General features: G+C 35.6%; 1 pseudogene; it reads left to right on the forward strand.

The window, feature by feature from the left end:
- Window positions 1-21329: 21329 nt before the first annotated feature.
- On the forward strand, window positions 21330-112994 carry LOC110223546 (protein PBDC1-like; annotated as a pseudogene).
- The last annotated feature ends 31185 nt before the right edge of the window (window positions 112995-144179 follow it).

Raw genomic sequence — 144179 nt, forward strand, 5'->3', positions numbered from 1 at the left:
CCTTGTATTGCTTCTCCTGACCACCATGTGAATGCTTGCCCTGTGTGATTTCTCCATAAAATAGTCTTTTTGGCAAGTGTACATTTTTCATTTGAACAACATGGCCAGTCCATCACAGTTGTGCTCTCTGAATCTGGATTTGAATACTTGGCAGTTTAATTCAAGAAAGGATTTCATGTCTGGTATATTATCCTACCAGGTGATCTTCAGAATCTTCCTAAGACAATTCAAATGGAAGCAATTCAGCTTCCTTGTGTGAGGCTGGTGTACTCTCCAGTTTTCATAGGCATTCAGCAACAAGGTCAGCACAATAGCTCTGTAGACCTTCAGTTTGGTAGTCAGTCTAATACCTCTTCTCTCCCATATTTTCCCATGGAGAAACACCGAGCTAGCTTTGGCAATGCATGCATCAACCTCATTTTCAATGTGGACATCCCTGGAAAGTACATTACCAAAGTATATAAACTTATCCACAACATTGAAAACTTCTCCATTGGCTGTACCTGATGGTTCCATATATGAATGGTGTGGTGCTGGCTAATGAAGCACCTGTGTTTTCTTGGTATTGTTACACTAAAATTAGCACAAGCAGCAGAGAATCAATCCATAATTTGTTGCATCCCAGCTTCAGAGGCTGCATGGAGGATACAATCATCTGCAAACAGAAAATCATGCACAATACTTCCTCCACTTTGGTCTTCTCTTGTAGCCTTTTCAAGTTGAAGAATTTACCATCATTGCAGTAGGTAACCTTGATGCCGTGGTAATCCTCATTGAAAGCATTTGATAACATGGTTGAAAACATCATGCTACAAAGGATGGGAGCAAGCACATAGCCTTGTTTCACTCCATTGGTGCCTGGAAAAGCATGAGAGCATTGTCTATTATCCAGAACTATTACCCAGATGGCAAGCATGCCATCGTGAAATTGATGTAAAACACTGATGAATTTCTCTAGGCAACCAAATTTTACATAATTTTCCATAAGCCCTCATGACTGATAATTTTAAAGGCCTTGGTCAGATCTACAAATGTGTACATACCTCTCTTCTGATCCTGGCATTTCTCCTGGAGTTGTTGGCAGCAAACACCATACAGACTATTCCTTGGCCCTTTCTGAAGCTACACTGGCTCTCAGGTAGATGACCATCTTCCAGGTGAAGGATCAGCCCATTATGAGGACTCTGGCAAGAATCTTGCCAGCAATAACTAAGAGGGAGACCCACCTGTGATTGTCACAGGACAATCTATTTCCTTTACCTTTGTAGAAAAGGACAATGGAGGCCAAGTATTCAAATCCAGATTCAGAGAGCACAACTGTGATGGACTGGCCGTGTTGTTCAAATGAAAAATGTACACTTGCCTTGAACTCTTAGGGGACAACCACTTATTGCCATATGACCTGGAAAATTTCAGTCAGCTTTTACATGAGCAATGGATCCCCTGTCTTGTAAATCTGATCTGAAATAGAATCAGCACTGGGTGCTTTGCCTCAGGAAAGTTGCCTAATGGCATTCAAAACCTCTTCTTCAGTTGTAATTTCAGCTAGGGAGAGATTGACTTCAATCTGAGGTAAAGGGTCAATGGTCTCAGCATTGACTGATGATGATCTCTTGAGAACCCTGTGGAAGCGTTCAGCCCATCTCTCTAAGAGAGATATATCATGTCACTTATCAATGTGGCTCCATCAGCACTGAGTAGCTGAGATGCACTATAGGTCTTTGGTCCATAAATAGCCTTCAGGGCATCATAAAAAGATTGTTACTATCAACATAAAACTGAATTTCTTCTGCCTTCTTACTAAACCATGAATTCTGCATCTCTCTAAGCCTTGCTTGAACTTTACTTTAGATGGAATTAAATGCTGCCTTCTTAGAGATGGAAGAACTATCCTGCTGGCAAACCCTGTGAAGTTCTTGTTTTTCATTTAGCAGCTTCTTAATTTCGCCATCATTTTCATCAAAACAGTCTTGGTGTTTGTGAGTATTCTGACCCAGATGAGCACATGCAGTGCTATACACTAAATCTCTGAAAGCTGACCACTCCTTTTCTGCTGTTTTCAACTGTGTGTTGGCTTAATTTCCACTCAAAGTTAGCAACAAACTGTTCCTACTAAGAGGAGAGCTCTAATCTTTTGACATTAATTTTTTTGGTAGTCATTATGCCTTGGGGAGACCACTTTTGCTGAATGTGAATATTTAGCTTGGAGAGGGTAGGTTTATGATCAGTGCCACACATTGACTTCATCACTCTCACACCCTGTCTTTCTCTCCTCCTTACAATCACATGGTCTATTAAATGCCAATGTTTGCTATGAGGGTGCCTCCATGAAGTTTTATTGTGTTCAGTTAAACAGAAGCCAGTGTTGGTAAAGGGAAGGTCATAAGATGCACAAGTCTCCAGTAATAAGTGACCAAAGCTGTTGCTGTTTCCAGTTCAATTTCTCCCTACAACTCCCTGCCAAGTCTGGTAGTCTAGCATTAAAATTACCCAGAATTATGAACTTGTCCTCTTTTGGCACTTTGATGCTAAGGGTCTCCAGTTATTCATAAAACTTTTCTTTCGCCTCAACAGGGTTAGTGATGGTAGGAGCATAGGCACTGAAGAAGGTGGCATGACATTTTCCTGCAAGTGGCAATCATATTGTCATGACCCTGTCCCTCATTCGTTTTGGTAGGCATACAAGCTTCTTGACTAGATTAGTTTTTTAAATTAATTTATTTTTATTTATCAACAATCATTTCCATACACTTTTGAGTTTTAGCATTTTTTTCCTCTCCCTTCCCACCTCCCTCCTCAAGATGGCATGTAATCTGATATAGGCTCTACATATACATTCCTATTAAACATATTTTCACATTAATCATGTTGTAAGTAAGAATTAGAATCAGTAGGAGGAACCACAAGAAAGAGGAAACAAAACAAAACAGAAGAAAAAAAGAGCAAATAATATGCTTCGATCTGCATTAAAACTCCATAGTTCTTTCTCTGGATGTGGATAGCATTTTTCTATCATGAGACTTTTGGAGATGTCTTAGATACTTGCATTACTGAGAAGGGTTAAGTCTAAGTTAGTCATTGCACAATATGGCTGTTACTGTGCACAATGTTCTTCAGGTTCTGCTTACTTCACTCAGCATCAGTCCATACAAGTCTTTCTAGGTTTTTCTTATGTCCACCTGCTCATCATTTCTTATAGCACAATAGTATTCCATTACATTCATATACCATAACTTTTTCAACCACTCCCCAATTGATGGACATCCCTTCAATTTCCAATTATTTGCCACCACAAGAAGAACTGCTACAAATATTTTTGTATATGTGGGTCCTTTTCCCATTTGGATGATTTCTTTGTGATACAGCCCTGGCAGTGCTACTGCTGAGTCAAAGGCTATGCACATTTTTATAGCCCTTTTGGCATAGTTCCACATTGCTGTCCAGAATGGTTAGATCATTTCACAACTCCACCAACAATGAATTAGTGTTCTAATTTTCCCACATCTTCTCCAGCATTTATCATTTTCCTGTTTTATCATGTTGGCCAAACTAATAGGTGCGATGTGATACCTCAGAGTTGTTTTGTTTTGCATTTTTCTAAACAATAGTGATTTAGATCATTTTTTTCATATAATTATATATGGCTTTAATTTCTTCATCTGAAAACTGCCTATTCATATCCTTTGCCCAATTATCAATTCGGGAATGACTTGTATTCTTACAAAGTTGACTTAGTTTTCTATATATTTTAGAAATGAGGACTTTATCAGAGATACTGGTTGTCAAAATCTTTTCCCAGTTTTCTGCTTCCCTCATAATCCTGATTACATTGGCTTTGTGCAAACATTTTTCAATTTAATATAATCAAAATGATCCATTTTGCTTTTCATAATGTTCTCTATATCCTATTTGGTCATAAATTCTTCTTTTCTCCATGAATCTGATAGGTTAACTATTCCTTGCTCTCCCAGTTTGCCTATAATATCAGCCTTTATATCTAAATCATGAACCCATTTTGACTTTATTTTCTTATATGGTGTAAGATGTTGGTCTATGCCTAGTTTCTGCTATACTCTTTTCCATTTTTACCAGCATTTTTTGTCAAATAGTAAGTTCTTATCCTAGAAGCTGGAGTCTTTGAGTTTATCAAATAGTAGATCACTATAGTCATTGGCTACTATGTCTTGCACACCTAATCTATTCCACGGATCCACTACTCTATTTCTTAACTAGTAACAAGTAGTTTTGATTATTGCTGCTTTGTAATACAACTTCAGATCTGGAATGGCTAGGCCATCTTCCCCTGCATTTCTTTTCATTAGTTCCCTTAATATTCTGGACCTTTTTGCTTCCAAATAAATCTTGTTATTATTTTTTCTTACTTTATAAAATAATTTTTGGTAGTTTGATTGGTATGGCACTGGATAAGTAAATCAGCTTAAGTAGAATTGTCATTTTTATTATATTAGCTTGGCTTATCCATGAGCAACTGTTGTTTTTTTTTTTTCCAGTTGTTAAATCTGACTTTATATGTGTGAAAAGTGTTTTGTAATGGTGTTCATGTAGTTCCTGGGTTTGTTTCAGGAGGTAGACTCCCAAATATTTTTATAATGTCTACAGTAACTTTAAATGGAATTTCTCTTTCTATCTCTTGCTGTTGGGCTTTTGTTGGTAATAAAAATAAATGCCAATGATTTTTGTTGATTTATTTTATAGCCTGCAACTTTGCTAAAGTTGTTTATTATTTCAAGTAGTTTTGTTTTTTACTTCATTCTCCAGGATTCTCTGAGTTTACCATCATATCTGCAAAGAATGATAGCTTTGTTTCTCCTTTGTTTATTCTAATACCATCAATTTATTTTTATTTTCTTATTGCTAAAGCTAATGTTTCCAGTACCATATTAAACAACAGTGGTGGTAATGGACATCCTTGTTTCACCCCCGATCTTATTAGAAATGCTTCTAGCTTGTCCCCATTGTATATGACGCTTGTTGAAGGTTTTAGGTAAATGCTATTTATTATTTTAAGGAAGATTCCATTTATTCCTATGCTCTCTAATGTTTTTAATAGCAATGGGTGTTGTGTTTTTGTCAAAAGCTTTTTCTGCATCTATTGAGCTGATCATGCAGTTTCTGTTAGTTTTGTTGTTGATATGATCAATGATCTGATAGTTTTCCTAATATTGAACCAGTCCTGCATTCCTGGTATATATCCTACCTGGCCATAGTGTATTATTATTATGATAAGTTGCTGTAATCTATTTGCTAATATTTTATCTAAATATTTTGCATATATGTTTATTAAAGAAATTGGTCTATAATTTTCTTTCTCTGTTTTGACTCTTTTTGGTTTAGTTATCAACACCATATTTGTATCATGAAAAGAATTTAGTAAGACTCCTTCTTCATCTGTTTTCCAAAACAGTCTATATAGCATTGGAATTAATTGTTCTTTAAATGTTTGATGGAATTTGCTTGCAAATCCATCTGGTCCTGGAGACTTTTTCCTATGGAGTTCATCAATGGCTTATTCAATTTTTTTTTTTTCTGAGATGGAGTTATTTAAGTATTTTACTTCCTCTTCCATTAATCTAGGCAATTTATATTTTTGTAAATATCGATCTTTTTCACTAATATTGTCAAATTTATTGGCGTACATTTGGGCAAAATAGCTCCTAATTATTATTTTGATTTCCTCTTCATTGGTGGTGAATTCACCATTTTCATTTTTAATGCTGGTAATCTGATCAAATTAACCAAAATCAAATTAACTAATGGTTTATCTGTTTTAATGTTTTTTTTTGTATAACCAGTTATTAGTTTTATTTACAAGTTCAATAGTTTTCTTAATTTCAATTTTATTAATCTCTCCTTTGGCTTTCAGAATTTCTAATTTAGTATTTAATTGGGGATTTTTAATTTGTTCTTTTTCTGGCTTTTTTAATTTGTTAGTCTCTTCTTTCTCTATATTATTTATGTAAGTGTTGAGAGATATAAAACTTCCCAGAAGGACTGCTTTTGCTGCATCCATAAGTTTTGCTGTGTTGTCTCATTATTGTCATTTTCATGGATTAACTTATTATTTTTATGATTTGTTGTTTCATCCACTCATTCTTTAGGATTAGAATATTTAATTTCCAATTACTTTTTAGTATATCTTTCCATAGCTCTTTATTACATGTAATTTTTTTTTTTGCATCTTAATCTGAAAAGGACACATTTAATATGCCTTTCTGCTTTGGATTGTGAGGTTTTTTATGCCCTATTACCTGGTCAGTTTTTGTGTATATGCCATGTACTGCTCAGAAAAAAAGTATATTCCTTTCTATCCTCATTCAATTTTCTCCAGAGGTATACTGTATCTAACATTTCTAAAATTCTGTTCACCTCCTTAATTTCTTTCTTGTTTATTTTGTGGTTAGATATATCTAGTTCAGAGAGGGGGCAGTTGAAGTCCCCCACTAGAATAATTTTGCTGTCTATTTCTTCCTGTAACTCTCTGAACTTCTCCTCTAAGAATCTGGATGTTATACCACTTGATACATATATGTTTAGTAATGATATTACTTCATTGTCTATGGTGCCTTTTAGCAGGATGTAGTTTCCTTCCTTATCTCTTTTAATAAGGTGTATCTTTTATTTGCTTTGTCTGAGATCAGGATTGCTACCCCTGCTTTTTTTTTTTTTCAGCTGAAGCATAATATATTCTACTCCAGCCTTTTACCTTTACCCGGTGTGTGTCCCTCTGTTTCAAAAGTGTTTCCTGTAAACAACATATTGTAGGATTATGGTTTTTAATCCATTCTGCTATCTGCTTCCATTTTATGAGAGAGTTCATCCCATTCACATTCAAAGTTATGATTATCTGCGTGTTTCTCTCCATCCTGTTTCCCCCCATTTATGTGTTTCTTTCTCTTTTTCTGCTTTTTCCTCCTCACTACTATTTTACTTTTGACCACCACTTCCCTCAGTCCTCTGCTCCGTTCTATTAGCACCGCCCTTTTTATTTTCCCCCTTTCCCTCCTACTGCCTATAGGGCAAGTCAGATTTCTACACTTAGCTAATTTTGCTATTCACTCCTTGAGTCAAATCCTGTGAGAGTAAGGTTCCAACAATACTCATCTCCCTCCCTTCTTTCCCTGTACTGTATTAGATTTTTGTCTTTTTTCTTTGTAATGTAATTTACCCTTGTCTGCCTCCTCCTTTCCTTTTCTCCCAGTACAATCCTTAATTAGAGCCACTTAATCCACTTACTTAGATGCATTTAATGCAATTAAGGAGATTTTTTTTATCATTATATCAAACTCAACTTATACCCAACCCCTCTATCTATGTATACCCCCTTTTAAATGGTGTATTATGACAATACAGTTCTCAAGAATTGTAAGTGACATCTTCCCTTGTAGAGATGTAAACAGTTTGACCTTATTAATAGCATGTTGTGGTATTTTTTTCTGTCCTGTTCACCTTTTTATGCCACTGTTAAGTCTTGTATTTGAAGATCAAATTTTCTGTTGAACTCTGTTCTTTTCATCAGGAAGGTCTGGAAGTTCTCTATTTTGTTGAATGTCCATCTCCTCCCCTGAAAGATCATACTCATTTTCACTGGGTATTTGATCCTTGGTTGTGATCTGAGCTCCTTTTCATTAGAGAATATCACATTCCATACCCACCATCTTTTTATTTTCCAGGCTAGGTAATGGGGTTAAGTGACTTGCCCAGGGTCACACAGATAGCAAGTGTTATGTGTCTGAGGCCAGATTTGAACTCAGGTCTTCTTGAATCTAGGGCCAGTGCTCTATCCACTGCACCACCTATCTTCCTTTCCCACCATCTTTTAATGTAGCAGCTGCAAAGTCCTATATAATCCTGACCATGGTTCCATGATATTTAAATTATTTCTTTCTGGCTGCTTGCAGCAATTTCTCTTTGACCTGCTAATTTTGGGATTTGGCTATTATATTCCTTGGTATTTTCAATTTGGGATCTTTTCCAGCAGGTTATCAGTGAATTCTTCATATGGCTATTTTATCCTCTGGTTCTAGGACCTCAGGGCACTTTTCCTTCATGATTTATTGAAAAATGCTGTCCAGGCTCTTTTTTTCATCATAGTTTTCAGGTAGACCAATAATTTTTAAATAATCTCACCTGGATCTGTTTTCCTGGTCAGTTGGTTTTACCAATGAGGTATTTTACATTTTCATTTATTTGATTTTCAGTTTTTTGTTTCAGGTTTAACTGATTCTCACTCTCTCCTACAGTCATTAGCTTCCATTTGCCTAATTCTAATTTTTAAAAAATTATTTTCTTCTATTAGATTTTGTACCTCCTTTTCCATTTGGCCCATTTTATTTTTTAAGGAGTTTTCCTCAGTGAGTTTTTGTGCCACCTTTTCCATTTGGCCAGTTCTGCAATTTAGGGAGTTATTTTCTTCAGTGTCCTTTTTTTTCCCATTTAGCCAATTATATATATATATATATATATATATATATACACACACACATATATTTACCATTGATGTGTTTATTAAATACATCAATACATTGACAAAAATAGCAATTGAATAATACCAAGTCAAGGACAGATCCCAGAAGCATTCTGTTAGAGACTTTCTTCTTTCAAGCTATCATCAATTGCTAATGACTACACATCAGCTTTGTCCATTCAGCTACTATGATTCTGAGTAAATGTTACTGTGTTCTCCATCTTCTCCGAAAATAATAGTATTGAAATCATTATAAAATTATTTGTTAAAATCTAAGTAGACTGTATCTATAGCTTTCACCTGATTTATGAGTTCAAGAACCTTGTTTAAAAAAATGGAGTGAGGTCATTCTAGCAAGACCTGTTCCTGATTTACCCATTTTAGCTTTTGTGATGACACCTTTTTTTTTTTCTGATACAGGTTATACTTGTATAGTCATGCAAAACACTTCCATAGTAGTCATACTGTGGAAAATCAACTATATTTCATTTCATCCTGTCCTGTCCCCCCCACTTATTCTATTCTCTCCTTCGACCCTGTCCCTCCTCAGAAGTATTTACTTCTGATTGCCCCATCCCTCAGTGTGCCCTAACCCTATCATCCACTCAGTCTCTTATCTCCTTCCTGCATATTTCCTGTAGGTATGTATGTTATTCCCTCCTTAAGCCAAATTCAATGAGAATAAGATTCACTCATTCCCTCTCACCTTCCCCCACTTCGCCTCCATTGTAAAAGCATTTTCTTGTCTGTTTTAGGTGAGATAATTTACCCCATTCTACCTCTTCCTTTCTCCTTCTCCCAGTATAATCCTCTCTCACCTCTTAATTTTATTCTCCAGATATCACCCATTCATCTTCAACTAACCTTGTGCCCTCTTTCTATTAATCTCTCTATACATATAATTTGTCCCTACCTTAATACTGACAAAGGTCTCATGAGTTACAAATATCATCTTTCCATGTTGTTATGTAAACAGTTCAACCTTAATAAGTCCTTTATGATTTCTCTTTCCTGTTTACTTCTTCATACTTCTCTTGAATCTTGTATTTGAAAGCCAAATTTTCTATTCAGCTGTGGTCTTTTTATCAAGAATGCTGGAAAGTCCTCTATTGCACTGAATATCCATTTTTTCCCCTCCAGGATTATCTTCAGTTTTGCTGAGTAGGTGATTCTTGACTATAATCCTATCTCCTTTGCCCTTCAAAACATCATATTCCAAGTCCTCCCTTTCCCTTAATGTAGCAGCTGCTAAATCTTGTGTTATCTTGATTGTGTTTCCACAATACTTGAATCCTTTCTTTCTGGCTTCTTGTAATATTTTCTCCTTTACCTGGCAACTCTGGAATTTGGCTACAATATTACTAGGAGTTTTCTTTTGAGGATCTCTTTCAGGATATGATTGATGGATTCTTTCCATTTCTATTTTGCCCTCTGGTTCTAAAATATCTAAAATATCCGGGCAGTTTTCCTTGATAATTTCTTGAAATATGATATCTAGGCTCATTTTTTTCATCATGGCTTTTAGATAGTCCAGTAATTTTTAAATTATCTGTCTTCAATCTGTTTTCCAGGTCAGTTGTTTTTCCAATGAGATATCTCACATTGTCTTCTATTTTTTCATTCTTTTGGTTTTGTTTTACAATGTCTCAATTTCTCTAATTTTTAAGGAAGTATTTTCTTCAATGACCTTTTGGACTTCCTTTTCCTTTCAACCAATTGTGTTTTTTAAGGCATTCTACTCCTCATTGACTTTTTGACCTCTTTTGCCATTTGGGTTAGGCTATTTTTTAAGGTGTTATCTTCTTCAGTATTATTTTGAGTCTCCTTTAGCAAGCTGTTGACTAGTTTTTCATGATTTTCTTGCATGGTTCCTAGTTTTTCCTCTACTTCTCGTACTTGCTTCTCAAATTCCTTTTTGAGCTTTTCCATGCTCAGGAACTGATTCATGTTTTTCTTGGATGCTTTAGATGTAGGAGCTTTGACTTTGTTGTCTTCTTCTGGTTGTCTGTTTTGGTCTTCTTTTTCACCAAAGAAAGATTGTATAGTCTGACTTTTTTTGTGACTTTGCTCATGAGCCTAGCCAATTACTTGAGTTTTAAACTCTTTGTTAAGGTAGAGGTTTGCTTCCAGTGTGGAGAATGTATTGTCCCAATCTTTTGGAGTTTTGTACAGCTGTTTTCAGAGATATTTCCAGAGACTTGTAAATTTTCAGTTTTTCCAAGGTGGTAAGATTAAGGACGAGTTTTTTACTCCTTTCCTGGCCTGTGCTCTGGTCTATGAGTGACCACAAGAACTCTTTTCTGTCTTAGAACAGTGAGGAGGATTATCTCTTCACCTAGGCACAAGCTCCACCATGCCAGCATTCCTTCTCATCCCAGGATCACCACCCAGAACTATGACCCAGATCCAAGCACGGGCAAAGCCAGAGAATTCTGCCTCAGTACCAGCAAAGAGATCCTTTCAATCCTCTTCTGATCAGCCACTCAATTCCCCCTCAGTCTGTGGGCCAGAATCTCTGGAAGCAGCCACTGCTCAGGGGCTGCAGCCACTACTGGGCCTGGGACTAAACTTTTCTCTCACCAAGGTCACAGACTTTTCCTACTGACTTTCTAAGTTGTCTTTGGCGTTTGTGGGTTAAGAAGTCTGGAAATCACCACAGCTTCCTGTGATTCTGTCCCCTGAAGCCTCCTCCAGGTTCATTGAGACCTGTTTTGCCTGTATGCTCATACCAAACTGCATTTCTCTCCCAGCCTGGCATGGTACACCTTTCTGATTAACCATCCAGGTTCTGTTGGGCTGGAAATTGGTTTCCCCTGTCTTTTTGTGGGTTCTGCTGCTCTAGAATTTGTTTAGAGCCATTTTTTACAGGAATTTGGAGGGGTTTGGGGGAAAGCTCAAGTAAGTCACTGTTTTTACTCTGCCATCTTGGCTCTGCCCCCTAATTGTATTTTTTAAGAATTTGTTTTCTACAGTTAATTTTTGACCTTCATTTTCCAAGCTATTGACACTCTCTTGCATACATATCATTCCTTTTCCCAATTTTTCTTCTACTTCTCTTATTTAATTTTTAAAATTATTCTTGAGCTCTTCCAAGAATGCTTTTTTGGGTTTCAGACCAGTTCATATTCTGTTTTGAAGTTTCTAATGTGGGTTTGCTGTCCTCTTCACAATTTCTGCCTTGATCTTTACTGTTCCAATGATAAGAATCTGTGGTCATTGTACATTTCTTTTTTCCTCATGGTGTTTGCTTATTTCCTGACCTTTAAAAAATTTTAGTTCTCCTGCTGGGAAGTAAGGGGTACTGACATAAGCCTGGGGCCTGGTCACTGGCTTTGGATACTGGGGCCTCACATACTGGCAGTTGGAGGCTGTAGGGTTGTGGCAGCTTACCTGGTGATGGGCTGGAATCAGCAACACTGTAGCTCTAGGGGTAGGGGTGGGGAGTCTGGACCCTGGAGGATATCTGCTTGCTCAGACATTCCACTCCTTTCTTTGGCTGTTTGCAATTGCATGTTTCGCTGCTGCAGGATGTATCTCTCCACCTGAAGCTTTCCCTCTTCAAGTGTTTCCTAGAATTTTACAGAAGCACCAAAAGACTTGACTGCCAGAGTATGCCATGACACATGGTAGTTTTCTAATCCAGTGTCCACTGGTTTCCCTACCAGTACTAAGGCATTTAGGATTCCAGGTGTTGGTGCTTGCCTGTTCCACTACCTGGGTTTCAGGATCCCCCCCCTTCCCGGTATGCTGAGGTGGGCCTTTCTGCTTGCTTGCTGGGACATCTCCTGTTTTGTACTGCTCCCCTTCCCTCAGAGCAAGAGAGGCCTTTCTCATTAATCCCCCAAGCTTCCTGGGCTACAGGACTACTGCACTCCATCTTTTGCTGGTTCAGCTGTTCCAGGGTTTTTCCTGGGGCCATATTTTCTGAGTTTTCAGAGGTTAGTAAGAGAGGGTAAGAGCAACTTATTTCTTACTCCACCATATTGGCTCCCAGAAGCCCCCAGAGTTTCTAAGAGCTTCTCCATAAGTCCTTTGGCCTGCACTGATCTGTCTCTTGTTCTTATCATCTGACTCCTTTATTAATTCATTCAACAAATACTTATTGAATGCCTCTAGAGGGATGAAGTGGAACAAACTTTGGAGCTGGTGTCAGATGAACTGGTTCAAGCCCCAGCTCTGCCACTTAAGCTTTGTGTGACCTAGATTAGTTTTGATTGCAAAACCTATGGCAGCTTCATACCACTCTCTTTCACTCTGACCACTCTAGAAAACTGTGTATCCATCTCCAACTTCAGTAAGTTGGACTTCATTTGCCATCTTTGTTTCATTCAGGGCTGCTATCCTGCTGAGTTCTCTTGCAACAAGAGTTATTTGTCTTCGAGGTCTACTTGATTTTGTGTTGTCTATAAGTCTGAGCACATTCCATGTGTCAGTGGTGAATGGAATCATCTTTGCTGACATTTTTATACATTTTTTTTGGTTTTTGGTCACGGAGCTGGATTCCCTGCCTGCCAATAATCAGGCCAAGGATGGGTAAGCAGTTAATTTTTAGGGTACTTTTTCTAGCCTTTTCCTCACATCAGGGGGTTAGTAGTGCTATCCTTAAAAGGCTGCTGAGACACCCAGGGAGCTGCTAAATCTCATTACTGCTTCCAGGGAGAAAACACCCCTATGGCTTGGGCCACCTGTGTGCAGTATTGCGACTACAATTCCCAGTGTATCCACACCTGCTGCTTTGTCACTTGTCTGTCAACATAGGACTTTGACATGGGTAAAATGGTATGGGTGATGTCTTTTGATTCATGCACAGATTGAATTTAAGTGAGGCAGAGTTGCACGAAGTTGTCAGCCTCACTCTCAGCTCCACACTCATAATAGTCCATTGGTAGGACAGAATCAAGATGACTGGTGATGGTTCAACATCCAGTGGATGACCTTGGCATCTTTGATGTCTAACCAATCTCTAAGTGCTCCATAGAGCCTGTTTAAGCTTCCTTCATGGCCATTTGAACAAATTGTTCTCATCCACCTGTTCCACCAAGGGAAATCTTCACATGCTTGGAGTAGACACTTCCCTAACTCACCAATGGGATTGAGACCCTTCAGTTACCCTCAACCTGGTTTGGTCCATCTGCCAAAATGGTTTACTGAGGTGTGGCCATAGGGAATGCTGCAGCTTCTTGTATCCACGGGTAAGTTAGGTGGAACAGGTGAACACCAAAGGTGGAAAGCAGCCCTGAAAAAGGCTTGACAGCCATCACACTGGAGGTACTAATGTTCCCTGAACACACCCTACACCCCAAGAGGGAGTCGCCAATATGTTAAAGAAAAGCATACAGTAACAGGAAATAAGAAACTAATATCGTTTATAACATTAATGCACTATCAGTTTCATTGTGATTACAAAGGAGTATTAAAGTAAAAATTGTACTGAATTGTACAAAGGAAATAAGCACATAATTAATTTCAAAAATTAAAGACAAAAATTGTATTAGAAATAGATGGAAGCAGATTTTTCTTACATGAAGTTCTTATGTACTTTATGGACAAGTTCAAAATGCCACTATAAAAACATTAAATTTTTGAACAGTTTATTAGATTTGGGTGTGATTCTAATTAAGGCAAAAGAAGAACTAGTCTACCAAAGAGATGATGAATGATTTATTTAAATAGCTATGTGGAACATAATGGGGAGGAAAAATGTATTTATCTGTTAAGTTAAAAACAATCATCCAACCATACTAAAAATGGTTTCACTATATAAAATATCATATACTGGAAGGACACAAATACCAGTGGTTTACTTCTTTTAATTATTTCCTATTTATCATGTATATAGCTTGCTTTGTGGGTATATATGTATATACACATATATATGTGTTGTGTGTGTATATGTGTGAATCTATATTTGCTTTCACATTATCTCCTCCTTCAGTTCCTTGAGTTTGAGTGCGGGGATTATCTTTTGTCTCTCTGTGCACCCCCAACACTTAACACTGTGCCTGGAATATAGTAGGCACTTAATAAATGTTGGTTTATTGTGATAAGTATTTTACATGATATAAGTAAAATAAATGTGCAGTGACTAGGGGAGAAATACTATCAACTGAAAGATAAGGGAAGTTATCTTGAGGAAGGTCACAATTAAAGAGAGTCTTGAAGTGAGCTAAAGGTTTCTAGAGTTAGAGTCCATTAGGAGAAAGCATTTCAAGCATTGAGAATAGGTGTGCAAAAATGTGGAGGTGGTTGTTAACTCACATATGGATAACAGCAAGTGAACCAGTTTGGCTGGAGCACTGAGTGAATGAAAGATGGTAGTTATAATCATCTTGCAAATTTGTTAGACACAAAAAAATGGTAACCCCCATTATCTAGACTAGACTGTTAGGTGTGTTGTGGACAGAATGCTAGATCTGGATTCAGGAAGACCTGAATTCAAATATGACCTCAGATAATTACTATTATTATTTCCCAGAAGACATATTATTAGGTACTCTAGTGTGTCTCTCCAATAACCATTTCATTCATTTTCCCTTTAATATATTTAATAAGTTCTCCCCTGAGAAATTCCTAGCATGACTCAAGATCAGATATCAGAGATCAACATACTATAGTGGAAAGAGTATTTGACATATTGTCAGGAAAGATCTGGATTCCAATTCTGCCCCTGCCTTTCATTAGTTATGTAACAAGAGCAATTAACCTAACCATTGTGAACCTCATTTTCTTTATCACTAATATAGGCATGATGCTTGATTCTGTAGTGGCTAGAACATCGGGCTTGGAATCAGGAAGACTGAGTTCAAATTCAGCCTCAGATACTAGCTGTGTGACCCTCAGGAAATCACCTAACTTCTCTGCCTCAGTTTCATCATCTCTAAAATGGGGATAATAGCACCTATTTCCCTAGGTTGTTGCAAGGATGAAATGAGATAATAATTGTAAAGCACTTAGCACAGTGTCTAAAATATAGTAAGCATTATGTAAATGTTAGCTATAACTACCTCGCTAAGTTTTTAGGGAGATCAAATAATATAAGGTAGAGTTCTTTGTAAAATTCAGAGAACATTATCATGATTTTCATCATCATCCTCATACTAAGAATTATATAGTACTTTAAGCTTTGCAAAGTACTTTACAGATATTATCTCATTTTATCATCACAACAACCCTGAGTGATAGGTGATATTATCATCCTCATTTTACAGACGAAGTAACTGAGGCACAGAGAAGTTAAGTGATTTGCCCAAGTTCACACAACTAGTATCTGAAGCCAAATGTGAACTGAGGTTTTCTGACTCCAAGCCCAATGCCTATGTACTTTGCCAACACATGCCGACTACCATTATTATCACTAATTAAATTCCTGACTCTTTTATCCTGTCATTTAAGGTTATCAACAGCTTGCCTCCAGCTTTTTTTTTATTCCACTCCACATTGGGTACTCTACAGAACTAGACTTTTTGCCAGCCTCCTCCCCTCCATCAGCATGTTCCAATTTCTTGTTTTCACTGAGGTTTTCTTCATAATAATCTCTTTGCCTGAAAAATCTTCCCTTAACTACCTCCCATCTGGAGAAGCTATTATTGTCCTTCAATGTCCAAATCAAATATAATTTCTTTCAAGAATCCTTCCCTGATCGTCCAAGGAAGAATTGATGTCTCCCTCCTGTTTAAATTATTTTATTCACTTTCACTCTGGTTTTTTTTTTTGGATGACTTTCCTTATGAGAGAGCAAGCTCCCTAAAGTCAAGAATCATTAAATACACACACACATATGCATAGGTATGTATACATGTGTGTATATATATATACACACATATATATATGTCTACATTATGTGTGTGCATATGTACAAACATATACATATCAATTTTATACACATATGTATGTGTGTATGTATTATGTATTGTGTATGCCCTAATACCTTAATATATAAATGTTTGTTCTCTTTCATTAGCTCTTGAATTCAAAGCACAGCATTTAAAAATCCTGTGCACCTGGGTGTCTCCTATCTCAAAGTCTGTCTATGAGTCAGTGTAATGTACTTTCTCAGGAAAGCAAACAATTATGAGAATGACTTTGAAGTGATGATACGATTTATATTGTGTTCATAATAGTAGCAAATATAATTCACAGTAATAGATTCTCTAGGTGTTAGGGGCATAGTAAATGACTATAGTGGTGCATGCTATAATCCCAGATACTGAGGAAGCTGAGGTTGAAAATCTTTTGATCTTGGGAGTTCTGAGCTACAGTGACCTATGACAATTGAATGTCCATGCTGTTTGGAAGGGAATTTAAATTGTTCCAGATCACAAACAGAGCAGGCAAAAGGTCCTATGCCGATCAGTAATGAGGTATGGGGTATGAGTGTTCTTTACATTTCCAGCTTGGACAGGATAGGGGTACCCAGTCTTAAAAACAACAACCACAACCCCATTTCCCCTATGTATAGTGTGTTAGGTGATCCAAATGATTCTGTATATTCCTATGCATTTGTAAAACCACAAGAGAGCTTCATTCTGAAATAAAAATTTAATATCCTTTCATTGCATGCCTGCTTCTGCAATGGGGAAGTTCTTCTAGAGTTCAGACACAGAGCTCTCTTCTGCTTTGATTCAGCATGAGCTTACCTGTAAGTATAACCATTAATAATACATAGTATAACTATTTTCCCAGTTAATCCCTAGGTTTTGTTCAGTCACTTTCAGGCATGTCAAGATCTTCATGAACACTTTTGGGACTTTTCTTGGTAACAAAAAAAAGTGGGAATGGTTTTCCAATCCTTCTCTAGCTCATTATATAGATGAGAAAACTCAGGTAAACAGGGTTGAGAGACTTGCCCAAATTCACACAGTTATTAAGTATCTGAGGCTAGATTTGAATTCAGGTCCTTCTGACTTCAGGCCTGGAACTCTATATACTATGCCACTGAACTGCTCTAATCTCAATATTTACCTAATGGTTTATCTGAGGTTATCATTTTATATAACACCTCCAAAAAGGAAAAAAAAAGAATAAAAGTTGTGTCTTTTTTCTGATTAATAACCATGTTTGAACAATGGCATTCAGGAGTCCTATTTGTTCCTAAAAGAAAAGAAACAGTGAATAGAAATGAAAAAAAGAGTCTAAAGATTAAAACTGATATAAGATTTGAAGGAGAAAGATTTATCTGCAGAAGGGATTTCCTATCACATTACTCTCCCCTTCTTCCCCCACAGGTTGGCTTTTTTGGTTATGATGTCCAAGTCAAGCAAAATAAAGAAAGAATGAAAGAAAAAAAGTAAATCTATTTATTTGCACTTTTTTTTCTATTCAAAGGAACGAAATGTGCTGATCTGAAATATCTACCACCCACTCTCACATGTCTCCAGTAGGAAAACGTCTGCTATAGTGCTAGAGCAATTCCTACTATCCAGTAATCATGTTTTTTGACACTCCAGACAAAAAACTGAAGAATCTGAGCTCATCTTTTCTCACCTGTAGTATTTTATATCCAATCAAAAAATTTGTTCCTACAAATATTTTAATCATAAGATTTTAATCATTTCCCTGAAAATATTTTTTATTTCCTAATAAATTATATATCATGATAGATTCATATGTCAGTTTAAATGAAGTACATAAGGCCCAGGGCACAGTCTTGCCTACTTATCACTCCCTAGATACACATACGCACACATGCACATGCGTGCATACACACACACACACACACACACACACATTCTTCATAGAGGCAAGAGAGTAATTAGTCTTTTGTAATGTCTGTAAAAAAATAACCTAATTACCCTTACATACTCTGTGCTATTCCTAGCGAGTAAATCTGGCACTTTTGGAAGCTTCATTAACTCTTTCCATTTCCTAAGGCATCATTTTGTGAGCTGAACTATTAATTTACTAAATGGTACCCTTGTGGCCTGCTTGCATGGATCCACATACATGCTGGAGTAATCTGACTGCCTATAATTAATATGAGGAGGTAGATACACTCCTTTACTGTCTCTAGTATATCATGTTGAAAATGTGAACAGCTGAACACTAAGAAAGGACTTAGGATGCATACTTCTTAAAGGAAGATTGAAATGCTTGACTAGTGAGAAAAAAAGAGATGAGATCAAGTTTCTCCTTTTTTTTCCAAGAAAAAAATTATTTGGGGAAAATCAAATTCAGTACATTCAGAACCACACAAGAATGGCTGTTATGTCTTACAAAGCTGATCTTGCCAACAATTGGGAAACAAGAGATGATTCTGAAGCATGCATTGGGAAGTAGGGAGCTTCCAAAAGCACAAAAAAAAATCCCAAATACCTCTTAGAATCTATGACAATTGATGAGGTAGGAGGCCAGAGAATAATTGGCCTAGTTCTCTATGGCAAATGAGAATTAGAATTTTCTACAGCATTCTACCTTATGGCAAACTGTATAGTTAGGAATTTCTGGTCCAATACATCTCCAATAAATTCTACACTCCTGGAGAGAGGGAGCAAAGGCATCACAAGCACCCTCATCAGTCACTTCTCATTACTAAGTGCTTGAAAATCAAACAAAACTAATTTTATATCTGTACAATAGGTTAGTATGTTAATTGTGTGTAGTAACACACTGAGGTTCAAAATATCAATCAATAAATCAGTATTTACTAAGTCTACTATGTGCTAGGAATATGATTTGATTCAGTATAACAATTGGATATTTTGCAGAGAATCAGGTGATTTTAATAAAATAGCTAATTATTAGTTACCAAGCTCTTTCACAAGCATACTTCCTCCCTCAAAAAAAAAAAATACTTTCTTCAGTCCTTTTATATTTCAAAACAATGTTGGTGTGTGTAAACTACATGTTCCAGTGTATTTGCAGGGTCAGCCTACATAAAATGATGCAAAATAATATTGCCTATATTTCTGGGTAATTCAAGTTCTTATTCTTGAGAGTGCAATCATGGTAGCCCTGGTCCTGGTTTTTCAAACATGAACATAAGTAATGAGGAGTCATCATTATAACTGAATTTGAAACCATCTCAGTAAGCACTTGGCCTTTCTAAACCATAGAGAATTTCTGAATTGAGGGAAAATCAGAGATCTTCTAGTTTTTGTTTTGTTTCATTTTACAACTATCATTGAAAGTACTTCTCCCATCCCTGAAAAGTGATCATCTAATTGTTGTTTTATATCCCATAGTGATGAAGAACTTATTAACAACCCAAGACAGCTAGAGGGAGACATTTTCAATTTCAGATAGTCTTTCTTTTTTAAAGTTTTTATTCACTGATACAAAATCTGACTCCCTGTAATTTCCACCTATCATTCATCATATGGACCTCTGGGATAAAAATAAAACAAAACAAAAACAGGAATAATTCTTCTTCCAGATGAAAATACTTCAAATATGTGAAGAAAACTATCAAAAATCACCTAAATCTGCTTTTCCCAGTGAAATATGACCTGATACTTCAATAGATTTGTACATTTCATGCTTTCAAATACTCCTGCCACTCAAGTTGCACTTTAGATTGCCAACATCCTCATTTTCATTTTTGGAACATGTTCATTTGGGATTTCAGCTCAGGAATGAGCTCCCCAAACAGATCTCTCATTATCTCTACACACATTTGAGAAGGAAGAGTCTGTGATTGTATCATCAGAATATTGTTCTTGAGAGCCTCTCATCTTCCTTAAGTCAATTTCCCTTTTAGAATTCAGGCAAGAGAATAGTGATACACCCTATTTCTAAACTCTTTTTAAAAAGTTTAAAATTAGGAGAAGATTCTGCCTTCTTCAAGCTTACAACAACGTTTTCTAATAAAACCTATACTACAAGTAGAAAAGGAACAATTAAAGAACTGCATTGTCAAGAAAGCCAAACTATGAAAGCAGAGATAGCCAACAGTGTAAAAGGCTATCAAAGTCACTTTCAAAATTGCTGTACTGGTAGAGTAGAGGGTACAGAAAGTCATATTTCAAGAAGTAAAATACAGAATGAATAAGTGGAGAAATATAAGTGGCAAAGGTAGGTCACTTATTTGAGATTAACCAAAATAAAGGAAATGTGAGTGAAATTACTTAGAAGTGAAAGAAATTATGAGGGCCAAAGAAATATTTAGAGATAGAGAAAAATTGTATGTTTAAAAGATGTGTAGAAAAAAGCCAAGAATGGGGAAAAGATAAATAGCTTATTCATAGTTATCTGGTGCTTTCCTTTTCTATTGTTTCTCCAGTCACAAAGCCTTACCTTTCTACTAACTTATAGAAATAATTAATAACTATGTTAAAAATAATTATAATGATAACCATTTAAAAAAAAAAGTGAGGAGGAAGGAGAAGTTGATGACCAGAGAAGACATCACACCATAAATCACCACCTCAAGGAGGGGGAAAGAAAGTCAAAGAAAAGATTCAGTTCTTCCCCTCTGCAGCAGAGAAGAAGAAGCAGGAAGTTTTGAATACTGGCTTATTACCTCTACTATCCAATCACATCAATTGGTGTTATGTATGCAACAAAAGAGAAAGAGAGAGAGAGAGAGAGAGAGAGAGAGAGAGAGAGAGAGAGAGAGAGAGAGAGAGAGAGAGAGAACAACTAAGCAATAACATATCATAAGTGTTCCCTGATTATTTTAAAGCTGAGTGCCTTAGGGACTTCTGTGAGCCAAAATGGCAGAATAAAACACCATAACTTTTGCATTTTCACCTCCAAACAACCATAAAATAACACCCCAAAACAAATGCTGGAATAGCAGAACCAGCAAACTGTGGGAGAAACAATTTTTGAGACCAAGAAACTTGGAAGATTGGCAAGAAATGTCTATCTCATTCAGATAAAAGGAGAACCCAGCACAGGACAGGAAATGTCCCAGCAAGCCAGAAGAAAGTCCTACCTCAGCAAATCAGCAGTAGATCCTGAGCCCCAGTGCAGTAGAATAGATGAAGGCCAGCACCAAGAACTACCCTCCCATGTACCTCATCATACCCAGGGGAACAGGAGGACTTCAGCTCTGAGAGCCACCACATGCTTCAACATATCCCTAGGGAAAGAAGTATCCACCAGCAGCCAGACCTCCACATGCTTCAGTGTAGCCCCAGAGAAATACAGAAATACCCCACTGTCTCAGCATGCACCAGACACCACCCCTAGGATCCAGGCTCAGCACCAGGTAAGCTGCCATACCCCTATGGCCTCCAGAAGCATCACCATTCCCCACCCCTCCCTTCAGCACAGAAGCAGACACAAGGGTCCTGAGTGGAACTCAGGGCAACATCAGTGCAGCACCAGGTGAACAGCCAAGGCCTGCACTCCCTGGCATAACAAGGCTGAGACAGTATTCCTTCCACACTATGAGCAGAGATCAAATTTAAAAGACAGGAAAAAAGCTGAACAGCATAGGCAAAAATAACAACAAAAAAGGAATTTAATGAGAAGGTTATTATGGTGACAGGGAAGATCAAGATATGAACTCAGAAGAGGGCAACAATGTCAAAACACCTATGGGCAAAGCCCTAAACAAAAACAGGAACTGGTCTGAAGCTCAGAAAGTATTCATGGGGGAGCTCAAAGGGGAGATTAAAAATCATGTAAAAGAAGTAAAAGAAAAATTGGGAAAAGAAATGAGAGCGATGCAAAAAAATTATGGGAAAAAAAGATTCAACAGCTTGGACAAAGAAAACAACTGCTTAAAAAGTAGAATTGAAAGTACAAAAGCTAATTGAGGAAAAGAACACCTTAAAATTAGAATTGGGCAAATGGAAGCTAATGACTCTATGAGACATCAAGAATCAAACAAATTCAAAAGACAGAAAAAAAGTGGAAAAAATTTAAAATAGCTCATGGGGAAAAACAACTGACCTGCAAATTAGATTCAGGAGACACAGTGTCAGAATCATTGGACTATCTGAAAACCATAATCAAAAGGAGTACCTGGATAGTATTTTTCAAGAAATTATCACAGAAAATGCCCTGATATCCTGGAACCAGAAGACAAATAGGCATTGAAGAAAATCCACCAATCATCTCAGGAAAGAGATCCCAAAATAAATACCACAAAGAACATTATAGCCAAATTTCAGAACTACCAGGACAAGGAAAAAATACTGAAAGTGGCCAGAAAGAGATAATTCAAATATCAGGTAGTTACAATCAGGATCACACAGGATTTGGAAGCTGCAACATTAAAACATCTGAAGTTATAGACAATATTCTGGAAGGCGAGGGACATAGGGCTACAATCAAGAATCACGCACTTGGCAAAATTAAGCGTAATGCATCAAGGGGGGGAAATAGACATTCAATGAAAAAGAAGGATTTCAAGCTTTCATAAGGAGAAGACCAGAATTAAAGCAAAAATTTGAACTGCAATATCAAGACCCAAGAGAAGCACAAACAGGCAAAAAGGGAAAAGAAAACATAAGGGATTCAATAGAGCTAAACTGTTTACGTCCCTACATGCAAAAAATGATACTTGTAATTTTAAAAAAATTGTGTTGCTAATAGTACAGCTGGAAGGAATATTCATAAATAGAGGGCATGAGTATGACATAAGGGATGAGAAAGAGGAGTATACTGCACACATAAGAAAAGGAGAGGTAGAATGGGGTAAATTATTTCACATGAAGAGGCACAAAAGACCTATCACAATGGAGGGCGAAATGAAAGGGTGAGTAATGAGCATCACTTGAACTTACTCTCATCAGTATTAGCTCAAAGAGAGAATAATATACATAATAGGTTGAACATAGAAATATATCTTACCTAGTAGGGAAGTAGGAGGGAAGGAGCTAAAGTAAGAGGGGTGGAGGCAGGGATTGACAGAAAAGAGGGTAGATCAGGGGAGGTGTAGAAAGAAGCAAAACACTGGTGAGGAAGGAAAGGATGAAAGGAGAGAGAGGACAACAGAAGGAAGAATAGGATGGTGGGAAATACACAGTGATCACAACTGTGAGTGTGAATGGGATGGACTCTCCCAAAAAAAGGAAGTAGATAGCAGGGTGGATCAAAAACTAGAATCCCACAATATCTTGTCCACAAGAAACATACTTAAAGCAGAGAGATACATACAGAGTAAAGGCAAGAGACTGGAGCAGAATCTTCTGCTGTAGAAGAAGTAAAAAAAAAATCAAGGAGGAAGCTTCATCCAGTTAAAAAGTGTCATAGACAATGAAGCAATATAAAAACTATACAGCTATGTACCAAGTGGTATAGCATCCAGATTCTTAAAGAAGAAGTTAAGTGAGTTACAGGAAAAAATAAACAGCAAAACTATACTAGTGAAGGACCTCAACTGTCCCCTCTCAGGACTCAATAAATTGAACAATAACAAAAAGAAAGAAAGAAAAAGAAAGAAAGAAAGAAAGAAAGAAAGAAAGAAAGAAAGAAAAAAAGAAAGAAGAAAGAAAGAAAGGAAAGAGAAGGAAGGAAGAAGAAAGAAGGAAGGAAGAAAGAAAAGAAAGAAAGAAAGAAAGAAAGAAAGAAAGAAAGAAAGAAAGAAAGAAGAAAGAAAGAAAGAAAGAAAGAAAGAAAGAAAGAAAGAAAGAAAGAAACTAAAGAAGTAAATAAAATATTAGAAAAGTTAGTATGACAGACCTTTGGGGGAACCTGAATGGGAATGGAAAGGAATATACCTTTGTCTCAGAAGCACATGACACCTACACAAAAAAATGACCATGTAATTGGGGATAAAAACATCAAAATCAAGTGTAGAAATGCAGAAATATTAAATGCATAATTTTCAGATCATAGTGCAATAAAAATTACATTAAGAAAGAACAGTGGAAAGATGGATTAAAAAAATAATTGGAAACTAAATAATCTTATCTTAAAAAGTAGGTGAGTCAAAGAACAAATCATAGAAACAATCAATAATTTCATTAAAGAGAATGAAAACATTGAGACAACATACTAAAATTTATGGGATGCAGCCAAAGCACTACTTAAAGGGAAATTTATTTTTTTCTAAATTCTTACATCCACAAAATGGAAAAAGAACTGATCAATGAATTATGTATACAACCTTAATAAACTAGAAAATAAAACAAATTCAAAATCTCCAATCAAGCACCAAATTGGAAATTATACAAATCAGAGGTGAGATTAATGAGATTGAAAGTTAAAAAAAAATTGAGCTAATAAATAAACCTAGGAGTAGTTTCATGAAAAAAAAAAAAGATGGATAAGCCAATGGTGAATCTGATTTATAAAAAAAGAAAGAAAGAAACAAACAAACAAACAAACAAATATTCAGCATCAAAAATGAAAAGAGTGAAATCACCACCAATGAAGAAGAAATTAAAGCACTCATTAGGAAATATTTTGCCTTATTTCATGCCAATAAATCTGACAATTTGAACAAAATTGATGTGTATTTATAAAAACATTGCTTACCTAGAATAATAGATAAGGAAATAAAATGCCTAATTAACTGCATCATAGAAAAAATAAAATGACTAAGCCATTAATGAACTACCTAAGAAAAAAATCCCAAGGGCCAGATGGATTAATTAGTGAACTATACCAAACATTTAAAGAACCAGTAATTCCAATACTATATAAATTATTTAAAAAAAAATAGGTGGAGTCCTATCAAGCTCTTTTTATGACACAAATATGCACTGAGACATAAACCAGGAAGAGCTAAAACAGAGAAAGAAAATTTTAGACCAATTTCCCTGATGAATATTAATGCAAAAATATTTTTGGTGTTAAAACTTTAATTAAGCCAGTAATGCTACATTGTTACTGATAGCATGGCTCAGTCACTTCTCCATTGAGTGCCTTGCAATAATTTAAAATCAAGCAAAATTAAGGTACTGTTAGATAGTGGAATTCAATTTTTCATACATACATAGGAGCCAAAACCTAAATAGTCATCTTCCTTTTGAGGATTTGGTTGTAGATTTACCACCCTGAGAAATTATATGTACATTTTTCTGCTATTCATTGTCACACAAATGACATAAGATGCTTTTTAATTAAGTTTACATAACAGTAACAGTGTTGCCAAATCATTCAAATATTTTCATGGAAAAATAAAATGCCAAATGTCAGACAGAGCCCACATATTCTCATTCTTTCCAAGACACTGTGACAATGTTCGGTAGAATTTTAATTTCCTAAAAAAGAGATCTTCCAGATATCACCTAATCTCCCCATGACTTGTACAGAAAAGATGCTGGGCTAGTAGGAAGAACAAGGAAATTAACAACTTAAGGTTTCTATCTCTAGGTTGGTTTATGTCTCTAGGTTATATCTCCACCACCGTAGAGCTAGTGGTTTCAGATCCTTGAGTTTCTGGCTTTCTAACTTTCTAACCTCTAAACTTCTCCTTCATTTACCCTTTGCTTTGGGAAAAAGGTTCAGCAGTACATCTAACTCCTAGTGTTTCCCCTGGTTATCACAGAATTCCATCTGTACCAAAATGGGGTAATGTTGAATGCAGCAGATCCTAGAGCTATGGGTTATCTGAGGGCAATTGGAAGCAGTTAAAAAAGAAAAGACATGTTGAAAAAGAAGCCTACCATAACCACTCCTAAGCCTTCCTGGCCTTATCATTTTCAGATCTTAAATGCAAAAAAAATTTAACAAAATACTAGCAAGGCAATTACGGCAACATATCAGAAGGATTGTACACTACAGCCATATAGGATTTTTACCAAAAATGCAGAATTGGTTCAATATTAGGAAAAGAGTCAAAATAATTGATCATATCAATAACAATAATAACAAAAATCATGTCTTAATAGATGCAGTAGCATCTTTTGACAAAAATATAACACCTATTCCTACTACAATCATTAGAGAGCATAGGAATAAAAGGAGCATTTCTTAAAATGTCAGCTTGTGTTTGCCTTTTGTTCTCAAAGAGGACAATGACATCAGCGAGATGATGATATTGACTTGCAATTGACTTTGTTTTGAGTCAGTGAGGGCTGAAAATGATAAGCAGTATTTATCTAAAACCATTCAGCAAACATTACCTATAATGGGGATAAGCTAGAAGCTTTCCTAATAAGATCAGGGGTGAAGCATCGATGCGCATTATCACCACTATTATTCAGTATAGCACTAGAAATGTTAGCTATAGCAATAAGAGAAGAAAAAGAAATTGAAGTAATTTTTGGGCAATGAGGAAACAAAATTATCACTCTTTGAAGATAATATGATGGTATACTTACAGAACCCTAAAGAATCAACTAAAACAATTACTTGAAAAAATTAACAACTGTAGCAAAGTTATAGGATATATAATAAACCCACATGAATCATCAGCATCTCTTTTTATGACCAAAAAAGCCCAGCAACAAGAGATAGAAAGAGAAATTCCTTTTAAAATACATACATACCATAACATAAAAATACATACATAACATAAAATACTTGGGATTCTACCTGCCAAGACAAACCCAGGAACCATATGAACACAATTAAAAACACTTTTTATACAAATAAAGTCAGGTTTAAATAATTGGGGAAAATATCAATTGCTCATGGATAGGGCAAACCAATGTTATATAAATGACAATTCTACCTAAACTAATTTACTGAATAAGTGCCATGCTAATTAAACTACCAAAAAAAACTGAAACAGCTAGAAAAAATAGCAATAAAATTCATCTGGAAGAGCAAAAGATCAAGAATACCAAGGGAATTAATTTTTTAAAAATACAAAGGAAGGTAGACTAGCAATACCAGGTCTCAAACTGCATTAAAAAGCAGTAACCCTCAAAATTATTTGGTACTACCTAAGATGTAGAGTGGTGGATTGGTGGAATAAATTAGGTACATAAGACGTTGTAGTCAATGACTGAACATAGTGAAAAAAGACCCCCAGATTTTGGGAAAAGAACTCACTATTAAAAAAAAACTGCTGGGACAATAAGACACAATAAGACACAAACTAGGTATAGGCCAACATCTCACACTGTATACCAAGAAAAGGTCAAAATGGGTGCATGATTTAGACATAAAAGGTAACACCAAAAGCATATTAGAAGAGCAAGAAATAGTCCACCTGTCAGATCTATGGGCAGGGGAAGAAATCATGACCAAAGAAGAGATAGAGAGCATTATGAAATGTAGAGTAGATAATTTTGATCATATTAAATTGAAAAGCTTTTTGTGTAAATAAATCCAATTAAACAAAGATTAGAAGGAAAGCAGAAAGCTGGAAAACAGTCTTTACAGCAGGTGTCTGTGATAAAGGCCTCATTTCTCAAATATATAGAAAAAGTGATCAAATTTATAAAAATGCAAGCCATTCCCCAGGTGACAAATGGTCAAAAGATATGAACAGACACTTTTCAGATGAAGAAATCAAAGCTATCTATAGGCATGAAGAAGTGCTCTAAATCACTTTTTTAAAATTTGGTTAGGCAATGAGGTTAAGTGACTTGCCCAGGGTCACACAGCTAGTAAGTGTCATGTGTCTGAAGCCAGATTTGAACTCAGGTGCTCCTGAATCCAGGGCTAGTGCTTTATCCACTGTGCTATCTAGCAGCCCCTTTAAATCACTTTTGATTAGGAAATGTAAATGAAAACATCTCTGAGATGCCACATCATGACTATCAGGTAGGCTAAGATGACGAAAAAGGAAAATGATAAATATTGGAGAGGATGTGGGAAAATTGGGACACTGATGCACTGTTGATAAAGTTGTAAACTGATCCAACTATTCTGGAGAGCAATTTGGAACTCTGTCCAAAGAGTTCTGCACTAAACTGTGCAGACCCTTTGATCCAACAATACCACTACTAGATCTGTATCTCAAAGAGATCACAAAGAAAAAAAAGTAAAAGGATGTACATGTACAAAAATAGTTATAGCAACCCTTTTCATGGTGGTGGAAGATTGGAATTTGAAGGGATACCTATTAGTTGGGGAATGGCTGAACAAGCTGTGGTATATGAATGTAATTGAATACTATTATGCAATAAGAAATGATAAACAGTCAGATTTCAGGGGGGGAAAAGCCTGGAAAGACTGGTATGAGCTGATGCAATGAGAAAGGAGCAGAATCAAGAAAACACTGCACACAGTGTCAGCAACATTGTGTGATGATCAAGTATGAATGACAGCTTTTCTCAGCCACACAATGATCCAAGACAAGTACAAAGGATTCAAGAAGTAAAATGCTATTCACATCCAGATAAAGAACTGGTAGACTCTGAACACAGATCAAAATATATTTTTTCATTTACTTTATTCCTTCTCATGTTTTTTTCTTTTGATTTGTTTCTTCTTTCTCATCTGTAACTAATATGGTAATAGGTTTTACGTGATGGCATGTGCATAACCTATATTAAATTGTCTACCATTTTAGGAAGAGGGGAGAGAACAATTTGAGGCAAGGAGAACAAATTGAAACTTAAATGTTGTAAAAATGAGTGTTAAAAATTGTCTTGATATGTAATTGGGAAAAATACCATTAAAACTATGCATTGTTTCATATTGAATCATATTTGCCATCCAATCCCCTTGTGTTGCTTCTAGAGTCAGATAAGACTCTCTCTTCTTCACTTTTGGATACGCTATGGCAGCAGAAACAGGTATCCAAAGAAAGCCATGCCATTTATATTCCTAAACAGTAAACAGGAATTCCCATCTTTTTTTGTTCCCTCTACCACTGGTAGAGTGATAAACTGTGGGAGAAAGTCCTCCACATGCATATGGAGATAATCTCTTGTCATATTATTTGGTATTATTCTCTCTCTCCTTTTTTTTTCTTTCCTACTTTCCTTCCTTCTTTCTTTCTTTCTTTCTTTCACCCTGATTGGGTGTTAAAAGTAACTATAACCCTTGGTTGGAACTATTGCATTATAGTTTTGAGTGAGTACTGAACTGAAACACCTTTAATCTTGCGATAATTTTTCCAGGAGGGGATGCCAGAGGGGGCTACACTGAAACCTCCTGTGATGGTCTGGTGAAGTAGATGGTTACTGGATAGATGTTTAAATGAAACTACTTCTTGATGTGTCTAAGGAATTTCATATATATCTGGGGTACGCTAGTAGTTATTTTTATTGCTTACTAGGTGAATCTGTCTCTCTTGGTACTTGAAAGAAAATGGCAAACTTTTAGGTTAGAAAAAGCTTCATGCTGGTACTTGCGCTGATATTATCTCTCCCTATGTCTAGAGGCTTACAATGGTCATTACCTTATTCAACAATAGTAAAGAGAGAGATTTATTCTCTTTGAGTCATTTGTATGGTCTCTCAGTTCCACCTCATTCACCAGTTAAACTGCTTTTCACCTGAACTGGGGAGGGAAAGAGTTCTTTCATAATGCATTTCCAGAAGTAAGCTCACGTAAGTATAACGCATCTTTATGTGGAAGTGAATGTGATCCTAAGCTCTTCAGAATTATGCCAATGTGATACAGATCTTAAAGGTGTTTACAAGATAGATAAACATTGTATATGGGCCTGGAGATGGGCATTGCAGGGAAATCATCACGGACTCAAACCTTGAAATTTGATATAAAATGTTATTGTCATCTTTTGTCTTAGGTTGATTTACTCAGAAGATTAGTTATCATCTTTCTTCTTAGAAACCTTGCTTGAAATTGAGATTAACTTATTTTTACATAACTTTAAATTCTTATGTAATGGAGGTGGGGAAGAGGGGTAGGGCAATAAGACCAACAGAAAACACACAATACTGTATGTCTGCTATATATCCAAATAGAAATAGAGTGAGTTCCCATTCCCACCCCCACTCCACCCTCCACTCTTAAGGCTCAAACAGAGAAAAATTTTCTCTTTTCTAATGTTGAGTGAGACAATAATTGCTACAAACCTTTGGCGCTGGGAGAGGTAACAGCAATGGAAACAGTGGCATTGAACTTTTGCTAACCTGAAAGTTTACCATCCTGTTCCAGGTGCCAGCAATCAGAGACAAATTCCCCTTGTCAGCAACAAAAATAACTAGTAGCCCACACAAGATATTTCAGAAGAATCAAGCATGGAAAAATCTACCTGTCATAACTATGGGTTTATTACCAAACAAGAGACATATAGAGGATCACAACAAGTAAAATGAATAATTTTGATTACATAAAATTAAACAATTTTTGCACAAAAAACTAATACAGTTAAAATTAGAAGGAAAACAGGAAATTGTGGAAATTTTTAATGCGAATTATTCTGATAAAGTCCTGATTTCTCAAAAAAATAGGGAATGGAGAAAAATTTATAAAAATAACAGCCATTTGTTATTTGATAAATAGTCAAAGAAAATAGCCAATTTTCAGAAGAAGAAATCAAAATTATCAATAGTCATAAAAATTATCTAAATTCCTGTTGATTAGAGAAATATAGATCAAAACAACTTTGAGGTATGACCTCACACCTATAAGATTAGCTAACATGACAGGAAAGAAAAATAACAAATACTAGAGGGGTTATGGAAAAATTGAAACACTAATGCACTGTTGCTGGAATTATGAACTGGTCTAACCATTCAAAAGAACAATTGCTTTGTTTTTAGCATTTGACATATATCAAATTTGCGGTCAATCTGAATCTTCAGAATATTTTCACATGAACTTTCGTTAAGAAATGTTTTCCTTTGCCTATGCAAATGATTTTTTGAGCCAAAAAATAACTGTGTTAAATTTGTAATAACTTGTTAGATTTCTTCTTGTTGATTTCCTTCCTTCCAGGCTTCCAGAATGGAAGTAGCTGTCATTCTTTATTTAATACAACTGCTCAGTTATAGTTTAAGGGTTTGAATAATCAATCTCTTTAATTAAAAATATGTGCAATGCTAGGCTTGGTGGTGCATGATCATAGTCTCTGTTATTATAGGAGACTGAGGTTGGTGGGATTGCTTGAGATCAGAGATTCTGAGCTGCAGTAAAACTAAAGCTGATTAAGAGTCTGTATTAAGTTTTGCACTATAGTGATCTTACAGGAGCATAAGATCACCAGAATATCTAACAAAAGTATAGCAAAATAGTGTAACTATTTCGAGTTGGAGAAATGAAGGAGGTTGAAGCACCCTTACTGTTAAACTTTGGGATCAGGTCATGAATGATTATTGAACTACTAGCCCAGGTAAATTAAAGAAACTAAGTCTCAATAAAATAAAATATAAATATATACAGGCACAACATCATACAAACAATTCCTATGGCACTTAAAAGGCAGTTCACAGAAAGAAAAAAAAAGTAAAATCCTATGGCAAGGAATTTAAAAGTAGTCCACAAGAAGTCCTGATCTCTCTGGGTACCAGATCTATCCACTTGAGAATAAAGCAAACTCAAACAACCCTATGGTTGATGTCTGAGATATAGCTTCTTCAAACATGGTAGTACTGACTCCTGAATGATGTTGTAGGATTATAGGAGGGTTAACTCATGTCTGCCTGTGTTCACCAGTACATAGTCCACAACAAATATTTTCAAGATAATATTGAATCTGTATTACATCATCAACTACATTGCTCAAAAATATTTGTTCTGTGTCATCTAACACTTGATATTCATCTCTTCACCAAAATTGTTGGTCAAAACTATGCACACACACAAAAAAGTGAAAAAATAAAATCTGGTACCACCTCAGGTTGTCAATAATCTAATAAAAATTATTTGGTTATAATGGCCTAACGAAATACAAATTATCTGTGCTATCATCCAAGTTGTATTATTTTCACACAAAAAAAAATAGGAAAAAAAGAACTTTTTTTCCCTCTGCATTTTAATCTAATCCATTTCACATTTTTAATGGGAGCTTAACTAAAACATCATGCCAAAGTAAGGCAGATTATGGAAGCAGAATAAGATGATGATTAAAGTGTCCATAAATATGCTTTAAAAGTAACAGACAAGACCACAAAGACAACTGCCGTTTGTAATTCTTTGGTGAAGGTGGAAACTAAGTGGGGACATGATGACTGACTGTTTTTATCCAGTACAGAAATAAAAGTCAATCCTGCTGCTTCTTTTTTTTTCTCCCCTTTTTACAACTTGGTAATCATAGAATGCTCAAGAAAGCCTAAGGTAGAAAATGTATTGAACTAGATAGAAGTTAGCAATTTAAAGAAAACTGCTGTTCTTGTCCTGTAAAAATGTAGGAGATGATTGAAACTTAAGACATTAAGAGATAAAACAAATTGAATCTCAAGATCAATTTTTCTAAAGGACCTGAGGAATTTTTTTTTCTTTCAAAGGAAAGTTCAAATTGTAGCTAGTACAAATAAAAGGAGAATTCCATTCCATGTACATGCCCCAAACCCTGACCCATGAGCTTAAAGGTTCCTAATATGAAAGATAACAGAAACATTAGTTAGAGTCTGGGATTTACTAGGAAAAAAAAAAGAAGTTTGAAATAAATAAGGTGCCATGCTTACTCTCTTAAAAATGTTATCGAAGATAATGTCATCTTGTAATGGAAGAAAGGCTTTAATATATTTCTAGTCAATTAAAGAAAAAAACATTAATTTGTCTGTAATCTATGATACAATCTCCAATTAAACAAATATATCTTTCTAAATTAAAATACATTGTCAGGTCATAATAAAACATTTTTCTATAAATAAAAATAAAATTTAATAATGAAAGAAGACTACAACAAATTGTTTTTATATGTTTCTTATGGACCAAAGATGAAGCACATTACAAAACCCCATCAAAGATGAGGATGGACTCATGGACTCAAGATGAAGAAACAGACTTATATTTTTGGACATGAACAATGCAGAAATTTGCTTTGACTATATACAATTGTTATCTCTATTTAATTGATGGGGAGGAAGGTAGAGATTGGAATACATGTTTAACAATTGAAGAATAAAATTTTTATGCTTGTATGTTTGTATCTATTACCCTCCTTTCCACCTTCTAGTGCATGTCATTACTTTCTACATATATCCCAATGACCCAGTATGCTGCTTCTTCCCATTTACCCCTACTTGAGGTTTTGAGGTTGTTATGGCTAACCCTCCTAATCTTTTATCTTGTAATATTTTTTGGTTTTTACCAAGGCAAAAGAAAGAAGAGTCAGATAAAAAGTACCAATACACATATAAATGGTAGATACCTCAGCTACCAATTGTTTGCTTTAAGGAGAAGAACAACCTTCCCATGACCAGATGCTATTTGGAGCTTTCAATTTGACAGTCACAACTATACATACACACACATACACACATATGTCCATATGTATATGTGTGTATATATAAAACCTGTGGGCACACACAAATATAAATACATATTTCACATATTACATACATATATGTTTATATGTGTGTATATATGCATGTATGTATATATACATGCATGTGTATATGCATGTGTATGTAACAAGGTATATAATATGAATGCACACCCACATATATGTGTATTATATATAAATGCATATCTTTTAAGATTATAATGACTATTATATTTATCAACATATTAGTAAACTGGGAGAGTTTATCTACTTACATAACTTTGCACCAGAGCACAAGGAAGTGATAAAACTATTTATGACATTTAGAATACATTCAGCTCAGTTGTTAGCTCAACAAAGAAGGCAGGGGAGCTAAAGAATGGATGTGATAGTATAGTGGTTGTAGACAATAGCCAAAATAAAGGTGAATGAAAGCCTCTTACTAACTAGGGTACTACCTATAACCATCAAGGAGAAATATAGAGAAATAGAGATTCAAAGCTGACATTTATCACTATCCATAATGCTTCTGTTCATGATGAACTTCATAACATTGGAGGAAGGAAAGGAGGGACATGTAGGACTTTGCCACTAAAGGAATCACAGCTATGTTTTGTGTTGTTATTATTTTTTGTAATCTGTATTGCCTTTCCCTCTGTTTGTTAGTATATTTGCTTTCGATTGTTTATATTTGGTGCTCAAGGCACCAAAAAATATCAAAGCAAAAGGTAGTGTGATGAACGTGTGTCAAACAAATCAGTGCCTATGAATTATCAACTTGAGAAGTCAAAAGATGCTAATATCTGTGACAGGTACAATGGGGCATACCAAAAGTGCTGGTCGCTACCTTTTAGGAACTCACAGTGTAGTCAAGACAAATCCAACATACATAAAAATGAGATAATTATGCATGGCATTCCATAATGCAGCCCCATTCTTTTGCATACAGTAGTGACACATTATATACCTGGTGAAGGAAAGAGAAAAAAAGAATCAATAAAGATCATAGTCACTCTGATCCTTGGTTTCATTGTCTGTAAAATGGAAGTTGGATTGAATGGTATTTGAAGACTCACCCAACTTAAACATTCTGATTCTAAATTAATAATTCTGTCAAACGCTAACATACTTTAAGGTGTAAAGAAGAGAGAGAGCTCAGTACATACATGAGTACTTGGAGAATGTTTCTTATGCATGGTGGGAATCAAATTGGCTCTTGATATGATTTTGGGCTTGATGGATGAAGAGGGGAAAAAAAGTCCATATAGGAGAAGAAGATGAGAAAAGGTGAGACAGAATAATATGTGAATAGGATTATGAAAAAAAAAAGCTAACATTTATATAACACCGTGTTCTTTTTAAAGCACTTTATACACATTTTAATATTTTAGCTTCACAGAACTTTGTGAAAGGAGTGCAAAGTAGTGCAGGACTTAAATTTCTGGATTCACTCTGAACTGAACTCATAGGTTGAATCCACAGAACAAGGTCAACTGTAGGTATCATCAGGGTTTTCAGGGTACTATTCAGGGACTTTGGAGTCAGAGAGATTTTTCTAAAATTGTCATGTGAGTCTCCATCTGGTATATTTCTCTGATTATCAGTTGGCCAACTCCTCACTAAGTCATTTGCTTCATAAAATCACTTTTGAAATTAACATCAGTTATCTTTTGCAAATATATTTACTGAGAAGATATTGCATGTACTAAATTAAATTTAAAGAAAAGACAACCCTCTTCTAAACTGAGGGACATTTTCCCCTATATACTTTGGTGCGTAGAAATATATGTGTGTGTGTGTGTGTGTGTGTGTGTGTGTGTGTGTGTGTGTGTGTGTATATATATGTATGTATGTATATATATGTATATGTATATGTATGTATATATATGTATATATATACACATATATGTATATATATATGAATACATACATACATTTTTTTTTGCTCTTTAAGATCAGTTCAGGATATGATGCAACTGGTGGTAAATCAAAAAGGAAAAAGAGGTGCAATAACAAGACCATGTAATCATAAACCTTTAGTGACTAAGACTGGGAGATAAAAACATTGGCAACACAGTCTGTCCACCTGGAGGCTTATAGAATCTTTCTTTTGCTTACCATTAGGAAAGAGAAAGAAGTTGAATTTCTCCCTTGTCATTATTTAGAAGTTCCTTCATGTCCACCCCACAGCTGATCAAAAATATTTTGTTTAGGAGCAGCTAAGTGGCACAGTGGATAGAGTACCGGCCTTGAAGTCAGGAGGACCTAAGTTCAAATCCGGCCTCAGACCAAACACTTGACACTTACTAGCTGTGTGACCCTGAGCAAGTCACTTACCCCAATTGCCTAAAAAAAAAACACAATAAAAATACTTTCTTCCATAAATGTGAATAAAATTTAGATAGACAGGATTGGGTTACATTGTGGAGAAACTTGAAAGCCATAATTAAAGTTTTGGGAATGTTAGTTTGTCAAGAGAACATATAAAACTTTGTAATGGAGACAAGGTAAAAGATAGGCAGACCTCTCTCTTTTTCTGTCTCTGTTTCTGTTCACCTCTCTCTGTCTCTGTCTCTGTCTCTCCTCTCTCTCTCTCTCTTTCTCTGTCTGTCTGTCTTTCTACAAATCATTACTTAAAAAGTAGGAGAAAAATATGAACATTTTAAGCTATCATAATATGCTATAATTACTATATTGCAGTTTAAAAAACAGAGATTTTCAAAGGTTTTTTTTTCTAGTTGCTCCATAAACCTAGGATATCTAATTATAAAAAGTCTCAAATAGAAAAATCTCTTCAGTGGGTGTCCACAAAGCTAAGGCTCCAATATTTATCCTATATGAGGCCCCAAATGTAGCAATGCTCTTAGACCATTGTCCCAAACTCCTATACACACTGGTAGGCTGGATTCTCAGAGCAAGGCTTCTTACATCTTCCCCTGATGTCCAGATGTTAATAAATCTAAGGAATTTTGTAATTTATTTCTAGTGATATAGCTCATAAGAGCTCATAAGCCCCCATTAGTAGACTTCTTACAATGATTGCCAACTGATATCAATTAATGAGACTTAATTGGCTTTCAAAAGGAGTGATTTCTAAGATGTCATAGTAAAAGTACATAAATAGTAAGTATATGTGTATGTCTTCATGTGTATACACACATACATATATTTGTATATACATATGTAGAGGAATATAAATACAAATATTATCTACATATCTTTACAGTTCCATAGAGAAACTTCATCTTAATTTTGCTTTATATATAGAAATGCTTTTTTGGGGGGGAAGGAGTATCAGATATATAATTAAAAATATCATGAAAGAAAAATTAGAAAATTTGCCCGGATTTCAATAATATGACATTTTCCTCTGAAAAATTCTTGATTCAGGAGAATTTTATTTCTCACCTGAAAGATGAAGTTATGACTTCCTGTTGACCTGAGGGTGGAGGGAGAGAACTATAGGCAGTCAGCAATATTGATGCAGAAAAAGATTTCCTTCCAAGAAATAAAATTGATTTTCTTCTCCTTTTTATGTTGGTTAATGACTAAATCAGTCTCTGTTTGCATGTGTGACCAGAGTAGAGGGGCCTCTTAATGAGAAAAGGAGAGAACAAGTACTCTACTCACTCCTGGACTAAATGCCAGTTTTGCTATAGCTTTTGGAAGCTAACTTATCCCAAAAAATAATGTAGTTCTTAACTGGAAGATAGAAAAATGTAAGGGCTCCAGCTATCATGCAGCCAGTAGGCCAGTGCTGTTATATAAACTCTAAGCCAAATTGCAAGAAACAATTTTTCAGCTTCCACCAATCCTTTTTATTTTAAAGCCCTTTTAATTAGATTTTACAAGACATTTGGCAAATACATTTTGACCAGCCTTTGTTAGGTATATTCAATCCTTGATCAGTTTACTATCCTAGTATTTTAAATTGCGGTTTATATTTCCATGTCCCATTTTCAGATATCACATTCTCATCTAGCTGTTCACCCAATAAATCAAATTTTTACTTCTATATCTCTTGGTTTCTGTGCTAAATAGGGGAAAAAAACTTGTACCACTGTGGTCCTAAAATTTGTGCCTAAAACTTTGTAATCTTAGGCAATATTTTGTTTTTGTTTGTTTTTTTACTTCTATATGGTAATATCATGTGTTTCTTCATGAATCATTAGAAGTAGATACAAGTCATCCACTAAGCTTGATTTATGTTTCTTTGATAGTCTATTTCCTTTTTACACAATTTCCCTAATGTGAAGAACATTTTCATCCTTAGGTATCTTTGCTCAGTTTCTAATGCTTCCCCCCAACTCTGTTAAATTTTTATGTAGCCTTTACTGTCCAACTGAAATACCACTTCCCCTATTTAAGTGTTTTGAAATCCACTTAACTGATAATTACCTTCTTAATCCCATCTCACTTAGCAGACATAATGCAATTATGCAATTTTATGAATTAAATTTCATTTAATTGCATCTCATGAAAAAATTATTGCATGCATAAATAGATTGATTAGATTCCTTGTACAATTCTATAAGTTTCCTAAGTGTATAGATTACAAATGAAACAAATTCCAGACCCCTTAATCAATCTATCAATAACCATTTATAAAGTGTTTACTACATTCCAGAAACTTTACTAGGTGTGTGTGTGTATATATCTGTAATCTCCTTACTATCATTTTATTTAAAATTTTTGCATTTATATTCATTGAGGAAATCAGTCTACAGTTATTCTTTTCTGTTTTGCTCTCCCTGGTTTAGTTATCAAAACTATATTTATGTTACAAAAGGAATGTGGTAGGATTCCTTCTTAATCTGTTTTTTTTTCAAATAGTTTATATGATTGGTATTAATTGTTCCATAAATGTTTTATACAATTTGCTTGCAAATCAATCCAATCCCAGGATTTTTTCCTTAGAGAGATCATTTATGGTTTGTACAATTCATTTTTCTAAGATAGGGTTATTTAAGTATTCAGCTTCCTTTCTTATTAATCTAGGCAGTTTATCCTTTTGTAAATATTCATCCATTTCTCTTAGATTGTCCATTTTACTGGTATATAATTAGACAAAATACACCTAATAATTGCATTTATTTCATCTTCATTAGTGATTCATTCACCCTTTTCATTTTCATACTGGTAATTTCATTTCCTTCTCTCTTTTTTATTTTTTTTTTAATTTGGCTAAGCAATGGGGTTAAGTAACTTGCCCAGAGTCACACAGCTAGTAAGTGTCAAGTGTCTGAGGCCAGATTTTAACTCAGGTCCTCCTGACTCCAAGGCCAGTGCTCTATCCACTGTGCCACCTACCTGCCCCCTTCTTCTCTCTTTTTAAAATCAAATTAACCCATGATTTATCTATTTTACTGTGGGGTTTTTTTCATGAAAGTCAAACCTAGTTTTATTTGTTAGTTCATTTTTTGCTGCCAGTTTTATTGATCTCTCCTTTGACTTTCTGCTTTCTATTTTTATGTTTAATAGGGGATTTTAATATATTTATTTTTTAGTATTCTTTTGGTTGCATGCCAAATTCATAGATCTACTCATTCTCTCTTTTACTGATGTATATAGCATAGAAAATTTTCCCTAAGAATTTCTTTGGCTGAATGCCACAAATTTTGGTATATCATCTCATTGTTGTCATTCTCTTCAATTCAATTATTGTTTCTCTGATTTGTTCTTTGATTCACTCATTCCTTAGGATTATATTATTCATTGCCATCACTTTTTAATCTATCCTTCCATAGTCTTTTGCTGAATGGAATTTTAATTGCATATGTCTGAAAAGGAGACATTTAATATTTCTACTTTTATGCATTTGGTTGTGAGTTTTTTATGCCCTAATACAGGTCAATTTATGTGAAGGTGCCATGTATAACTGAGAAAAAAGGTATTTTTTCTATTTCCTTTCAATTTTCTCCAGAGGCCTAACAATCTAACTTTTCTAAGATTTTGTTCATCTCCTTAACTACTTTCCTATTTATTTTACAGTTAGATTATTTAGTTCTGAGAGAAGAAAGTTCAGGACCCCTACTTGGACTTGAAGTCCCTGGTCCCTTGGGATTGTAATCAAAACTGTTCTTCAGGGCTCCTGCTTCCTCTTGACTGAAAGTGCTCCTCTCCAACTTTGTACAGTGACCCAGAAATAACTGCAGACAATGGAGTTGCCAAACAGCTTCCAGTCCTGTGTCCAATACAAGCATTATCATTCAGTAAATCAGAGAAACAATAATTTAATTGAGAGAATGACAACAATGAGACAATATATGAAAATTTGGGGCATTCAGCCAAAGAAATTCTTAGGGAAAATTTTTCTGTCTCTAAATGCATACATCAGTAAAAGAGAGAATAAGCAGATCTATGAAAAAAAGTATTAGATAATTGATTTTAAATTCCATTCATTGTTTTCTTTAAACCAAAACATTCTTGCCATTGCTAGAGCACCTAGACTTCACATACAAATTAACTTGAATTTCCAAAAACTTTTCAGTCTGACTTTTCTTTCATTTTGTAGTAGCATCATTGAGTCAGTCAAAAATTTCTTGTACCAGCAAATACAAGATCAGGAAGGCATGGTGCTACAAGATATCATGTGAAAATGATGTTGCAGTGTTGCAGATGCAATTCGAGACTACTTAAGAATAGTATAGCTTCCACAAAAAGTGATCATCCTATTCTATTCTGTCATGCTCCAATTATAACTAGTGCATTGTGTTTGGTTCTAGGTGCCACAGGTAAAGAACACTGATAAGCTAGAAAGTGTCCAGATTATAACTAGGAATCTTTAAACAAAGAAATCTTTATCTTGAGTCCTTTTCATATAAGTATTAGAGGAACAAACTAGGTATGTTCAACCTGAAGAACAGATTGGCAGGACTTTCAAGAACCCTGGTTCATCTACCCCCAGAAAAGAATGATAATAAACAGTGGAATTTTGGTAAAGGAGTATCTTGCTTCAGATAGATAGATAGAGATAGATAGATAGATAGATAGATAGATAGACAGACAGACAGATAGATACAGATATGCATATGTATATATATATATATATATATATATATTTTTTAAATGTTTAAAAAGTGTTCTTTAAAATAAAACATACCCTGGATGTTGGGTTACTTTCTATAGCAGATTTGTAAGAAGACATGGTAACAAAGGCAGGGCAACTATGATTAATTTTTAATATGAATTTTTGGAGGGAATATTCATATGGGATCATAGTTATCAAAATAATTAAGTATTTTTTTACATTACAAATAAAAATGAAGCCCTGACTAATTCATTTGTTAACTGAATCCTCTTGTCTTCTCAGCTTTCTTTACAGTATAACAAATAAAATATCATTGCAGTTTAAATATGAAGAAGCCAAGAATGACAGTATGGTCATATCTGCATGAGATGAGCTAAAGATCCCAATGAAAGGAAGTAGGTCTTTCTATTTAGCCCTTCAATTTGCGGCTGGTGATGCTTTTTTTTCAGAATTTATCTTTATTCTTTGTCTTTTGATCTCACAATCTGATATTGCCTTTAGCCGAAAATGAGCTATCCCAATTCTAACTTATAATACTTGTTATGGGCCTTCTGCTGCAATTTCCAAAACATCATTGCCTCACATAGGTACTATAATATTTTTATCTTGTACTCCTTGCATTTGTCTTAATCATATAAAAAGTCCTGGTCAAGAGAGAGTGAGTGAGTGAGTGTGTGTGTGTGTGTGTGTGTGTGTGTGTGAATGTGTGTGTGCATGTATGTGTGTGTGCGTCTGTGTGTTTAGCAGTTCTTCAAGGATCAAACTTCTATTAGTCATCAAGCAGTTCTCTAGGAGTGGTCAAGTATACCAGTAGGAGGCAAGAATTTAGAAAGTACAGGGAGTGGGCAGGTGAATCTTTCCTTTTCATGAGTGAAACATGGATACGCTTGAAGTAGGAAAGGAATTTCAAACTCAGTAGGGGCAGGAGAAAATCCACAAAAGGCTTTGAAAGAACCAAAAATCTCTAACTTGGAAACCAAGAGCCTCCAGCTAAGGAATTATATGCAATTTTAGCAATGGAATGAATTTTGAATACACTTTTTGAGGAAAAGGAAAAACAGGTTGCTGCAGTTAGAATGAGATGAGGTTTTTGGCTTCAGGGACACAGAGGAAGTGTCAGCTTTTAGAGACAGGAACAGGAAGAAATAACATTATTTTGGAATGCTTTAGAATGAACAGCCTGGATGTGGGAGAAAGGAAAAGAGGACAATTTGAAAATTATGCCAAGGTAGTGTGATTGAGAGATGTGGATATCATAAAACGGGAGAAGGATAGTAAATGAAAGACAAATGCAAAGTCAAATGAAAGGGAGAATGGAGAAAAGAGGTTTCAATAGAAAGATTGTATGGAAAGCTCGGTTAAGTCAGGCACCTATTTACTAGTGTTATGTTGTGTACATAAGATACCCACACTCCTAATGTATATATGTATATCTTTGTGTATGTGTGTGTGTGTGTGTGTGTTTGTGTATAATGTATACCTTTGGGGGTACATTCCAATATTAGATTTATCACATGTAATTATGTCCTTTTCACAATATGGTAAGATAATGATTTTTCAACTATAAATACATGCATAGGTATATACACATACACATATATCAGAATATATGCATGTGTATACATATATATATATATATATATTTACATAAAAATATGCACATATCCATGTAATTGTCAGTATATATACATACATGTGTATGCATGTGTATATATTATATTGTATGTGTATTGCTCTTAAGTATAAAAATGAAAATATGTAACTAGAGTTATAGGTGATAGTAAGGGAAATCTTCAAGTGGCACTGAATTCTGGAAGGCACTATTGGCTGGTCTAAGTAGCCTGCTCACTCCTTGGCAAAGACTCTGTCTGCCTCTTTACAGCTTATTCTCTAGAGTTTATATTTATAATTCTGTGGATCTACTACCTATGGAATCAGGAGCAGATCGAAAAACAGGGAAGGAAGTATTCTCTCAGTGATCATTATACTTAGGTAGCCCAAAAAACCAAGGAGGACATTTCCTGCCTCCTAATTTCTTGGAACACCCATTGTCTTTCAAAATTAGAATCTTCCTGCTGTAACTAGTTCTAGTTGGATTCTGTAGGCCACCTTTCTTCCCTAACATGTAAATTTTTCATTTGTCATCTTCATGGAATAAGCTACAAACATAATAAATGAAGAAAACAAATACTTGTCTTTTAAATTTAAAATCCTAAGAAAACAAAAAAAACCTTCCAATTATTCATAATTTATCAATATCAGAATTTACTATGAATCATGTTCTTGTTGGATATCCAAAACAGGCAACATCAAAATATTCAATCAAATGAATGGGGCGGAAAATTACTCAAAGCAATTAGTGGACATACTATAGAGAAAAGAACATCAGAAGCCTCCCCCCCCCCCTCTTTCCCTACCTCCCTTACTCTGTCCCAATCAGGAGTTCACTGGGCAATTAAAGAATATTGAGTAATATTCTCCTAGGAGTTAAACAATTCATTCATAACTATACATTCAGAATAACTGATACTTTTGGATTTCTTCTAATTCAACAATCTTTTAGAAAGGGCCTAATTGTTTTGTCTTGGAAAGATAGTTAAGATTGCTCACTAAGCTTTCTGACATCACAGGCACAGCCACAGATTTCAGAAGTTTAGAATACTGTGATTATAGCTGATCTTAATCGGAAAAAGATTTGATGCAGAGTGTAAATTAGGAATATATTTACCTTTTAATTATAGATTGTAAATTCAGAGATGGAAGTGATATTAGGCAACCTATAGAAGGCATCGTATAGAAGGCAAGATTTTAATGTTTAAATTAAACTTCCCTCCCTAAAGTCACTAATTATCTCCAATGGCCTTTTCTCAAAACTCACTCTCCTTGACCCCTCTTCAGTCTTTTACACTCTTGATCATATGCTCTTTTTAAATGCTCTTTTCTCTCTAGGTTTCCATGACACCTCTCCCTCTGCCTGCTTCTTCATTATCTCCTTACCTGAATCTTCTTCTAGATTATGTCCTCTAACTGTAGGTGTCCTTCAGGATTTTGTCCTAGGCCTTCTCTTCCTCTATTCTACTCTACTTGTTGATCTCATAAGCTCCCGTGATTTAATCTACCTTTCCTGCCTCAAACTCTCTACTGATTTCCTATCTCACATTTCCAACTACCTTTCAGACATCTCAAATTGGATGTTCAGCAGACATCTTAAAATCAATATATACAAAACATGCTCCCTTATCTCCTACACTGTGATCACTCTAATGTAGATACTCATCGTCTCACACCTGGATTATTGCGATACTGCTAGTGGGTCTTCCTGACTCATTCTCCACCCTCCAATCCATCCTCCATTAAGTCACTAAAGTGATTTTCCTAAAGTGTCAGTCTGAACATGTCATCTCCCTACTCAATCAACTCCAGTGGTTTCCTATTATCTCCAGGAGCAAATAAACAAATGCTTTGTTTGGCATTCAAAATCTTTCACAGCCTAGTCCCCTTCTACCTTTCCAGTCTTTTTACACCTTTCTCCCAAATATATATTCTTTAAACAAGACAACCTATCTCAACTCTGGGCATTTTCTCTGTTTGTCCTCTGTCCCTGGAATGCTCTCCACACTAACTACTGAATTCTTTGACTTCCTTTAAGCCCCAATTAAAATCTCACCTTCTATAAGATGCCTTCCTCAATATTTCTTAATTCTAATGACTTCCCTTTGTTACTTATTTCTTATTTATCATATATATATACACATACATACACACATACATACACACACATATATATACACACATATACATATACTTATACATATATATATATATATATATAGCTTGTTTTGCATACATTTGTTTACATATTTTCTCCCCTATTGAGATTGTAAGCTCCTTGAGGGTAGTAACTGTCTTTTGTCTCTTTTTGTATTCCTAGCACTTAGTGTAGTGCCTGGCACATGATTGATACCGAGCTAGAAAGGGACCTAAGAGGCCATCTAGTGTAATCTATTAATTTTACACATGAAGAAGCTGAGGTCCAAATAGATCACATATTTAATTAGTAAATATCATATTTTAACTCAATTCTTAAGACTCTAAAAAGTAATTCTTTTTTCAAATACATCATTCAAGCTATCATAATATTTGTTTGCATGTGTTTATCAGTGCTTATCAATGTGCTATCTAAATATTTTTGTAATCTTCATGTATGCCTCATCTGTTTAAACAGATTATAGAACTCTTCAGGCTATAGACCATATTTTATGCATCTTTGTGATTCTAGTGCCTACCATAAAGCTGAACACACACATAAAAAATTTAATAACCTTTTGCTGATAATGACAATGTAGTGGGAGGCAATAAGGTTTTGTGCTGATTTTATGTGATTTTATGAAATGGATCATTTAGATGGTTAAGGGATGTATATAAGCTTAAGGAATGGACTATGCCTGTATTTCCTTCCCCAGTTATTTTGGGGATACTAGGGTGGGACATAATTGGGGATCACAGGGATAAATCTAAATTCTGCATGAAAACACCACTGCCAAGCCTAGGTATTAGATATTCTGAAAAAAAAATCATAGGAAAAAAACCTTAAAGATTAGTGGAGAGGAAATTAGGAAGGAGAAAAGATGAGAAGAGGAAATAATGAGTAGAGCAAGAGAAATCTGGGAAATAACTTAATGAGAGAAATATCACATGGAGCCAAATGAATATTATATCAAGACAGACATATCTTTGGAGACAAAGAAAAGACACAAAATGATATAAGAAAATTTGAAGATAAAATCATTTTCATCTGTGGGGAATTAGGAAATACCTCATTGAAAAGATTGTACCTGAGCTGAAATTTGGACTTTGAACTTGAAGGCAGACAATTATTTGAACAGTCAGAAATGAGAAATTAATGAATGTAATATTGGCATGGGCAATGGTGGTGTGTGTGTGTGTGCACATATGTGTATGTATGTACATGTGCATGTTATATACATATGTACATGTATACAAATGTTTATTATATGTCTACATATGTATTTATATTAATATTCATGCAGATCAAGAGATAGAAAAAGATAAAGGAGGATCCATCAGACAGGAAAGCAATTTATATGCATAGAAATAATCCATTTTTGTGGTGACTGATTTGCTTCACAAAGATATTTAGGTACTAATTTATCAATACTTGACAATACATAGATACCTGGGTCTGCAACAGAATCCTTGTGTTAGCTAACTTCTGAATCCTTTCCTGGTTCATTGCCTTGTTATGGCCAAGGGTCTTGTGTAGCTCAACGAAACTATGAACTATGCCATGTAGGGTTACCCAAGATAGGTCATAGTGGAGAGTGTTGAAAAAAGGTGATCCACTGGAGAAAGTAATAGCAAATCAGTCAAGAATATTTGACAAGAAAACCCCACGAACAGTATTAAAATGATAAAGTACATTACACTATAAGTTGAGCTCCTCAGCTCAAAAAGTGTCCAACATGCTACTGGGAAAAAGTTAAGGACAACTGCATATAGACCCAAAAGTAATGAAACAGCTGGGCCAGAGCAAAACAAGAACAACAACAAAAACAAAAACAAAAAACAACATTCCAAACAAAAAAAAAAAAGAAGAAAGCAAAATGGCTATCTGGCAAAGCTTTACAAATTGCTAAGGAAAGGAAGAAAGGGAAAGGTATACAACTGAATGCAGAATTCTAGAAAACAGCAAGGAGAGATAAGAAAGTTCTCTCAAATAAGCAATGAAAATGAAAAGAAAATAGAATAAGAAAGACAAGAGATCTTTTCAACAAAATTAGAGATGTCAAGGGAAATTTTCATGCAAAAATTGGCATGATAAAAGATAAAAATTAAAAATGGTAGGAACTTAACAGAGATAGAAAAGCTTAAGAAGAGATGGCAAGAATATACAGAAAAAATATATAGAAGAAAGATCTTGACATCACAGATAATCATGATGTTATGTTTAGTGCTTTAGAGGTACACATCCTAGAAAATGAAATCAAGGGGGCCTTAGGAAGCATTGTAAAAATGGGGCTAGTGGAGGTGTTGGAATTATTAGCTGAACTATTTAAAATCCTAAAAGATGATACTGTTAAAGTGATGCACTCAATATGACAGAAAATTTAGAAAACTCACCTGTGATCCTTAGATGGAAAAGATCAATTTACATTCCAATCTTAAACAAGGGAAGTGCCAAAGAATGTTCAAATTAACAAACAATTACATGACGTTCACATACCATTAAGTTTATGTTTAAGGTTCTGTAAGCTAGGCTTCAGCAAACCAATAATTACCAAAAGAGTACTCTGGTTTTCAAAGAGGCAAAGGAATTAGAGACCAATTTGACATTTGCTGGATATGGAGAAACCAAGAGAATTCCAGAAAAATATCTACTTCTGCTTCATTGACTACATTAAAGCTTTTTACCATGTGTATCACAACAAAATGTGGCAAGTCCCCCAAAATAGAGGAGTACTAAATTATCTTATTTGACACTTGAGGAACCTGTATATGGGTCAAGAAACAACAGTTAGAACTGAACACAGAACAACTGATTGATTTAAGATTTGAAAAGGAATACAACAAGGCTGTATATTGTCATTTTATTTATGTAATTCACATACAGAGCACATTATGTGAAATGCCAAACTGGAAAAATAACAATACAGAATTAAGGTTGATGAGAGAAATATCAATAATCTCAGATATGCAGATGGTACCGGTCTAATGGCAGAAAGTAAAGAAAAAATTAAGAAGTATCTTGATGAGTGTGAAAGAGCATAAAAGCTAGCGTGAAGTTTGACATAAAAAATAAGATCATAGCAACTGATCCAATCACACCCTGGCATTTAGAGTGAGAAAAATGGAAGCAGTGTCAGATCTTAAATTCTTGTGCTGGAAGATCACTTCAGACAGAGCAGCCATGAAATTAAAAGACACTTGATTTTTGAAAGGAAAACTATGGCAAATCTGTACAGTTTACTAAAAAGCAGAGACATCACCTTGCCAACAAAGATCCATACTGTTAAAGCTGTGGTTTTCCAGTAGCAATATATGGCTGTGAGAACTGTGCTGTAAGCTGAAAGCTGCAGGAATGACACTTTTAAATTATGGTGCTAAAGAAGACTTTTCAGAGTCCCTTGGACAGCAAGGAAATCAAATCTGTCAACCCTTAGAGACTGGGAATGTTTGAAGGCAAAAAGAGAAAAGTATGGCTGAGGTTGAGATGGATAGATAGTGTCATGGAAGCAAGGGGTATGAGCTTGAAAAGACTTCAGGAAATGGTGGAAGACAGAAGGGCCTCTTTTGTTGTGGTCCATGGAGTCACAGAGAGTCAGACATGACTGAACTACTAAACAACAACCTCTGAATTCATTCAAATTCAAGAAGAATAACTGACATTAATATGGTAATTCAAAGTGATATAAAATGAATTTCTAATTTCACTGGTGTAGAGAACTCCCAGGTAAGGGAACTCCTGTCAATAATTTCCCTGCAGCTAGCAGTCTTAATAGAGTTGTCTAGAACAGCAGTTTCAAACCCAAAGGCTTTATATTGATTTAGAGAACAACAAAGTAACATTAATCATTTTGTATTATATTTTTATTTATTTTGCTAAACATTTCCCAAAAACATTTTGATCCAGTTCAAGCCAATATTTTATAGGCCAAAGCCTGTGGACCAAGTTTAGCACCTTTATCATAAAACAGATATTTAAGTAATTCTCCCATACTCACACAAGCAGTATATGGTAGAGGCAGTACTGGAACCCAGGCCTTCCCAGTTTTAAACCTGGCTCTCTATACATTACAACAACATACCAATTCTCAGCATGACAGAGAGAAAGAGAGAAGCATAGATACATAGATGAATACATAGATAGATTTATAATTAGTGATATAAGAGATTTTTTAAAAAGCTCAGAAATAAATATAAATCTTTCACCTATCAGAATATACACATACACACACACATACTCATGCAGGCATGCATGCATGCACATATGCATACACACACAGATATTCATTTAATTACAAAGATATTTATTTCTTGCATTTCAGTGATGACAGCAAGGTGATAAAGCACACTATCTTGATGCTTTTAGAGGACATCTTTTAATTTAACATGTATAATTACAATTGGGCTTATTTCAGTGCTTGAGTAGAAGAAAAAAAAACTTCTCCTTTGCGCTCTGAAACCTGAGTTATCCCTATGGTACTGTTACTTTAAGTCAACATATTCATCTGGCACATACTTTGTAAGGGGCCAGATACACACATATGTGCATATATATGTATGCATATGATTTCATATACTCTTTAATTTTTAATATTTTTACTATTTAATGTATATCCTACACTTTTTGGTTATAGCCAGGAAAATCTGTTCTTGATCAGTTGTGTAAGTATATTTAAGAGATAATAGAATGCATACTTTCTTAGAAATGATTATTTATGTGGCAATGCTACATAATGCTGATACACTCTTGCCAATTTAAAAAACTAATTATAGCCTTTGGATGCACCTTTAGGGCTTCATGCTTCTTGATAATATCAAAATCCTTTTTCAGACTTTATCCCATGTTTTTTCAAAGTGGTTAATATTTATCAATTGTAGAGGGCTGGCTTTGGGGAGTTGGAGGGCTTAGGCCAGCCTGGGTCTTACCTGCAGATTGTACTAAGCCTGACAGCTGTGAAACTCAGGATGTCGGCTCACCACCCCCCTGTTCCATCTCTTGAGAACAGGATGCAGGAAGGGAGGAAACGGATGGGGTACAGGACAGGATGCAGGAAAGAATGTAACAGACAAGGTACAAGGAAGTAAGGAAATCACTTAATTAGATTTGTACTTTTCATGAATAATAATGTTACTATTGCTTGATCCAGTACTATATAAGCAGTGTATGAGCCCTCAGATCAATAAACAGAGTTTGTTCTTCACTGCTCTCACCTGGCCCGTGATTCTTTCTCTCTTCACACTCTGCTGGCATCAGACCACAGCCGGGGAAGCAGGCGCTCCCAGCAATCAATATTATTTATTTTTTTTCAATGTACAAATATTAAAAAAAGGAGCAATATCCCAAGGCTTCCAAAAACAAACACTTTTAATCAATGGAATTGGAACCAGAAATATAGACATATAAGAAAAAATAAATACATTTCATATTATAAGTTGAATTTCGAAATAACAAATACTCTTTCCTAGAACAAAGGTGGATAACAGAGAGCATTGCACTTTGACAAATATAATATTGTATTGCCCAAATTAGAAGTTGTTGAAATATATTTCTACACAGATAAATAGATCTATATATCTAGATCTATATGCACATATAGGCAAAAATTTGGTAGCAGATATAACTATATATACCAAATTTTTACCTTTTATTTTAAGTAATGCAATTTTAAACAGAAATGTTTTGTCTAATAAGTTTGATGAATGCTAGGAAAATAATTCTAATTTTTAATAAAATATAGAATGTTAAAAAGATATCTGAATTACAATGTTCTAATAATTTCACTGAAAGATGTTCTTACAGGATTATTATTCTTTACTCAAAAATTGAATTGATACAACACATATATAGGTACTTCTCATTTTGCATATAAATATATATCTGTATAACTATATAGATACACAATTTCTATTTTTCTTTCTTACATCCCCTTTACATTTAATCTAAACTTAATAGTCATAAAAATTCAAATAAACAAGCAAAATTTAAATGATGCCATGTAGATATGTATGTTGAAGAAGCAGATACAATAAACCAAGGACTGAATCCTAGTTCTGACTTACCATCTATTTTACCCTACACAAGATATACATCTAAAACTCACTTTCTTCATATACAAAATCAGAATATCAATACTTGTACTAATTCCCTCACAGAATTGTTATAGAGAAAAGTTTATAAGTTACAAATGCTGCATAAATGTACTGCTAAACATGAAAATCAGCTGTATTTCAGTCACATAAAAATTGGTGAACTTTATTGTAATTATGATTCAAATAGGCCTTTAAATTTTATCTAGAACCTGATAGTTGCAGAGAAATTGAGTGAAGTACAGCATTTTAAGAGATTATTATTATTATTATTTTTAGGCAATTGGGTTTAAATGACTTGCCCACGGTCATATAACTAGTAAGTGTCAAGTGTTTGGTCTGAGGCCAGATTTGAGCTGAGGTCCTCCTGACTTCAGGGCAGGCGCTCTATCCCCTGCACCACCTACCTGTCCCTAAGAGATTATTTTTTACTAAACAAATCTAAGCTCATTTCACTAAACTAAAATGTAGATTCTAATGATTTTTAATTGTAGCTCTCTTGATGAATATCCATCCCTTGTCATCCAACACTATTTGCCCTTTAATTTTTTTTTTCCCATTGCGAAGATTTCTAATTAGAAATATCATCCATGTGCATCACTAATAACACCAACCTTTATGGAAAATAATTCAAATGTGAATCTTAGAAATGAGCTTCCATAAGACTGTACCACTTTGGTGGTGGACACAGGAAACACAGCTCAGGCAACAAAAGCTGGTACCTTGGAGGTGGCTGCACTGGTGGCAGTAGTGGCAGCTACAACTGTGGGAATTTTCAGCCCACAGACTGTGTGATGGTCAGACAACTGGTCTAAAGGAGATTGCAGGAGACCTTTTGCTAGTGCTGGGTTCAAGACACTGTTTCATTGCCCACACATATTTCCAAATCACAGTCCTGGGGCCAAAAGGAGCTATAGTACTTGCAGACACAGAGGAACAGGGGCCCAGGTCCTAGTTCCAGGATGGAGAAGAGTGATTGTGGGCAGGGGGGAAGAGGGATCCTGGTCTCAATTTCAAGTCAGAAGGGAGCACGAGTAATTGTGGCTTCAGGAGAAGCAGGGACCTGAACACAGTTCAAGGGCTAGGAGGGGTGCTAGTACTGGTGGCAACAGAGGAACAAGATTTCTTCATTGGTAAGGACCAGAGCACAGACAAAGACTGCAATGACTATACTTCTTCTTAGATCATACCACCTTGGAAGCACACAAAACCTACAAACTCCCAACTGCTAGCTCTGAAAAGAGAAGCAAGAAAGACCTGAAGTTTGGGATACAGCCCCCTCAACCCCAGGAGCAGAGACTAAATATAAAATAAAATTAAAAGTCAAGAAATAGTCTGAGAAAATGAGCAAACAATGAAAAAAGAACCTGACCATAACAAGTAGTACGGTGACAGGAAAGATCAAGATACAAACCCCAAAGAAGAAAATGGTCAAAGTAGATATGAGTAAAGCCTTAAAGAAAAATGTGAATTAGATATAAACCCAACAACAATTCCTGGAAGAGCTCAATAAGGATTTTAAAAATCAAATAAAACGAGGTAAAGAGAAAATTGATATTAAATAATGAGAGTGATACAAGAAAAATATGAAAAGAGAGTCAAAAGTTTGGTAAAAGAGGCACAAAAATCTGAAAAGAACACTAAAAAAAGAACATTAAAAAGTAGAAATGGCCAAGTGAAAAAGGAGGTACAAAAATTCACTAATGAAAATAACTTCTTAAAAATCAGAATTGGTGAAGTATAAAATGAGGCATAAAATCTCCCAGAAGGAATAATTCCTTAAGAATTAGAACCAGGCAAGTGAAAGCTAGTAACTCCATGAGACATCAGTAAACAATAAGACAAAATCAAAAGAATGGGAAAAATAGAAGAAAAGGTGAACTATCTCACTGAAAAAATAACTGAACTGGGAAATATAACTAGGAGAAATAATTTTTAAATTGTGGGATTCCTTGAAAGCCATGATAAACAAAAAAGAGCTTAGAAATCATCTTTCAAGAGATTATCAAGGGAAAAAAAAAACTTCCCTAATATCCTAGAACCGAAGAGTAAAATAAAATTTAAAAAAAAAATAACAAAACAATTATTGGTCACCTACTGAAAAAAATCCCAAAATCAAAACTCCTGGGACTATCATAGCTAAATCTAAGGAGAAAATATTGCAATCAGCCGACAAAAAACAATTCCAATATCATGGAGCCACAGTCAAGGTCACAAAATATTTATCAGCTTTCATATTAAGTACTACAGGGATTGGAATGTGATATTCCAGAATGCAAAGGAGCTAGGATTATAAGCAAGAATCACTTATCCAGTAAAACTGAGTAATATTCTTCAGGGTGAAAAATAAGTATTTACTGAAATAAAGACTTTTAAGTATTCCTTATGAAAAGACCAGAGCTGAACAGAAAATTTAATTTGCAAAATTAAGACTCAAGAGAAGCATAAAAAGGTAAACATGAAAGAGAAATAATGAGGGAATCAATAAAGTTAAAATGTTTATATTCCCATATAAGAAGATGTAATGGTAATGCATACGAACTTTATCATTACTAAAGCAATTAGAAATAATATGTACAGACAGAAGGGATAGATGTGAAATGACTATGATGCATTGATTTTTTAAAAAGCGATATTAAAGGGGTGAGAAAGAGGGATGCACCTAGAGAAGGGGCAAAGGAAAGGAAGATTGGGGAAAATTATCTTACATAAAAGAGGCATGAAATTAAGCTTTTTCAATGGAGGGGAAGAGGATGAGTGTGGCAGGTAATGCTTGAATTTTATTCTCATCAGAATTGTCTCAAAGAGAGAATAACATACACAGTTGGATATAGAAATCTAATCCTACAGGGAAGTATTAAAGGGAAAAAAATGAGAAAAGGGAAGATGATAGAATGGAGGTTGTATTAATAGAGACAGTGGTTGGAATCAAAATAAACTTTTGAGGAAGGAGCAGGATGGGGGGAAAATACACAGCTAATAATCATAACTGTGAATATGAATGAGATGAACTCACCCTTCAAACAGAAGGGGTAATAGAATGGATTAAATGCCAAAATACAACAATATGTCATTTACAAGAAACACATTTGAAGCAGAGAGACACCTAAAGAGTAAAAATAAGGGGCTGGAGCAGAATCTATTATGTTTTACTTGAGGGAAAAAATAAAAGCAGGGGTAGCAATCATTATCTCAGACAAAACTAAAGCAAAAATAGACCTAATTAAAAAAATAAGTGGAGAAACTACATTTTGCTAAAAGGTGCCATATACAATGAAGTAACATCAAGACAAAATATATCTCTACCAAATGACATCACATCCAAATTCATAAAAGTTAAATGAGTTACAGGAGAAAATAGATGATAAAACTATATTAGTGGAGGATCTCAACTTTCCCCTTTCAGAACTACTTGAATCTAACCATAATACAAATAAGAAAGAAGTTAAGGAAATGAATAGAATTTGCAAAAAGTTAGATATGTTACAACTCTGGAAAAAATTAAATGTGAATAGAATGGAGTATAATTTTCTCCTCATGTGTGCATGGCACTTTCACAAAAACTGACCATGTAAATAAGGCATTAAAATCTCACAATAAAATGCAAAAAAAGAAAAAGAAAAAATATTAAATGCAGGGCAGCTAGACAGCACAGTGGATAGAGCACCAGCCCTGGAGTCAGGAGGACCTGAGTTCAAATCATGCCTCAGACTCATGATACTCACTAGCTGTGTTATACCAGGACTCTGTTGCCACCAGTACTAGCACTCCTCCTAGCCCAATTGCCTTCCCAAATGTGTGTGTGTGTGTGTGTGTGTGTCTACGCGCGCGAAATGCATCTTTAAATGATAACACAAAAAATATACATTCAATAAAGAGTCATGGAAACATAGGTTAAAAATCATTTGGAACCAAATAATCAAAACCTAAATAATGACTAGGTCAAAGAACAAATCATGGAAACAAACAGTAATTTAACTAAAGAGAATGACAATAATGAGACAACATGCCAAAATTTATGGGATACAGCCAAAGCAGTGCTTAGGGAAAATTTTATATCTCTAAATGCTTACATCAATAAAAGTAAGAGCAGATTAATGAACTAGACATACAAATTAAAAAGAAAACTAGAAAAATAACAAATTAAAAATACCCAATTAAACATCAAATACATTGAAGTAATAAATAAAAATCAGAACTGGCTTTATGAAAAAAATAGATAAACCATCGGTTAATTTGATTTTAAAAAAGAAGAAAATCAAATTACCAGTATCAAAAAGGAAAAGAAGAAATCATCACCAATGAAGATGAAATTAAATTAATTATTAGGAGATATTTTGTTCAAATTTATTCAATTAAATTTGACCACTAAGTGAAATGGATGAATATTTACAAAAATGTAAATAGCCCAGATTAACAGAAGAGGAAATAGAATATTTAAACAACCCTATCTCAGAAAAAAGAAATTAAACAAGTCATAAATGAGCTTTTTAAGAAAAAAAAATACCTAGGACCAGATGGATTCATAAGTGAATTCTACCAAACATTTAAAAAGCAGTTAATTCCAGTATTATACAAATTGCTTGGAAATTCTTTTTATGACACAAATACAGTGCTGATACTTAAATCAGGAAAACCAAAAGCAGAAATTATCAAACTATACACCAATTTCTTCACTGAATATTGGTGGGGAAAACATATGTAAAACATTAGCAAGGAGATTACAGCAATCATACCCTCTAACTAAAGGGCTGGCTTAGTATTAAGAAAACTATCAGCATAATTTCCACATCAGTAACAACAGCATAAACCATTTGATTATCTCAATAGATACAGAAAAACCTTTTGACAAAACACAGCACTCAATTAAAGAAAAAAATTATAAAAAATTGGAATAAATGGAGATTTCCTTAAAATAATGAGTAGTATCTATCTAAAACCATCACTAACAAGCTAGAAGACTTTCCAGTAGTAACATGTTGAATCAAGGATGTCCATTATTATCATTATTATTCAATATTTTTTTCTAGAAATGCTAGCTATATCAATAAGAAAGAAAAAATTGAAGGAATCAGAATAGGCAATGAAGAAACAAAGTAACCACTCTTTGCAAATGATGTAATGATATACTTAGAGATTCAACCAAAAAACAAATCAAAGTAATTAACAACTTCAGCAAAATAGCAGGATATAAATAAACCCACATAAATTATCAGCATTTGTATAAATTACCAAGAAAGTCCAGCAGGAAGACATAAAAAAAATTCCATTTAAAATAACTGAAGGGAATATAAAACACTTGGGAGACTACTTGCCAAGACAAACTCAGGAACCATATGAAAACCATTACAAAACACTTTTCATACAAATAAAATTAAATCTAAATAATTGGAGAAATATTAATTGCTCATGGATATGCGGAGTCAATGTAATAAAAATGACAATTCTACCTAAATTACTTTACCTGTTGAGTGCCATACCAATCAACTTACCCAAAGATTATTTTATATAGCTAGAAAAAAATTAAACAAAATTAATCTAGAAGAACAAAAGGTCAAGAATATGAAGGGAATAAGTTTTGTAAATTGTGAAGGAAGGTGGCTTAAAAGTACTTGATCTCACACTGTGCCTGAAGTTAAGAATACTTGAGTTCAAAAATTACCTCATGTACTAGCTGTGTGACCCTGGGCAAGTTACTTTACTTCTGTCAGACTCAGTTTTGTTTTTTTTTTTAACTCTTAAATGATGATAATAACTGCTATAAAGTGAAGGAAGCATAATCAGAATTTTGTTCACAGAAACAGGAATATTTTACCATGAAGAATTGTGAATTACTTAGCTATTCTCAACAATACAATGATCAAGACAAACTCAAAGGACTCATGACGAAGTATGCTATCTACCTCCAGAGAAAGAACTGATATTGTCTTAATAAAGACTGAAGGAAACTATTTTTCTTTTTCTTCCTTTGTTTCTTCCTTTTTATTTGAATCTTCTTATACAAAAAGATGAAATAGAAATGTTCCACATGATTGCACGTATATACCTTATGTTTGATTGCTTGCCATTCCAAGGAGTGCAGAATGGGGTATGGAAGGAAGAATAGAATTTGGAACTCAAAACTTTTTTTTAAGCTGTTAAAATTGTTTTAACAGGTAATTAAGGAATTATAATATTATATTAAAAATAATAGCACCTCTTCTCACAGTTGTTGTGAAGATTAAATGAGAAAATGTTTTAAAGGGCTTTGATATAATAGTCATTTAGCAAATACTTATTGACTTCTTTAACATATTATTCAAGCGTCCCAGTTAGATTTCCCATAACACTTGTCCATTGCCTTTAAGCTAACTATGTTGTTTCATATTGCAGAATTTTTATTAAAATTTATAACAAACAAGGAGGGACTAACCACAACATTCAAAGTACAGATCCATCATGATGATGATGATGATGATGATGATGATGATGATGATGATGATGGTGATGATGATGATAACTGGACCTGTGATTTCCTTGATAAAGGATAATCCAGGCAGATGAAACTCCCTCCACCATTGCAGGTTGGCATCTCCTTTACAACTTAGTCTTGAAGAATAGCCTAGGACACAATGACATTAAGTGACTTTCCTATGGTCACATAGCCTGTATGTATCAGAAAAGGGACTTCAAGGATTTTTTGGCTTTAAGATCAGCTCTTTATCCACTATATTATATTGCCACTATGTTCTCTATTACATATTTAGAAAATAATAATAAAATATTTAGCTCATTTGCATATTCCCTGCTGATCTTTTTCTCCTGTATATTTTCCCCAGTTTTAATTTGCTGTTAATATTGCATTCGTTAATATAACTGTGGGCAATGTGCATATTGTTCTGATTGTATTTTCTGCGTTTTGCATAACTATACACAATTCTTCCCATTTATCGTTGTATTCTTCATATTTGCCATTCCATATGAGGAAAGTATGTCATTATAGTAATATATTATTTTCTGATTTATGCAGATTTTAGAGATGTCAGTTATTAAAAATAAAGTATAATTTTAAGAAATATAGATATGATAATACATTTCATTGATAATACATTTCTACAAAATCATATTTCTTTTGAAACATGGTATCAATTACTCAGTTTCATAACTTATATAATATTGTCATATTGCTTTCTAGAAAAAAATGCAACAATTGTTAACTCTATCTTCAATGCAACAGTACACTTACTCTCCACAGCCCCACTCACCCCGCAAGCTTAGATCTTAATACTTTCAACTACATACTAATTTTATGACTAGAGACTGGGTAATAGAGGAACAAGGCATAGTTGCTGAAAATTGACCTTATAGTCAGAAAGACTTGGGTCCAAGTTCCACTTCTGACTTTCTGGATACATGAATTCAATCAATCCATTTAATATCTAAGAAAAGCTAGTTAACCTACTAAGTGGGTTAACCATACTGATAATAATACGGGTAATCTATTAACTCCCACTTGAACTAACTAATCATTTAGAATTACAAAGACAAGTCAGAGCCAAAGAAATGCCTGGCCAAGGTGTTTTTATATGTTAGTACACAATATTTTTATTGCATACTAATATCTTGTTACTTTTTAATCTCATCTCTTACTTGTTTCCTTAGCTTTAAGTAACACTAATTCACTAATTACCAAGAAATATTTCCTGTAGTGCCTATGCTTTTTTTTTCCCCTTGGCTAACATTCTAGTTTATTTATCTTTTTGTTTGTTTGTTTTGATTTTTTACCTTGGATGTAGACTTCAAAACCCTTATATTGATTCTTGATTTTCTTTAAAGGTTGAAACTCTGAGGTGCTATTTCTTGTTTCTTATGTTTTTGCAGTTACTGATAATATAATTGAAAAGGCACTTGTATTGCCAATAATTCTTTCCATGTTTGGTATTTTGAATATTGCAAAGCCTAATATTGTTTACAACTCTGTAAACATATTTACCGTTGACTAAATAAGGTGCCTGAAAAAAATGTGAATATGAATAAGACAATATGGGAGAGTTAGCACCTCTCTTCATATTGCAAATTATTGCTACATAGTAGATTATTAAAGTCCTGGTTAACCCACAGTGCAGTAATCATATAACAAGTTTGATTTTATTGGAATTCAACAATAAAACTCAAGAAATTTCACTCATCACATAAAATATGTAAGACATGAGGGTAGGCTATAGGAAGTGCTGTAAGAGATACATAAAATAGTATCACAAAGGCTGTATCTGAAAATTCAATTTTGTTCTCCATCAATGACAGTGAAGCCACCATATTTGAACTCTAAAATCACCATCTTTGCTGTACTTCAGGTAGTATAGAGATAACACTAAAGAAAACAAAGGGGAAGACCAGAGGTACTAAATCAAGTTTACAAAGAGCAGGTCTGTTTTGAAAGAAACACAGTTATAAAATCAAAGAGGGACTGGTTATCAACAAGTGAGAAAGAAGTCAGAGTTCCAAATATCTAGGATGGGGAGATGGACCTTATTGTTACAACAAAAAAGTGATAGAAAGATATGAATAATTACTGACACATACATATACTTCTACAAAATCTTTGTTTTGGTTATAATTTCGTACTACATATCAATCTCGGTTACAGAAGATGAAGACACAGAGAATTTATATGAAAGATTTTTTTCTTAGAAATCTTCATCAGATAATTAAGAAAAAAAAATTATATAACATCAAGGGCATCCTTGATGAAGATAGGAAAAATAAAAACACTTCCACAAAAGTCATTCCATAGCAGACTACTTCCTTAGAGTCACATTGTTGACTCATGATTGTTGGGAATGCATTATCCTTCTATACATAGGCTAACAGAGGACTAACTGATGAAATATAGGAATGATAGTCACTGCAGCAAGAAAGTGTACCCTTTTGAAGAGGAGATGCTCCCCATAATGCCACTGACTAAGTTCAAATCTTCCCTCAGACATTTACTATCTATCTGGTCCTGGAAAAGTCACATAATCTCTCAGCCTTAGTTTTCTTCCTTCCTTATCTAATGCATACCACCCCAGACTCCCCTTGGTATGGAATAAAGACTTGAGAGAGCCAGGTATTCCAAGTTACCAATCATACAGAAAAAAATTCATGGTTGGAGGATTTTGTTTACACTAATTGGTGATGCCTTCTGGTAATAGCCAGAGCAAAATACTTTTGTTATATAGAGTAAAAATACTTCAATTATAGCTATTCTCTAGAAAAAAAAATAGTTCCAACAATTCATTGAGCTAGGACAACTGTTAAACTTTCTTTGTTTGCAAAGTGCTCCTTCCCTATTTTTACCGTCTTTCTAGCAGAAATCTATGTGTGTAATCATATTTCTTTAAGCTCTAAATAATTCTTTCATTAATATTTTCCATAAAACTAATGAATTGCCTTATATTTTGAGTTTTGTTTTAAGTTCATACTTACGTATCATACTTATTCCAATGAGTGTGGTAAATTTAGTAAAATGAATAGCAAAAACAGAGGAAGATACATGTGAAAAATGTAGTGCTAACACTATGTTATATTATAAGGCATAGAATATATGTGATCTCATTAATGTTAGTTCACCCCCAAAAAACACAAATTGCTACCAATCTACAACTTAGTAAACAGAATTCATTATTTTATGTGGTCAAATATACATCCATACATACATGCATGTGTGTTATATACATGTGTACACATATGTGTCTACACACATATATAAACATGCGCATACACACAATATACACACGCATTTATCATATGGTCAACGTTTTCGGGATGAGCCTCCCTATATTTGCTTAGGGTGATTTTCAGATATAGGAATTCATGCCATCTTTAGTGCAACACAAAAAAGCCATTCCAGCTAGATAGGACCTACTAGAGATGTTGTCATAATTCATTCATTACTATAGCTAGTACTGAGTGAATGGAGCTTTGCTCTTGGCACTGGCATGTTGGGGAACACCTCCTCTTCAAAAGAGTACACTTTCTTGCTGCAGTGACTATCATTCCTATATTTCATCATTTAGTCCTCTGTTGCTGATGCTTAGAAGAAGAATGCATTCACAAGAACTGTGAGTCAGCAATGTGACTCTAAGGAAGTGATCTGCTATGGAAAGACTTGTGGAAGTGTTTTTTTTTCCCCATCTTCATCAAGTATGCCCTTGATGTTATATAAATTTTATCTGACAAACAAAGATTTTATCTGATAAAGTTTTTAAATTCAATAAGGAGGAAAATCAAGAATTATTAGAGCTGTCTAAGGATATAACAGACTGACTTTGAGTTCCCCTTCCCTAGAGATCTTCAAATTAAGGCCAGATGACCACTGATGGGTGATGTTATAGAGGGGATTTTTTTCAGCTGAAGGCTGGATAAGGTGATGTGTAAGGACCCAACAAACTCTGAGTTTCAGTAATTATCTTGGTAGAATAAGAGCCTCTGTTTGACTAAATAGAAGTAAGTGTGACTAAAATTCCAAGAGTTCAACCTTTCTGTGATCTCCATTACTTTTTTTCCTGATCTCTGTGTGACCTTAGATAATTCACTTGATTTTCTGGGCCTCTGTTTTATCTTTTATAAAATGAGGGGATTGGACTGTATCATAACTTCAATTTAGAGATCTGTGTTCCTGTGATCTTCTGATTTTGGATGAACAGAGCTCTCTGGAGAAAAAAAAAATTGACACATAAACACATCCATGGTGGGTTAATTCTCTAGGAACAATGCTAGAGATTGATCATAATAATATACAGGGAATTTATGGCGGTAAGGAGGAAAAAAATAGGAAGTCTTGATGGACTAACAATTCTCCAGCTACCAGGTGGTCTAATATTAGTAAAGTCTTACCCTTATGGAAGGACTTGGTAAAGAAGATGGTTTCATCCATTACTGCAATAATTTATTGCCATCCTTGATTAAGAGGCCCTGCAGTTTTATCTAAAAGCACTATTTTCACAATTGTTGAAATATTTGGTCTGTTTTCCTTGTCTCTTGCTTGAACAGGAAATGGTTTCTTATTCTGAAAATAAATCTTTCCAGCTGTATTTTCATTTTACTCCCTTAATTGATACCCTTCTTTCCCTCACTTTTAAAAAGCTTTCACTTTTACTTATGTAACCTAAGTTGCCTCAGAATGCTGCTGGTTGGCTGTATAACCTAAGTGGGCCTGAAAGGATATAAAAATCAAATCTGTAAGTCAGGAATCTGAATTTGCTATTAATAAGATCATATTCCTTAATATACTAAGAAATTTTATACTCCTAGTCTGGTCTTTCATTTTTGATCCAAAGTCATTAGATCAGGTATGCCTTTCCCAAGAGGTCAGTAGAATTCCCTAACAGTGATATTTGCTATTTTTTTCTTTATTATTTACTGAAATGTGTGGTTTCAGTAGTGCAGAAAACTCCCTAATGAAGAATTCCCCACTTCCACTGGAAATTGGTTTTTGTTATATACATATAGTCAAAAAAGTTGGATGGGGCAGAGTCAAAATGGCAGATTAGAAGCAACCCAGGTAAACTCTCTCAACATTACCCTCCAAACAACTTTTAAAATAATGCCTCAAATTTTTGAGCCATAGAGCTAACCAAAGGTCAGAATGAGACATTTTTCTGGCCTACAAAACTTAGGAAGTTAGCAAGAAAAGTTTCTGACAGCAGGTTTAAGACTTACTCAGAGCCCACTAACAGTGGCAGCAACAGTGGCCACAACAGTAATATTTGCAGTTTTGCAAACTCTCAGACCACAAATGTTAAAGGGGTCACACGACTGGACAGAAAGAGATTATAGGGAGCCCTTTGCTGGCATTAGGTACAGCTGTCACTGATTGGCAACTCTATTGTCCATATTCAATTTGGGGTCAGAGTTCCAAGGCAAAGAGGAGTCAAAGAGCTTGTGACTGTAGGAGAGCTAGAGACTTTCCTGGATAAAGAACAGAGTACAGATCAGGAGCTCAGTGACTACATCTATCCCTACATCAAACCACCTTGAAAGCAACAAAACTTTGCAGACCCCTACATCTAGCTCTGAAAATAGCACAAAAACGCCTGCAGCGAAAGTGCCTCACTACCCCCAAGTGAGCAAAGCCAAATTTTAACATGAGGTTCTAAGTCGAGAAATAGAATAGAAAAATGAACAAACCACAACAAATGAATTTGACCAAAAAAAAAACTAGTGCAGTGGCAGGAAACACTTAAGATATAAACTCATATTGGGAAACTGGAAGCTAATGACTCCATGAAACATCAAGAAATGGTAAAACAGTCAAACAAAGGAAAAAATAGAACAAAATGTAAAATATCTCATTGGAAAAAAGAACTCCTTCTATGCTTCACTATCTCTTGAAGTCGTCCAAGTTCATGTTTGTTGTTTCCATGATACTGTGTATCCCTCTAATTCTTTTCCATCCCCTTTTCCTTCTGCCTTCATCCTTTCTCAACAAAGGAGTCCTTTCTAATGAACCATGTCTTCTCATTATTTAGCCAACGTATTTAAGCTTCATCTTCATTATATGATCTTCCAATGAAGAGTCTGAATTAATTTCTTTAAGTGTTGAATGATTTGATTTCCTTGTGGTCCAAGGGACTCTGAAAAGTCTTTTCCAGCACCATAATTTAAAAGTGTCAATGCTGTGGTACTCAGCTTTCCTTATACTCCATCTTTCCCTACATTGCTACTGTAATAACCATAGCTTTGACTATAGGGATCTTTATTGGCAAGATGATGCCTCTGCTTTTTAGTAGGATGTCCAGATTTGAAATAGCTTTCCTTCCAAGGAGAAGCATCTTTTAATTTCATGGCTGCAGTGACCATCTGCAGTGATCTTTGAGCCCAAAAATATAAAATCTTCACCTAAACTAAAAAACAGCAGGAATATCACTCATGATCTCAGGCAAAGCAAAAACAAAAATAGACCTAATTAAAAGACATAATCTGGGAATCTACATTTTTCTGAATGACCCCATAAACAATGAATATGAAAATTTTATAGCAGTTTTCTCTGATAAAGATGTAATTTCTCAAATATATACAGAGTATAATAGAACTGAGGCAAATTCATAAAAAGTACCACTCCTCATTTGATAAATGGTGAAATTATATAAATAAGAAGTTTTCAGAAGAAGAAATCAAAGCTATCTATAGTCATGTGAAAAAACAATGCTCCAAACCACTGTTGGTTAGAGAAAAGCATATTAAAAACAACTCTGAGGTACCACCTCACACCTATCAAAAATGACAAATGCTGAAGGGGATGAAGGGACAATAGATACACTAATGAACTGCTGGTGGTGGAGTAGTGAACTGGCCCAACCATTCTGGAGAATGATTGAAACTATTCCCAGAGGGCTATAAAACTGTGCACATACCCTTTTGACCCAACAATACCACAACTAGGTTTGTATCCCAAAGATATTAAAGAAAAGGTAAAGGACTTCTATGTACAAAAATATGGTGGCTCTTTCTGTAGTGGCAAAAAATTGAAACTTAAGGGGATGTTGATCAATTGGGGAACGGCAAAACAAGTACATGTATATGATTGTGATGGAGTATCATTGTGCATCTGTGTGTGCATGTGAATATGCAGTCATCAATGTGTATGTTATTTTCCTCCAGTGTAAATAGAACGCAAGGATTTTTTTTTTTGCTTTTTGCTTTGTATATCCTTTATCTAGCATGGTAGATACTTAAAATGTTTTGTTGCTGTCATTGAATTAAAAAACTATATTGTTTGGGCTTCTACCGTGCATTCCTATATTATAATAATACTGAAAATAAAATATGATTATTCAATTATTTAAATTTTCTGTGTGAGGTAAGAGTCAAACTCACTGGCTGCTAAGTAATACAATTCTACCTCTATTCCAAGAAAACATAAATCTGGTCTAGTTTTTTTTTTCCTCTTTTTGTTGTTTTATAATAGGACATATGAACAATAATTGCAGAGTGTAGTGAGAAAAAATCATTTTTGTCCCTTAGGATAGAACACTGGAAGGAAGGGAAGGAAGGAGATATAATACTATGTATGAATCTGTTTTCAAATACTAAACCTGTAGAATTTATTCTACAAGGATTTTTTTAAGAATTTAATAGAAATATGAAAACAAACATTAGTATACATCTATGCGTGTGTTAAAACATTGAGTGGTTTTGACAAAATCAGGAAGTATGACAAAAGATCAGTTTAATATGCTCCTCTACTTTTTTATTTTCATTAAGTTTTGACATCATGGAAATTTCTATCTTTCTAGAAAGACTCAGTACTAAATGAGTTAATTTTAGCAAAATGCTTATGTTTTCTAACTCTGTTGATACAGAGAATACTTAACAGAATAGAGATCTAACTAGGCTGAACATTAGGGTCCTTGGAAATGGGACTGATAATCACTTCATATTTTGAGAAGGCATGGAAATGCCTGTTTTATTATGGTTTTTGAAAATATATCTTTGAGTGGCAACTAGGTGATGTAGTGGATAGAGCACTGGCCCTGGAGTCAGGAGGACCCGAGTTCATATTCGGCCTCAGACACATGACACTTACTAGCTGTGTGATGCTGGGCAAGTCACTTAACCCCAATTGCCTCACAAAAAAAAAAAAAAAGAGTGGCAACTAGGTGGTGCAGTGAATAGAGCACCAGCCCTGGAGTCAGAAGGACCTGAGTTCAAATCTGGTCTCAGATCAGGCACTTGACACTAGCTGTGTAACCCTGGGCAAGTCACTTAATCCCAATTGCCTCGCCAAAAAAAGAAAAAAAGAAAAGAAAAGAGAGTAAAAAAAGAAAATATATCTTTGAGGTTCTAGGGATCCTTCTTAGTCCTAGGTCGAAGTTCTTGAATTGCTGACTCCCTTAACTTGACTTATCTTATCTCATTCATTAGCAGTCATTTGCTAAAATCTGGTATATGGTAAACCCTTATACTTGTACATCATATTTGTTTATGCCTCTTAAGACCAGGCCATAAAGTTGATAAACTCACCATCTCTTACATTGTGAAAAAGATTTAAATTGATGCTCTTTAGGTATCTGGGTCAGAAAAAAAATAAGTTCTGCTGCTATAAAACTTGCCTTTAGAATGTATGGGACACAGTATTAATTTGTTAGCATTGGTGGGAGACAGCCCAGTAGCACATGACAAGGAGCCTTTCCATCAAGCCTCCAACCTTCCTGACAAAACTTTCTTCCCCATCTTCCCTGTTATTTGCATGCTTATAACCTCTTCCCCCAACCCCATCTGCAAACCTGAACCCTTGCTCCATATTAACCCTTAAATCCTTTCTCCCTTAATAATACTTGTAAGCCTCATCCCTCCAGACCTACATCTGCCCCTTCCCACTATAAGGCAGACATAGCCACTCACACCAACTAGATGAGGAATTAGTTACCAGTCATCTGGTAAGACAGATGACTACCCAGACTTAACCATTTGACTTATCACTGCACCCTAAGCACCAGGCCTTACCATCTCCTCAGCTCCTATGCTTTCCTTGTAGATTTTGCCACAATTTCAATTTGAGATCCTTAAAAATGGTGACTAAACCAAGTTTCTGCTAGTATCCTTGGAATTTAGCATAGATCTCAGTACAAAGTAATTAATAAATGCTTTGTTTAAACATTTACATACATTCATTCAAGGGGCAATGTGTATAGTGGGGAAAAAATATTGAAATGGGAAATGGGACACTAGGTTCTGGTCCTGGCTCTATTTTGATCTATGTGACCTTAAGAAAGCACTTAAACACTCTAAATACATTTTCTTTCAACCTCTAGGATAAAATATAAATGTGTGTGTGCGATTAAATGCTCTGTATATTCTAAGCCCACTTTATCATTCCAGACTTAATATAGATACTTACTTCTATGCACTCCACAATTCAGTTAGTCTTGCTTTTCACACATGACACTCCACATCTCATTTTCGTTACTTTTCAAGAGTCACACTGGGCCTGAAATGCATTCTTTCCTTAACCCAACCTCTTCTTTCACAGCTTGTATCAACTACCTCTTTCATGAGACAGGAAATTTCCTGATCCTCCCAAAAGCTAATGCCACTGCCTCAGCCCTCTAATTGTTTTTAATTTAATTATTTTGTATTTATTTTATGTTTAATTATGCACAAGATGTTTCCCTGAATTGAACACAAACTTCTTGGAAGCAGAATCTGCTTTTGCTTTATATGTTCATTACAGATAGCAATGCTTGACCCACAGTAGTCACTTAATAAATGCTCATTGACTGAATGATTGAAGCCAATGCTGAATAGAATGGGTATGTACTGAAAAGCTTCTTGTAGTTTTCTTTTTCCTTGAGTGGTTGTTCTAAATATAAAAAGTTAATTTTATGGCACCTCACAATGCACCCTAAAGCATGAATTATAAAAATCTAAAGCTTTCCATAATGTTGGGAAAACTACTTTTTTCAAGTCAGTGAATTCTCAAGACACCAAAAAATCTACAGAAGTTAGAATCGAAATTGTATAATCCATTTGAACAAAACTTGAATCAGCATGTCCACAGAGTAGAAGGATGAGGTACACAAAAGAACTTAATACAGTTGAACATTCACATGAGAAAAGAAACAGACAGAAACCATATAGATAAAGCAGGTGCAAAATGTGCTTTGATGAAAAGAATGAATTTATATTACACTAGATAATCCATATCAGATAGATACTGAATCAAGATATTTAATATGAAAAAGACTCTGTATCAAAAATTAAATCTTTCAAATCACAAGAGAATCTGTACATGAATGCAAAAGATAAAGACATTTTAGCTCAAAGTACACACAGAGCAAAATGGTACTTTACAAAAGAATTGAACTGGAAATTTACCTGATAAAAGAGATTATTTCTTCCCTTTATGGATACATATTTTTAAATGCTGCAACACACTACCAAAGATGATGCGCATTTAGGAAAGTGATGCAAAAGAAATTATGAACAACATACATGACTAGCAAAGGAAGTAGCCTGAAGGAGCAAGCAATAACAGACGAACAGCTTGAGTGTTCTCTGGTATCCACAAAATATTAAAACTTCGAGGAAGATTTCCATTTGGGGGTGGGGGTGAAGTGGTAGAGAACAGAAAGAGGAAAAAATGGACTGAGAGACAGAAGAGACACAGAGACAGAGACAGATTGAAAGAGCAAGGGTCTTCAAAGGATCTCTGTCTTTAAGCCTTACTTAATACTCTCAATCTATATTCTTACCATGGCTTACAGAATGCTGGATAGAGATGTAACTAGGAAGAATCCATAGAAATTTTCCAGTCCACCCTTCTCATTGTACAGATGAAGAAACTGATGTCCAGAGAGGTCGAATGAATTTTCCATAGTCACACAGATAATATGTGTCAGGGCTTAGGTTTGATCCCAGATATTCTCGTTCCAAATCCAGTGTCATTTCCATTGTAAGAATCTCCTTCCAATCATGTTCCTTGTTACTGTTATCTAGACAACTCAGCACTTCTTTCTTGAAATTTGTACTTTCCAATTTCTAACAAATCTAAAAGTCAATGAAGATGTCTTTTTTTCCATGAAACAAGACAGTTTTAAATAAGGTGGTACTTTTCTACTGGCAAACAAAGAGTTGCCACCTTCTTTCATTTTACCAGGTTTTACTGAGATTTAACATGGTAAAGTAAAAGAGCCAAGTAAAACAGCATCAATTTTGTGCCCTCATATTCCCCAACAATTAAAAGGTGCTTTGATGTCAGTTATAATCACAATGTTGCTAATTATAGCTAAGAAGAAAGATTCCTGACACTATTGTCAAGATATTAGGAGATACTTTGTTTTCCACAGCTAAGGCCCAGCAAGCAAGTTATTCCCTGAGCTTGATATAGGAATAATCCTTTGCACTAACCCTCTGAATTGTTTCATATAGTTATTGTATCTCTTTGACCAACGCCAGGTGTTCTCTGAGCTCAGACTAGCACCTGCTTTATCCATGTTCTGGTCACAAAGCCCTGCTATGAATGAAATTTGTCACATTTTTTTGTTACCCCTCATTGTCAGGGCTACAGTTCACTGCATAGCCATGGGTATAAGTACTGAGATTTGCCTACGTGAAAACAGGTCCCTTCACCCCCCCACTAGGGGTAGACTCTGGCAAGTGTTCTTGCTTACAAGCCATTTCCCTCACTTTGAAATTAAACTTCTGCTTGGTTCCTGACTTTCCTGTCTCTAGCCTGCTTTGTTCTGCTCCAGCCATAAGTTGGAGACCAGTTCCATCCAGTTGATAGTATCATGTAGAAAACAAACCTTTGGATTGTTTTTTAATACTTCAGGAAATGAGAATAACTAGATAGTTTGGACAAAAAATAAACATTTATCAAATGTCTACTTTTTTTTTTGGTGAGGCAATCAGGGTTAAGTGACTTACCCAGGGTCACACAGCTAGTAAGTGTCAAGTGTCTGAGGCTGGATTTGAATTCAGGTCCTCCTGACTCCAAGGCTGGAGCTCTATCCACTATACCACCTAACTGCCCCTATGTCTACTATTTTCCAAGCAATGTGCTAGTGTACACATTATAAATAGATATATTTGTATGAATAAACATATTAAGTACAAGGGTTTTTTTTGTACAATATGCAAAATCAATTTAAAGAAAAAATCTTAAGCAGATTACATTATATTGAAGAAAAAACATATATATATATATATATATATATATATATATAAATGTAAAACACAGAGTTTAAAAAGGTATTTCTTAATGGGGAAGATATCATTTGCTATTTTTTCACATGATTTTTTTTCAGGTTCCTATGTCTGTTATTGGGATTCAGAGGTGATTCCACTCCTTAACTTCTGGATCACAAATCAAAATACAAGGTCTTAGCTCTCCATTAAAAAGGAAGCAATAATGTTATGTCTACCTGTTAGAAATCTTCTAGGGATACTTATTCATATAACATCAATCACTAAGTGTGACATGGTATATACCCATGGGAATAAATCAACTCTTAACTAACTGACCAGTTACAGATCAATTATTAGGGTGTTTTATTAAATTGGCTGATAAATTTGTTCAAACAACTTACCAGTAACTAGTTAGTACTTTATTAGTAACCAGGTAGTGAAATGTTGATGTATTCAAAGCATTTGAAATCACAAACAGGAGATAAAATATCAAAATTCTAATTATAAGGTAAATGATGCTACTTTTTTAATTACTCTAAAGTTAGTAGCAATATGTCAAAATGTTCATAATTCTGTTAAAAAAGACCTAATTCATTTTTGTAATAATTCCAATAATAACAAAATACTTTTTAGATATATTTTAGCCATGTGAATAATTAATCATATGTGCAAATTGCAAGAGAACGTTTTTAAGCTTCCTATTATGGACATTTAACAGATGTCTAATTAAACACTGGCAATGAGTCCAACTTAGATCATATTTGGCAATTCCTCAGTGGTGCTTTTTTTTTCTGTTCAAAGAAATTAAGAAAGAAAAGGAATTCTCGTGAAGTGTACTAACTATGTAACATTGACAAAAAAAAGGCAGTTGTAATGTTTGCTCATGTTCCTAACATGTGCTTGCCTACATACACACACATATTTTACATATCTCTATATATGTATTTAATCTGTGCTTTTATATTTACGTATAATTGACTAATATGTGTACAAATCTATACTCAAGTATGCACACAGCAACTATTTTTAATAGTCATACTCATTTCACAGTTTGTCATTTTTGAAATGCATAGAAAATATTCCATAACACAATCTCTGAATAGAAGCAGGTTATTTTTCTGGCCAGCAGACTATAAATTCTGTCACAATACTTAAACAAATTTTTTAGTCCAAACGTAAGCTAAAAGATCTACTCTGCATTTAGGAAGAGAATGGGGTAGCTTAAACTTTACCATTCGTTAGAAGGCAACATAGCTGAATCGTGGCGCAGCATATGGAAACATTCATTGATTTGATGATCCAATTTGGTTAATGATACAGAAAAAAAAATGTTGTAAAATGGACAATTTATGCCACTTCCCTTGAACTGAAGGGTAGAGAGGACACTAGAGATTACCTCAAGCAATACATAACAGGATGAATAGGGGTAGGGCCAAATAATCATGATGGCTGCCTTGCAGTAGCAGAATTCTTCTCCAAAGTATCAAATAATTGCAGAACTCAGAGAAGCTTTCAGTGCTTCATCTGTCTCAATTTCTCTTCATTTAAGCAAGAGGAAATTGGTGTCCAGAGAAGAGAAGTGATTTTCTCAATATCACACAGCTAGCAAGTGGCAAAATTCAGGCCTTCTGACTTCTAGTTGAGTATTCTCTCCATCAAATGTCCTTAGCTAGGAAAGACACACAGCTTAACATTCCCTCATAAAGAAATTATTTAAATGGAGGAAAATTCCACTAGGATGTGGCTGGGCACATTGGTTTGTTGCTGAAAGCATTGTTTGCTTGGTGCCATATAAACATAGCTAATGTCTTATGAAGAATTTATGTAGGTGATAGCCAATATTTGTGAAACAAACTTGTGGTTCAACAGAGCACGTACTTGTTCTGCATTTATGTTACAGAAGTATGGATCCCAGAACTTAACAGAGCATCACACCAGATGGAAGCCCTGGTACAACTATTTTTGGAAATGGCTTACACTGTTCATTTCTGGAATTATTAAACACTGTTTTGAGGGCCATCTGCAAAAAATAAATAAATAAAAGCCTTTTTATTTTCAGTTAATAACAATTGTTTCCTTTATACAATGTGTCTGTTGTCTTTGGGGGGAAATTGATTTATTTCATGTATGATACTCAGTAAACAATTCAATCATTTCTACTTTAGATTTTTATTTTGCATGCAATTCATAGCTTCTATAGTAAATTAAAAGAGTTATCAAATTGAATGATGCTGTATTTTTCTAGAGTTTTAATAAAAACTCGTTTCAAATGAATCTGGATATTCCAAAGTACATAACTGCCTAGTTCTCTCCTTCCATTTTTACTCCTCAAAATTCAAGAAGATGGAGGAAGAAAGAAAAAAAAGAAAAAGTAAGAATGACAGAGAAAGACATATAAATAAAAAGAGTGAGATATCATAAAGCATTATAGATGTGTGCCCAGAAGGGATCATATCTTTACTTGCAAACCTCAGGTCCCGATTGCCACTTGTTCCCAGCACAATTTTTCATAAATCACGTTAATAAACTGATGGTTTCCTAAAATGTGCAGTGATATTCTATTCATGCTTTATTAAGATAATCTCCCATTTCACTTTCCAGACCAAATAATGCTGCCACTCATGTAGACCACTATTGACAAAGAAGCAACTGTTCCTTCAAAAATAAGAATTCAGGTTTTGAAAAGAATCCTAAATCAGATATTATGTGGATTTGCTACTTTCAATTCTAACAAAGGTTCATAAAAGAAAATGGACTTACTGATTTCAAGCACTTAATTTTGAAATTCCTAATCTGTCTCTTAACATACATGTTAAAAAATAAAACAAAACTTTTGAATTCAAATAAACCTTTTGATAAATGTAACAATATAATCCAAGAAATATTAAATGCCTATTTATACTCGGTGTTGAGACTATCTAGAGTTTACCTAAACTCTAGATAAGACATGTTGCCATCCTAATGGAGCTTACATTTAGTAGGCAGGCAGAATACCATCACAGAGAGTAAACAACATTACATAAGAATATTAGAATTAGAAAAAAAAAAGAGTGCTAGGTGAAATCTGTAGAGAATGTGGATGAATGAATTCATTAGGGGCAAGGAGTACTAAAAGAAGATTTATTAAGGAAAGTGACATTTGAGATTCAGTCTTTAAAATTGGTTAGGCATTCAACAGAGAAGAAATGGAAGTAAGGAATTACAAGCACTAAGCAAAGCACAGAGTTCAGGCCATGTTCTGGATGAGAGTTTTCTTATGTATCTGGAATGCATAGAATAATATATAATGAGCCTGGAAAGGTAGAGTGGAGGTAGATTTTGGAGAACCTTGAACACTAAGCAGAGGAGGTTGAATTAAATTGGAAAAAAGAAACGAAAGAAGGAAAGGAGGAAGGAAGGAAGGAAGGAAGGAAGGAAGGAAGGAAGGAAGGAAGGAAGGAAGGAAGGAAGGAAGGAAGGAAGGAAGAAGGAAGGAAGGAAAAGAGTTCTTGCTCTCAGGTACCTTATATTATTTGTCCTTTGTTTTCAAAGAGGACCAATAACATCACTGGGTGATGTCTTGACTTGTGCATGAATTGGATTAAGTGAGGCAAAGTTGTGCAAAGTCATCAGCTTCATTCTTTCTTCCATAGTCATTGAAGTCCAGTGGCAAGACAAAAGTCAGGACAACTTGTGACGGCCTAGGATGCAGTGGATAACCTTGGAATTTTTGATGCCCAACCAACCTGTAAGTGCTCCACAATGCCTGCTTCATCCGCCTTCACAGTGATTGTACACATTGTTCTCATCCTCCCATTCCACCATGGGCTGTCTTCACAGGTATAGGGTAGACAGCTCCCTAACTCTCCCATAGATTTAAGGCCTATTGATTACCCTTAATATGGTTTAGCCCATCTGCTAAGACAGCTTACCAGAGTGTGGTGCTGCACATACTACAGCTTTGTGAAGCCACAGGTGAGAGTGGAGTGCCTGGTGGGTACCAAAGATGGATAAGCAGCCCTGCAAAGGGCTCAGCAAGCCCTCACACCAGACGTACTAGTCCTCCTTGAACACTCCATACACTCAAATAGCTTATATTCTGTTGGTGAAGGTTGGTAGAGGAACAGCACATAAACAAATGAATATATAAGCAGAGTACAGTTTCAGGAGGGAGAATTCATTATTAACTTGGGGGATCAGGAAAGTCTTAATCTTAGGAAATCTTTGTCAAAATAGATTGCTACTATCTACTTCTGGTGATTCTTGAGTGAACAAATGATATTGCTAGATAGAACCTCAAAAGAATTTTAATGATTACAAAATCTTAGGCAACAAAATTGAAAAACATAAGGGCATATATTAGGTGTTACTTATCTGTGATTGAAAGGAAGGAATGCAGAAGAGAGGAAAGAAAAAGATAGAAATATGGTAGCTGAAAAGATGTATCTGAACGGATTTGGATTTCTGGACTAGGATTCAAAATATTGGAATGTCAGGCTACTGGCCAAGGATGTATAGTGTGGCTAACAGAGTGACAATATTTTTTGCAAACCCAAAAAATCACTTTAATATAAAGAACACATTGGGAGGGAAAAATTACCCATCCATGCCCACCAAACTAGATTCACAGAGTTGTTATAATCAATCAAATTATTATAAAGTTGAGACATCCATAAGTTAAGAGGTGGGAAAAAAAATCTAAAGACAAAAGGATACATTAAAAAAAGTGGCTCCAAATTTGGTCTCAGGACTCTTCCCAAATCTTAAAAATTGAGGACAAAGAGATTTTGTTTGTCGGTTAATTAGTTAATGTATCTGCCATATTAAAAATTAAAATAACTTAGTACTACCTTGAAAGTAGTTTTGACCTTACAGAGCCCTTAAAGGGTTTGCAACATTCCCCAAGGGTTCCTGGACCACACTGAGAAATACTGCTATACATGAGGTACACATACACACACACACACACACACACACACACACAAACATATTCATACACACATATATGTGTATACACATATATACATAGAGCCCTCAAATAAGTTTTTTTTTTAATTAATTTAATGTCCTAAAGCAAAGGGGCAAACTTGACTTAATAGTTTTCACTAAGACCTATCAGGATGAAATCATCAACATAACTCTGGATGGATGTGTCATATTCAAAATAAACAGTTAGATAAAGAGGGTATAATAGTTACATAGCATTGTATATTGAGGACATTCTCTACCATGTGAAGAAACTGAGGAATCAGAGATGTGAAGTACAGTGGATAGAAATCAGAAAAGATCAATAGAATGGGGAATAAAAGTGATTTTGTCATTGTAACATAATAAAGATCACCAAAGCAGAAATAGGAAACAGGTCATTTCAGGAAACAAATTATGAGCCTGGAAGAGAGGCATAATACAGTATTGCTGAAAGGTTTCGATCATACATACATTACCTACAATTCACTTTCTACCAAAAACAGACTAGGTAACAATTTCCTGAATTGACTTAACAATAATTTCATCATCAAAACACAAAGGGACCAACAACAATAAAAAACAGTCTGTACCTGATCCTCAATAATATAGGGGAACTAATAACCAGAATAAAATTGATAGGAGCCTTACTGGGATTCCCTCCCTGCTAGAATTTGTAATATAGAAAGGAGAACTGTGAGCATAGTCTGACATGCAATCTAGATTTTTGGAAATAAATTTTAAATGTTTTGGAAGAATGTTAATTTTGATTCTATCACTTAAAATTCTGCAGGGAAAAATCAGTCCAGGTGGGATGAGAAAAATTCAAAAAATGAAATGAATGAGATAAAAAGAGAATAAATTCTAATGAGGAGGCAAAATTGTAGATGTATGAAGTGATCAATGATGGTACACAGGGGATTCACCAATCAATTTCAAGATCTTGTAAAGATATATACAGAAGACGGAGGCAAGAATAAATAAGAGGCTAAGAATAACAATATGACATAGTCCTGTAAAAATAATGTCAGAATTCATAAAATGCAGAAGTAACTTATCCTGTTATATAAAGCCAAGAACAACAACCAAAAAAAAAGTGTGTGTGTGTGTGTGTCTGTGTGTGTGTGTGTGTGTGTGTGTGTGTGTACTTTAGCTGTATGGGGGGGAACAGGTTAATCAGAAAAGGGACAGAACCACTTTTTGGAGTGCATGCGATATTAACTATTAACAAACTTAAGGCAGTTTCTCAATTTTTAATCTTGTTTTCTCCAACAAGGAGAGCAATTTTGTTTTTGCACTGGATATAAAAGAACAAAAAAAGCTAATAAGAAGTTGATACCCAAGAAAAATATGGGAATAGTAAGAGAAAAACTAGCTGTCCTTGATGAAATCAAATCACCTGACCCAGATTAACTACAACTTCAGGGATTTAAAGAACTGTCAAATGTTATTGCTGAGCTATTGGTACTGTATAAAAGATCATGTAAGATGGGAGAAGTACCACAAGGGGAAAAGGACAATATTTGTCCCAATTTTCAAAAAAAGGGAAGAAAAGTGACTTTTCAAGTTATAAGCAAATAAGCTATATTTCAATTCCTAGGAAAAATTATACAATGGATCGTAAAAAATACATTGTAGAATGAGTAGAGGTTAGTGATTTGCATATAATGAAAACTAAAAATATTTTAAAATTAAGTCATATAAACATTTGGAAAATGATATGTGATTTTAATAGAACTACTAATTTTAATAAAGGAAATTTAAGGAGATGTGACTTTTTCAGGGAAAGATTGGTGTCTGGGAGTCAGATGGGACACATTTAAGCCACAGAAGTGCAGAGGAACCAGACATAGGAACCAGAATAGGAACTTTGAGATAAGAATCTCATATAGGAACCCTAGGAGAAGAATTTAAGACATAATAGGGAGCTGAAAAGTTGCTCTGTTGGAGTTAGACACAGCTGACAAAAGATGTTAACTAAAATATTTTTGATTTGTGAAAAAGAGAATAGATTTCACTGGCCAAGAGCTTCAAAGGTAGATATTGTCCTTCACTAGTCTTTAGAGTCTGAGAGAGATCAAGTTTCTTATATGGTCTTATAATTCTCCGTTGCCACCTCTGACTCAAAAGGAAAAGTAAGAGAAGGCTTCCCAGTTGTTTTGTATTATGATGATTGGCCAGGTTTCTCATCCTGGTTTACAGAAACAACCTGATCTTTGTTGTTGGGAGCTGATGAAATGATGCAGCTTAAGATTTAGACTGTGATATAGAAGAAATTTATTTCCCCTAAAAACAGTTAGCTCTGGAATGCTTAGAATGTATCAAGTGTAGGCATGGTGGTGTTTTATTACTAGAAATCTACATACCTTCCAACATGAGAGAAGTCTGGAGTGAACAAGTCTACCTAGAGCATTATACTGTGTTGATATGTCCTGTGTAAGAAGTGAAATTAAAATGTTGTAATACACTAGTGGATGGCTATTTCACATTACCATGTCGTGACTCCCATTATATCTCGAGTCTGTGTGAGTGGCCTTGTCCATATCTATAATGTAGACAACAGGTTCTCTATTATTACAAAAGCAATGATCATAATAAGCTAACATAACTTCAGCAGTGAAAGGTCTTGCCAGACTAATTGTATTGCCTTTGTAGAAAAGGTTTCTAAGTGATAGGTTAATGGAATGATTTAGATATAGCTTACCTAGATTTTAGCAAAGTGTTTGACAAACAATGTTGCACTATTCTGGTGCAGGAGATGCAGTGATATGTCTAGATAATAAGACAGTTATATGGATTTAGAACAAATTAAATGCACAAACAAAAATAGTTGCAGTTTTTGATGATTTAACAGCAGCTTTGTAGGAAGTCTATGATATAGCGTCCCAGGAATCTGTGCTTCACCCTATGCTGATTAACATGTTTATTAATTACTTCGATAAGCATATGTGTGTGTGTATATATATATATATATATACACATATACATATATATATGCATATGTGTATATATGCATATATATATATACACATACACACAGGTGTGTATGTATATGTATGCATATTATATATACATATACATATGTATATAAGGGTTTAGTGGGATGTGTAAGGTAGAGAAAATTATAGTGTGTTAAATTCAAACGAACGAAAATGGTTTACTATGTGTCATACATCGTGACACTAGAGATATAAGTAAAATGAAGGAAGTAATCCCTACTCACAAGGAGTTTAAATTTAATGGTGGAGACAAGTATGTATTTTTAAAATATGCCAAAAAAATTCAAAGTGAATAAATATGAATATGTACAAAATACTTAAATATAATTCAATCCATGAGGGAGGTCATTAGCAGTTGGGAAAAAAAATGAAGATTAATCTTAAACAGATCTAAAAATTCAACTTCACATGATGGAGTGGGAATGGCTTATTGCAATTTGTGTGGAAAAGAGATCTGGAAGTTTAAGTAGACTGTAATCTCAAAATGAATTAGTAGTTTTATGTGGCTGTTTTAAAAAAAATAATGTAATTTGGGATGACATAAACAGGAGCATAGTATGAGGAATAAGGAGTTGATAGTTCCATTATCCTCTGTCCTGGCCAATCTTATTTGGTGTGTTGGGTTCATTTCTGAATACAGTAGTAAAACCAGGATAGGGAACGGCCTAACGAGTACATATTGCTTGAGGATCAATTGGCTTATTTTTAATCTGTACATACTACCCCTCCCTTTCTCCCTCCCTCCCTCCACATGGTGAATCAGATACTTACATATAGGTGCTCTGCCCAAAGGAATATACATTTCTTAAACTGGAAATCTGGGAAATCAGGCTTTGATAAAACCCATTTGGATTCAAATAGAACTAACTTGATTATGCCTTAAATTCAAATCACTCTGGCTCTTACTGATTGGCCAATAATGGACCACAACCCAAGCCTCAGTAGGTCATTGTTTGGGTTTCTATGGCTCAGAATGAATGTAAATAGCAATTTTTTCACTTCTGGCCAGAAACCCTGAGGGTCTTCCCCTCCCAAATTGATTTGTTTTTTTTTCTCTTTTTCTTTTCTTTTTTTTTAATACACTCATGAGTCCATAATTTGCTTCATTTCTTATCCAAATTTAAATCGATCAATGGGTGCTGCCTCAGATAAACACACACACACACACACACACACACACACACTCAAATAAATTTCTTGAAATAGGGCTCTGGAAAACCATACATTGATAAAGCCACTGGGATTCAAATGGAGCTACTTGATTATGTCTTCAATCCAAAACACTCTGACTTCTCCAGCCCAAGCCTCAGTTGGTCATTGTTTGGGCTTTGTTGGCTCAGAGTGAGTTTCTGTTCTGGGTAGAAACCCTGAGGGTCTTCTGCTTCCCAAATTAATTTTTTGAGTAGGTAAAACAGGCCACTTTTTGCCTCATTTCTTACCTAGCTTTTAACCACTGAATGGATGTGCTTCAAACAAACTAAAACCTGAGAAATACCTTAGCTTATTTGAAAGGCCAATGTCTCCCACTGCTCCCAGAGCCATCTCCAGTCTTCCTGATCTATGTCTTGCCACTGGACCCAGATGGCTCTGGAGGAGAGAGTAAGGCTGGTGGTGACTTTGCACATGCAATTGCAAGTCAAAACATCACCTTCCTGATGTCATTGGTCCTCTTTGAGACTGAAGGACAAACAATAACATCCTGGAAAAAGAAGATTCAGGGCAAACAGTTCCAGATTCCTGTCTTCAACTATTAAAAAGACTATTATATGGAAGTATTCAAGATGTTTTATTTAGGGGCACCTAGGTGGTGCAGTGGATAGAGCACCAGCCCTAAAATCAGGAGGACCTGAGTTCAAATTTGGCCTCAGACCAAACACTTGACATTTACTAGCTATGTGACCCTGGGCAAGTCACTTAACCCCAACTGCCTAAAAAAAAACGTTTTATTTAGCCCCAGATGGCAGAACCATAAGCAATGGATACAAGTAGCAACAAGACAAATTCAAGCATAATGTTAGGGGGGAATGACTTAATAACTGAATGGAATACCATTGTGAAGATTTCTCAGTGTAATTAAGACTTGGGATAAGACTATTCTGGATCTGGTATTGGGTCCAGGAGGTGACATAGGATTCAGTATAGATTTCTGTAAGATCATTATTTTTCTTCTCCTGGTGCCAGACATTAGTCGTGGGAATTTGTCTAATTGTTAAGGCCCTGACCTGGCCTTTGACCTTACCCAAATGTGTTTTCTTTTTTGGCTCCCATTCATCTACCAGTCTCAGGAAACCCTAAATTCTTTGAGCCCCCTTATCTCCCTTTTGACAGGATTTTATTTAGATGTCTTCCTGTTCCCAACATTGTCTGTTCAATCCCTAAAACCTTCCAAAACAATTGTAAATTATCTTCCTAACTGCACATTTCTTTTAGTTGCTTCCTTGACATTATCTCAACAAACTAAGAAATAGAGTTGTATACTATGTCCTTTGTCCTATGTTAGAGTCTGGCCTGTGAGATTGTGAGCTGAGTTAATGGACAGCTGTGAGGGAGGGGGAACTGAGTCTTCAGGGTTATATAAGCTGATTTCTACCTCTGTGGACCATCTCCCGTCATCAGAGCTTACTGATGGACTGATGGAGGGACACCCAGATCTCGAGATTTGAAATAATAATAATTATAGCTATAATAAACTAACTTTCTGTTTCTCCTTGTACACCTCTGTGTTTTGTTTTATTTTTAATTTGAGTGGCATCCCACACATAACTATCAGTGTATAAAAGTGGAATAGGTTACTTCAAGAGGGTTATTTGGAGGTGTTCAAGCAGTGGCTTGATGATCAATTGTCAGCTATGTCATAATGGAATCTTTTTGTTTGTTTCTTTTTTCAAGCATGGATTAGGCTAGATGGCAGCTTTGGTCCCTTTCATCTGCAGAGTTCTATGATTCTTTGTGAAGTGATGCATGAACTAAGGCTTGTAGGAAGTTAATGCTTCTAAAATTCTAAGGTGATGAAGGAACACATTCCAAGCATAAGTGACAGACCAGGCAAAGGCATTCAAGTTATAGATGCAATACCAAATTCAGGAAAGATTGAGAAAACAAGGATGAGACCATAAAATGCATTAAGAGAAATAACAAGAAATATAGCTAGATATCTACATGGGGCGGGGGGGATGTGCAGAGGAAGCTCCAATATGCACTGAAATGTTTCTATCATAACATTTTGTGGTAATAAAGAACTGCAAATAAAGTAGATGCCCATCAATTGGTGAACTGCTAAACTAATTGTGGAATATTAATACTACTGTGATAAGAAATAGTATAAATTATAAATACAGAGAAGCATAGAATGACTTACATGAACTGACGCCAAGGGGTCACATAACATAGGATGGGGGAGGCTGGAGTGTGAGATCAAAAGGATGATATCTATTTTCTCACTAAAGTAGGAAACAAGATCCTCTACTAAGAAAGAAAAAGGAGGGATTGGTGAAAGAAGCTTGAGAACGAAATTTGGAAGAGAATCAATTGGGAGAGAATAAAATAATTAAACACAATAAGGAAACATTTGAAATTAAATGAGACAAATTTGCAACGGATGCAAATAACCCTGTTGTGTGTAGTAGTGTGGTAGTTAAAGCCGGGAGACTGAATTACTGAGAAATCTCATAGATAGTATAAAGAAGGAAAGAGACAGAGACAGAGACACAGAAACAGAAATTTTGATTAAAAAATATTAAGTGTTTGGGAAAAAGACAAATCAGTCAAGGAAAGTTTAGCAATCCTTCTGGTAAGGATTGGACTAGCTGCCTTGCAAGGAGACCTAAATCACTAAAAAGGCAGCTATCTATATAAACAGCACTGGACTTGAGAATTAAAAAGACCTGAGTTAAAATCCTGCCTCACTTGTTAACTGTATGAACCTAAATAAACTATGCTTGTCTGAGACAAGATAAATCTGGTTCAGTTACTTCATCTGTTAAATGGGGATAATAATAGCCTCTACCTTTCAGGGTTATTGTGAAGATAAATGACATATCTGCACTTTGCAAAACATGAAGTTTATCTAAATACTAAATGTTCTCTATAAAGAATCTGGGAGTTATATTTCTTCCTTGCTTGGGAAGAAAGAAGGTTCATGCAGGAGGAGGAATGGAAGGCTACTTCCCCTGCAGTGAGAGTTTTAAGAATCTTTCAAGGGGGAGGGAGAATAACACACAGAGAGGAGGGAGATGGGTGAGGATGTTCTGGTCATGGAACAATTCAACTGTAGAAGTAGCAGCTGCAGCAATGACATTGGCAGTTTTCCTATTCAAACCCAGATGAAAACTACAAGCCAAAGGCATTCATTCAGGTGGTTAGATTGCTTACATCCTTGCCACCCTTCCTACTTCATTTAAAAGGAGTCAGACTAGTACCCATTTTTACAAGTTTCCTTTTTATTTTGTTAAAGACTTCATCATACTGACTCCTTAAAAATAAACTAATATTTCAGGTATATCAAGCATACTAGAAACATTTGCCAAGGAACAATATGTTATAATTTTTTTAAAAGCCTTGTCAGAATTTCAGAATTTTAGCCTTAGTTTCTGAACATCTGTACATTTAGCAATCCCTGCTTAACTTGAACTGTAGCCTCCATTTCAATTTATCCATTCAAGACTCAACAGAACACAACCATTTGTGGAAATACAAGATGATAACGAGAGAGATTATAAAGATTATGATGATTACTATTTTAATGAGGAAAAAGAGATTACTTTCATGATAGTTAATATGTTATTTTTCACATTGCCAGGGGTATCAAGTAAAGAGCATTAAGCCTATCTTCCATATGAAATTGCAAAAATATCCCTATGAAAACATTAAAGTTGCCAACCAGTTGCTATTATTTTATTGGATATAAAAGAGATCTACAGTATAGGCTTACAACATCAAATTTTTTACAAAAAAAATCCATAAAGGTATTTTATCAAGCTATCAAATACTCCCAGGCATTTTTAAAATATTTCATTTCACATTTTCATCCTACTGAAAGCAATCTGTTCTCACCAAAGCATCCTGTAAATATGTGCTTGAATCATATTGAAAATTTGATTTATTCAATAATAGGCACGTGATTTTTCAACTTGAAAATTGATTTTTTTCAAATATTTTAATACAAGTTCAGGTCCTGACTCTGTCAGTAAATGACTGGCTATAAACAGACAGGTACATACATACAAATATATAAACCTTCATTCATATGAGAGAAATCTAGAGATGATAAAGATAAAAGTCTTTACCAATATAAATGTGAAGACATAGATATGGACATATCACTCAACCTGTGTGAAGGTTTAGTATATTTCACTTGTAAACAGTTTAGATAATCTATTAGGCTCCATTTAATAATCTATAAATATAAGATAAATTTAACAATTATTATTTCAAAGTTAGTTATGGTCTTGAAAATGAGAAGTGCCTATACTATAGAAAGAAATCTTGGGATAGATTGTCTATAAATTTAGTTTTCTTTCTTTTTCTTTTTTTTTCTTTTTTTTAATATAAATCTATTTATTTCTAGTTTTCAACATTCACTTCTACAAGTTTTTGAGAGGTTCCTCTCTACAGCCACTGCAAGCTCCACCATGCCAGCGCTCCTCCTCACCCCAGCACTGCTGCCCAGAGCTGTGGCCCAGATCCAAACACGGGCAAAGCAAGAGATTCCTGCCTCAGCACTGGCAATGAGATCCCTGGAATCCCTCTCTGATCAGCCACTGGATTCCCCCTAGTCTGTGGGCCGGAAGCTCAGGAAGCAGCTGCCCCGCCAGCGCCAAGCTCTTGGGGAATGGAGCTGAAACCCCACCTTCTTTTCTCAGCACCAACAGAAACAGACTTTTCCCACTGACCTTCTAAGTTGTCTTTTGCATGTGTGGATTGAGGAGTCTGGAAACCTCCACAGCTGCCCGCGATTCAGTCTTCTGCGGTCTGCTCCAGGTTTGTGTGGCCTGCGCGCCCATGCCGCGCTGGGCTCCCAGCCCTGCATGATACACCTCTGTGATCAATCATCCAGGTTGTCTTGGGCTGGAAATTTGTTTCACTCTGTCTTTTTGTGTGTTCTGCTGCTTCAGAATTTGTTTAGAGCCATTTTTTATGAGTATTTGGAGGTGTTTGGGGGTGAGGTCAAACAAGTCACTGCTTTCACTCCGCCATCTTGGCTCTGCCTATAAATTTAATTTTCTTATACAAAATGCTGCCAAGGGATCTCTATTGTATCCTTAGTTCCATTAATGGTTCCCTTTTTTTCACTTAATAGAAATTGACACTAAGTTTCATATACCAAAATAGGTAAAGTTCTATGAAAAAATATATAGTCTCTAATATTTACCTTTGTCTCCAGTATTGTCTCCATTCCAAACACACTTTTTGCATTTGGAAGGAAACTATTTTAAAAAATGGCAATAAGAAACTCATAAAACACATGAATTCCCTTCAGGGAAGATAATTTTCATTGTTTAAGTCATACATTCACCTAAAAAGGGTGGAAGATCCATAGAGTATATTTTGGCCTATCAGTAAAAGAGAAGCAGCAAAAAAGAAAGAATATTCTGTTCCCTGTTCAAATGGTTACAAAGAGAGCTGGGGCTCAATGAGATGGCCAAACTTTTCTGCAATCTTGTTCACAAGGGAAAAAAAGTCTGACCAGTGTCAATATGTGCTCTTTCATGATCAAGCCAAGTTAAAAAAAGATATTGCTATCTCTTGCTTCTTTTGTTACCTGTATTATCACTCCTTCTCAGTCTCTTTTGCTTGATCTTTGTCCATATCACTACCACAGGCTAATTGTGTCCTTACCTCCTCCCCTGGCAAGGATCTATCCTTGGCCCCCTTCTCTCCTCCGGCAATGCAACAATTCTGGTACAAGCCATCATCACCTCACACCTGGACTACAAAAAGAGTCTACTGGTTGGTCTGCCTGCCCCAGGTTTCAGACTAATTCAGTTAGTCCTCCACTCAGCTATCAAACTGATCTTACAAAAGTGCTATTCTCACTATGTCATTCTCCTATTTAATCAACTCCAATGGTCATAGGGTATGAAATCCTCTATTTGGCCTTTTAAAGCCCTTTACAACCAAGCCCCTTCCCCATCTTCTTATAGTTTACTCTTCGCCCTCTATACCATGCCATCCAGTGATATTGATTTCCATTCTATGCCTCACCCATGACACTCTATCTCCTGAACCCAGGCATTTTCTCAGGCTATCTTCCATGCCTGGAACTCTCTCTTCCTCCTTATCACCACCTCCTGGCTTTCTTCAAGTCTCAATAAAAGTCTCACATTCTATTAGAATTCTTCCCAGACCTCCCTCCTTAATCTTCATGCCTTCTCTCATTTTTTTTCCAATTTATCCTGTATATATTTATCTGTAAATACTTGTTTAAATGTTGTGTCCCCTATTAGACTTGAGTTCCTTTAGAGGAGAGTTTGCTTTCCCCCTTTTTTTGAATCACCACAGTTTAGCACTGTTCATGGCATGAAATAGGCAATTAAATGCCTATATACTTCATTTGATTTGAATTGGCTAATTTGAGTTGATAAGTTGATTTTAATGTATCATGGATTGTTAAAGATATATCTGACTCAGACCAACACTTCACTAGTTCAGGTTCAATGTTGGAGTAAAATGAGGCATTCATCTTCATCCAGTGGTTTAAAAAAGGAAGTTTACTTTGCTATAGAATAGAAAGGATAGGGGTGGAGCCAAGATGACAGAGTAAAAGCAGTGACTTGCTCGAGCTCTCCCCCAAACCCCTCCAAATACCAATAAAAAATGGCTCTGAACAAATTCTAGTGCAGCAGAACCCACAAAAAGACAGAGTGAAATAAATTTCCAGTCCAAGACAACCTCGATGTTTGATGGAAAGGTCTGTTGCGATGGGCTGGGAAAGGAGCACAGTTCAGGGTAGGCTACGCAGGCAAAGAACAGGACTCAGGGAACCTGGAATAGGCCTCAGGGGACTGAATCACTAGCTGCTGTGGTGGTTTCCAGAATTCTCAACCCACAAATGCAAAAGGCAACTTAGAAGGTCAGTAGGAAAGGTCTATGAGATCTGGATAAGAGAGGAGTGAGGTCCAGCTCCATTCCTGAAGCAGGCCCTGGGCGGTGGCTGCTTCCAGAGCTCTGGATTCAGAGTGGGGATCCTAGGGGAACTACAGATATCTCTTTGCTGATGCTGAGGCAGGATTATCTTGCTTTGCCCATGCTTGGATATGGGGTCACAGTCCTGAGTGGTGCTCCTAGGGCAAAGAGGAGTGCTGGCATGGTGGAGCTTGTGGCAGCAGTGAGGAGTGAATCCTCCTCACAGTTCCAAGGCAGAACAGAGTGCTTGTGGTCACCAGAGGACAGGCCAGGAAAGGAGTAAACACCTCGACTTTGATAATACCATCTTGGAAAAACTGAAAATTCATAGATCCCTAGCTGCACAAAACCCCCACAGCTTGGAACAGTACATTCTCCACACTGCAAGCAGAACTCTATCTTAACAAAGAGTTTAAAAGTCAAGTAATTAGCTGGGAACGTGAGCAAACTGTGCAAAAAATGTCAGACAATAGAATCTTTCTTTGGGGACAAAGATCAAAACATACAACTAGAAAACATCAAAGTCAAAGCTCCCACATCCAAAGCCTCCAAGAAAACTATGAATTGGTCCCAGGCCATGGTAGAGCTCAAAAAGGATTTTGAGAAACAAGTAAGAGAAGTAGAGGAAAAATTGAGAAGAGAAAGTGATGCAAGAAAATCATGAAAAAACAAATCAACAACTTGCTAAAGGAGACACAAGAAAATAATACCTTAAAAAACAGACTAACCCAAATGGCGAAAGAAGTCCAAAAAGGCAGTAAGTACAAGAATGCCTTCAAAAGCAGAATTGGCCAAATGGAAAGAGAAGTACAAAAGCTCACTGAAGAATATAATTCCTTAACAAATTAGAATGGGGCTTAGATTCTTATGATTTAGCCAATAGCTTGCTAATGTTCAAACTCCTTAAGAGTCTGCCCGATGTGACAGATGTTCTAATAAACGTTGTCTTTGGCTGAAAGAAGGCTTGGATCTAATTCTTTCAGGCAGGATCCACATGTTGTGATTTTGGGGTCCCAACACCCCTAAACTTCTAAACTTCAACATTTTGGTGGCTCTTACAGGGAAACTGCCTAGCCCCAAGTTCTTCTCCAGCCAAGACTGGAAGGTATGTAAGCCCCCCAGATTCCTTTCTTGCGCTGCAGTTAGGGTCCCTCTTCAAGCACCAAGGCTTGGAGTTGCTTTTTGGGCAGACAGTTACAAGGCTGTCATCGCACTTGGCCTGATGATCTCAGGCTCTCGGACCATTGGGTCAGTTAGAGGCCACAGACATGGGTACACCTTCCATAGCATAAAGGACAAGGAGAGATGCCCTATCTGGAAGTGTATGCCCAATTCTGCCAATTCTCTCAGCCCTAGGGAATTGGGGAAAACTGCAGGTACTTTTTGCTTCCCTGAGGCTTACTTATTCCCTTCCCTCTGTACCCCTGAATCCTCCTTCATGGAAGTTACAGGGAAAAGTTAGAACAGCTAAAAATATCTTGGCAGATTCTAGAGGTTTTGTGATTGATCATAAGGAGTTTTGAAACTCCTCCTTACAACCCTGGTCACTCCTTTCTTCCACTCCCTTGCCTTGAATCAAGAGGGTATGTTAACCCCCTCTCATAGAAGAAGAGAGTTTCACCCTTTACCCCTCAACTTTGCTTTTGCCTTCTCCCACCTGGGAAAGGAAGGAGGGTGAAGGGGCAGCAGCTACAGTGTGGGGCCCCCTGGCAATGGTCTTGGGCCCTAGGGCAAACTTTGCCTGGAAGCATCACCCAGGTTCATCACTCTGCTCAAGGTAAAGAAGCTAGCCTCTAAACTTGGGTAATTATGCTCTTTTTAGAGTTGTAGTTTTAACTGTTGTTGATGAGATGTTGATTCTTTGTGTAAAGTAATTCGGAAATGCATTTAACAAAATGAAAGTCACCTGATGGTGATGGGTTTGTTTGAAGTTTCAAATTGCTGAACTTTTTGTATCAGTTATGTTAAGCAACTTTTCATAATTTGGTTACCACTAAAATAATTTGGCTATTGTTAGTTATTGTTTGAATGTGTAAACTAGCCAAAAAGCTTGTTTGGGCTATGGCTTGCTGAGAATTTGCAAGTGTACAGAAATCTCTAATCTGGCTTTTTACACCAAGACAAATTTAAGTTTGAGATGTGAATCCTGGAAAAGTTTTTCCTGAGCTGTGATTAATGAAACTTGCTTTTTGAGATAAAAGCTCATAGGATTTTATTTTGAGTTGTCTGATGCATCATAATCTACCATCTGAGAGAAATGCCACAAGCTACTCAGAGAATATGATACCAGTGGGAAGTCAGCATCACGAAAAGTTGAGAGGACACTTTTAGCCTCAGTCTAAGATGGGATCTTCCTGGCTCAGTTTCCCCATTATGTTCTTTTGAAAAAGAATGTTATCAAGAATTTGGGTCCCATTTGTTTGAGGAAGGAACGATGGGGTTGGGATCTGGGACCCATAAAGGAAAAACTCTGGACTTTCCCATAGGGCCAAATTTCTGGCATTTTAGCTTGAGGCTATGATCCCATCAACTGGCTTTTCATTGTGGCTACACCCAATCTCCCAATTCTGTTAAACTTAACCTATCCTAGCCCTCCCTGTGGCCCCTGGACATTTCCCACTCTTAATCCTAGCTAGGCTCCATTCTCCCTTGGCCACATGGCCCAGGTCCCAGGAGGCCTATTCACCCCAGCTTACTGGGCATTCCCATTCAGATCTTCCTTAGACCCCTCTTCCAGTTACCCCAAACTACTTGGCCACTTTTAGACCCCTCCCACAGTCTTTCTGTATATAAGGTCCATCTTTTCTCCATTAAGGTGCTTAGATTCTTAAAATCTTTTTTTTTTTTTAACTTTTAGGCAATTGGGCTTAAGTGACTTGCCCAGGGTCACACAGCTAGTAAATGTCAAGTGTTTGGTCTGAGGCCAGATTTGAACTCAAGTCCTCCTGACTTTGGGGCTGGTGCTCTAACCACCGTGCAACCTAGCTGCCCACTTTAGATTCTTATAATCTAGCGCATAACTTACTAATGTTCAGACTCCTTAAGAGTCTGTCCAATATGACAGATGTTCTAATAGACCTTGTCTTTGGTTGAAAACAAAAAATAATAAAAATTATAATGGAGCAAATAGAAGCTAATGACTTTATAAAAAACCAGGAAACAATAAAACAAAACTAAAAGAATGAAAAAACAGAAGACAATTTGAAATATGTCATTGGAAAAAAAACGATTGGGAGGCGGAGCCAAGACAGCGGAGTGAAAGCAGTGACTTGCTTGAGCTCTCCCCCAAACCCCTCCAAATACTCATAAAAAATGGCTCTAAACAAATTCTAAAGCAGCAGAACACACAAAAAGACACAGTGAAACAAATTTCCAGCCCAAGACAACCTGGATGATTGATCACAAAGGTGTATCGCCGGGCTGGGAACACAGCGCAGTGCAGCGTGGGCGCAAAGGCCACAGCAAACCTGGAGCAGGCCTCAGAGCACTGAATCACAGGCAGCTGTGGAGGTTTCCAGACTCCTCAATCCACTAATGCCAAAGACAACTTAGAAGGTCAGTGGGAAAAGTCTGTTTCTGTCGGTGGTCAGAGAGGAAGCTCCATACCCCAACAGCCTGTCCCTGGGGGGAGCAAGTGCTTCCCGAGCTTCTGGCCCACAGACTTAGGGGGAATCCAATGGCTGATCAGGGAGGGATTGCAGGGATCTCTTTGACTGTGCTGAGGCAGGAATCTCTTGCTTTGCCCGTGTGTGGAACTGGGTCACCGTTCTGGGCAGCAGTGCTGGGGTGAGGAGGAGCGCTGGCTTGGTGGAGCTTGTGGTGGCTGTGGAGAGAAACCCCTAGTCACAGTTAGGGGACAGAAAGGAATACTTGTGATCACAGGCCAGGAAAGGAGTAAACACCTCTCCCCTTATCGTACCACCTTGGAAGAACTGAAAATTTACAGGTCCCTACAAGTATCTCTGAAAACAGCTACAAACCCCACAAGCTTGGGACAGTACACTCTCCACATTGGAAGCAGACTCTTACCTTAACAAGGAGTTTAAAACTCAAATAATTGGCTGGGATCATGAGCAAGCAGTGCTAAAAGAGTCAGACTATATTATCTTACTTTGGTGGAAAAAAAAGATCAAAATATACAACCAGAAGAAGACAACAAAATCAACGCTCCTACATCCAAAGCCCCCAAGAAAAATATGAATCAGTCCCAGACCTTGGAAGAGCTCAAAAGGGATTTTGAGGAGCAAGTAAGGGAAGTAGAGGAAAAGCTGGGAAGAGAAATGAGAGTGATGCAAGAAAATCATGAAAAACAAGTCAACAGCTTGCTAAAGGAGACCCAAAAAAATACTGAAGAAAATAACACCTTAAAAAATAGCCTAACCCAAATGGCAAAAGAGGTCCAAAAAGCAATGAGGAGAAAAATGCCCTAAAAAGAAAAATTGGCCAAATGGAAAAGGAAGTCCAAAAATTACTGAAGAAAATATTTCCTTAAAAATTAGAATAGAGCAATTGGAAGACAGTGACTTTATGAGAAATCAAGACACTGTAAAACAAATCCAAAAGAATGAAAAATTAGAAAACAATGTGAAATATCTCATTGGAAAAACAACTGACCTGGAAAATAGATCCAGGAGAGAGAATTTAAAAATTATTGGACTATCTGAAAGCCATGATCAAAAAAAGACCCTAGGCATCATCTTTCAAGAAGTTATCAAGGAAAACTGCCCTGATATATTAGAACCAGAGGGCAAAATAGAAATGAAAGAATCCACAGATCTCCTCCTGAAAGAGATCCCCAAAGGAAAACTCCTAGGAATATTATAGCCAAATTCCAGAGTTCCCAGGTCAAGGAGAAAATATTACAAGCTGCCAGAAGGAAACAATTCAAGTACTGTGGAAACACAATCAGGATAACACAAGATTTAGCAGCTTCTACATTAAAGGACGCAGGGCATGGAATATAATATTCTGGAGGGCAAAGGAGATAGGATTACAATCAAGAATCACCTACCCAGCAAAACTGAGTATAATCCTTCAGGGGAAAAATGGTCATTCGGTGAAATAGAGGACTGTCAAGCATTCCTGATGAAAAGACCAGAGCTAAACAGAAAATTTGACTTTCAAATACAGGACTCCAGTGATACATGAAGAGGTAAACAGGAAAGAGAAATCATAAGAAACTTATTAAGACTGAGCTGTTTACATTCCTGTATGGAAAGATGAAATTTGTAACTCATGAGAACTTTGTCAGTATTAGGGTAGTTGAAGGAAAAAAATTGTATGTATGTATATATAGATAGAGTGCACAGGGTGAGCTGAAGATTAAGGGGTCATATCTGGAGAATAAAATTAAGGGATGAGAGAGGATGATACTCGGAGAAGAAAGGGAGAGGTAGAATGGGGTAAATTATATCACAAAAAAAAAAAAAACAGAAAAGTCTCTCCCAGTGGAGGGGAAACAGGGGAAGGTGAGAGGGAATGAGGTAATCTTATTCTCATAGGATTTGGATTAAGGAAGGAATAACATACACATTCAATTGGGTATGGAAATGTATCTTACCCTACAGGAAAATAGGAGGAGAAGGGGACAAGAGAGCAGGGGGGTAATAGAGAGGAGGCAGATTGGGAAAGAGGGTAATCAGAAGCAAATACTTCTGAGGAGGGACAGGGTCAAAAAAGAGAATAAATGGGAGGGCAGGATAGGATTAAGGGAAATAGAGTTAGTTTTTCACAACATGTCTACTAAGGAGTGTTTTGCATAACTGCACATGTACAACCTATATTGAGTGCTTGCCTTTTCAATGAGGGTGGGTGGGGAGGGAGGAAGGGAGAAAATTTGGCACTCAAAGTTTTAAAAACACATGTTTTAAAAAAAATGTTTTCACATGCAACTGGGAAATAAGAAATACAGGAAATGGGGTACAGAAGTCTATCCTGCTCTACAGGAAAATAGAAGGGGAAGGGGATAAGAGAAGGGAGGGGGGAGAGATAGAAGAGAAGGCAGACCAGGGGAAGGGGTATTCAGAATGCATGCCATCTTGGGGTGGGGGGAGGGGTGAGAAATTTGGAACTCAAAAACTTGTGGAAGTGAATATTGAAAACTAAAAATAAATAAATAGAAAAAAAAGAAAAAAAAAACAATTGACCTGAAAAATAGATCCAGGAGATAAAATTTTTAAAAATTTCAAATCATTGGACTATTTGAAAGCCATGATCAAAAAAAGAGCCATCTTCTTTCAAGAAATTATCAAGGAAACCCTCCCTGATATCCTAGAACCAGAGGGTAAAATAGAAATTCAAAGAATCCACCAATCACCTCCTGAAACAGATCCCCAAAGGAAAACCCCTAAGAATTTATAGCCAAATTCCAGAGTTCCCAGGTCAAGGAGAAAATATTGCAAGCAGCCAGAAACAAACAGTTCAAGTATTGTGGAAACACAATCAGGATAACACAAGATTTAGCAGCTTTTACATTAATGGACCAGAAGGTTTGGAATATGATATTCTGGAGGTCAGAGGAGCTAGGATTAAACCCAAGAATCATCTATCCAGCAAAACTCAGTACAATCCTTCTGGGGGAAAAATGTAAATTCAATGAAAGAGAAGACTTTCAAGCATTCTTGATGAAAAGACCAGAGCTGAATAGAAAATTTGACTTTCAAATACAAGGCTTGAAAGAAGCATGAAAAGATAAACAGGAAAGAGAAATCATAGGGGACTTATTAAAGTTGAACTGTTTAGATCTCTACACGGAAAGATATTTGTAACTCATGAGACCTTTCTCAGTATCAGGGTAGTTGGAGAGAATATACATATACATATATGTACACATATACACACATAGAGACAGAGACAGAGAGCAGAGGGTGAATTGAAGATGAAGGGATGATGTCTAAAAAATAAAATTAAGGAGTGAAAAATGATTATACTGGGAGAAGGAAAAAGGGAGAGATAGAATGGGGTATATTATCTCACAAAAAAACAGACAAGTAAAAGCTTTAACAGTGGAGAGGAAGTGGCAGAAGGTGAGAGAGAATGAATGAATCTTACTCTCATCAGACTTGGCTTAAGGAGGGAATAACATACACATTCAATTGGGTATGGACATCTATCTTACCCTACAGGAAAATGAGGGGGGGGGGAGGATAATGAGGTAGGGATGGTAGAAGGGAGTGCAGATTGGGAGAAGGGGTAATCAGAAGCAAACACTTTTGAGGAGGGACAAGGTCAAAGGAGAGAATAGAATAAATGAAGGGTGGAATAGGATGGAGGGAAATGTAGTTAGTTTTTCACAACATGACTATTATTAAAGTGTTTTGCATGGACTACACATATATACCCTGTATCAAGTTGCTTTCCTTCTCAGTAAGGGTGAGTGGGGAGGGAGGAAGGGAGAGAATGTGGAACCCAAAATTTTAAAAATAAATGTTAAAAATTGTTTTTACATGCAACTCAGAAATAAGATATATGGGCAATAGGGTGTAGAAATCTGTCCTGCCCTACAGGAAAATAGAAGGGGAAGGAGATAAGAGAAAGAGGAGAGGGGGATAGAAGGGAGGGCATATTGGGGGAAGAGGTATTCAGAATGCATGCCATCTTGGGGTGGGGGAGGGGAGAGATAGGGAGAAAATTTGGAACTCAAAATCTTATGGAAGTAAATGTTGAAAATTAAAAATAAATTAATTTTAAAAAAAAAGAATAGAAAGGATATTAATTAAGAATATTCCATCACTTACTTTGGGTGGTTCTAAATCCCTTTGGCATCTTTTGCCTCCACATCTTGAACTGTTATATAAGTATAACTATGATTACCATTAATTATGGTGATGATGATGATGAATGATGCATGATGCTATATAAAATGTCATGGGAATATCTATAGCATCTTACAACTAAAATACCTTCAAGATGACAAGATTGCCTCATACCACCTATCTTTAATTCCTTACTGCTCATCAGTAATGTAAAGGTTAACACTTCTTATTTTATTATTTTATTTGAAATATTATAAATATATAGTGATATATCACATACGTAAGGTGAGAATGTTTCTTTTTTTAAAAAAGTCATTTCAATGATTACCTTTCTTTTTTTTATGGTTTGGAACTTTTATAATGAGTCCTTTTATAAATCCTTGAATTAGAATTTATATCACCATAGATAATATGAGATTGGCTGTTCCTGAATCATTTATTGCTCAATGGGAATTGTGGTGTAGGCATTAAGAAAACATTAAAAAAATGTTTTAAAACAGTTTTTTTAATCCTAATTTTAACACCAGTTATTTAAGTTTTATAAAGAAATGCCATTATTTTTATAAGATAACTAATGAAGGAGCTAATACCTAAGCTCAATAATTTTATATAATTATATTTATATTATTTTATTATAATGTTTGTAAGTAGAGAATATTTTAAATGAAAACCCTTTTATAACAAATTCAAAAAATAAAATCAAGTATTTGTTACCATGTGTAAAATCAACAGGAAATCCTCATCTTGCAAATTAATAAATATTAAGTTTCTTTGAAATTTAGTCTTTTGAAATAGATTTTTCTTGTCTATATATGTATGCATGTATGTATATATCTATATCTATATACATACACACATACAAATATACACATACACACATATATACATATGTGTGTATATGTATATATACATACATGCATACAATGCATGTGTGTATATGTATATATACATACATGCATACAATGCCAAAGTGATCTTTATAAAATGCAGGTCTGACCTCCTATTCCAAGGGTGGGGAACCTGTGGCCTTGAGGCCACCTGTGGCCTTCTAGGTTCTTGGGTGTGATCTTTTGGCTGAATCCAAACTTCACAGAACAAATCCCCTTAATAAAAGGATTTGTTCTGTAAAACTTAGACTGAGTCAGAAGACCACTCTCAAGGACCTAGAAGGTGACAGGTGGCCTCAAGGTCGCAGGATCCCCACCCAATTCAATAAATTCCAACTCCCTATTTTCTGAAGGATTAAATATAAAACCCTGTTTTTTACAGCCTGCCTCTTCTGTTACATTCCCAGGTCTCTTAGACTTTGCTACTTTCTTTACACACTATAATCTAGCAGCTCTGGACTACCTGCTGTTTCTCACAAGTCCTTCTATCTCCTGACCACATTCCCTTTCACTGACTGTCCTCCATGCTCACTCGAAATCTCCAGCATCACTAGGTACTTAATCCTCTACAATGACAGTGCATCATTCTCCTGGATGCTCTGACCTCACTCTGGAGAGATGAGTCATTTCTGAAATCACAAAGTCCGTTCAAAATTCTGAGTGTAAACATTTCTGACAGAAACTATAATCAGAGAGAAACAACATGAAGCCAAGAAGGCATGGATTCAATGATACAAAACTGAGAATCTCAAGCGCCTTTTTTTTTCTTCTTCATTTTGTTGCTCAATTTCAGATTATGTTTTGGCAAAGCATTTTGCCTGTGGAACTATACATCTATAAGGATTGTACTTATTCCAAATTGTGATTATAAGGCTTTTGCTTAAAGAAATAGAAAGCACTTAGCACAGTGTTTGCCATTTAATAAATGTCTTAAATGAATGAATAAAATGTTTAAGTCTTTTTTTTAGAGAAGTGTTTATTTTATTTATGATAGTTATAAGAATGAGAAGTGAAATTGAAAGTTACTAAGAGCAAAAATAGAAAAGGAAGTATAGTCATGGTGGGGAGTGAATCTGAGGAGAACTATTGGGTCAAAGTTTACATCTATTGGTTACTAAGTATTCAAAGGCCATAGAGGATAAGCTAGAAATAAATGTCAACAATATCATTAAGCAAGAGGCTCAAAGGGATTATGCTGTGGTGAAATTTAAGGTAAAGACCTACAAGCTTACTGGGGGTTGCTTTATACCTGTCCTGTTTATTCATACCGTATGCCAACTCATACCTATCAATTAACCTTCTACCCCCACAATGACATAAGTAATATACAAGTATGAAGTCAATATACCACATGGACATATCAAACTCAAATAGAAAAAGGGGAATCTTGGAAGGCCACATACTGACCTAGAAAAACTCATATTGATATTATTTATATTCTACTGCATTTTTACTTATTTGGTAAAATATTTCCCAATTGCATTTTATTCTCCTTTGGTAGCACTGTGAGACAACGGGTATTTGACACCCATGAATCATGGACAATAGGTTTACCATGACATATTGGGACAAAGTCATGGGAATAGAGGTAGAAACGTGGGGCCAGTATCTAAGTTTTACCTTTGTTGATCGAGAATCCCTTATCTCTAGGAGTCATTTTGTCTGGGTTAACTAAGCTTTGGTTAATAGACTTGACTTAGAGAACCTTATCTCTGGGAGTCATTTTTTCTGGGTTAACTAATAGTTGGTTAATAGACCTGACTTAGAGACGAGAGGGAAGAATTCAAAGGGAAAGGCTCCAGGGAAGGGATTCGAGGGACCTCTTCAGGAGATACCCCAAAGTAGCTTGCTGGGGAGAACACTAGCTAGAAAATTGAGGTTGTGGGACTACACAGGAAAAACTTTTCTTACTGAGGGAAAAGGGGAGGAAAAACTTCAGGACCCATTCAAAGGGGACCCTGGGACAAAATGAGTTTCTTTTGACCAGTCAAGGTTAGGATTAGAATTGTGCACCCATGCTATCCGTCTGTCTGTCTGTCTCTCTGTGGATGTTTTGTGTTTGCCAGAGAAATTTTCGGGTAACTTTTGAGGTCTGAGATTGGAGAAGGAACAGTGGGAAAGAGCTCCTGTCTAAGGCTTTCAGCAGGAGATTGAGATTAGAATCAAAAAGTCAGGGAGTGAATCTCTCAGAAGTTAGTGGAAGTTGCAGACAGCAGCCTTTACTGATAAGAATTTGGAGCATGCCACCCAAGATCTCTTCAGCCCAGAAGAAAAAAAAAAGGGCTGAGAAGAATTTGAACTCAGGTTTAATAGGATCCCAAGACTAAGAATTTGAGTTGTTGTCTTTGTGTCCCTCCCACCAATATATTTGGTATCAGGGCAACGTGTTTAGAGTTGGAAAAAAAATAATAAGGGTTTTTCTGTATTTTAATGTGATAAGATTTCAGTGAATTGTTTAGAATGCATAGTAAAGTTGTAAAAGCTATTTGGGAAGACAGAGAGGGGGAGAGGGAGAGTCCTATTCTATTCTTATCTCCCTTCAGATTTGCAAAGGAAATCTGCCTAGTCTTGGTGAGTGTAATTTGGGTGGGGTCTTAAGCTCCCCACCCTTGGACTGTTGTTCTGGATAGCTTTAGATGGTTTAAGTAAGTTGAGAAGGTGTGAGGAAGTGGTCTGTTTTAAGTAGAAGGATTGAAAAATGAAAATTTTGTAGCTTGATTTGAAAACCAAAAAATTTGTAGAGGGTTATGCCCTGTTCAAATTGCTGAAGCCTGAGATTTTCAGGAGGGTGCCTCTATCTGATAAGCTTCTAAAAAGAAGAGGGGACTTTTTCTTTGTTCACTTAAAGAAGTAGAAAAGGAAAGGAAAGAGAATTATTTAGAGCAAGAATTGTCATCAAGTGTCTTTTTAAGGGAATATATAAATTTGTGGAGAATATTTCCTTTTAAAGAGCCAAGAGTATTAGATTTAAAACAAAAATGTTTTTAAATGTTTATCATTAGCGACTATAAATTCAGATCTGATTGGATTCAAGTTTACTGTTCTATAAAGGGAAAAGAAAAGTAATAATTGGTGTTATGGAAAAAAAATGTGATTGTAAAATGCTTAATACAATGGCATATTTTAGAAGTGGAAAAGTACTAAGAGTAATAAAAGCTATCATTTCTATATGTGATAATCTGGAAATGCAATTGATGTTATCTAAAGTTTATTGTTTAAGTTACTATTGTATTGTATTTCTGAAACTCTTAGACTGTAAAATTTGAGGGACCATCGTGAGGTAGAAATGGTGTTAAAGTAACTCGACCTGGAATGGGTCTTTTAGTGATAAAAATGAGATAATTTGAAACTGTTAAATGCCTAGTGAGGTATATTTGGTTATAAGCAATAATGATATTGATATTTAATATGATAGCAGATTTTCATTTGAAATCTTGACTATTATAAAAATATGTGATGGTTTAAAGGTGTAGTTCCAACATATTAATGATGAGATGAGTGATTCTCTGTGCAAAGTGATTTGGGAGTGCATTCATCTAAAGTGAAAATGGGTTATTTCAAAGTTTATTACAATTGTGGAAATAATTTTATAATGTATGCCTTGTGGTACAAGCATATTTTATTGTGAAAAACTTATTGATATGTATTGATCTGGAATTAATGAAATATTCTCTCATATATCAGGGCCTCAATTAGAAATTAAAAAAAAAAAATTTAACCCAGGCCTTCTTTAGGCTAAATACTGAATTTGTGAGAGGATGGGCCATATGGGCCAGGCTCTTAAGTGAGGGGCTGGCAGGCCTGGGAAATCTAGGCCTCCATCCACCAAATTCCTTGATTGGGAGTGTCATTGAGATTGAATCTGGATGTGAACCAAGGCTATCAGACCAGTAAAAAGACAATGATGGGCTAGCAAAGATAATTTAAAAAAAAGTCAGTCTATTGGAGTAGGAGTGGCCCCAGGTAACTGGTGTATCTGGTGAAGGAGTCCAGAAAGAAAGAAAGATTTTTGATTGGTTCTGTTTCAAGTTTTTAATATACTGCTTACATATTTCTGAATTTAAGTTTAAAATTGTTAATTAAGCTATTTGGAGTTATTGTTTAAGTCAAGCACTGGTAAAAAAAATATTTTAGATGTGTGTGCATAAAGAAACTATGTAATTATGCAAAGAAAGAGATTTTGTAAAATCTCATAATTCTTATCAATCCTGTGCTACTTACTGAATAAGTAGCTTATTACAGACATCTTTTGACTAAAGAATTTAGGTAACTAGGAATTTTATGGTAATTAAGAAATAGTAAACTGTTTTTAAGAAAAAGAGATACTTTTATGAGGAAAATATTTTTATGAAATCTTTGATATTCTTTTAGAGGGCCTACTAACTTTGTAAGAAAATTATGTCCAAATCTACCATGAACTTAGAGTTTCATTCCTGGGTTTGTTGTGTCCTTGGATTGGACTTAGCTGGGTGCTCTTAGAGAAATAGTCTCAATGGAAGTAGCATCAGAGATCTAAGGCTAATGATTAATACTGAAACATATAAGCTGTAAGTAGGGAAGATCTTACTATTTTGATTTGAATTCATTCCATGGCCTAGCAAGACTTAAAATTACTGTTTGAATTTAATATATGTATAGGATTCAAGCTCTGAAAGTGTCTCATTTTTCAGATTAAGAATGGTTAGAGAAGGATAAATAAGCTTAAGAAACAGAAAGGCAAATCTATTTAGAGTAGCAACTTATGATCTTAATGGAAGTTTAATTTTGCTCAGGATGTTATTAGAAAACCAGAACACATGTAGGAAGTTATGCAAACTACTTAGAGCTCACTTTGGAGAGGTTCCCTAATTAATGTGAAACTATAGCCACACCTGAAACCCTGATGAGGAGAATTTGCTATCCAAGATCTTGGGGACTGTTAATGAACTGTTGTTCTGAGTCTAACTCCAGGTATGATTAAGAAGGAACTGATTGAGCTACTGACCCATCATGTCAGTAATCTGCGAAAAGGTTTGTGAGTTGTACCTAACGAGCCGCAAGAGCGTGTTCTCATGGGAAGGTCGGGAGAATGACTTTTCTACATGGCTGAGGTAGGATTCTCCTGACTCAATTTCCCCACTATGATACCTGGCAGACTTTAAGCCTGTCTCTATGAAGTTGGTCATTATATATATATGTATATATATATATATATAACTTCTGCCTGGAATTGACATGAATCTAGGGAAGCATTGTTCCATTATTTGTTCCCTGTTCTTTCATGGCAAATTCCTATAATCATAAGTTTTATAAGCATAAACATCAAACCTATTAAAAAAATAGATTGATGTGGGAACATCTGACGTTATGATAGTAAGATGCAAGTGTAAGATTGAGTTATTTGGCCTAGAACTTCGGAGTTAAGTATTCAGTCTTGATATGTTACTAGTATATTCCTATATAAATCAGGATCCTTTAATTTCTCATAGTGGTATGAGGATAATTAGGCCAGGAGATTGTGGAACTAGGATATTATTCTGCTACTTAGTTAATATTTAGTTAATGTTAAAGTTGTAATTTGTCTCAGTTTGATACAATTAATGTTAAAAGAAGAATAGCTTGTGACTTGTATTGTAAATGCCTTAAAAGAAGCATCTATTTTAATTAAGCATTATTTATTTGTACATGACTAGAAGTTGGGATTGTTTTAGTATTTGATGTGTACTGGTTTTAAATTAACCACTATGTGTTAGAGTCTATTATTAATTCCTTAGCGGAATCTTATCCTCCTGATGGAGGAATATGATTAGGAATGAATACTGAATTAATGAAAGGTATAAAACTAGAAGTAATGCAGAGTGTAAGTCTAGGTTCTAACTTTTCTAATTTGAGTTTCTTAAAATATGAAAATTGGCCAAGGTTCCAATTTTGACCTTGTAATAGTGGAGACATGGGGGTTGAGTTAACTTTCATTATTTGCCCTGGTTATTGGCAAGGTAATTTAAAAATTGTATTGACATCAGTCTTGTAGGAGAGTGGACACAAGAAGGAGGGTCTCTACAAGAAGAGTCTGCTGGACACTGTTTGAATAGCACTTGGACCAGAGGCCTCTTTAGTGTAGGACAGCTGTATGAGAACAGACTTCTGAAGCTTTAAATGGACAATTTCTTGTTACTTTTGGGTCTCTGTATCAGTACTTAATAAGGGGACTGCCCCCTTTTTACCTTGTCAATGCATTGATCAATCCCTCCCTTCCTTCTCCCATATTGTTTTAAGTCCCCAAAATCCCTTGATGAAATGTTGCCCAGCAGTACAGCCCCAGACGTTGCAAGATCATTAAGGCACTGCAAGATTTAACCACTTTAGCTGAGAAGCTGGCAAAGAACTTTTGGATGGATAACTGATTAAAGGGATAATTAGAATTCTGGTTTGGCAAATGGAAAGGAATGGCTGTATCCATTCAGGAGTATTAACTGCTGTAGGATGTTGTATAGTTCCATGCACTAGGGGACTGGTACAACAGATAGAGACATTCCCCACTAAAGATTATCCCAGTAGGATCCACAGGGGGAGTTCAGAGGGCAGGCTCTGGCAATATAAGGATGATGATACCTTATGTATCAATGAGACTTTCCCCAGTGATGGAGAATATGAAATAATGTTAAGGAAATTAGAGGATAAGGAAATTGGGAAGGTGTGGAAACCAAATCTTTACTTTAAAAAAAAAAAAGTAGTTATTGTGAGAAATGAAAGAGTTAAGTTTCCACATAAGTAGATAAGAAATCAGCACAGACAGGCTAACTTCTCCATGGGGGTGGGGGGGAGTGATAACACATTCTAGGTACATAATGTATTTTAGGGCTGGGGCACATAAGGAAGATTGTAACCCAGAAGGATTAGGACCAGTCCTGATCCAGAAGGGAGGAGCTAGGCAATTGCCAATTATAAAGATTGCTCTGGCTTCTTTTACTGTGCACATTTTCTCTCCTTCCAAGGATGAGATCTAGAGATTAGGGGTCCTGGACTCTCAAAATCATGACACACAGGTCCTGCCTGAAAGAATTCAACCCAAGCCTTCTTTTAACCAAAAACAGGATTTATTGAAGATTTGCTATATTAGCTAGACTCTTAAGGAATCTGATCATCTGTGGGCTATTGGCTAAATTGTGAAAATCTGAGCAGTAGCAGCAGTGGCTAGATTATAAGAATCCAAGCAATGGCTGGATTATAAGAATCCCAGCAATGGCTAGATTATAAGAATCTAAGCCCCTTAATGGTGACAAGATGGAACTTATATGCAGAAAGATTGTGGGAGGGATCTAAGAGGAGCCAAGTAGTTTGGGGTGACTGGAGGAGGGGTCTAAGGAGAATCTGGATGGGAGTGGCCAGTAAACAGTGAGCAGAACTCCTGGGACCTGGATCAGGTGGCCAAGGGAGGATGGAGACTAGCTAGGATTAAGGGTGGGAAATGGCCAGGGGCCATGGGGAGGTAAGACAATGGAAGGGAGATTGGGTGTAGCCACAATGAAAGGCCAGTTGATGGGATTATAGCCTCCAGGCAAACACCAGAGATTTGGCCATGAGGGAAAGTTCAGGGTTTTTCCTTTCTGGGGCCCAGATCCCATCCTCATCACACCTCCTTCTCAAGAGAATTGAAAAGACACACTTCAACCTCTTTAATAAAAAGTCTTTGAGACACCAGTCTTTGGAACTGAGCCTGGGGTCATCTTTATAACAAGTAATAATAGCTAACATCTTTACATTGCTTTCAGATTTTTTTTTTTTGGTGAGGCACTTGGGGTTAAATGGCTTGCCCAAAGTCACACAGCTAGTGAGTGTTATGTGTCTGAGGCCGGATTTGAACTCAGGTCCTCCTGACTCCAGGGCCAGTGCTCTATCCACTGTGCCACCTAGATGCCCCTATTACTTTCAGATTTTAAAAGCTCTATAAATGTGTTATCTCATTTGATCCTCACAACAACCCTTTGAGGTAGATGCTATTGTTATTTCTATTTCACAAATTAGAAAACTTCAACTGAAAGAAGTTCAGTGACTTGTCCAGGGTTTCATAGATAGAATGTGTCTGAGGCAGGATTTGAACCCTGGTCTTCCTGAACAATCCAAGATGAATACACACATTTTCAGGTCTGACAGACTGGGAGGATAATAATTTCTTCAACATAAAAAGGGAGCTGGGAGAAAGGGACAGTTTAAAGAGATGGCAATGAACTAGTTTTTAATTTTGTTTTGTTCTTCCTTCTTGAAGAGGACCATAACATCAGGAAGATGATGCCATGACATGCAAGTGAATTGGATTTAAGTGAAGAAGGGCTGTGCACAGTCACTAGCCTCACTTTCTGAAGCCATCTGGTCCAGTGTCAAGTTATAGATCAGGTTGTGTTGAGATAGCCCACATACAACAGGAGATCTTGGCCTTTTTAAGCTAAGGTTTTTCTAAGTTCTCACTTTGACTGAGGCAACTCTGATTCAGTGATTAAGGCTAGTTAATAAGTGAGTCAAAGAGTGGCCCCTTTTACCAAATTAAAATGATAATAGTAATAATTTGGGAAGGGAAGACCTTTAGGGTGTCTGGCTAAAACAGAAACAATTCCTATTTATATTCACTCTGAGCCACCAAGGCCCAAACAATGACTGCTAAATGGTGCTTGGGCTGAGACTAATTGGGCAATCAACAAGAGCCCGTGTATATTGGATTTAAGGCATGGTCTTTAACAAAGAAATGTAGCCAGTAAATCCCTATATATCTTACTAGGTTTCAGCTATCAAAATTTGCATTGCTTTGGGCAGAACACCCTCAGGTAAGGTCATAAGACCTGTTGAGAAGGAGAAGGGGAAGAGGAAAGAAAAAGGGAAGACAAAGGAGAAGGGAAGGAAAAGAAAGGGAAGGAAAGGAAGTAGTAAGGAAGGAGCTGAGTTGCCCAACTGGAACTGGCCAGTTAGGTCCCCAGTGGGGCAGCTCAGACTACTCAGTTTGGGACTATTCACAGGTTGTTGTTTGTCCCAGTTCTTGAAGAGGACTGTAAAAACAGGAAGATGATGCCACTACTTGCAAGTGAATTGGATTTAAGTGAGGGAAAACTATGCAAGGTCACTAGTCTTACTTTCTCCTCTGGAGTCATCTGGGTTCAGTGGCAAGAGATAAATCAGGAGGCTAGAGATGGCCCCATTCAGTTTGTACTATGTGTTGTTTAAGATATTGGAAAGACATCCAGGAAGAGGTATCTGGCCGACAACTTAGGGGAGAGATTATGGATGAATGCATGCATAAATTGTAACAGAATGGATGCATAGATGTGTATATGTGGTATAGCACCATATAAATTCAAACTTTGAGAACAGATGAAATCACCAAGAAAGAAAACATAGAAAAGAAGAGTTAAGGATAGAGCCTTGGGAGGCAAACATATTTGGGAGGTAGGAGTGATGAGGATGGGATCTAGACCCCAAAAAAGAAAAAAACTCTGGCATTAGCCTGAGGCTATAATCCCATCAACTGGCCTTTCCTTGTGGCTATACTCAATCTCCCAATTCTCTGTTACCCTTAACCAATCTTAGCCCTCCATTGTCTTACCTCCCTATGCCCCCAGGGCATTTCCCACCCTTAATCCTACCTAGGCTCCATTCTTTTTCAGCCCAGCCCCCCCCCAGTTCGATTACCTCATAGATTACTTGACCAGTACTAGATCCTCCCATAGTCTTTTGTATATAAGGTCCATCTTGTCTCCATTCTGTTACTCAGATTCTTAAAATCTAGCCACTGCTCAGATTCTTAGCCCCTGCTTGAACTCCTTAAGAGTTGGCCCAATACGACTGCTGTTCTAATAAACCCTGTCTTTGGCTGAAAGAAGACTTAAGTCGAATTCTTTCAACAGGACCCATGCGTTCTGATTTTGGGGTCCCAGCACCCCTAAACCTCTAAACCTCAACAGGAGAGGGCAATACAGCAGAACTTCAGTGGTAAATGTTAAGGAAATAGAATTATCAAAAATAGATACTTTTTTTTTAACAATTTTGGTAGTGAATGAGAAAAAAAATAAAATCATAACAGGTGAGTTAAAGGGTTAAGGGAAGTTTATATATATATGTGTGTGTGTGTGTGTGTGTGTGTGTGTGTGTGTGTGTGTGTGTATGAACTAGGACATTTGAAAATGCATGTAGACAGCAAAGTAGGAAGAGGAATCAATAGATAAAGAAGAACAGTAAGAGAGAAAAGTAATGGTTATTGGGAAGGCTCACAAAAGAGGCAGAAAGGTATGAGATAAAAGGCATAAGATCATTTGTAAAGGAAGAGATATCTCAGTCTCTCAAGTCAGAGCAAAGGAGGAAAACACTGGTCAAGATGTAGAAGAAGTTTAAGATTTGAAGAAGAAATATTATAAGGCATGCTAATTGAATGAATTAATAAAGAAGGAATAAATAAATAAGGATCAATGAATAAAATGAAGGAAGGAAGGAATGCTGTGAATAAATTAACAAATGTTTTGGTAAATTATGGACCAGTTCTAGGATATTTGAATTCCAATTCTAAGCTCACCATAATTGCAAGCTTTTAGTCCTAAGTATACAGACAAACATACTTGCCCACAGTTAACAGTAGTGATCACTCTGACTGGAGCATATTTTCTACAAGAAAGAACAATTATATTGAACAGTAAGTGTGAAAGGTGCAGGGCTTATCAATTTACTGGTCCTTTCACATAAACTGTCCAAAGTACTTAACCATGTTTGATTATGTGGAGCTATGGAAGAGAAAATTCAAGTTCGAATTCATAGTGGCTTTAAAATTATCCATAAGTATCTTTGCTATTCACAAATGAGAATTTTATTCCTTATTTTATTTCAATGCCAAAGCACTATTATAAGAAACAACATTCAATAGATTAATCAATTCATGATATAAATACCTATCTCTGTTTTCTTTTTTTCTCCAAAACAGTTGCCCCTGAAAATGTCAATTATTATTGTTGGGAAGCAAAAGAGAAAATATAGAACATTCACTAATGTGAACTATAAGCCTAAAGTGATATGTGCCTTAGCTACTAGTGAAATAAAAAAGGTGAAAATATAATCTAACGATGAGAAGCACTATTAAAAGTTGCATTAAAACACTTAAAGAATTAATCTGCAATACAATGAATTTGGTGTTGGTAGTGTTTTAAAAGACAACTGCTTGATTAATAATAAAATAATATACTGCTTGATAAATATTAACAAGAAAAGCAAAATATAATTCAGATGTGTTGAATAAAAAAACAAATTAACTGAATAAATTTACTGTATCTAGCTCTCAAGTAAGCAATATAGATGGCAAAATCTTCATAAATGAATGTATGGGAAAGAAATAAACGTGACAAACAGAATATATTTATAATACTTCCACAGAGTACAATAAAAAGATTTCCAATATATATTGGGAAACAGAAAAGCATTTACTATTTTGTCTTTCTTCTTCAGAAATTTGATCTTTATATTCTTGTTGGTTAAGGAGAGAAGGGTGGGCAGGTAATACAAAGAAGTATGACTATGACCTTGAATATTGATTTTCTTTTTTTATTTCAATTTGTCATGTTGATTACTTATATGCGAATTTTTCTTTTGTAATGTACCCCTACCTCTGTTTTTCAAAGTTGGAAAATGGATTTTATTTATTTATGAAAATATGTAAAATAAAACTCCTTAGTGATAAGCAATCAGAGTTGCATTATTTTATAAATCTCAACATGAAGATGTTGCTCTTGCCTTAGTATTTGCATTAAATGAATAATTCAGTTTTCTAAAATTGTTTAGATTAGTAGCAATACGGCAAACATTTTGTGAATAATAATTCATTTCCCAAGTTCCATCAGAGCTGTACCAGCACAGTATTACCTCAGAATTTGAGGGAATACTCTCTAGGTCCTAATAAACAGGAAAATCTTTGAATAACATCATTATAATGCCTAAGCTTGATCTTTGATCTTTTTTTCCTTCCTTCCTTCTTTCTTTCCTTTCATTCTTCTCTTCTGCTTAATAAAAGGATCATAAGAATTAGAGATGTAACTGAAAGGAAAAATCATCTGGTGCAAACCCCTCCTTTTTTCACCTTTCCAAGTGGCTCTGCAGAACCTCATTATCAGTAAAAACAACAACAAATTACTCAATGACAACAACAGAGGTAGATTCAACATAACTTATATATTCAAACATATTCAAAACCTCCATCAGTAACCTATGAATATGAAAGATTTCCTGTATGGATAGAAACAAGAGGGAAGATGCCAAAAGAGAGGAATAAAATAATGGGTCATTTTTATATCTGTATTTACATCTCTATCTACATCTGTATCTATGGAGGCAGTGTTGTGTAACAGATAGATCATAGTTCAATCAATAAACATTTATTAAGCAACCACAATGCTCCAGGTCCTTAGACCTAGATTCAAACTATAAGAGATATATAGCTGTGTAACCCTGGACAAGTAACTTAACATGCCTGGGCCTCAGCTTCCTCACCTGTAACTTGATGACTTCTAAGTTCCATTCCATTTCTAATCTAAGATTCTATAGTCTCTCTCTCTCTCTCTGTCTCTCTCTTTCTCTCTCACTTAGAAACACATATGCCTGTCTTGAGCCAGCATTTGAATATATAATGAAACATATTTTATTCATAGCATATACATATATTATAAAATAGTTATGAAGATATGATAGCTGTTATCTATATAACATTTAAAAATTTTCATGACACTTTACATGTGTCATCTCATTTGATCCTCAAAATAATTCTATGGCGTAAGTGCTATTATTAGTCTGATTTCACCAATAAGGAAACTGAAGCTGATAGAAGTCAAGGAATTTGCCCAGATTCCCATAAAAAAATATCTGAGGTAAGATTTGAACTCAGGTCTTCCTGACTTCAGGTCCAGTACTCTGTGACACTTTGACACCTAGTAGTCACTACAAAATATCCAGTATATAATTATATATATACATATATATGTATATAAATATATATAATATATATTATATATACATATATATGTATATAAATATATATATACATATATATTACATGTATCATACGTAATATTATATATTCAAATATTGGCTCAAGAGATTGTCAAGGGGGAGCCAAGGCAGCTGAGCAAAAGGAGTGACTTCCTTGCGCTCTCCCCCAAACTCTTCCAAATACCTGTAAAAAATGGCTCTAAACAAATTCTAAAGCAGCAGTACCCACAAAAAGACAGAGTGAAACAAATTTCCAGCCCAAGACAGCCTGGATGGATAATTAGAAAGGTATATCATGCCAGTCTGGAAGAGGAACGCCGTTTGGCATAAGTACGCAGGCAAAACAGGCCTCAGTCAACCTAGAGCAGGCCTCAGAGGACTGAATCACAGGCAGCTGTGGCAGTTTCCTGACTTCTCCACCCACAAATGCCAAAGATATCTTAGAAGGTCAGTGAGAAAAGTCTGTGACAGTGGTGAGAGACAGAAGCTCAGTCCCAGCCCCAGAACCTGAGTGCAGCCTCAGGGTGGTGGCTACTTCTAGAGCTTCTGGCCCAAAGACTAAGGGGGAATCCAGTGGCTGATCTGAAAGGGATTGCAGGGATCTTTTTGCCAGTGCTGAAGCAGGACTCTCTTGCTTTGCCCATACTTGGATATGGATCACAGTTCTAGGTGGTGGTCCTGGGGCAAGGAGGAGTGCTGGCTTGGTGGAGCTTATAGTGGTGGTGCAGTGAGAATTCTCCTCACAGTTACAAGGCAGAAAAGACTACTTGTGGTCACTCACAGACGAGAGCACAGGCCAGGAAAGGAATAAACACCCCGCCCTTTATCATACCAGCATGGAAGAACTGAAAATGTACAGGTCCCTAGAGGTATCTCTGAAAACAGCTATACAAACTCCTGAAGCTTGGAACAGTACATTCTCCACACTGGAAGCAGAGCCCTACCTTAACAAAGAGTTTAAAACTCTTTGTTTTGGCTGGGATCATGAACAAACAAAGGTGAAAAAAAAGTCAGATCATAGAATCATTCTTTGGTAACAAAGAATATCAAAACATACAACCAAAAGAAGACAACGAAGTCAAAGCTCTTATATCCAAAGCCTCCAAGAAAAATATGAATCAGTGCCAGGCCATGGAAGAGCTCAAAAAGGATTTTGAGAAACAAGTAAGAGAAGTACAGGAAAATCTGGGAAGAGAAATGAGAGTGATGCAAGAAAATGATGAAAAACAAGTCAACAGCTTGCTAAAGAGACCCAAAAAACTACTGAAGAAAATAACACCTTAAAAAATAGACTAACCCAAATGGCAAAAGAGATCCAAAAAGTCAATGAGGAGAAGAACGCCTTAAAAAGCAAAATTGGCCTAATGGAAAAGGAAGTCCAAAAACTTACTGAAGAAAATATTTCCTTAAAAATTAGAATAGAGCAATTGAAAGCTAGTGACTTTATGAGAAGTTAAGACACTGTAAAACAAAACCAAAAGAATGAAAAAATAGAAGACAATGTGAAATATCTCATTGGAAAAACAACTGACCTGGAAAGTAGATCCAGGAGAGAGAATTTAAAAATTATTATCTATCTGAAAGCCATGATAAAAAAAAAGCCAAACATCATCTTTCAAGAAATTATTAAGGAAAACTGCCCTAATCTTCTAGATTCAGAGGGCAAAATAGAAAGTGAAAGAATCCACCAATCATCTCCTGAAAGAGATCCCCAAAGGAAAACTTCTAGGATTATTGTAGCCAAATTCCAGAGTTCCCAGGTCAAGGAGAAAATATTGCAAGCAGCCAGAAAGAAACAATTCAAATATTGTGGAAACACAATCAGGATAGCACAAGATTTAGCAGCTTCTACATTAAGGGACAACAGAGCATGGAATACAATGTTCTGGAGGGCAAAGAAGGTAGGATTACAACCAAGAATCTTTCAGGGGAAAAAATGGGCATCCAGTGAAATAGAGCATGTTCAAGCATTCTTGATGAAAAGACCAGAGCTGAAGAGAAAATATGACTTTCAAATACAAGACTGAAGTGAAACATGAAGAGGTAAACAGGAAAGAGAAATCATAAGAGACTTATTGAGGTTGAACTGTTTGCATTCCTGCATGGAATGATGATATTTTTAACTCATGAGAACTTGGTCAGTATTAGGAAATGTATGGAGGGAAAAAATTATGTGGAAAGAGAAAGAGAGAGAGAGAGACAGAGAGAGACAGAGAGAGAGGGCACAGGGTGAATTGAAAATAAAGGGGTGATATCTGGAGAATAAAATTAAGGTGTGAGAGAGGATTATACTGGGAGAAGGAGAAAAGGAGAGGTAGAATGGGGTAAATTATCTCACATAAAAAAGACAAGAAAAGGATTTTACAGTGGAGGGGAAATGGGGAAGGTGAGAGGGAATGAGGGAATCTTATTCTCATAGGATTTAGCTTAAGGAGGGAATAGCATACACACTCAATTGGGTATGGAAATCTCTCTTACCCTACAGGAAAATAGGGGTGGGGGGAAGGGGACAAGAGAGCAGTAGGATGATAGAGGGGAAGGTAGATTAGGGGAGGAGGTAATCAGAAGCAAACACTTCTGAGGAGGGACAGTGTCAAAAGAGAGAATAGATTAAATGGGGGATAGGATAGGATGAAGGGAAATATAGTTAGTTTGCCACAACATGACTACTATGGAAGTGTTTTGCATAACTATATACGTATAACCTGTATGGAGTTGCTTGCCTCTTCAATGTGGGTGGGTGGAGAGGAGGGAGGGAGGGGGAAAATTTGAAACCTAAAGTTTTAAAAAACACATGTTAAAAAAAATTTATTTTCACATACTAAGGGATATTTACATAAGAAATACAGGAAATGGGGTATAGAAATCTATCCTGCCCTACAGGAAAGTAGAAGGGGAAGAGGATAAGAGAAAGGGGGTAAGATAGAAGTGAGGGCAGATTAGGGGAAGTGGCATTCAGAATGCATGCCATCTTGGGGTGAGAGGAGGGGCGAGATGGGGCGGAAATTTGGAACTCAAAATCTTGTGGAAGTGAATGTTGAAAACTAAAAAATAAATAAATTTTTCAAAAAAAGATTGTCGTGGAAGAAACATTGAATTTAAAGTGACAGGAAAAAATATTTACCAACCTCCTCCCCACATTCCAGCTCCATCATCTACTAGGTTAATTCTTTCTCTGAAAGGTAAGGAAACTGTCACTAAGATTTGATGAGTTCAGTGGACTAAGGGTAAAACCATATCCCTGTTGATTCCACTTCCTGGTCGCCTAAAGTATTAAAAGTAGCACATAAACATGGAGTCTTTGTCCTTCAGATTTGGGCTTTCCCAAAAGCCACAACCCACGGCCCCTGGATTCCTACATCATATCTTCCTTACCAATTGAGTCTCTGTATGGAGAGATTAGCTGCTATGTATAACCTAGCAGAGTGCTGTATTCTTATTGAATATCCTTTCCATTTCAAATCTAAGTAAATCTCTTTTTTTGTTACTGCTGAATGTTCCACAGGTGTGTTATTTCATCCCTATCTTGAATCTGTCTCAGGCCTGGCTTATTACTAAAGTCTAGAGCAGACCTGTTCAACTTAGCAGTAGGTAGGGGCCAAAATTAAAGTAGGCTAAACTTCTTCAGGCTGCAGATATGTTTTTAGCAGCTTATTTTCCAAGTAAATATAGAATTAATAATTAAACTATTTTACAAACAAGCTATATTTTAAAAAAGAGAAATTTCAATTAATATCAATTAATTACACTTATTACTTAAAATTTTTATTTATCATGAAATCACACTAATGTTAAAAAAATTAGTTTGCTAAATGGTATGTTTCAATACACTTTTCATGTTTTCTTACTGTCTGCATTTAGTAATGACCAAAAACACAGAGAAAAGATATGACTCTCACTCCTTTCAGACTAGAGACAGACTGATGATGGTTGGTTGCTGCAGGTCATGGCACAAACAAAAGAGAGTGTGCAATGGCACCCTACCTGCCAACTTCCATGATGGGCGCAGTAGTGACTAGTGGAAGGTGGGGTCCATAGGGCATGGACAAAGCATTCATTACGCATTACTTTCTTTTATATCTTCTACATTTTTTGCAGGGCACTTGAAATCCTTTTGGGGGGCCCCAAGCGGCCTTTGAGCCGTATGTTGTGCAGGCCTGGTCTAGAGGGAGTGTTTGGATATTTGCCCTACTCTTTGCTACCTGAATGATTTAGGTAAGTGACAATACCTTCAGACCAATTTTCCACTCATAAAATCAATGAGTTGGACTAGGTCAAAGGTTCTTAACCTTTTTGTACCACTAGATTTTTTTGCAGTCTGTTGATGACTATGGGTGTCTTTTCAGAATACCACTCTAACATGTATAGAATAATATGCACACAATTAAAAAGAAAACCAGTTGTATTGAAATTATCCTTATGAATTTTTGTTAAACAATTACATTGGCCAGAGGTTTAGAACAACTAGACTAGATGATCCCTAAAGCCATCATTAGTTCTAAATCTTAAATTTCTTTTTTAAGCCTTCTTTTGGATTCTGAGTGTCCTAGAACATGGAGATAGCTGAAGTTGCTTTGTCTTTGGGGCATAATTTCTGTTTTGGAAAGGTTTGAGAGGTCATTGGGATCAGAGAAAATGTCATCTTCCATCTTGTGGCTCACATGACCCCAAGTAGCCATTATTAAAATAATAATGAATGTTGAATGAGTAAATGCATGCCTGAATCAGACATGATGATGTTGGTGGTTTTAATAATCATCTAAATATATTTAAATACATTTTATAATTGTAAGAATTCAGATATTAAATTTTGTTGATTAATCAGAAGAGGCTATGACCCTCTGGGACACATACTGCAAAAATATCTAAGTGGGTGTTTTTTAGGAATAAACAATGGAGATAATTTTAAAGAGATTATATCAATAATAAGGTCCTTCTTCATATATAATAAGATACATTTTGCAATGAATATTTCATTTTTTTATGTTTTAACTTTAAGGTAAATTACAGATCTGAGAGTAAAGGAACAACCAAAGGTAAGGTGTGCTATTAAAGACAGCCTTAAAATAAAATTTTAAAAATAAGGCAAAGTTGGTTATTAATGTCTCCCTACCTTCAGCTTTCAGTACTTCTCTTTCTCCATTTGGTTCTGCCATGGGCTCAGTGAATCAAAATAATAACAGGATGCTCAGGTTTTGTTCTGCAGAGGCCTACTCAAACCTTACTTTGGGCCTTTCTCTCAGTTTGTTCATTCCCCATGAAAACTCTTCTACCCTGTTTCAAATTTTGAGTAAGGACTTGCTTTCTGTTCAGTAAAAGTGATAATACAATGAAACTGACATGTCCTATTTCTAAGCCCTGACCAGAATTAGCATTTAAGGCAGCTATCATGCAGTAAAAAGTAGAAGAATCTCATTTCCTTGGAGGCCTATGGTAATGACCCTAATATTGAAATGATTAGAACCAAGAAGGCAATGCAGCTTGCTGAGATTTATTACAACACTTATGTTTGCAATAATATGCCTACTACTTGTCAGCTGATTTCTTCAGTCTGTCCCCTGTCCCTATGACTCATCACAGAGGATAACCAGATCTATTCAAAGTTCTGGGTCAACTTTGGGAAGTTAAAGATAGATACATTAGACCCAGAGGAACTCACATCAGAACCAACTGAAGAGAAGTGAGTACAGCTAAGTGGTGCAGTGGATAGAGTGCTAGACCTGGAGTCAAGAAGACCTAAGTTCAAATCTGGTCTCAAACACTTATTAGCTGTATGACTCTGGACATGTCACTTAACCCTGTTTGCCTCAGTTGCTTCTCTGTTAAATGAGCTGGAGAAGGAAATGGCAAACTACTCTAGTATCTTTGCCAAGAAAACCCCAGATGGGGTCACAAAGACTCAGATGTGACTGAGACAACTCAACAATAAGAATAAGGGAAGTAATGGCCATTTTGCATGAAGCTAAATAGTATTATGGAAAATTTTCACTATGTTACCTTGGTACATCTATGAACTAAGGAGTATAGTGAGGGGAGAAAATATCTCTGCTACCAGAATATGTGATTTTATTAAAAGAGTTCTGAAGCAGGAAGGTTATTACAGAATTATTTGCAACAGTGCTCAGCAGAATGAAACGACTGAAAAAGACAGCAGCATGTCCAGGTAAAGATGGCAGCTTTTATTAGTCTTTTTAATGATCTGAACTAATAGCCAAGATCCCTTGCAGGAATCTTTGTGGATTAAGGAAATAACATCATCATCATCATCATCATCATTCCACTTGCTCTGTATAGTTTCCTGTTTGAACCATTAGAGGATATCATACAGTCTTCTCAGGATGTAGTTGGACAAAAGTCCAGTGTTCAGCAAAATTGTTATTAGTAGTCAGGGAACAATCAATGAATATAAAATTTGTTTTGAACAAAAACTGTTATAACTAGTATCAATAAACCATATTTTAAGAAAATATAAATGTTTGGGGTATATGTATGTAATCTTTATATGGAATTGTTATAAAAATTATTTCCTTTACATGTAAAACTTCCTGGATATTTCTCAATGTTCCAAGAAGTCTCTAGATCCTGAAATTAAGTTTATAATGGTTAGGGTACTAGTTTCCTGCCAACTATTGGTATTACATCAATAATCAGGGAATATGATTTAATCCATGTACAGTATGCTTTAACTAGAACACATTTAAATGACCATTGCAAATAGAATCAGTAGAAAGAACTGTGGGCAGCTTGGTGTTCAGTGGATAGAATGATGGCCCTGACATCAGGAGGCCCTGAGCAGAAATGTGGCCTCAGACACTTACTAGTTGTGTGACCCTGACCAAGTTGTTTAACCCTATTTGACTCAATTCCTTATCTGTAAAATGATCTGGAAAAGGAAATGGTGAACCACTCCAGTATCTTTGCCAAGAAAATCTCAAAAGGATAGTGAAGAGTTAGATATGACTGAAAAATGACTGAACAACAAGAAGAAACAAACAACAAAAAAGATATACACTAATGTGTCAATGGCTGGTTACATAAAATGCCTTAGGTGTAGGAGGCTCTGAAGACTATGCTTGAAACTCAGGTCCAGGGGTAGCCTAAGATGAACAAATGGTTTTTGTGGCTTACTCAGGAACACCTGTTTTGTGTACTTGTACAGAGAGATGAATTCTACCAACTTCCTTTAATGGCTTTTCACAGAAAAGGGTATCTCAAAGGGCTATAGTACCATACTTTGACTTTAATTCTCCAAAGCCTTAACTTTCTGTCTTAATAAACATGCCTAAGGTCCAATCTGCTGCTTAGCATAAAGACCTGTTTATGCAAATGAGCTTTGCTTTAACTCTTTTGAAAACATCTTTTTTCTTTTTTTCCCTTTTCTTTTTTTAATAGATAAGCACAGAAACTAACAAACCTAGCTTCAGATAGATTTTTGTTCCTGAACTTGACTGACTTGTAGACTAAATTTACAAAAGCTTTCTTAGGAAATCATGTAAATGACATTTGTATAACTAACCATCCTATGTGTGTATAACTTTCTAGTTGCCTAGGATACATGTTATAATATCTATGTGGCTACATCATGATGTTTAAATAATATGGGGTTTTCTGATGTCCCTCTCCCAGACTGATTATTCAACTTAATTTATCACAACAGTTTATTTTCTTATAAACCTCTTAAGAACAGGTTTGTAAACACATTTTGCTTTCTTATATTTATCTCTGTTCAGCTCTTCCTTTTGTAGGCATTATCACCATTTCTATGAGCTATAAATTTTGGACAATAAGTGCGTCATTCTACACTAGTATCCCAGAACAGAATAGGGGAAAAAAAGTTTATTAGTGGATTATAGAGATTAAAAAAACCAAATGACTGGAAATTCATCTCAGAATTGTATTGTGGTATATGTATATTCCTTTATGCTAATTTCTGAATGATAAATGTAACTCATATCTCCCTATTAAAATATAGGGTCCATGAAAACAGCGACCATATCTAATCTAAACTGTATTTTCCCTCTATTTATAGTTCTTCATGTAGCAGACACTTCAATTAAATTTAAAAGCACAGTAGTAGGCACATTGATAATTGACTTGGTCCTCTGACATTTCTACTAATTTCCTTAGTTCTACCTTCTGTAAGCAAGGAGAATAAATTTAATAAAGAGAATAAATCTAATCTTTCTGCATAGCAGTACCTTGAAGACAGATGTCATGCCATCCTTTGTCTCACGTATACCTTTGACTAGGGTAAACCTCTTCCCCTCCATTAACTCATCCTCATATGGATGGTTTCTAATTCCTTCATCTTCCCAATTGCTCTCCTATGGATGTTATCCAGCTTGTGAAAATCTCTGAAATGTGGCACCCCAAATCGAACACAGTAATTCATAAGTGGTCTAGCCAAAATGAACGTAACAATGAGACTATCATCTCCCATGTTTTTGACACTGTGCCTCCAGTGTGTAGTTTAGGATTTTATTACCTTTTTTTTTTTTTGGCTGCTAAGCCATGTAGATGAATAATATTGACCTTACATTCTGACAGAATCACCAAATCTCTTCATACACAAGCTATTTTTTAGACATTTCCCCCATCTTGTACTTTTCAAGTGAATTTTTTAAGCTAAATGTAGAAATGTACATTTATATCTCCTAAATTGAAAGTATCCAAAATTCACACAAAGTTTTGCACGTTCTTTTTCTCTGTTAATACCTCCCCAACTTATATATACACACACTCACACACTCACACACACACACACACACACACACACACACACACACACACAGAGTCTGAAATCTTCTATACCTTAAAGCTTGTAAGTAAGATACTTTAAGTTTCCTAGCTTATTGATTGTCCAAAATCTGGAGGTATCAGCTTCTGCCCCAATTCTGTGGACTGTAACTGTATGCCTCCCTAGGGTCTTATTGCCTCTGCTTGATCTTTGTGCTCCTTTGACCTCTCTGTGATCCTTCCAACTAAGCTGGAAGGTAGATAACAGAACATGCCAAATAAAAGGTATTATTGATTTCAAAATAGACTGGTTGTTTAATATGTCTATGATATTTTTTAGGTCCTAGTACTTGCAATTTAATATTGATTGTCAACTTACATTGTCTTCTTGTATTTAGTTATTTTTCTATGCATTGTCTCTCCCAAGTACAATGAGTTCTTTAAGGTCAGGGACTGTTTTTTTTTTTCCTTCATATCCCCCGTATATAGGACATAGTAGACATTTAATAAATGCTTTTTAATTAAATGGATTTAAAATTCTTTATATATGAGCTTTATTTTCTGCATTTGATTTGTTTGAAAATGTAAATCTACAGTTAAAGAACTGTTGGTTTTTTATTACCATATGTACATATATATGTATGAATAATGCATATGTATAATGCATATTCTTTTTTGTTCAAGTGCTCAAAATAATCGATACCTTTTCATTTTCTGTTATAAATTATTTGCCTTTCCTGGTATTTGTGATTTTTTCCAGCTTTGGAAGTATCCCAGATTTTATGTGTTGCTTATTTCTGTTGTTAATAAAGATGTTATTGAATGTTTCTGAATTGTGTTGAGTCCCAGTGCAGGCAAAAAAAAAAATCCCTATTTTTGCATTAAAAATTGCTACCTATACAATTCATATAGTGTGTTCTAATTTCCCTCAAAGTCAACATTTAATTTTATTACAGCTTCTATTTAAAATGGCTTCTGCCTAGCCATTTATCATGGATTTTTTAGTCTGCACTAGTTAGAAAAAAAAATTCCTTATTCATCTTGGTCAAAATGCACTTATGAAGATGTTAAAATTCATTTGCTCTGCAATTTAAGAATCCCTTTCCTTTACTTCCTTTAGAGTAAACATAAAGAGTAAGCTTAGCTCCTCTTAATTTTTTCAAAGCAAGATAATCTTGGCATTTACTATCTTCATTACATTTAATTATCTTAAATTTAACTTTTTCACGCATCTCTCTGTTAATATATCCTTCTAGTCTAGTGTAAATTTTAGTAGTACTTATAAGAAATTGATTATTTGATACATGCAGTTTTGTAGAGGGCAGGGAGAGAATTGTGATTTTTAAAAAGTTATACAATATCTATATTTCTCTACATCACATCATTCTGCCTCTAATATATAAAGAACTGACCTTGGAGGCAGTAATACTTGGTAAAAGTCATGCCTCTGATATATTAGTTCTATGACCAAAGTATATCACTTAACTTCAGTTCCCCAAGCAATACTATGAGTTTCTGCAATATGGAGTTCTTCACACAGCTGTTATTAATGATGTTAATGATGGACCAATTTTTTTTTTTAAAAAGACCCATCTACATTTGAAACTTATTACGAAAGTCAGATAAAAAAGTGTCAATAAACTGCTTTACAAAAGATGAAATGTTATGCAGATTGACAGAATCATGTGCATATGTGTATGTATTGATGTATATGTGTATGCATATATGTATGCAATTCGTATGTGCATGTGCACTTCTATGCATATATAGTCGGAAAGAGATGATAGAATTATAAATATAGATAGTATACTCACAATATCTCCCCTATTTAGAACAATAAGTAAAATAGTGTTCATATTTCAGTGTCCAGTGCTTTATTGGTAACTTATTGAAAAATAATGATTGGGAATGAGAATCAAGTGAACTCTGAATCTTACACTATGCTCTTGTTCCTATAAACAAAACTTTATTATTCTTTATAATGCTATTTATTCTGGTCATTTTGTCAGCGTTATTTTAATATTTTAATTATCATTAACATCATCACAATCTCATCATTAATCAGTTAATTCTCATCAATCATTCAATTAACATATATTAATTAAGGGCCTACTATGTGTTAGATACTGTACTAGACAATGGGGTGTAGAATGTGTTCAGGGAAGACTAGTACCTCTTGTATGAGGGCTGCTGAGCCCTTTTAAGAGCTGATTTCACCTTTGGTGTCCCCCTATTTCACCCAACTCTCATCTATGTCTCCAAGAAGCTATGCTATTGGCAGTGGTGACACACCAGTAAACTGTTTAGGCAGTCTGGCTAAACCAGGTAGACGATAACTGAAGAGCCTCAAACCCATTGTTGAGTTAGGGAGATGTCTACCCCAAGCATGTGAAGATTTCCCCCAGTGGAATGGATGGATGAGAACAAGTTGTTCCAAGAGACGTAAAGACTACTGAAGCAGGTGCTGAGGAACACTTGTTGCTGTTGTTGTTCATCCTTCATCCTGGAAAAGAACCAATGACATCAGGAGGGTGATGTCTTTATTTGCAAGTGAATTGGATTTAAGTGAAGCAGAGCTGTGCAAAGTCATCAGCCTCACTCTGTCCTCCAGAATCATCAGAGTCTAGTGGCAAGACATAGGTTAGGATGACAGGCAATGTCCCTGGATGCAGTGGGAGACCATGGCCTTTTTAAGGCATTTCCCAGGTCTCAGTTTGTCTGAGGAAACGCCCTTTCAGTAATTAAAAGCTAGTTAAGAATAGAGGCAAAAGATGGCCTAGTTTCCTTCTGGGAGGGGAAGACCCTTAGTTTCTGACCAGAACAGAAACAACTGCTATTTACATTCACTATGAGCCATCAAAACCTAAGCAAATGAGAAACTGAGGCTTGGGCTGGGACTTATTATTGGTCAATCAGTGAGAACCAAAGTGATTTGAGTTTAAAAATATAGACTTTCTCTGAGTCTTTCACCTTTCTAGTAAGATACAGGTAGCATATTTCATCATTAGTCCTTTGGAATTGTGTTTGGTCGTTACACTAATGAAAATCTTTAATCTTTCAAAGTTGTTTGACTTTACCATGTTGTTGTCATTGTATAAATTGCTTTAATTTTTCTGTCCATTTCTCTCTATATCACTTATATAAGTCTTTCTAGGTTTCTCTGAAACCATACTCTTCTTGATTTCTTACAGTTCAGTAGTATTTCATCACATGTAAGTACAATAATTTGTTCAGCCAACTGATGGTTACCCACCCTCTCAGACACTCACCCTTTGTCACCTCGAATATACATATATATGTGTGTGTGTGTGTGTACATATATGTATGTATGTCTTTATATGGCTTTAAAGTTCATTTTGCTTAGGATTAAACCCCTTTCTAAGCTACCTTCTGTCAAATCTCTCCTCTTTTCTTCCCTTTCCCTCCAATTTCCCTGTTAAGTGAAACGTATTTATGTACCAAATTATGGGTGTATATGTGTGTGTGTGTGTGTGTGTGTGTGTGTGTGTATGCTTCTTCCCTTTTCTGATCACTTCAGATGAGAGTGAGTTTCAAGTATCAGTAGCCTCTGTCCCTCCATACAACCACTCTTCTTTGTTTATGGGAATATCAACTTGCATACCCTAATAATAATGTGAGATACTTCCTTCTCCTTCCTCTCTGCCCTCACGCCAGAGTATTTCTCTTCCACTGCTTTCTGATCTCTTCCTAAGATTAAGACATTATAAAACCACTCCCAAGATTGATCTAATTTGACTCCCTCTATGACCCTAGATGAAAAGGTTCAGAAACACACATGTATCATCTTCCCATATTTAAATGTAATACGGTATCCTGTTTATTATTTTTATATTACTCTTAATTTCATGAGACATTTGAACTTCAAAATTTCTCTGAAACTCTGGCCTTTTCATTCAAATATTTGGAAGTCCTCTATTTCATTAAAAGTCTATTTCCCTCCAATAAGGTTATACTCACTTGTGGGCAGGTTGTTATTCTTGGTTCTAAGCCTATATTCTTTGCCTTTTAGAATACTGTATTCTAAGCTCTTCATTCCTTATATTTAAATCATGTGGCTCTTTGATGTGTGAATTCTTTCTTTCTGGCTACATGTTGTTTTTTCTTCCTTAACCTGGAAGCTCTGTATTGTGACTATGAATATTCCTGGGAGTTTTCAATTAGGGACTTCCTTTAAGAGATGACAGGCAAATCCTTTCTATTTCAACTTTGCCTTCTGGTTTCTAAAAAAATGTGAGCAATTTTGGGGCAGCCAGGTGGCACAATGTATAGAGCACTGGCTGGGGAGTCAGGAGCACCTGAGTTCAAATCTGGCTTCAAACACTTACTAGCTGTGTGACCCTAAGCAAGTCATTTAACCCCAATTACCTCAGGGGGGTATCTGAACAATTTTCTTTCAGTTTTTTTTTTTAATATGAAGTCCAGGCTTTTTTTTTTTGGTCATGGTATTCTAGTAATACAGTGATTCTTAGTTTTTGTTGTTGTTTTTGTTGTTGTTGTTGTTTTGGTGAGGCAGTGGGGTTAAGTGACTTGCCCAGGGTCACACAGCTAGTAAGCGTTATGTGTCTGAGGCTGGATTTGAGTCCTCTGGACTCCAGGGCCAGTGCTCTACCTACTGTGTTACCTAGCTGCGCCATGTTTTTTTTTGTTTGTTTGTTTTGCTTTTTAACAATTTTCAAGATCGAAGTCAATTATGTTTGCAATGAGATGCTTGACATTTTCCTTTATTTTTTTTTTCTTTTTGTCTTTTGGTTTTGTTTTAATCTTCCTTATTGTCTCACGGAGTCATTGGCTTCTACTTGGTCCGTTATAAACTCTTTTTCTGGACACACCATTCAGCTAGTCCATTAATTCTTAATCTTTTTTTGCTATTCAGTTTTCCACATTATTTGTTTTGCCATGTTACTCTTTTGACTTCACCTTGATAGCTCTTATTGTTTCATGTATTGTTTGATATTTGAGGCTGTGCTTGTAGATATTTTAGAGTCCTCTTCTTCTGGGTTTGTGTCTTAAGCATTCCTATCACCATAATAACTTGGTGAGATTTTTTTTTTGGGGGTCGCCTACCTCTTGACTTTAGACTTGATGTTAGAGCTTGCTCTGTGTATTTCTGGAGGGAAAGTTTGGGCTGATTTCTTGGAGTAATCAGTGTTGTGTTATTCTAGGATAACAGTGAAAGCTCATGCTTGGAACCTGCAAGCTTTCAATGCTCCCAAATGGTTTGATCCATGGCAAAGTTTGATACTGCCCCCTGTTCTGAGTTCTGTCAGTTCTTGACCTGAATTTTGTTCTGAGCAATAGAGTACTTGCTTGACTCAATCACTATCAACTAGTTGAAAACCTCTGTTGGTTCTGATTGACAAGAACCAAAGATTACTCTTATTTCTGCAACTCCTTGTTAATCTGCTAAAGGCTTCAGACTAGGCAAAAATGAACTGAGAACTTGCTCTGCTCCAGGGTCCTCAGCCACACCTCTGCTGCTTGTTTCTGAACTTACTTCTCTCTCTACACCTAGGCCGTAGGATCAGTATCAAATATGAGAAAAGTTCCCTTCAATCTACCCAGGATCTATTGCCAATAAATGGGTAGTAGGTGACATAGTTGTTATATACCACCTATTCCCTTCTAAATATCCTTTTATGATTCTGGACTTTCCCTTGTCCTAGTGCAAACCCTCTGCCTGGGTACTATAGTGCTTTGTGACAACTCTTGGCTAGACCCCATCCCCAATGTTGCAGATCTTTCTTTCTCCTTCCCTATACTGACCTGGGCTGAAAAAATTATTCCATATTCCTTTTTCTTGGATTTCCCCATCAAGATTCGGTGCATTTTCTGGCTCTGTTAGAAGGAAGAGTGTGTTTGTTTGCAGGCTTTCCTTATTTTTGTTTTTAATTTCTGGTAGGGAGTTCTCTGTAATGTTTCATGATCATCTCCCATCTTAGCACTGTCTCCTCCCTCTAATATATTTCTTTTTTCTGGCTTTGTTTCCATGTTTCCTTTAATCAGGTGATACAGTCTATTGTGCATAACAGCTAAATATTGATGTTATTTAATGTAAGGTCTTTACTAATTTTTTCAAGCTCCTTCTGCTATAGTATCTGTTCTTGGAAGTATTACTAGATACTTCTACCTTTCCCCCTGTAATATCTCTCATGCTGAACAGCCATAGTATGTATTATTTGTTCAGGTCATGAAATGTCTTACATTCTGCATCAGATATTTGGGGGAAATGCGTTCCTCCATGATTGCTATAACAGATAAAACTTTTAAAAATCACTCTATTTTGATATTATTGATTTATTAGATGGATTCTTGACATTGGACTCAAAAAGTGCCTTTTGAAATTACATTCTGCTCTATCTTCTCTTTTCAATCATACGGTATTGTCATTATTTTGCCATTTGTTTCATATCTAGGTAGCACTTCTGGAGTTTGTGTTAAATATAGTTTCCAGGGCTTTCAGTTTCTTCAGTTTTTCTCTGTATAGATATAAGTAAATCCTCAACTTACACTTTTATTTCATCTAGAAATTTCATTATTTCTCACAATTGTCTGCATTTATTTGCAATATATCATTATATAACTTGGGCCAGAGGGTATCATTCATAAAAAATATTATGAAGTCCTTGCTTATACATTATAAGATCTATTTCCATTTTTTATGATATAGTACTGGTTCTTGGTAAAAAGCATTCATTCATATCTTTAATCCATTTCCTGAACACATTTCATTTGCCCATTTTACTGGTCTATGTATGGCATTCTTAGTGTCACAGGAAGTGACAGTAATTCCACAGTACGTGGAGTATTATTATTCTAATTTGTTTGTCTTCTTCTGATATCAGAACATAAAAGAGTACCACTTTCTTCACTGAGTTCCATGTAAATTAGATCAATATGATGATTCTTAATGGACAGCCTGTACCTCTATGCTGCAACCATTTATTTCTTATATTCACGTAGCAGTTTTATTACACTGACCAGTGGGCTAACCTAATTACTCATATTGCTAGAATCCAACTAACTAAAATTCCAGGGCCGCTACCAAGCTTTCACAGCTACCATCACTGTCTTAGAGCCCATTGTTGTCTCAGAGCACTCAGATTCTATATTGTACATCACTTTTCCTGGCATTCCTTTGCTCTGCCATTGCTCTTCATCCAATATTGTGGATGATGTATTGGGCTTTGAGAGGATTCTCTTCCTTGTCTTCTTCTGTCTACTGCTCAACATCATCACTGTCATCATGTCATCATTCAAACAGTCTTGGCAAAAGTCACTATCCTGCTAACATTATTTTTTAATTTAATATTCTACATATTATTGCATAGGTAAATAAAAATATATGATTATTTGAAGTTGAATAAAAGTATTAGCATGTAAATCCATACTCTGTAGACTCACTGAAAATACCCTTATTACAATACAATAGCAGATGGGGGGGCAATACGAATGATATATACCTGAGTCTTTTCCACAAGAGTTTTCTCTTCTCTGATTGGATTATATATTTTGAGGGCTTTTTGCTTAGAAAAGCTTGTAGATCAATGGTATCTGGAATGACCACAGAATGAAAAAAAAAAAGAAAATATTAAATATCTCATCAGAAAAACAAATGATTTGGGAAATGAATCAAGGAAAGATAATTAAAGAATTATTGGACCATCTGGAAGACATGATCAGAGAAAGAAGCCAGACAATATATTTCAAGAAATTATCAAGGAAACTGCCTTCATAGCCTATGACTAGAAGGTAAAATAGAAATACAAGAACCCACCAATCACCTTCTGAAAGGGATCCCAAAATGAAAACTCTCAGGAATATTATAGCCAAATTACAAAGCTCTCAGGTCAAGCAGAAATATTGCTAGCAGCCAGAAAGAAAGAAAAAAAAAATCAAATATCATGGAGACACATTCAGAAATGAGATTTAGCAGCTTCTTCTTAAAGGATCAGAAAACTTGAAATATGATATTCTGGAAATCAAAAAGCTAAGATTACAACCAAGAATCACCTATCCAGCAAAACCGAATATAATCTTAGAGATTAAAAAAAAAATGTGGGGGGTAGGGGGTAATTAATGAATAGAAGAGATTCAAGTATTCTTGATAAAAAGACTAGAACTGAATAGAAATTTGACTTTCAAATACAAGGCTTCAAGACAAACATAAAAATGTTAATAGGAAAAAAAGTCATAAGAGACTCAATAAGGTTAAACTGTTTATTATAGACATGAGTTAAAGGCAGGAATCTAATACAATGTTGTTCTGACTATTGGAAAGAAATTTTTATAGCAAGTTTCTTTGATAAAGGCCTCATTTCTCAAATACATAGAAAACTGAGTCATTTATAAGAATGTCATTTCCCAATTGATAAACTGTCAAAGGGTATGAACAAATACTTTCAAACAAAGAAATCAAAGCTATCTATACTCATATGAAAAGAAATGCTCAAAAATACTGTTGATTGGAGAAATGCAAATTAAAACAACTCTGAAGTTCCACCTTACACCTCCCAGATGGGCTAATATGACAGAAAGGAAAAATAAAAAATGTTGGAGGGGATCTGGGAAAATTGGGACACTAAAGAACTGTTGGTGGAGTTATATTCAAATATTCTTGAGAACAATTTGGAACTATGCCTAAAGGGCTCTCAAACCTTCGATCCAGCAATACCACTATTAGATCTGTATGCCAATGAAATTAAAAATAAAGAGGAAAATGATCTATATGTACAAAAATATTAAATCAGCACTTTTTGTGGTAGCAAAGAATTGGACATTGAGGGATGCTTATCAACTGGCGTATGGCTGAACAGCTTCTGGTGTATGATTGTGACAGAATACTATTGTGCTATAAGAAATGATGAGAAGGAGGAGGCAGAGCCAAGATGGTGGAGTGAAAGCAGTGACTTGCTTGAGCTCTCCTCCAAACCCCTCCAAATACTCATAAAAAATGGCTCTAAACAAATTCTGAAGCAGCAGAACACACAAAAAGACAGAGTGAAACAAATTTCCAGCCCAAGATAACCTGGATGTTTGATCAGAAAGGTGTATCGTGCTGGGCTGGGAGCGCAGCACAGCTCGGCCAGGGCACTCAGGCTGCTGCAAACCTGGAGCAGGCCTCAGAGGACTAAATCGTGGGCAGCTGTGGAGGTTTCCAGACTCCTCAATCCACAATGCCAAAGACAACTTAGAAGGTCAGTGGGAAAAGTCTGTTTCTGTCGGTGCTGAGAAAGGAAGGCGGGGTTTCAGCTCCATTCCCCTAGAGTGGCTTGGGGGACAGCTGCTTCCCCAGCTTCCGGCCCACAGACTGAGGGGGAATCCAGTGGCTGATCAGAGAGGGATTGCAGGGATCTCTTTGCCAGTGCTGAGGCAGGAATCTCTTGCTTTGCCCGTGTTTGGATCTGGGCCACAGTTCTGGGCAGCAGTGCTGGGGTGAGGAGGAGCGCTGGCATGGTGGAGCTTGTAGTGGCTGTGGAGAGGAACCCCTCCTCACAGTTACAGGACAGAAAGGAGTACTTGTAGTCACAGGCCAGGAAAGGAGTAAACACCTCGCCCCTTATCATACCACCTTGCAAGAACTGAAAATTTACAGGGCCCAACAATTATCTTTGAAAACAGCTGTACAAACCCCTGAAGCTTGGGACAGTACATTCTCCACATTGGAAGCAGATTCGTACCTTAACAAAGAGTTTAAAACTCAAGTAATTGGCTGGGATCATGAGCAAGCAGCAAAAAGAGTCAGACTATATTATCTTACTTTGGTGAAAAAGAAGATCAAAATATACAACCAGAAGAAGACAACAAAGTCAAAGCTCCTACATCCAAAGCCTCCAAGAAAAATATGAATCAGTCCCAGGCCTTGGAAGAGCTCAAAAGGGATTTTGAGAAGCAAGTAAGGAAGTAGAGGAAAAACTGGGAAGAGAAATGAGAGTGATGCAAGAAAATCATGAAAAACAAGTCAACAGCTTGCTAAAGGAGACCCAAAAAAATACTGAAGAAAATAACACCTTAAAAAATAGCCTAACACAAATGGCAAAAGAGGTCCAAAAAGCCAATGAGGAGAAAAATGCCCTAAAAAGAAAAATTGGCCAAATGGAAAAGGAAGTCCAAAAGATTACTGAAGAAAATACTTCCTTAAAAATTAGAATAGAGCAATTGGAAGCAGTGACTTTATGAGAAATCAAGACAGTAAACAAATCCAAAAGAATGAAAAATTAGAAAACAATGTGAAATATCTCATTGGAAAAACAACTGACCTGGAAAATAGATCCAGGAGAGAGAATTTAAAAATTATTGGACTATCTGAAAGCCATGATCAAAAAAAGAGCCTAGACATCATCTTTCAAGAAATTATCAAGGAAAACTGCCCTGATATATAGAACCAGAGGGCAAAATAGAAATTGAAAGAATCCACAGATCTCCTCCTGAAAGAGATCCCCAAAGGAAAACTCCTAGGAATATTATAGCCAAATTCCAGAGTTCCCAGGTCAAGGAGAAAATATTACAAGCTGCCAGAAGGAAACAATTCAAGTACTGTGGAAACACAATCAGGATAACACAAGATTTAGCAGCTTCTACATTAAAGGACGCAGGGCATGGAATATAATATTCCAGAGGGCAAAGGAGATAGGATTACAACCAAGAATCACCTACCCAGCAAAACTGAGTATAATCCTTCAGGGGAAAAAATGGTCATTCAGTGAAATAGAGGACTTTCAAGCATTCTTGATGAAAAGACCAGAGCTGAATAGAAAATTTGACTTTCAAATACAGGACTCAGTGGAACATGAAGAGGTAAACAGGAAAGAGAAATCATAAGAGACTTATTAAGATTGAACTGTTTACATTCCTGCATGGAAAGATGATATAACTCATGAGACCTTTGTCAGTATTAGGGTAGTTGGAGGAAAAAAATTATATGTATGTATGATAGATAGATAGAGGGCACAGGGTGAGTTGAAGATTAAGGGGTCATATCTGGAGAATAAAATTAAGGGATGAGAGAGGATTATACTCAGAGAAGAAGAAAGGGAGAGGTAGAATGGGGTAAATTATCTCAAAAAAAAAACAGAAAAAAGTCTCTACAGTGGAGGGGAAACAGGGGAAGGTGAGAGGGAATGAGTGAATCTTATTCTCATAGGATTTGGCTTAAGGAGGAATAACATACACATTCAATTGGGTATGGAAATCTGTCTTACCCTACAGGAAAATAGGGGGAGAAGGGACAAGAGAGCAGGGGGATGATAGAGAGGAGGGCAGATTGGGAAAGGGGTAATCAGAAGAAATACTTCTGAGAGGGACAGGGTCAAAAGAAAGAATAGAATAAATGGGAGGGCAGGATAGGATTAAGGGAAATAGAGTTAGTTTTTCACAACATGTCTACTATGGAACTGTTTTGCATAACTGCACATGTACAATGTATATTGAGTTGCTTGCCTTTTCAATGAGGGTGGGTGGGGAGGGAGGAAGGGAGAGAATCTGAAACCTAAAGTTTTAAAAACGTATGTCTAAAAAAAATGTTTTCACATGCTACTGGGAAATAAGAAATATAGGAAATGGGGTACAGAAGTCTGTCCTGCCCTACAGGAAAATAGAAGGGGAAGGGGATAAGAGAAGGGAGAGAGATAGAAGAAGGACAGACTAGGGAAGGGATATTCAGAATGCATGCCATCTTGGGGTGGGGGGAGGGTGAGATGGGGTGAAAATTTGGAACTTAAAAACTTGTGGAAGTGAATGTTGAAAACTAAAAATAAACAAATTTATATTAAAAAAGAAAAAGAAAAAAAAAAGAAATGATGAGCAGAATACTTTCAGGGAAACCTGGAATGATTTCCATGAACTGATGCAAAGTAAAATGAGCAGAACCAAATAATGTTGTGCAAAGTAACAGTAATTTTGTATTCTGATCAGTTGTGAATGACTTAGCTATTCTCAGCAATATAATGATCTAAGACAATTCCAAAGGGCTTATGATGAAAAATGCCATCCACCCCCAGAAAAAGAACTAATGGAGTCTAAATGCAGATAGAAGCAAACTTTTTTTAACTTTCTTTACTTTTCTTTTTTTTTCTTTTTGTTTTGTTTTGATTTGTTTTTACAACATGAACAAGATGAAAAGATGTTTTTGCATGAGTCCACATATTTCAAATTGCTTTTCTTGTGAATGAGGGAGGAAAGAGAGAGACAGAGATAACTTGGAACTCAATTTGTTTAAATGAATGTTTAAAATTGTTTATACATGTAAATGAGAAAAATATTTTTTTTAAATAAAATAGGCAAATTCATAAAGTAGACATCCCAGGAGGCAAGATGGAATAAGAAAACAAAGGAATATGGGACCTGCAAAGGGTTCAACGTGAGGTGGATAGGATGAGAATATGGGAAGAGAAAGGACAGAAAATGATTTTGTTTGTTTAGCCTCAGAAAAACTTTACTTTGAACAAGAAGAATAAAGGAAAAAAGGACCCAGGAAGCTTTCCCACCATGGCATTGAAGAAGAAATGTTTAATTGGAGCCCCTACCTTAGGTCAGTGGTGTCAATTTCCCCTTTGTTCTCTCCAAACACAGAAGGGGTTAAAGTGTGGTCAGCAAGGAGTTTTGTCTGTACATCTGGGCTGGAAAATGGCTGGTAATACAGTTTACCAGTGAAGCTGAATTACATTTTGCTGCTATCCTTGTAGCTTTATCTATGGATAACAGGGAATGAGGCACATCCAAAGGAAAGAGTTACTCCTTCAAGTTAAATCTCTTTTAAACTACTTTTGCTTTAGCCCCAGCATCAATTTTCTCAGGCTATCCTGAAATTTGGTTGGATTGGGATGAATAAATGCATTTGAACTCCCAAGGTTGCCTTAGCAGCTAGTTTAAGTTCTTGAAAATGGGAAGGCAGGAAGAGAATAAGTATTTATATAATGCCTACTATGTGCTGGGCACAGCACTAAGTACTTTACAGATATCTCAACTGATCTTCACAACAATGCTGTGAGGTAGGTGCTATTATTACCACCACTTTACAAATGAGGAAACTAAGGCAAATAAATTAAGTAACTTGACCAGGGTTACACAGCTAGCAAGTATGTGATGTTGATTTGAACTCAAGTCTTTCTGACTCTAAGCCTAGCATTTCATCCTTTGTACCACCTAGCTGCTTGAACTCCAAAGCTGTGCTTAGCAAGATTGGAGGTGGCAAACTGATGCTGGAAAGCTTTGTCCTACATTTCTATATATATAGCCACATTCTTCTCCCTATATCTTCATTCATTTCCTTTTTTTTTTTGTCATAAACAGCTCGTTTAAGTAAGTCAAGTGAGAACTGTTGTATTTGCAGGCAATATCTTGTCTTCTTTATTCCATTCCCTTACAATAATGTAAGGTCATGTATCTGGAACTACCACTACCAGAAGCCTGGGAAAGGTTAGCTACTTTCAGCATGCCCAATTTAAAAGGTTGCAAAAATCTTGAGAGAGATATGATACTGGCTAGGAAAATGGGGTGAGAAAGCCAGGGGAAGATATGGAAAAGAAAACCTAATGAATTGATGCTGATATACTGTCCCTACTTGTTTAAAGAGTTTTTATATTTTTTTTTCCTGTTATGTTAACAAAATTTTCCCTTGTTGTGTTTGCCATTTCTGATTTCTGAACTAATCTTTGTCCTATTTTCCTCTTTCAAATGTTTTATTTCTCTTTTAAATCATTCCAGATTTTTGTTGTTTTTTCTAAGGTCTCTAAGGTGTCCACAAAATTCTCCTTTCTTACTGTATTTTTTTTAAGTTCATCATCCTTTATAGTATAGTAATGATCCAATGTGTAATGGACCTTATCTGAATTTTACTTGTTTTCTTTCTTTATAAAGATTAAAAGATTTTAGATTTGCCCTGAGCTACTGCAGTGGAAATTATAGAGAAACATATTTTGAATTAACATAACAAAAAAAGATTTTTAACAATTGGAATTATTCAAAATATGGAATGGACTGAATTGTGGTTTTTTTTTTAGACAGTTGGGGTTAAGTGACTTGCCCAGTGTCACACAGCTAGTAAGTGTCAAGGTCTGAGGCTGGATTTGAACTCAGGTCCTCCTGAATCCAGGGCCAGTGCTCTATCCACTGCACCACCTAGCTGCCCCTATGAATTTCTTATCATAAGAAATGCTTAATCAGATGCAGGCTGGAACCTGACTGACTAAAGCATACTGGAAATTTAAATTTGGAAGTTATCTGTATATGGTGATTTCAGATACCCAGGTGGTAATAGTACAGAAACAATAAATAATTAAGCTGTAAACTCTAAAGCATGCTCATAGTTAGATAATAGTAAGAGAGGGGGGATAAAGCACTCAGTAGAGAAAGGAAACTGAGGAGGAAGGGGAGGAGAAGGTAGGTGAAAGAAACAGAACAAAGGAAAATAAAGAGGACAGTAATAATGTAGGGGAAAGAAAAGTTATTAGTGGTGTTTAAGACACCCATTTCAGGGGAATCTAGGGATGGAAGTGAGATTAACAGATGTTTAGAAAGGAGTAAATCCAGAAGAAATGGGCCAACCAACATAGATCCTTTATTCAAGAAGTCTGGCTATCTTAAGAAGCAGAAAAACAATAAAGTCAAACAAATCTTTTTTTTTTCAAAATAGAGAGATGTTTTTCATATTTGAAGGCCTTCCAAAATAAAGCAGTATATAAGGAATCAAATGTTAAAACACAAAAATGCTGCAAAAGTGTGATTTGATATGATCTTTATAGTTGGCATTTGTAAAGAAAGTAAGTTTCTTGAAAACAGGAGCTATTTCAAACTTGTCTTTGTATGCTCAGTAACCAGCAGAACAAATGAGCTTAAAAAAATTTTTTTTGGATTGTTGGTTAAGTGGTATTATGTGTTTCTGCCAACACCAAAATATAATCTTCTTTACTTTGAACAGAAGGGGTGTATGAATGTCAGCTATTACCCTTCTTTAAAAAAAAATGACATGTTTCTGGCTTTTTTTGGACTAAGCAACAATTGAGTTTCATGATTTAGCTCTTGCTTCAACTTAAGGGACTTGATGGTACCTAACCTTGAAGAAATCCTTAGCAATCCATTTTATTAATGAAATGTCATATTCGTCCAGGATTTCACAGTTCACCGAATTGCTCTTTTCATTGTCAGCCTAAGTAAAATGCGAGTTAATTCTCTCTAGAGGGAGTTGAGGGACAACAGTGAGTAAACATCATGGGAGGGTGAGGGGAGTTGATGGAAGAAGTAGGGAATTATGAAAGAGTAGAGTAAGTATTATCCTGCCTTCTGATGCATGGCTGACTTTGCTTATCAGTTCAAACTTAACCCTTTGTATCAACCAAGAAAAACATTTTTTTTCAAGGTTTAGGGAAAAAGAACAACTTCTGCTACCAAGCACATTCTTAAACAGTTAAATTATTTAATAGAAGTAATAGAAAAAGGATCCACAAGGACTCAAGACATATCAATCAGTGAGCCACTTCTGGGCCCTGACTCCATGGTACATATGTATATATATGTATATGTATATGTATATGTATATGTATATGTATATGTATATGTATATGTATATGTATATGTATATGTATGTGTATGTGTGTGTGTGTGTGTATGTGTATGTGTATGTGTATGTGTATATGTATGTGTATATGTATATGTATATGTATATGTATATGTATATGTATATGTATATGTATATGTATATGTATATGTATATGTATATGTATATGTATATGTATATGTATGTATGTGTATGTATATGTATATGTGTATGTGTATTGTATGTATATGTGTATATGTATGTATTTGTATGTGTATGTGTGTGTATGTGTATGTGTATGTATATGTATATGTATTGTGTATGTGTATGTGTATGTATATGTATATGTATGTGTATGTGTATGTATATGTATGTATGTATTTTGTATGTGTATGTGTATGTGTATGTGTATGTGTATGTATGTATATGTTTGTGTATGTGTATGTGTATGTATATGTATATGTGTATGTGTATGTGTATGTATATGTATATGTATTTGTGTATGTGTATGTGTATGTATATGTATATGTATTTGTGTATGTGTATGTGTATGTATATGTATATGTGTATGTGTATGTGTATGTATATGTATATGTATTTGTGTATGTGTATGTGTATGTATATGTATATGTATATGTATATGTGTATATATATGTATATGTATATGTATATGTGTATGTATATAGATATATACAGAAATCAATAGATCAAACAAGTACTGAATGACGGGATATTTACATATAAAAAGAAAGAATAGAACACAGATGCTAATTACCCACAGGGCTTCTTGCTACATATAAGAGATTAGAATATAGAAAATTGAGGAAGAGTCAATGTATGCACCTCAGAAGACTGAGAAACCAGGTATTTATTTCTTCCTTTGGTTATGTTATTAAATAGCATGTAAAAGAAAAAAAAAACAAATATTTCAATCAACCAATTAACATAAACAAATGTCTTCTACATACCAGGCCCTATGCTCTATACTAAGAATTTAAAAATAAAAATGAAACTATTTCTGCCCTTGAGAAATTTACAGTCTAGACAGGGAAGATAACATGGATATATATCAGCATATAGAAAATATATTTGTTGTTATTATCGTTGTTGTTGTCGTTCAGTCCTTTCAGTTGTCTCTGATTTTTTGTTGCCCCATTTTGAGGTTTTCTTGGCAAAAATATGGAATGTTTGCCATTTCCTTCTCTGGATCATTTTATAGATTAGGCATTGAGGCAAATGGGGCTAGATGACTTGCCCAGGGTCACATAGCTAACAAAAGTCTAAGGCCAGATTTGAATGCAGAAAGATGAGTCTTCCTGACTTTAGGCCCAGCACTCTACCCACTACGCCATAAAATATATATTGTGAAGCAAAATCTATTAGTGTCACTACCATTTAGCCTAAGCTAATTTTTCCTCCTAAAAGAAAGGGAAGCTATCACTGAGACTTGATTAATTTAGGGGACTAAATTTTGAGTTATTTATGAAGCTTCCTAGTCACCTAGGTCACTAGGCAAGCCTAAAAGGAGTCAGAACACTTCAGACTTGAAGAATTATGCACTGTACCATTGTCATGCTAATCAACATATCTTTCTGACCAGGCCATCACTTGAAGGATGAATGAGGAGTAGAATTCAATCATATGAACCAGTGCTTTCTCCTTGTTGAGTATCTTTTGCTTAATCTTGTTAAGTAAACACTATTTTTTCAAGTGTGTTGTAGGTAGTCTACAAGTGTATCCTATCTTACTCCAATTCTAATCATGAACGACCAAACAGAACTAAGTCAACCTTGGTCCAGAACATATATAATTGAGACACAAAAGGAATGCTATTTTCCTTTAAGAAAAAAAATGAGGGCATTGGACTGAATAACCCTAGAGGTTCTTTGATCTTATCATCTTATCTAATCTTAAAAATAAAGCCACATCATCTTATATTATTAATAAAAACATACTCAAACTCCATTTCCACATAAGTAATTTTACTCATTTTTTGGTTCTCATTCATTTATTTTACTTTCTTTATAGTTACAAATCCAGATCTCAAATTTCCTAAATTGCTCAGAAAACTTGTAAGAAAGTCATCTTAAGTCTGCCTCTTTATTTATCTCAGATGCCCTTTTAGCTAGCAATTCATTTCAAGATCAGTTTAGTGTTCATCTTTCTGAAATAAAGTGAGAGATCTGCAATCTCATTTAATTTTCACTCTCTATTCCTTTGGGCTTTTGCACAATTCATTCAGCTATTTTCTGTGAGAGAACATCTTCTGTAGTTTCTAACTACCACATCCTTTCAAAATCCTTCTGTTACCCTGTTGGTCAAAAATACTCAATATGTGAATTAAAAATATTTATTGAACTTTTCTTCATAATTTGTTTTCTGTTACCCAAGCATCCCTTACAATTTTGATTTTAAGCATTACGAACTATTAATATCCCACAGAGCACAAAAACTTTTAATTATACAGTGATTTCTATTTGACATTACAGATTTTACATGCAAATTTAAATTCACTGCCATATTTCTTCTTATCATCCACAGAAAAGACACTGGCATAAGTACAATTGTCAGTATGCATTGCAAAGAGTAAATGTATAGGTTAATATTACTCATGGACCCCTGTTTTATTTTGAATATTCTAATTCTCCAGCCCAAGAATAATTTAGCATACACTAAGATTTTTATGACTTCAGACTACAGCTTTCTAACATGTGTGTGTGTGTGTGTGTGTTTGTGTGTGTATCTTTTTAATATCGTTGCTATAATAAAAGATACTTAGACAACAAAGGTTGTATTGCAGGGAAGTGTGAGTTGGAGAGTAGGGACAAATGAGGAACCTGAAAGTTAAAAACTCTGATGGTTAAAAAGCTGATAATCTACAAACCTGATTTAGGCTTTCCCCCAGTAAATAGTATTAACATTAGCTGTCATCTACCCAGTTTTCATTTAAATGTGTGATCTAGGATGTTATTGACATATTTTGTGGACCAGTGGATTTTTATATGGATGGTAACAGTAATCTCTATGGCTCTATCTCTGTGTCTCTGCTTGTCTCTCTGTCTCTATTTCTGTCTCTCTCTTATTTTATTGTACCCTCTCCAAAAAATTAAAAGAAAAAGAACTTTAAAATTTCTCTGATTACAATATTTACTTGCATGATTTCTCCTTAGTAGGTTTTCCCTTCTCTCAAATTGGAGGAGTGAATAAATGTTTGCTTTTCCTCTTAGTGCTAACAAGAAGAGGTAAAGGGAGCAGTAAGTAGCTAGGTGTAATTGCAGCCATAAAGAGACACAGGAAGGGGAGGCATTCTTGTATTTTCTCTTTCTATGTACTTGATATCTATGGCCTTCTATGCTTTGCAAAGACTTCCTAGGAAGGCACCCCACTGCTTTACACTCACAATGCTCTTGTTTATATAAACACTTCCCACTGTTTACATGCAAACTAACACGCCCCTTGTAATTCCTAAAGGCCCTCTAGCCTGTCCAAGTGGCTGGTACTGCTAGAGACAAAGCCTCTCTCACTTCCTGGTTTCTCAGCAACCAGAAGAGCATCACTCCCAGGCTGGGAGTCTTCAATTTCACTGCTGCTTTTATTGAAAACATGAGCCACTGTGGGAGAGTGTCAACTCCCCACTAGTTTCAGTCTATACCTACTCCCCACTTTTAGGGCTAAAGTGCATGCAGGGTAGGCACACTCAGCAATTGCTTCTAAACCACTATTTTAATACTATAATGAAAAGGAATCTATGTAACTATCCCTCTTTGTTTTAGGGTTAAAATAACTCGATCCTACCTAGACCTAGAAGGGGCCTTACAAGTGAGCCTATTTATTTTACAGATGATGAAATTGATTATGACATTTTTTTTAAAGAACTGATAAGGGCACAATGAAAAGCTGTGCTATGATTGATTTAAAATGACAGTCACTGATTTGAATTCAGTCTATGATATTTTGAATATAAATTGAAGCCTTAAAAAAAGAGTCCACAGAATTGGTCAATCTATACAAGGGAAGAGCATTATGGTCCTGAAAGTAAATAGTCACATATTTGTTTACTACAAGCCTTTCAGATGGAGTTGGCAGTTCTCTGGAAAATATAATTTAGAGAACACAATGAAGTGAGTCCTGCCCATACCTCCCTAAAGGACCTGTAACAGTGCCTGAAATTCCCAACATAAATATTGCTTTGTGTTAAGGCAGCATCTTCAGAAGTATAAATCATAAAATGAAATTACAGGTTGCTATCTGGAAGAAGCAACACATTAAATCATTAGCATCTATTAGTACTGCCTCTGCCACAGGCCCATGACAATGATGGAAGTCTGTAAGTCATAACACTGAAAGAAAGTGAGCTATAGAGGAAGTTCCATCCTGGAAAGGAAAGGGGGAAGGAGTTTCCTGGGCATATGCATTCAGCTAGTTTCTGGGTATATTTTCTTAGCCTGCCAAGAAGGGACATGTCTTTACTCTTCCAAATAACTCACTTAGCCTTTTCCTCAGTCATGTCTTTCTTTTCAGGAACAACATGGGACCGTGCCACTGTGTTTTCTGGGCCACTGGTAAACTTCCTACTTGTTTGATTGCTTACATATTTCTGGGGATCTTTTGTGCTGACCCGAATCTCAGAGAAAGCTTTACCCAAAGAAATTGCTCTTTCTCTCTCTGTCTGTCTCTATCTGTCTGTCTCTTTCTCTCTGTGTGTCTGTCTTTCTCTCTCTTTCTCTCTCTCTCTCTCTCTCTCTCTTCTCTCTCTCTCTCTGTTATTCTCTGTCTCTGTTTCTCCCTCTCTCTCTGTCTGCCTGTCTGTCTCTGTCTGTCTCTGTCTCTCTGTCTGTCTCTCTGTCTCTGTCTCTCTCTCTCTCCCTCTCTCTGTCTCTCTGTCTCTGTCTCTCTGTCTCTGTCTCTCTCTCTCTCTCTCTCTCTCTCTCTCTCTCTCTCTCTCTCTCTCCCTCTCTCTCTCCTTCCCCTTCCTTCTCCACACATAAACAGTTTCATGCCCTCTCATTTCAGTTAAGTATGTCGCTATGATTCCAAATTAGATTGGCAAATACTCGGTAATTTCAATTTGACCCTTATTGAGGTTCAGCTTTTACTTCTTAATCTCCTTCATTCATTCAAAAATTTGAATAGCTCTGACTTTTTCTACAGTATCACATGCATCATGAAAAAAAATCTAAAAAATATATATAAATGCATAAAAACCCACACAACTTGAAGAGATAAGATTTTTAAAGCAAACAGATGCCCCTTGAAGCAATTAGTAGTGAAGAGAGAAGAATGATTGTGTCTGCCTTCCCTTTCATCCTGCCCTTCCATGAGAAGGACTGGTGAAGGCAGAGAACTGATGAAGTCAGATACATGGAAAACTTTTTCCTGCTCCCAGAGAAGCACAGGGAGTGGGATCTTCAAATCTGTTTTTTTTTTTCCCCTTCAAACCTACATCCTATGTTCCAGATGCATGTTGGCAGCTACTTGATTCTCTTCTCTGCATTGGAATGTCCGTAGTTCTTCATTGGTTCTTCATTGGTGCCCTTGTCATGTGTAGCTGTAAAATGTAAACTCTTTAGCTCATAGCTCATCCCTCTTTGGAGAAGATCAGGATAAGGACCTTTATTAGAAAAATATCCTGGCTACAGTCATCACCATTCCCCACCAACCTCAAGGTCAAAGTGTTTCATCCCCATTCACTGAAATAAAAGAAGGTGGACTTTTTGCCAAATTCCCCAAAATACAGCATGCATACAAAAGCTGGCTCAAATCATGTTGTCAAACTTTCAGATCTCAGATATTCTCAATGACTAAAAGTGTGAAACAAAGGGACATATATAGGCAAAAAAAACATTGGAAGCTTTCCCAATAAAATCAAGAATAAAGCTAGTATGCCTACTGTTTCCAATATTATTTTAAAAAATGCTAAAAATGCTAGCAAGAATAGCTAACATTAACATATAAATAGATAAGAATGGAAATTAAGGAAATAAGAAAACAAATAGCAAACTATTTCTACTTTAGCTTCAAGAAAAGTGCAGGATCCAAATATATCCAGAAAAAAATATTATCCTTCATTATATTTCCCAGGGGGAAATATCAGAAAGAGACTTTCAAATTTAAATAAACTAAATATAAATATGAAATAACCCAGAAAAAGACATATAGGGGACTTCTACAGATATGGCTATTAAACAATTTTGACAGAAATAAAAAATGTTCTAAATCATTGGAAAGACACACAGTATTCATAACTTGTTTTACCAGCATTGTAAAAATGATGATTGCGATAATTATATTGATTTGATGTTACGTGCCAATTAAAGCACCAGAGTGATAGCTTATCAAATTAGACACCACTAAATAAATAAACATGAAAGAAAAGTAATGCCATTCAGAGGTATTAATGGGAGAAACTAATAACCAGACACAGGATAGAAAGAACAATAACATACAAAGAGATCTTCTTGATTTCAGAAAATCTATTAATAGAGATGTAATCAGAAAAAAAGAAATTATTTGGGGAAAATATTTTCTTCAATAATCGGTCTAACATCTAAAAAGAATTGACAAAATATGATTAAATTAAGAATTATTTCTAGGTTGACAAGAGGTCAAAGGTTATGTTGATTTTTTTTCAAAATTACTAATAATCAGAGAAATAAAATTTCAAACAATCCTGAGGTATTATTTCTTATCTTTCAATCTAGGAAAGGTGAGTAACTCATTCTTGGACATTCTATGGGAAGACATTAATCATAAGTTAGACAATTCTGAGGCCACATAGTCCAACTCCATCTTTTTAAAGAAGAAACTGAAGTAGAGTGAGTTGACCAAGGTCAAACAGGTAGTAAGCATCTGAGGCCATTTTAACTCACATCCTCTGAATCCAGAGCCAAGATTCTTCACTATACTATAGGGACAGCTTCTGATAGAATGATGAACTGGTTTAATGGTTCACAGGGGAAAATTAAAATTTTCAAAAGTTATTAATTGTTCATATTCTTTGACACTGAGAATTCATCTCTGGGAATATATTACGAACAGTATTGACAAAAAGAAAATATCTACGTACATAAAAGTGTTCATTCAGTAGCAACATTATTTCTGATGATAAAAATGCTAGAAATTACATATGGGAGCATGGTTGACAGATTATTATGTATAAATGTATTGGCATGGTAAAAATGACCAATATCAAGAATTCAGAAAACACAGAAAGACTATAATATCCCCCAATGCCACAAAAATGTAAATAAAATAAGAAAAGAGAGGCAACAAAATGCTGGTCAATTAAAGTGGTCCATGTTACCTCTATAATATTCAAGACATATACTTCTATTTTAACAATCAATATCAATTTGGAGGGATATACACACACACATACCATCAGCTAGATGGCACAGTGGATAATGTGCAGGCCCTGGCATCAGGAAGATTCATCTTTCTGAGTTAAAATTTGACCTCAGACCCTGTTTGCTTCAGTGTCTTTGTAGGTAAAATGAGCTAGAGAAGGAAATGGCAAATCACTCCAGTGTCTTTGCCAAGAAAATCCTAAATAGGGACATGAAGAATGGGACAAAACTGAAACAACTGAAAAATGATAACACACTCATATGTGTATTTCAATAATGTTTTTATTATTACATTGCTGTCTATTCCTAGTGATTTGCTCTATTCCCTGCCTTAAAGAAACTTTCCTTTAAAAAGAACATTAAAGCAAAACAGATAAATAAATTGTCCAACTCTGACAATGTATACATCACTCCACCCATCATATACCACTGTTGGACAATACTTGCTGTCAGTTCACTGCAGTCAAAATTGGCTTCCATGTAAATCAGATATCTTCTTGTTTCCAATGTTATTTTCCTTCACCTCATTATACTCATTGTGTAAATAATTCTCCTGGTTCTGCCTACTTTGTTCTTCATCAGTTCATACAAGAGAGGAATGTACATTTAAACTTGCTAACTTTGAGTGTTTTTATGGGAAGCATCTGCCTATCAGAAATAAAATTATCAATAACTTAAAACAGACCCTGCAAAAGTTTATTTGTCAGATTCTTATTTTTGATAAGAGGCAACTAAGTGGTACAGTAGGTAGAGCACTGGGCCTAGACTCAAGAAGAATTTCAATTCAGCCTCAGCTACTTACTACCTGTGTGACTCTGGTCAAGTCATGTAACTTCTGTTTACCTCTGCTTCCTCAGCTGTAAAACAGGGAGAATAATAATACCTACCCCATAGGATTGTTATGAGGATGAGATAAGATAATAGCATGTAGTATGGATATAAAATAAAAAAAAATATTCCCTTTCTACTTTTCCTTCCCTGATAATAATTGTTAAAAAAGACATTAAAAAATGAAACTACTTCCAAGTTAGTTAAGGTTTTAATTATAAAATTATCCTAATTATCAGAAAGCAGGCAACAAACAAAATATACTATTAAAAATTCCTTACCCTCTTACTTTTTAGTCCTGGAGTAGAAGTAATTGTATCATCAATGAAGATCAGGCCTGTTTCCATAAATGAACAATAAAATACAAATAGCAGAAATGATTTTTAAAGCATATTTTACTGTTGTCTTTTCACTTGTCATGCCAGTCATTTCAACTTTCCCTCTAAATTTTACCTTCTCTTGTAACTAAGAAAATCAATGAAACAAAGAAAAACATCTGATAAAGCAGCCACATATGACAAATGACTGCTATATTCTGCCTTTGAAGTCCCCATTTCTGCTCCAGGAAGAAGTTTGTTTTGGTTATCTATCCTTCTGAATCTTTAGTGTTTTTTTTTTCCTGTAATTCAGAGTTCTTCCTTTAAGCAGTCTTTTATTTAAATCAAAATAATTATCTTATGTTGTTCTTTGGATTTTGCTTATTTTGTACTTTATAAGTTCAGACAACTACATCCACATTTTTCTATATTCCTTATCACTACTTACTAATTCCATTACATTTATATGCCATTTTCCCAGCCATTCCCCAATTAATAGGTACTTATTTTTTCTATGTCCTTATTCCACAAAGTGTTATTATGAATATTTCAGTATCTTTTAGAAAGTTGCTTCTGTCTTTGGTTTCTTCAGTATATTTAGTCAGCAGTAAAATTTCTTCATCAAAGGAGTATGGGCAGTTTAGGCATTTTTCTTGCATATTTCTAGATTTAAATAAAAAAATGAATGACTTCACAGTTCCATAAGCATTATTGTGCTTATCTTCAGGCAGTAACTCCAACATTGACTATTTACATTTTCTGTTACTTGCTAATAGTGTGAAGTAAAACAACAGCATTGTTTTATCATACATTTCTCTATTACTAATTTGAAGCATGTTCTCATATGGGCATTTTAAATTTGTGGTTCTCTTGAAGATGTCAATGTAGTACAGTGGAAAGAACACTGGCTCTGGAGTTAAAAGACTTCAGAATTGTAGTTCAAATACCACCTCTGACTTTTTCCACTTAAGTTACCTTGGAAAGGTTATTTTATGACCCTGAGATTTCGTTTCATGACCTATAAAGTGAAGAGTTTAGACTAAATAGACTGTCCAGTTCTTTGTGATCCTATGGGCACACCAGGCCCTTCTATTGTCCACTATCTCTCAAAGTCTGTCCAAGTTCATGTTCATTGTTTCCATGATACTATCTATCTATCCATCTCATCCTCTACTGTCCCCTTTTCCTTTTTCCTTCAATCTTTCCCAACATCAAGGCCTTTTATAATGAGTCCCATCTTCTCATTACGTGGCCAAAGTATCTAAGCTTCAGCTTCAGTTTTTGATCTTCCAGTGAGCAGCCTGAATTAATTTCTTTAAATATTGACTGATTTGATCTCCTTGCTGTCTAAGAGACTTTCAATGGTCTTCTCTGGCATACCATTTAAAAATGTCAATTCTGCAGTGCTCAGCTTTTCTTACAATGCAACTCTCACAGCCATGCATTGTTATTGGGGGAAAAAAACATAGTTTGGATTACACAAATCTTTTCTGGCAAGATGATGTCTCTGCTTTTTAGCATGCTGTTCAGATTTGTCATAGCTTTCCTTCCAGGAACAAGTGTCTTAATTTCATGGCTACAGTCACCATCTGTATTGATCTTTGAGCCCAAGAATATAAAATCTGACACTGCTTCCATTTCTCCTCCCTCTGTTTTCCAGGCAATGATGGGGCCAGTTTCCAAGATCTTTATTTATTTTTATTTTAAGTTTCAAGTCGACTTTTGAGCTCTCCTCTCTTACCCTTATCAAGAGGCTTCTTCATTCCTCTTCATTTTCTGCTATCAGAGTGGTACCATCTGCATAAATGAGACTGGTGATTGGAAGATAAGTCACTATTTTGCATTGACCATTTATGGATCCAAAATACATATCTTTCCTAGGGACTTGAACACACACACAGAGAACACACACACACACACACACACACACACACATATATATATATATGTATATATATATATATATATATATATGTTTATGTATGTGTAGTGGGTATGTATATATGTGATGTATTTGTGTGTATATGTGTATGACTTCCCCCCCCCCCGTTGTTGTTGTTCAGTGGGATCTGTCATGTCCAATTCTTTGTGACCTTATTTGAGGTTTTCTTGGTAAAGTTATTGGAGTGGTTTGCCATTTCTTTCTCTAGCTTATTTTAGAGATAAGGAAACTGACGCAGACAGAGTTAAGCGACTTTTCCAAGTTCACATAGCTAGTGTCTGAGGCCAGTTTTGAACCCAGCAAGAGGAGTCTTCCTGACTCCAGGCCCAGTACTCTATCCACTGAGCTATCTAGCTGCAAAGAGACATATATACATACATATGCATATGTATGCACATATGTTTATATATTGTTTCATATATGTGTATGCATGTATACATGCGTGTGTGTATTGTATATACATATATATATATATATATATACATACACACATATATACATCTGTGTTTAATACTATAATTCTAGCTGTTTATCATTTGCAAAGAGTAAACTCCTACCAGTGAAAACCTATGTGTCATCTGTAATTTATAGACTCACAGAGTTTTCTGGGACCACTGAGAGTTTAAGTAACTTGCTCATGGTAAAGCATATATTAAGTGTCAGAGGCCTAGAAATTGAAGCCATGTCTTTCTAAAGCTATAGTTCCTCTATCCACCATGCTTACACTGCCTTAGTATTAGTGTTTATAGATGGGGTAGATAATGTACGAGGCCTGAAATCAGGAAGATTCATATTTCTGATTTCAAATCTAACCTCAGATACTTACTTGCTGTGTGACCCTGGCCTAGTCTCTTAACTATGGTTGTCTCATCTGTACAATGAGTTGTAAAAAGAAATGGTAAACCAGTGCAGTATCTTTGCCAAGAAAACCCCAAATGAGCTCATAAAGATCATACATGACTAAAAACATAACAAGAACAGAAATGGAGTGAACCTCCTAGTTGTCAAGTGACAGGGCTATGAGAAAGTCAGTATAGTGTAGAGGAAAACAGTATTTTAATTTAAAATAAGATGAAATACTCTGGTCCCATTTTTGACATTTACTAGCTTTCTGACATCTAGAAAGTAATTTCTGCTCCCTGAACTTCAGTTTCTTAATCTGTAAAATGGAGGTGATAATGTATACTTTCAAAAAAAAATAGTGTATTATATGAATAGAGAGTCAGAGTTGAAGTCCACAAGTCCTGTGTCTAAATTGTCTAAACCTTGCCTTTTCACTTACTGGCTGTGTGACCACGGACAAATACATAGGCTCCAAGAATTAAGTACTTAGGTTGTGATCCATGTTGGGGAAGGGAATTCTAATACCAATGAAATAATAGATCCTTGATGTATTAATCAAATGACACTTCCACAAAGCTTCTAGGAACATGATTTGGCCATAGCAAAGGCCATATCTTCAGCAGTTTAAAAACAGCAATAACAAACAACTATCAGAGATTGTGACCCTGGGCAAATCACTTTTCCACTGAAATGCCTAGACAACTGCCTAAGTTGTAGATCGGCGTTGGTAGATGAAGTTCCATCACAGAATTTATTTAAAGAAATAAAAAAGGGTCATAGTCATCATCGTCATCATCATCATCATCATCATCATCATCATCATCATCACCATCATTATCATCAGGAAGCTAAGTAGTGCATTGGATAGTGTGCAGTACTTGCAGTCAACAAGACCTGAATAAAACATATTTCCAAGCTGTGTGTGACCTTGGGCAACTTATTTTCTTTCTCAACCTCAATTTTTTCATCTACAAAATGGAGATAATTATACCACTTATCTCATAGAGTTGCTGTGAAGATGATACAAAATAATAAGTGAAGTGATTTGGAAACCTTAAAACACCATGTAAATAATAGTTATTATTATAAGTTAACTTCTTAAAATAATTTGTTTATTTGCTTTCACAGTTTTCAACATTCAACATTCACTTCTATAAGATTTTGAGTTCTAAATTTTCTCCCTCTCCCTCTACTCCCTCCTCCCCAAGACAGCATGCAATCTTATATAGGCTATATATGTACAATCATATTAAACTTATTTTCACGTCAGTCATGTTATAAAGAAGAATTAGAACCAATGGAAAAAACAATAGAAAGAAGAAACAAAACCAAAAAAAAAGTGTGCTTTGATCTGCATTCAAACTCAATAGCTCTTTCTCTGGATGTGGATAGCATTTTCCATCATGAGTCTTTTGGAATTGTCTTAGCTCCTTGTATTACTGAGAAGAGTTAAGTCTATCAAAGTTGGTCATCACACATTGTTGCTATTACTGTGTACAATGTTCTCCTGGTTCTGCTCACTTCACTCAGCACCAGTTCATGGAAGTCTTTCCAGGTTTTTCTGAAGTCCACCTGCCCATCATTAATTATGAAACAATAGTATTTCCATTACATTCATATACCACAACTTGTTCAGCCATTCTCCAACTGATAGCCATCCCCTCAATTTCCAATTCTTGGCTGCCACAAAAATAGCTGCTATAAATATTTTTGTACATGTGAGTCCTTTTCCCATTTTTTATCATCTCTTTGGGATACAGACCTAGAAGTGATATTGTGTGATCAAAGGG

This window comes from Phascolarctos cinereus, unplaced genomic scaffold, assembly GCF_003287225.1.
Source record: "Phascolarctos cinereus isolate Bilbo 61053 unplaced genomic scaffold, phaCin_HiC Scaffold_7;HRSCAF=346, whole genome shotgun sequence".
Lineage (NCBI taxonomy): Eukaryota > Metazoa > Chordata > Mammalia > Diprotodontia > Phascolarctidae > Phascolarctos > Phascolarctos cinereus.